Here is a 121884-nt window from a genome sequence, read left to right as displayed (position 1 = left end):
AGTAGAACGAACCTCTAGATAACGGAACCCATGGGATCAAAAATTTTGACCGCTAACGAAGAGTATCCAATGGATAGTAAAATACACTGGTGTAAGAAATTAAGAGAATTTGCAGACTTGGTCGATTATCTCTAGAACTATAGTACCGATTTTAATGAAATTTGATATGTACATACATTGATACAATACAAAACAAATGACCATTCAATAATTGTAATACACACGCATGATCGTGCGTAACACTCGTTGAAGTCGGAAGGTATGAAACAGCGGGTGCAGAAGAAACAAAAAAATGGGTTAATAGATGGGTTAAGGGGGTATGGCCCCCCTCTTACAGATATACAGGTCTCGCAGCGTGATTTCATACTTGAAATAAGGCAGTTTATCATTTCCTGTGGCAATTGGTCCCACTCGTTCAGCAACGCTGCTTTCATTCCCTGGATGGTTCCCAGAGGGGGGTTGCGAGTTGCAATTTCCCTCCCCCAAAGCGTCCCAGACATGCTCTATAGGGTTAAGGTGTGGAGATCTGGCTGGCCAATCCATCCGGCGAATATCCTCACTCTCTAGAAAATCGTCGAGCAGAAGAGCTCTATGTGGCCTCGCGTTATCGTCCATTAAAATGAACTCAGGGCCAACTGCACCCCTGAAAAGGCGAACATAGGGCTCCAAGACCTCATCCCTATACCTCACACCAGTCACAGTGCCTCTTTCAAAGACATGGAGAGGTGTGCGGCGATCCAACATGATGCCTGCCCAGACCATTAAACCTCCTCCGTCATAATGGTCGATTTCGCGGACATTGGAGGGTAGGTAGTGGGTCCCTGGTTCTCTCCATATAAACGTACGGCGAGAATCGGTGCTTAGGCTGAACCGGGACTTTTCAGTGAAGAGAACGGTCGCCCATTGATCCATACTCTAATCTCTATGCTCTCTACCATGATAAACGGATTCTCCTGTCCGTAGAAGTGAGCGGGACGCAAACAGCAGGTCTTCTTGCAAACAACCCTCTCTCATGAAGTCTTTTGGAAACAGTCACCCTTGATACACGGGTTTCTGTGGCTGCATACAAGTCACAAGAGAGCTGAGAAGCTGTAGCACTCCTGTTACGCCTCGCTATAATCGACAAATGGCGATCTTCTCTGGCCGTCGTGGCTCTTGGACGACCTTGCCCAGGCTTTCTCTCGATGGATCCGGTATCCTGGAACTGTTTCCGTAAGTTACACGCGACGCTGGGCGTTAAATTGAACTCTGTACAAATCTGGACTTGAGATTGGCCTGCTTCTAGCCTCCCCACAATTCGCCACCTCATTCCATCATCTAAACGTTGGTGGTTTCTCATTTTTACTGTTACAATTTGAAATTAACCGATTGCTGCAAAATAACACCAAGAAATTCGCCGAGGTGTGCTAGCCAAAGAAATGCGTCTTAACTTACGCGCGCTTTTAAAGCCTGTTTCTCTACTGGCTCCGCCTGCACACGCGTGTACGCTTACGTATTTGACGTACAAGATTCGCATTTTTGTCTAGAAGCAGTGGTTTTACATTCAGTTCAGTTCTTTTCATGGAATTCGATAAAATATGCAAATTCTCTTAATTTATTTCACCAGTGTAAGTTGAGTCCCGTCAATACGATTCGAAAAAGTGTCCGTTAGTGGAGGTGTCCGAGAGAGTAGTAAAGGTGCCTTCCTTGGATAGGCGAAACCTTCTGGAATCAACCAGGTGGCGTAGAAATTTCAAATTTTTCAGATTTAACCAGCTATAATTTTAATCAAAAGAAAACACATTTCCACTGATTTTCTTTCAAAACGGGACATTTCCAAAATTCAAATGTTTATAACTTCCTTGCACATCTCATTGCATTTCGGACTAAATGCAGCCACCTTTTTATCGACAAAGCCACCCTGAATCCAAAATTACATTTTAAAATGTCACTACACAAAACGCAGAACAATAGGAAACCTCTATTGACGCTGCGGCGTACAAAAGCAATTTGCATAATTATGCAACCATGGTGGATCCTCTACGTGGAAAGTAATGAAGGCACGTGTTTTTGTATACGATAGAGACAGCGACGTGACGTCAGACGTCCGTTTTTATGGTGTCTTGGAATAGAAAGAAGAAACGTGAATAATGGCATAATTGGAAACTGTCACGGACAATGTGACCTCTAAAACTTTCTGTCAGAATAGGAGGAAACAAAATGATTACGCAATCGGATGGCGTGAAATCCACCCGTTACGTCATAACACGAAGTTAAGAGAAAGTTTTGTTTGTTCGGCAATTTTTTAATGATGTGTTGAATTAATTCTCCTGTCAGTGAGTGTGTGAGGATAATTCTTCACTAAATTCAAGTGGATGGGGAGACGCATGTTTTTGCCCTCCTCCAAGATCTCCATGATTTACCAACTGGTGTTTCAGTAGTAGTGTTTTGTGCGTTTCTGGAGTGGTCCTGTTGTTGTTTGTTTCGCAGAACAATGGGATTCCGTGACTTCTTCCTTGGGGTTCCGCATGATCTAAGGCCACGGAATCCTTAAAAATCCTGGAGAGCTTCCAAAGGAAAAAACTTTCTCGTTACTGGATACTCGCAAAGTTATCCTTTATTTTGAATTTACACGAGATACTGTATATATAGTGTCGTTTAACTCTTTACCTACCAGAGGGGTGCAAATCTATGGACCCTAGAATTTCGGAGAGCTTCTTCGAGACAAATTTCTTTCCCCCCATATTTATTTCGTCTATTCTTCTGCTGCACATTGTAGAACCTTTCGCAACAATGACTGGATTACTCGTAGAAAGCAAAGTATTTCAACGCTCTCTTCTCCGACCAAACAAAGCGAACGGGTATGAAAAGAAGATTCGTCTTTCTTCACACAGTAAATTTCCCGTGATGCAAAGTTTTGGCTACTTATGCTATTTGACATAACCAACTTCGCCAATTGTCCTCATCAACGGCATTTTGTGACAGCAGAAATCGGATTAAACTTATTAATCGATAAAGATTTAAGAGGCTGAGTGACAAAATATTTTACGACCTACTGTTTTAAACAGAATATGTATCAAGACAAGATGACGAAAACTAGAGAAATGTAAAGCTTAAAAATAATTCCTAAACTAATCACATTACAGAATTGTGTGAACCATTGGCGTACGCAAGTGGGGGGGTAGTTGAGCCAAGATTATAGTGCAGGATATTTTGCAGGAAAAAAAGTAAAAACCCCTCCCCAGAAGGGAAAAAAATCTGAAAACCCCCTCGAGAAAATTCTGCGTACGCCTATGTTGTGGACATTATCTATTCAAGAAGATTGCTTATAACTAGTAGCATGTCTGTTAGTAGAAGACAGAGTTTAGACTATATAAACATCCCACAAACTTTTAATCCTTATTTATCACACAATGGAACCCAATACCAGACGCATTGGTGGTCAAAAAAAGGTGCCCTGGGAAATACACGAGAATAAAGGTAGATTTTCTCTAATACAACACCTTTGCATTTCCCAACAAAGTACTTATAGAGATCTCTGAATTACACGCCACTTGGGGTCAGTTAGCTTTTCAGTCCAAGGAGCCTCAAAGCTGTCTTTCACAGTAACTCAAAACTTATTCACGAGACAAAAAGTTTTTTTTTCTTTGCTAGTAAACTACACTGTATTATGCTTTTCTTAGTTTTACTAAAGAGCCACGTGTACGTACCCACAGAGCCGTAGTTCTCCACTCCCAATCTATGAATCGATAAAAAAAATCCTCTTTTTTGAAAAGAATTTTAAATACCGTGTTTTCAGATAAGTAAGGACCTCCCAAACTCCAATCGCAGTAGGAAATCCTTCAAATCATTTGAAGCCCCGAATCTTTTCACCATAAGTCTTTCTGTTTTCAAGAAGTCTTTCTTTTGCAGTGCCCTGCCCATGGGCGAATATTTTCCTTAATCCAGCCGTTGTTTTGATACAAACAGAACGAGAGCTAAAAATGAAAAGAGATGTCCAAACACGAAAAAGCAGCAGGATAACAAACCGATGGTGAGAGCCACAACCCAAATTCTGCTATTGTTACAAGCATATATGTATTGAGTATAGGCCAGGCCAATTTTTCTTGGAACTCGCCTGTATAACAGCCCTTACTTATCTTCTCATACATGTATTGTCCACTTTGCGATAGTGAATTCTTCAAGCATCTCAACATTCTGTCAAGTGGATTAGAAGCTGAAAATGTTGGAGACAAGGAGTGGTGCTTATCAAAATCTATTCTAGTTTTGTTATCACCAATTTTAAGCCGGCAGGGCAGTGTTTCTCAAAGTGTGCGTTGTGGCTCCTAGGGGGGTGTTCCCACTTTTTTGTGAGGGGCGTCACGACGAGCTGGAAATACTGATGTGTATATGTGTGCCTATTTATGCTTTGAAGTGGTTCTTTTATGGATGTACAATATCTATACTAAATTATTTTGCGAGCCACAGATGAACTATGAACAGGGCAAGGGAGCCACACGAGCATGACCAACACCCACTAGAAAACATAATAAACCCACTAGAAAATATGAATTTAAAAAAAACTTCCACTTTCTGTTGATTTTTTTTTCTCTGTAGGTGTGTGATATGAAACTTGATTGAGAAAAATTTCATTTGAGTTATAAATTTATTTTCCTAAAACCATTTTCAAGGAGGAAAAGGATAATTTTTTTCTGTGGCTCATATTTTCAATGGTTCTGTGAACCTAGACAAGTACAGGGAATTTTTTGTATTTTTGTCTGAAAAGGGGGGGGGGGCTGAGTAAAATAAAAAAATATAAATATATATAATCTAAATTCATCTAGTAAAACGTTAAGGCAGAAATATTTCATAGCACCAATTTTACTCGCGGAATAATAAATGAGTACGGTACACATATCAAGTCGATTCCACAGTGCGTAGCGCAAGTAGTCGCCTAAGTTTAGTGACGTCACGAGCTCGTGTTGCGGCCTTGAAAATTCTCTAGTAAATGTTGGCATGACCCCCACAAGGGTAGAGCTGACAGGGCACCAGCCCCGGGGTCCGGGATGATTCTTAATTCCCCCCTCCCGCATAAGAAGGCCCGTGATGCAGGAGATCCGAGCCAATCTGATCCAATATGTGGGGAGGGGGGGGGGCATGGCCACGAGTGACGAAAGGTTGAGAACCACTGCAGTTGGATGTGTAAGATGGAATTCGCACTAAATCCAAAACAAATAAAAAATAAAAATTTCCCTTTCAGTTTTACCGATATTTAATTACTTTTTTGACGGAAACATCGTATTTTCTTGGTGTGCGTATGTTTTGCTAGAAAAACACAAACAGCTAGAAAAAATAGGGAAAGATCAAACTTCGGTAATCTTAGTTCTAGAAATCATTTGAAATTGTACGTAAGTTAATTAACAATAACGATAGTGATGTGCAAATACAATAATATTTAGTTGTCTTTTTCGACATTGATTCCTTCAAAATTTAATGGGTCCGATGTACAGTATGTACAGTGCATCTGAACTTTTTGAGTGTTTCATAAAAAATGTCCGAAAATAAAATTTTCGTAAGTTTCTAATTACAAAAAGAAATTAAGATATTCTGATGTATTAAAATTAATGTTCTTTTTTTTCTATTGTATTACGGAAAAAATTATTCGACTGCTAATTAAACCTATAGCTAGCTGGCGGATCTTTTACTAGTTTCAAAGAAAACGAAATAAACTTTCAATGAAAATCAGAATGTTGGCGAAATTTCAAAAAATAGTAACCACGCGTCTTTCTCAAAGCTCATCCGAGGTATTGTCATTGTCAATAGTCATTCTTTCATAGGTAACTAGCTTTAAAATAATCCTCTTTCTCCGACAAGAGCCCCACTCAGCAGCCGTCAACAATCCGTCACTGCGTCCCGCCCACGGAATAAAAGAATGTGAAATGCCTATCCCCCCTACCTCGGCCGGCTGGGCCGGATCTGGTAGTCTGCATGACGGGCCGGATCGGCCGGATATAGTAGGGAAAGAGTTAAAAAAATCGTATTACTAAGCACCTTAGAATCAGTAACATTAAATTTTTTCAGATCGAATTTTTCCGAACCAGAACTCCCCAAGTTCATGAATGTCATTTTCCGTTTCATCAGAAAATTCTTAACTTAAAATTGGAAATTCTTAAATGAAATCTTTGGAAATTTTTTAAAGTGAGGATTCTCTTGAGTTGCAGAATTTACGTGTACTTAAGGGGACACGCATGACCATCTTAACACATTAGGCCCATCCGGTCACGGCACGGGGACCATGAAAACCATTTGCATAGGGTTTTCACGATAATATCTGGCACAATGATTTATGACACTAAATATGTAAATTAATTAGAGTGGTGTGGGCCTCTCTCTCGCTCTAAGCACTCTTTCATTTTGCCTTGGGCTATGATATCAGTGCCGTCTTAACGCATGGGCCCACCCTGAGTATGACCCGAGCTGGGTCGACTTTATACGCTGGAACTTCGGTTAACGAGCTTAATTAGTGCCATCAACGTGCTCGTTATACGAATTGCTGGTTCTTCGAATCGAACTTCCCCATAGGAAATAATGAATAAATAGAAATTCCGCAGTGGAATGTGGACGAGGTCCATGTTTAGTTCAAGTAGTTGTAAAAACGTTGTAGAATCACTGATTATAAGCATCACTTACGCATCTAAAGCCAGACCTGGCCATTTTGCGGCAGTCTGTAATAATCGAATAGAATTAGTGAAATAGTCTAACGGGTGGGTTATTCATCTCCCATAATGCCAGGACCGTAGCTAGAAATTTATTTCGTACGGGAGCAACGAGGGCCGGATTTCACGAATGGTTCGGCAGCACTGGGTCGCTAAATTTATTGGGGATCGTTAAACAGGATAAAATACTTTCATTATATTTTCACTTTAACCGTAGGTGGGAATAGACTTTAGAGAGTCTAGTAAGGATAATGGGGCACGATGATGATGTCAGTTCATATAGCCTACATTAGATCAGCCGGCTCCACCTTTGTTGCTGGGGAGGGAGGCACAGGGCCGCAACTAGGGGGAGGGGTGCAGGCGGCTCTGGTGTCCAGAGCGCCGGACTACAGGGAGCGCTAAAATGTGTGCTTGACCCGGCTGACCAAGCATCTAGTTGCGGTTCTGGGGAGGCATTGCCAACTCCAAGCCCGCCCCCCTCCTGTGTCTCCACCCATGATTTTTAAAAACGTTAACGTATTTGGTGCGTTGGACCAGTGGGGGGTGCTAAATTATTCGAAATTACACGAGGGAGGCATAAAACATGCTTGCCTAGCTGAAACAGTATCTAGTTGCGGCCCTTTGTAAATCGGCTCTCAGCCCCGACAACTCCCTCAACCTTTAAGTGTCTGGGACACGGTCCATTCAAGGGTGGGGCTAATAGGTCTCCAGTCCTGTGGCCTAGAGAGAGAGAGAGAGAGAGAACAATTCTCATAATTTTGGTGTTTTTTTTCTTCTCCACGCTATAAATTCACTAAAGAAAGTCCCGTGAAAGTCTGGCCTGATCTCAGCCTAGTGGCGACCATGGTCTGGGGGCACACTTGAAATTTTTTCGCCTGGGCAGCGGGTACTATCGTCCAAATTTATCGTAGAATAGTTTTTTTTCCTGACCATGAAATGTAGTGCAGTTCGATATCCATTCTCAGGTGCCAATGTAGCATCAGGGTGTTCATGCACACTGAAGGATTGGGAAATACCGTTTTAGAGGGACGGAAAGCTGTTTTTGTGCACCGGAAAGTACTGTACTTAAGCCCGTCCCTGTGTACAGCTACTTCACCAAACACCAACTCTGGCCATATCGCTATATTGCAATTTACTGCCATTAGTGAGATGGGTTGGAAGTGAAGGCGCTGTCTATCGGTGGTCGCCCCGAGTTCGTTAGGGAAAATATCTTATCTATGTCCTCCCTTGGGTTCGAACCCGGGACCCTGACAACAACCTTCACGATGGTAGACGAGCATCTTACCACCATGCCACTCGGGCACTCCCTGTGTACAGCTGTCATTTCAGTGAGAGGGGAGGGACAAAGTGATATAGTGATGAACAAATCAATGTTATAGTGATGAGAGATGTTATTCCATAGATATCAATAATCCTGCAATTTTTTTTTCGCGGGGGGGGGGGTGATCAGAGCAAACCAACACCCCCCCCCCCCATTAGGCAATTTTACACATTTTTCACTCAAAATTGGTTCTCCAATTTAGCGTCATTTTTAGCGACAGTTGGTGATTTCCGTATTTTTCTCGGGGAAATATGGTCAACTGACTGTAAAGGGACTTCCGTATAGAAGGAAAAAACAAATTATTCACCTCTCGCTTATCAATCACAAAATAAACAGTAACATAATAAGTAGAATGAAGTTTCCTAACGCGTGATGAAGAGCAGATTGAAAACACACACACACACAAAAAACCCACAAAAGCCTTACGGGGCTCGAGCCTGGCGGAACAAAAAGCTACGTTATCAAGTTCTAGCGACTCATGGCAGCTATAGATCGCCACTCGTTTCATGCTGTTGACTTCATCGTAACTCGTCCATAACAGCTTCTTTGTGCATTCGGACGGACTCATATTTCATCATCATCATGAGCTTCTGTGGTCGAGATTAATCAGTAGAGGACCGCTCTTATCTGCTCCGGCTGATTGATAGCATTTACTTCACCGTTTATCATTCGACGTGCTATCGAGAGTATTTTGCGAGATAACTAACGACTGGCTTTATATGAAGGTGTCGTACTATATATTCTAGAAACAACCTTGGGCGCGTCGTCATCCTTTTTGCATTCCCTCGCATTTAACAGTGTAGATGGTGTGTTGAGGATCATCTCTCGCTGAAATACGTGCCGGTCAACGGCGAGTGTATTTAAAAGATCTCATAAAAAGTGAGTGTCAGCATTATTTGTTCCATGTAAAAAATGTTTCCTTTGTTTATCTGGCTCATTTCCAGAAGCGTGTTTACACTAGGGCTTATAGGGTTATAGCTATAGTTTGGCAAATTTGAGGAATGAGTGGTCAAGGAAAATTAGTCGTGGCGAAATTTTTTTCCGTGCGCTATGGCGATAAAATCTCCTCTGCCAGGGTTTTCCAACCAGTGTTGGGGTCCGCGAGAGGGGCCATTCAAATATTACGTAAGCAGATTTTCAGCCATTTTTGACCCCCTCTTCCCCTTGTCAGCAAAACACTGACCCCCCCCCCTCCCACGTCAGCAGCTTATAATATTTCATATCTTTAAAAAGGGGTGGTTGATGACGTAAGCAACCTTCAACCCCCCCCCCTTGTCATCAAAAGTCAGCGAATCCGAAACCCCACCCCCCCCTCGATGCTGATGTAATACTTGAATGACCCCAGAGCTTTATTGGGGTTCCGCGGAATCAAAAGGGACGGAACCCCCAAAAATCCCGAAACCCTGTTAGCTTCAAAAATTTTCTTGTTACTGTCTCACCTAAAGCAATTTCTTATTTTTGTTGAGAACGTGTATTCTAAAAAAATTCAGAGAACATTTTTTGGGATAAGGGGCCATTCAAGTATTACGTAAGCAAATTTTTAGCCATTTTTGACCCCCCCCCCTCCATCCCCCTTGTCAGCAAAAGTAAGCAAAAAGCTGACCCCCCTTCCCCCCCCTCCCTTGTCAGCAAAATTTCGTCACAAGCTCTGCCCCTCTGAAACCTAACGCATATTGGTGGGATCAGAGACGTACACGATGGGGGGAGGGGAATAGGGGGACTCGTTCCCCCCTCCCACGATCAAAAATTAATTTTTTTAATGCAAAAAAATAATTTTTTTTTAAAAATTTAAATTTCGGAAGAAAATATCTTTATAATCAGGTATGTTATTATAATAAATTTCCGTTAATTTCAATGTTATTTGAAGGCTATGAATTCAAAATTTATCTTTCATAAATTCATTGCGGCCCACAGGCGGCGGACCAAATATGGCCCTGGGGGTTATCTGATGCAGCCTGCCCTCAAACCTAATTTTGCAAAAATGAACTAAACGGCACATTTACAGATCGCTTAAGTGTCCCGTGTTACTACTCCAGAACATTTAAGCGGCCCGTGGCATATTTTCTTAAATGACCCGAGACACAGTTCCAGAACACTTAAGCGATCCGTGACATATTTAGAGATACCTTGAGTGACATGTGACGTAGTTTTAGAGCACTTAAGGTGAAAGGTTTTTCTCGTTTTGACGCACCGAGTAAGATGTCATTAAAAATATTTCATATTTTCATAAAAGGTGGTTGATGACGTAAGCATTATCCAAATCCCCCCCCCACCCCACTTTATCATCAAAAGTCAGCAAATCGGAACCCCCCCCCCCCATCGATGATGACGTAATACTTGAACGGCCCCTAATCTGCGCCACTCGGGCACTAGGAGACAAACAATATTAGCGTTGTCTCCTTTCTTTCTTTCCATTCTCACACACAAGTCCTTCAGACAACAAGGCAAGAAGACTTCCTGGGACTTGGTATTCCCGAAACTCTCACGACGCATGCGGATTTTATAAGGGTCTTACTTCAAAAATTCGGAACTTTCAAATCGTTAATTTGCATTCTGTGCCACCCCCCGCCCGCTTATCTTCCTTTGGATCACCAATTGAGCTTCATGGTATCGGTTGATAAATTCTTATCGCTTTTCGGAATAGCAAATTCTAAATGGCAATATTAAGATTGCAAGGTTTACTTTCTAACTTACCTGAGGTTATATTTCTCCTATTCTACAGATTCATTACCATAAATGCAACCTAGTTTACACGACGTTCAAGAGGCCACGCCAAGTTGAAAATAGTGAAAATTGAAACTTCTTTGAAAATGACCCCCTCCCCCCCGCAGACCCATAGACCTCAAAAGAAAATATCAAAAAATTCAATAGTTTCAATTGCATTTTGTTTGTTGTATAATAATAATGATTCTTGAGAAAAATTACCAAAACCATTAAAATTTTCAAAATCATATGAATTATACTTAAATACCAGTAATTCGCATCGCATCACCGCTGCTTAAATCTTGAGAGTATTCTTATATTATTCTCCTGAAGATTTGCAAGAACCAAAAACTTAACTTTCCACTTTTTTTTAAAAAAATCCCCCCCCCCCCCATATCTGAGCAAAGCAGATAATGCATCGAGTCCGACTCTTTAGAATTTAGAAGTTTTGTAAAAGAAAAGAGCCGAAATTTGGATATATCAGTGTTTCTCAAACCATGCGTCGAGGCAAGCTGTCGACATTGCTGATTCCTGCCTGTTTAGTTGCTTCAAAGGAGTGGTTTTTGTTTAACAAGGAGGAACTTCGAAGTTCTGGTGACCCGAGCACCGGACCAGAGGGGGGCACAAAGTTCACACTTTAACTGCTCCCTCAACATTAAAAGGGGGGGGGGACGCCTTAATGCGAGCTTACCCGGCTGACCAAGCATCTGGTACCGTATCGAGCATGATACCGTATCTCTGTCAACAATCAGTCGATCATCAAATTTAGGGCTTTTGATGTGACATTGTGCAGTAAAAACTATTACAGCGACACAATTTTTTGTAATCCACAATAATTACATCGATTCAATGCATAGAAATGATCATTTTACAAGCATTTGGAGTTGCAAAAAGGCAAGCTACGGCCCAGTGGTGAAGGAGGGGGGGGGCACGTTTCTCTGCCTGTGACCTTCACCGACTTTGGCTTGCGTCTTTGTTTGCGTTATTTAATGAGTTTATTTCATTCAACTCTGAGTCAGTAAACCCTCCACATCAAAACCCGACAGACCAGACACGACCCTCTGTCCCTCCCGGGATATAAGCCTTTTACCCATGCGGGTTGGGTCGCGCTGGGGAGCACATCAAAACCCGGCACCATTTGGCGCAGTGACTAGAAGACAATAAATAGCCAGTGATGCCATTACCACAACGATGCGTAAGTGGCAGAGAAACTGACCTCCGATAGTGATGCGAGAGAGATATTCAATAACACAGACGATTCTCGACCCAACTAGCCCGGGAGTCAAGAAGCTCGATGTCTCGCTGATTCGAGAGCTACTAACGGGGAGGACAACGAACCACAAAAGACATCAAACGAAGACATTAGGAAATCCTCCCCCCCCCCAAAGCTACCTAACTGTGTCTATGTCTAAGCCCAAACCCTAGGAACTGCTATACTTACTTGAATTTACGTTAAACCAACATAAAGAAGGCGTTTCCACAAACGCGTCTAACCGGAGTAAAATCTTCAATAGACGTTTGAATACTTCTAAAGCTTATTCTTAACGATCCATATTGATCAATATATCAATCATTCGTTTAAATATCATTGTTGCGGATTCCTGGATTTTGATTAGGTTAGAGTGACCTCCATTTTGGTGACCCTCCAATCCCATGTTTTTGAGCAAACAAAGAGTGAATTTGGCTACTCGAGGTATCAGACATGCCAACCTCTTCCATGCCAACAATCATTCGTTTAAATATCATTGTTGCGGATTCCTGGATTTTGATTAGGTTAGAGTGACCTCCATTTTGGTGACCCTCCAATCCCATGTTTTTGAGCAAACAAAGAGTGAATTTGGCTACTCGAGGTATCAGACATGCCAACCTCTTCCTGGTTGTGGCCCCGCGGTACTGTCTTTTCCTGAGACAAATAACTTCCACAAATTACTGTGAAAGTTTTTAACTGTATGTGTGCACAGGGTGGGCCAAAGTCCGTAAAAACTTAAAAAAACTCCATAAAAACAGGAAAAATAATCGAAATAAAACACGGTTTGCAGGGTTAGCATCGCTAGGTCACGGGAATTCGCAATTTTCACCCTCTCAACGTGGTTTGCGACACCATGTTCCATTGCAACTTTTGTTCCTCTTGATGAACTAACGACCCTCTGAGTTTGTCGGTCCATTAACAGAACACCCTGTATAGATATACTACATCTATTTTTATATTTCGTCGTTGAAGCTCAACCACCTTATTTCACCATTACAGTGGAGCCTCCCATAATGGACACTTCTTTTTGAATTATGCCCACATAGGCTTCGATATCTGTTTTAAAATATCCATTAACAGACACTCCACGCTCGCAGACATTCGGTCCCAAGGGTGTCCCCGTTATCAAGAGGTTCAACTGTACTTTTTAACAGTACACGCACCTCGTAAACATTCCACTGGGGAATGAGAGCCCAGCACGATCCCCACATGATAGCATGGGTGGAGATACGTGGGGCATAAGTGGACAACGTCCCTCCTAGCTTCAAAGGTGTAGTCGATTGTTCGTATATGTGTGTATATATGAATTGGCATCATCATCATCGTGCCCCCCAGCAATTATGACCGTGCCCCGCCAGACTTCCATGTTTATCTCCACCTATGCATGATAGTAGCGGTAGTGTTACTACTACTCCTCCAAACAAAAAAAAACAAAACAAGATCGATATGCACTGTATATATTTTTTTCATTTCTATTACCACGAATGCGCCCCCCCCCCAAAGCACAGGACGGTGCAGCCGCTAGCGCCGTCTTAAGAGCGTCATGAGTCCCGGCCAAGTGAGTTTCTGAGACCCTACCAGTCAAATTTACTCTCGCAATTTTCAATCAGATCTCATTTTTGTGAGGCCCATCTTTTTTTGGGGCCACTGGCTGGCTCCATGCGTTAAGACAGGTCTCGCACTCTGGCGGCCATACCTGTTACACACACTCCTAAGGGTGGTTCTACATTAATGACATTGGCAATGTCCGCAGTACGCAGAAGCCCTAAACAATCGAAATATCGGTTGCAACTGGGTAGGACGTGGAAAAGCTGTGTTCCCCTACCGAGGATTATTCGGAAAATTCGTCACCAATCTTTATCGTCGCCAATTTCTCTCATACACAGCAACCATCTTGACTGGTTCACATCCCTCAGTAGTTGAAAACCGTGTCTCCACTATCTGGTCCTGTTTAGACAAGGTTAGGGCAATGAGGGCAACGCAAGCATCTTTATCGTACTGTCACTCGTCTACAGATGTGACCAGCTAGAAGATTTCAGGCAGATTACAGATTGTACCGAGCATGACCAGGCTTTATCGTTTGGACGATTTGAGATGTTCCTCGGGAAGGCATATCGTGCCGGAATTATTCCAAACCGTAGAACGGTCTAGTAAAATCCCCCCCCCCCATCAAATCAAACACTCCCGCGAAGCGCGCCTTGAACTAAAAAAACATCAATCCAACCAAGCGTCCCCCGAAGCCCAGGTACACCGACATACCATCCGTTTGGGCGGCCCCCGGGTGAAACATGTGACATTTACAGTGAAAACACCCTGCAAAAAATAAAGAAACGAGAAAAAGAGTATATATATATATATATATATATATATATATATATATAACTGTACGTGTCCCGGGAGAGAAGGGAAGGCTAGTGACGAGCATGTGCAGTTCAAGAACATGGTGCAGGATATTCGCAATGCACATTTCAAACAGCGAAAGTGGAACTCTTACAGGTTCTTTTGAGCATGCGCATTTTACAGGTCACTGTCTGGTGATCCAGCAACATGCTTCCGAACGGTCTCATTTGAACACTCCCTGTACATATGTAATCATAATTTTATCATACCTGTAGGTGTACGAGCATTGTTCGGGAGGATGATGACCCAATCAGAGAAGTCGAAGATTCCTCTACAGATCGTCAATGGCATCAGATTCCCATCCATGTTCAAGGCCAAAACCATCCAGGAAGCCTTCGACTACAAGCCGAGGAGCGACGACGTGATTATCGTGACGTATCCCAAATGCGGCACAACCTGGATGCAGATGGTCGTCACCCAGATCTTCCGGAGGGGCCGTCCCCTGGAGAAAGCCACCGACTTCCACGTTCTCTCGCCGTTCCTCGAGACCCGCGGGGACGATGGCGTCGCTCAAATGCCACGCCCAGGTCCGATCAAGATACACCTGCCTTACGACCGCATGCCGTACTCTCCAGAAGCCAAGTACATCTTCGTCATCAGGAACCCCTTCGACGCGTGCGTCTCCATGTACTACCACACGTACTCGCATAGCTGGCACGGAAGCTTCGACGAATTCTTCGAGCACTTCATGGACGGGGAGGTCGAGTTCAACGACTACTTCGACCACCTGCTGTCGTGGTACCCGCACCGCAACGACGAGAACGTCTTCTGGACGTCGTACGAGGCGATGAAGCGAGACTTGCGTGGTGTAGTCCTGAATGTCGCCGGATTCATTGGACAGGAACATTTCGAAGCCGTCAGCGGAGACAGCAACGTTATGGACAATATCCTCAAGCACTGCGAGTTCTCGTACATGAGGGAGATGTACGACGAGATCGAAGAGTCCAGGGAACGCGAACGAGCCGCTTCCACACAAGACGAGGAACGTCCCAAGAGCGTCCGTAAAAGGGAGCGACACATCCGTAAAGGAATAGTCGGTGGTTGGAGAGAGTATTTCTCTGAAGGACAGTATCTGAGAATGAAGGAGAAGTTCGAAACTAGAACCTTGGGTACCGACATCGGATCCTGTTGGCCTGATTTGTTCCAGGATGATTGAAAGAGTTTACACCGGGGTGCTGAAGATTGGAACTAGCAGTTCGTTTGTGTATTATCCCAAATAAATAATGTGAGTGGGTCATGTGGCATGATTTCTGCATGGACAAGTGGGGCATTTGCCCAAGATACCAAAATTGAAGCAACACATACTCAGAGACAAACCATACATCTTTCACCCTAGGCGATTTCCCCCCCCCCATCCGCCACCTCCATAATTCTTGCTTTGGCCGGAGTCCCAAAATTTAAGCAACACATATTCGCAGACCTACCCTTTCATCCTAATCGACGACGGCCCCTTAATTTCCGCTTTGACCAGGGTCCCAAAATATAAGCAACATAAATATTCACAGACCAACCAAACATCTTTCATTCTAATCGACGAAGACCCTCCTAATTCTGGCTTTGCCAAGGGACCCATCACATCAGTCAGGTCTTGCTTATAATTAGTGTGGTAATGAAATACATATCACGATTCAAAAAGCCTGTTGCTGCCGATTTTTGAGTTGTCCCATGAGAAAATAATTTGATTTGGCTCCAAATTGGCGATATTTAGCCAGAATCAGTGATATTTGGCGAGAATTAGTGTGGTATAAACAGGGTGAGCAAAAAGTCCGAAGAAACTTTAAAAATTCATAAAAACCGGAAAAATAACCGAAATAAGAAACGGTTTGCAGGGTTAGCATCGCTAAGTCACGGGAATTTTTTTAAGACGGGGAAAAAAACTCAAAAGCAGCCGATAGGTGGTACTGGTACGAGCGACTTCGGTAGAAATATGCAAATGAGACGTTTATAAGAACTTGCGCTCGTAATCCACAACCAGTTCATCGTTGTGAACCGTGTATGTGAACAAAGATGCTGAGGGCAAAGGATAAAACTTAGTTGGTGAAGTTGTTTTACGGGGAGCCACACAGTACCATTCAACGACCATTGCTTTGCGTAAATTCCGAGTTCAGAGGAATGTGAGAACTGGAAACGGGCCTTTAACAGCGACAGGCCTCAAAGCTTGTTTAGCGGTTTGAGGAAACGAACGCTGGAGGATCGCGTAAGAGCCGGACGACCATGTTTAAGGAAGGCAACGTTCGCCGCGTCGTGCAGCCGAAATGGAAGCGTTAACGTCCGAATCAGCTGCAGGAACCAGCAGTGCTCGTGAAGCTGCCAGACGCTTGGGCTTACCACTATCCTCGCGATACGCAATATTATTCATGGAATCCTTGATCTGTACCCATACAGATTGCAGTCGTGTCATGAACTGTGGATACCGTACAGAGGGAAGCATTTGCGAGGTGGGCTTTCTCCAAAATCGAACAGAATCCCAACTGGGTCTTCAACATCTTGTGGACAGATGAAGCTGATTTTTCGCTTCATGGTGACGCTAATACCAATAAGGGGGTCATTCAAGTATTACGTCAGCAGTACGAGGGGAGAAGGGAGTCAAAAATAGCTGAAAATCTGCTTACGCAATACTTGAATGGCCCGTAACTGTCGCATCTGGACGACGTCTAATCCACGTGAGTAGACGTAGAAACCATTGCATTCCCCCAAAAGTGACAGTGTGGTATGAGTTCACAGGTTCGTTCATCATAGGACCCTTCTTGGAAACGCAGTGCCCAGTAAATGGGTGGAAAACGGCTACGGTGAATGCGCAGCGTGTTATTCAACGCTTCTGCGCGAGAAGGTCGTGCCATGTTTGCGTGAAAAAGATGCGATTTTTACCCTCACGTTTCAAGACGGAGCTACTAGTCGCAATGCTGCTCCCGTCAAGGCGTTCCTGATACACACGTTCGGGGAAGACAAAATCATTAGTAGGCGTTGCAGGTTCCTATGGCCTCCTCGGTCTAGAGATTTGACACCGTTATGGGGGATGTTTGAAATCCCGGGTGTATCAATCCTGTCCATCCAATCTGTCGCAACTGAAAGATGTGATTCTCCGAGAGGTGTCATGTACACATCCGGATTTGCTGCACTCTGCCATTGCTGGATTAGTGACTCACTCCTGTGCTATACCCTGTGGTGGTCATGTGGAACACATACTGTTGTAATAAACGATTTCGAGGTATTCTATTCTTATTTGCGTATCTTTTCTTTCACTTGTGTTCGCCAGCGCCACCTATCAGCTGTTTTTTGAGTTTTTTTCTTCCTGTCTTAAAAAAAAATTCAGATGACCTAGCGATACTAACCCTGCAAACTGTTTTTTATTTCGGTTATTTCCCGGTTTTTATGAATTTTTAAAGTTTCTACGGACTTTTTGCTCACCCGGTGTATCCGTTTCATCACACATCGGGTCACCGTAACTATACGAAAATCATTTCAACAGGGTGTCCCAAAACTTTATCACTGAAAGTCTGTCATTTTTTATATCCCCTGTCCCCGACCCATACATGATTAACCTCGGAGTCATCCTCATGTGGCCCGTGATCCTCAAACCTAATTTTGTGAAGATGAACTGAACGGCACATTTACAGATCAGTGAAAACCATGGGCGGAGATACGGAGGGTGGGGGGCATTGCCCCCCCCCCAGCGTCTCAGGTGGAGTCGACTGATCTAATGTATATATGAGCTGACATCATCATTATCATGTCCCCCCCCCAGACTTCCAAGTCAATCTCCGCCTATGGTGAAAACTGCATAAGAGTGACCCACGGCATATTACAGATGACTTGAGCGAATAGGCAGCGCAGTTACAGATCACTTAAGTAACCTGCGGTGCAGTTCCACATCACTTAGATGGTTCGTGGCACTATTTTAGATCACTTGAGTGACTCCACGGCAGGTTTCCAGATCACTCAAGTGACCCATGGTGCAGTTGCAAATCACAGATTCCTTGAGTGACCCACTGCACAATTTTCAAATCACTTGATTGTTCCGCAGCAGGTTTCCTTACCAATAAAGTGGCCCGCAATTTTCAAGAGGTTGAGCACCTATGCTGTAAGCAGTGATTACAGAACTACTTAGGCATATTTTGGCTAAGTAGGGGAAATGCGTGGAATTTCATTAATGTTTTTCCTAAAAATTAAAATACGGAACTTGACAAGCATCCTCAAAAAAATTTTTCTATTGGACTGGGACATTTTTTCTTCGTCCGATTTGCTCGCCAAATAAAGCATTTGGTCGTGATTTGGCGCGATCGTTAACTGGAACAGTAGTCCTGCCGCATTACAGAAATTATGTCACATCCATATCGAACAGTTATAGGACATGTTTTGTGATTGTGATAAATAGAGCTCAGAAGTTCGGGCAAAAAATGCCATAAATGCTTTTTTTTTGTCTATTTTTCTAATTTATTTTTCTTCTAAAAATGCCTTTTTTGAATTTTTTCCGCCGTAAAAATTTCTATTTCGATATTGTTTTATGTTTATTCGTGAATTTTAAAGGACATATTCTGATGAACTTCGATGCTTTTAGCATTGAAAACTTCTTTTCCAGCCCTTAGTATTAAGGTTCCCCCCGGTCAATTGCCTTCTGGATGGAAAGGTTTGAATTTTAAACAAGTCGACTGCAACCCTAGTCTGATTTTCTTCATTGTTGGCGATGATGGAATGAGCGAGAGAGATTTTTTAAACTTTTCAAACATGTTATTTTTGTAAGCAGTAATGATATGTTAAAATTATGTGCAATTTGGTTAAGAAATCAAAAGAATGATTAAAAATGTGTTGATTCACCTGTCGGGGGGAAAAAAATGTCTTTACTAGCGTCCTCTACTGTCGACTTAAAACATTAATTTAAGAATTAATGAATATTATAGGAACACATGTATATCCCTTCTTTTGAAAAAAATTTGTGTTTTGAGTTATTACTTTGATAAAGTTTATTATAGGTGGACTTGGTTATAGAAAAATTTGATGCAAACAAATATCGGTTAACATAATTTATAATTTTTGGATAAATTTTGTTTCATTTCGAGTCAGTTTAAGTTTCGATATCATGTGCCTGAATAAATTAGCTTTGTTTTTTTAGCGTCATCTATCTTTGATTTTAGATATTACTTTCTAATTTTACATATTGTTTCATATTCTATCGTTTTTCTTACCCAAGAAATCAATTTCTCAATTTTCAGAGGATAATTTATTATTTTGAGAAGTTCTACCCACTTATAAAATAATCGGATACAGCGAAATATCGGTTAATACGCTCTTTCTTCTGCTTTCATGAGCCTGAGCCTATTAAAAGAACTTGATGCGCATTCTAATGTATTTCTAGTATTTATGTTTTGAATGTAGGACGCAGGGCTGGACAAATTGCTCGACATGCCCAAGGCGTGTAAAAATTAGATTTTGTATGGGCATACACATCTCTTTACACCATAGGCGGAGATAGACTTGGTAGTCTGGGGGGGGGGGGCACGGTCATTATTTCTGGGGGACAAGATGATGATGATGTCGATTCATCCATACATATATGCATTAGATCAGTCGACTTCACCTTTGATGCTAGGGGGGAGGCCCCCCCCGTATCTCCACCCATGCTTTACACGCCTATCCGTTCACTTCGTTCAATCGATACATCAATTTTAAATTTCTTGTGTAAACGTATTCCCGATCTTTAACGCTGCTATTTTCGGAATGACGAGCAGCACTGATTTCTACTTGCATGATTTTCCAAAGAGACTTCCCAAAGCTTTTCTTTTGGCGTCATTGTATTCAGTGTGGACAACGCTTATAACGTTACCACTGTACGCTTTCAGGATTAGAACGACTTATTTTCGTGGTCCCAACTTCCACTAATACTCATAGAAATTCCCCGTTTAAAACATTTTCCCGCTTACAACATTTCTTCATGGTGGTTTTTTGGAAAACGTTTTAACCGGTTCGACTGTGTTATTTGTCTTGAGATTATCTTCCGACTTCTGATTATGAACTAATTTGGAATGGTAAATTTCTTGTACCATTTTCCCGGTGTGGACTTACTATTTGTACTATTTTTCTGTACAGGGTTTCTATATACTGTATATACCTACTATTGACCGCCCAATAATTTATATGCGTGATTCCTTGTGAAAAAATAATACGGACAATTATTTTCCACTTTTTTAGAATCGGATGAATATTAAGGGACGTTTTGTGACATGTCAGTTTTTTAACGGTTAGTAAGTGCCAAAAAACATCCAACGAAAAAAATTTCCCCTATGCAGCGACTTGTCGCTAATTGCAAATGAACTGAAATATTCAATCCCGTTAGAAGCCAAGTTCAGTTATTTTCTTTTACGATTGGTGCTTTTTCTTCTTCTTAAGGGAAAGGAAATAAAACTGGTCTGCACACAGTTTTAGCTTTCTTGATTACCGTCAGGGATATACAGGGTGTTCTGATAATGGACCGACAAACTCGGAGGGTTGTTAGTAGGCAACGAGAGGAACAAAAATTGCAATGTAGCATGGTGTCGCAAATCACGTTGAGAGGGTGAAAATCGCGAAAAACGCATGAAGGCTCTGAGTCCAGAAGAGACGAAAGGTAGATGTCAGTTGATTGCTGTATGCATTCGTGGATTCGCTCACCATATCTGACGTAAGCAGCGTCGCGATACGCATGCACTGAGGTAGGATCATACGCTGCGGACGAAGTAAATTAGCGCTATTGCTGTGGTAAGCACGTGTAACAGTTAGCTTTCTGTTTCAATGAGTATTGTGATGGCTGGTTACAGGAATGAGGAATACGCTGATATGCATCTGATTTACGGTCGGGCAGATGGCAATGGGCGCTTAGCACAGCGACGCCTGTGGACACACCAGAGGATCTCATAGCGCGGATTGTCGTCTGTGCGGCAGACATCAAAAGATTAACTGGAATCGAGCGCGTCCGGGAATCGTTTTTATGTCGTTGAAGAGTGTGCAATGACGTCAGCGGCTGCCACTTCCGACAACTATTGTAATAATTAATCAAATAAATATTTTGTAGTTATTATTGTACTTTTTGTCGTTCCAGCGTGACGTCGAAAACTGCATGCGTTTTTCACCCTCTCAACGTGGTTTGTGACGCCATGTTCCATTGCAGTTTTTGTTTCTCTTGATGTCTACTAACAACCCTCTGAGTTTGTCGGCCCATTAACAGAACACCCTGTATAGCATTACTATCTGCTTAAAACGCAAAGTTATACGTTTGGTGCACGTTCGGGGAATTTGGCAGGATTCGAAAGTGACGTCATCATTTTTAATGCGTCATAACTCCGTAATTAATTATTGATCATCCGTAATTAATTATTGATCAAATCACAAAATCTGAAAACACTTTTCCGCATTAGTTTTTCAAAGGAATCACTTTTCTTTTCCACGCCAATTATTATAATCTATTATTGACAAAGCAGATTCGGTGAGTGCGGCCAATTTTTAGCCTATTTCAAGATCCTTATAAAATCTCTCTCTCTCTCTCTCTGTAGCTCTCTCTTAGTTACTTTTTCTTTTCTTATCGCCTAGGCATATTTAGTGCCTTTTATCTGCCTGTTTTGACCATTTTTAGTGCCTTAACTTCGGGCTCTAGTGACAAATATCCATGACATGGTTGTAATGCTGTTTTTCTTCCTGCTTTTAAAAGGTTGTTTCCACCACGGGCATAGAAAAAAATGGCCAGTTCAAAGAAACGGCCCCGATACCAGATCGTCGACGGGATAATATTCCCCGAGATGTTCTCCCCGAAGTGCATCCGGGAATCCTTAGAATATAAACCACGAGACGACGACGTCATAATCGACACGTATCCAAAGTGCGGCACGACATGGATGCAGAACGTAACCATACAGATATTCCTGAAGGGGCGGCCACTCAAGAGTTCCACCGACTTCCTCAGATCGTCACCATTCCTTGACATGATGGGCGAGGACGGAATCAAGCGCATGTCTCGACCAGGGGTCATCAAGACCCACTTACCCTACGACAGAATGCCGTACTCTCCGAAAGCCAAGTACATATTCGTCGTCAGGAACCCATTGGACACCTGCGTTTCGTTCTACTACCACACCAGCAAGAAACCCGGATTCCAGTACTGGGATGCCCGGTTCGACGATTTCTTCGAGCTCTTCATGACCGGTGAGGTCGAATTCAATGACTATTTCGACCACCTGCTGTCCTGGTACCCACACAGGAATGACAAAAACGTCTATTATACAACCTTCGAGAGGATGAAGGCCGATCTGAGGTCCGTGGTCCTAGAGGTCAGCAGTTTTCTTGGCGAAGAGTACCGGGACGCGATAGAGAAGGACAACGACGTCATGAACAACATCCTCGAGCATTCGGGCTTCCAATACATGAAGCACATGTTGTCCAAGGTCTATGATACCCGCGTCATGCCCGAGGACGATAGCATTCCGGAGGGTTTGAGGTACGTCAGGGATTACATGAATGCGGTCGAAATCCCCGATGACTGTGCTAATATCGATCACATTCGGAAAGGTGTGGTCGGTGGATGGAAAGAATACTTCTCCGATGACCAACTCGCCAGGTTGAGAGCAAAGTACGAAACTAAACTGGTTGGAACAGACATTGGTGATCTATGGCCAAATCTGTTTGATTGATTATTATTACATTGATTGTATTCAATTGCATGTTACCATTAACTTTAGGCTCTATTGTATGATTCATATATATATGCCATATATTAAAAAATAATAAATAAATAAAATACATTCTTGACACTTTTATGTATTCCGTTTTGGATTTTCGATTTATTGACTTTAGGTGTTATGATCAGAGATTTTGATAAATATCGCTCATTTCTGAATATCAGCAATTTTTACGAAATGTAACTGGTTCAGCCAAATGCCACCAACTCTAGCAAACAATTTGTGCTTAATATTGCTGGTTCTCACCAAACATCACCAACTTCCGCCAAACACATCCGAAACTTACTTTCATTGGTGCTAGTTCTTAGACTAGCCAAATATATCCCCCAGTTACCTCGAATTATAGCCACAATACCACTACTACAAAACTGCGCATGCAATTCGTAAATATTCCTCTGAGGAACTTCTAACGAATTGGGCCATGTTGGAATGTGCCGTACATGTGTTCTGAACCTAAGGCCGGGTTGCATATTTCGCAAGTGCACCTCTATTCCGTGATAGTACGAAGAGCCCTACTTTCAGCTAATCACGTCGCTTCTTCGTTTACGATAATTCCCACTGCCGTAATATACGATAACTTTTGCTTTGGATCACAAGGCTTCGTAATGTAATTACTGCAATGTATTCTGACAAAAAAAAAAACAGGCTATATACCATACAGACTGTTTACTTTAATTCGTGTAAGCGGGGGCATTAAAATTGCGTGGTTAATGGTGGTAGTGAGTAATGAAGGTAGGAAAACATTTCGAAAAAGGCAAAATTTTTACTTACCGCATAGTGGGTCAATTAACCCAAATCTAACTTCGTTTTCATTTGTCTCGAAAACTTAAGAGCAGATAAAAAAATTTCTTGAATTTTCATGATAACACATGAATATAGGCCTATTAATTTTCACGAAAATTTTATTCCCTTCACATCTCTCGTTAAGACGGCACTGGTTCAGAGCTATAAGTGCTCTGGACCATTACAAAAACAACCAGACTCATTGGTTGTTTCTCAAGTTTTATAAAACAACTTTTCCTTAAGCTTTTATAGCGTAATCCCGGCTTATGACATATTCCGGATACCCAATGAATGCCGTTGTCATAAACCAGGATTACGCTATAAAAATTTTCTAAAAGTTCTTTGATAAAACTTGAAAAATGCAACCAACAAAGCGAATGTAACCAATAGGTAAATTGATAGTTTTTCAAGTTTTGTAAAAAATCCTTTATCAAACTTTTTAAGTATAATCGCGGCCATAAGTAAACAACCGATACAGTTCGACGCTGAGGACCGAATGAAGCGACGAGTATTTCCGGCGGGAATGGGCACATCGCCTCGTTTGGTCCTGAAAGTCTGAACTGAACTTCTTGTTTACTTTAAACGACGTCACCCAAAAGAAATATTTATGAAGTTGAAATTTTTCGTCGATTTTTGTGTAACAGTCATTCAAAAAAAATGTCTTCAAAAAGAGTTATTCTATCAAAATCAGCCTTAGCGTGATTTTCCAGGATGCTCCTAATATATACAACCTCTGACAATAAAGTTCACTGAATGAAGTCAGAACGGCCGATCTGGCAACACTGGCGAAGCAAAACGCTGCACATGCGTACCGTTGTTCAGTTGAGCGTCGTTTGTGTTCCGTGAAAGACTTGTTTTACAAAGTGCTTGTTTAGTGTGTTGGTTCTTAACTGAGAACAGGAAAATGAACGAACAAAAGATCAATTTAAAGTTTTGTTTTAAGCTTGGCAAGACACCGAAAGAAACTCACGCGATGCTGGTACGTGTATATGAAGATCAGGCACTGTCCATGAAGTGTGTGTACGAGTGGTTCGCCCGTTTTAGAGAAGGCCGGGAAAGTATTTCTGAAAGTGTATCCACAAGGAATTTCTACCTGAGGGAACGACGATGAATGCTGCAAGGTACATTGAAATTTTGACCCGTTTCATGAAACGTCTACGACCTCAGTACGCACAACAAGGTTCGTGGTTTCTTGTTCACGACAATGCTCGCCCTCACACAGCCAATATCGTCAAGCAGTTCCTGGCAAAAAGGGGGATGGTGCAAATTGAACATCCACCATACTCGCCAGATCTCAATCCTCCAGACTTCTTCCTATTCCCACGACTCAAACTCGCTATGAAAGGAAAGAGATTTGACGATATTCCAATAACTCCATCCCAAAAGAAGACTTCTTGCAATGTTTCCAGGATATGTATAGAGATCTCAGCGGTGCATAGTAATGGGAGGTGACTATTTCGAAGGACAGTAAGGTAACTTTCGTTAACATTTCATCTACGTTAATGTTACAGGACTATTCACCGAACTTTATTGTCAGACTTATATTAATTTTTTCTTCAAAAAATGCACTAAGACTGGGTCTTATTTTCGGGGAAACACGGTAGTGTGTTCAAGCGCTGCCATCTACAAAATTCGGAGCGATGAACTGGGAGGTTCTTAAGGGGGAAAGTTATCCCGATTCCTCCCAACAGACTTTTTCTTAAGAAAACAAGTTTGCATTTGGAGCCTTGAACTTGAGAAACACAGATTGCTAACCAGGCAATAAATAAAAATATATAGATGGCAGTACTTGATCTCCACTCTCCTAACTTCATGTAAGATACCCGGTAACCTAAAACTGAAAAAAAAAAAGTACAATTACAAGGAATAATTCGACAATAATTTCTCTGGGATTGCAAAATTTTATTGCAAAATATTTGAGTTTCAATTCGCGTTGATAATAATGATAATTATTAATAATACACTTGGAAATACAATAATTTTTTTCCTTCTCTTTCTTTGCCAAATGCACCAAAAGCCTTTGTATTTGGTCCATGTAATTGTCAATCAACAATTTATATAGTTTTTTTTTTTCACTTTTCGCTAATGAAACGACATTCATTAAAGGATGGGTTATATTTGTTGTATTATTTAAGCTCAATCCTATAAATCATCAACACATTATATTCAAACATTCGAAACGAAAACAACTGCCAAAAAACACAATTCGCTTCAGGTAAGGGACTCGAGGGTGGAAACACTATCAACATAAGGATTCTTCGAAAACTTCTAAATCCGCACGCATTGGTATGTTAATTGTCATTCCTACTGGTATTTACACTACAGAGACGACTTGATGATAAACTTTTTTTTAGCGTATACTCATATAAAATATCTTTCGTACAAAAGAATCCCCTCCCCCGTCCAAACCAGAGATAGAAGTTGGCGCTTCTGAATCAGCATGAGAGGTGGCTCCAGAAAATTGATTGAATCTCCTCAGAATGGTTCAACCCACGCAGGTAAAGGGCTAATATCCTGGAAGGGACAGCCCATCTGTGACAATTACTATATGGTCAGGTCTGACAGACATTTACTTGAATTGACTAACAATCGTGTAACATCAAAATGCAGATAGATGACCTTTTTTCCTGCTGCCACATGCATCGGGTCATTTTGCAGTCACCTTTCAATGATGCTGGAGTTGGCATTAGATAACTGCCAGGGCAGCCAACTGTTTTTTGTGTCGCACAAAAGCGCAATAATGTTGAATGGAAATATCATTGTTACTGGTACCAGATGCATCTACCAGGCCCATAGCCAGAAATTTCGTTCGGGGTTGGGGGGGGGGGGCAAAGTGATAGAACAGATTTGGCCATCTTTTTCTGGACATTTTCTCACATTTCGGGAGGGAGGGGAACCAGAACCCCCCGCTACAGCCTCGGCATCTACTTCACCAAACACCAACTCCGGCCATATCGCTGCACTGCAAATTACTGCCATTAGTTGGGTTGAAAATGAAGGCACCCTCTATCAATGGTCACCTCAAGCTCACGCTGGTAAAAATATCTTATCTATATTATTCTCTTGGTTCAAACCTGGGACCTGACTGCAACCTTCACGATGGTAGATGAGCATCTTACCACATGGCACTCTGGTGAAAAATTCATCTCGGCCTTCACAGGGACCAGATGCATCTGGTCATTCTGGAGCCTCCTACCAATGTCATGGAGTAGGTACAAGATCAGTAGCTTCCTTGTCAGTCTAGTCATCCTTTATTTTCGGCTCCACAGAGTAGTATAAGAATTGCTTCATAGAACTGAATATCCGTGCACATCAATATGTCACTCACAAAAACGCCCTCTAAGAGCCCCAACACAAACTTTGATAAACCCGGCTCCAGACAATTGCCCTAACATCCTGTAATTCCTTTTGTGTCGCACAAAAGTGAAGTTTCATGGAAAAATGTTCTCGTTCTTGCTGCCATATACATATGCACTCCCCCCCCCTCCCTACAATGAAGCTAGAGGTAGCTCTAGACAATTGCCCTAATAGTCATAGTATTTACGTATAGATGGATATCCTTGTTGCTGCTGCCAGATGCATCTGCACATTTGTAAGCCCCCACCAATGATGGCAGAGTAAGCTCTAGACTAGGGGTATCAAACTTGCAGCACACAACAACGTTTGTAAATCATGTTGAGACATTTTTTATTTTAAAAAAAACCACCAATAAGTAATTTTGTTACTACAAAATGTGAAGAATTTATCTGAAAAAACGGCAGTGAGAGCCTATCAGCTATATATTTGCGAAACATTCCAAGCCGTTCAGCAACCATTCCTTGATTGAGAAATGAGTGATAAATGTTGCAGAAAATATGTCTTAAATATGTGCAAGCATTTCAAGCCTGTAATTATGCTGGGGCAATTGAGGCACTGCACTAGGGCTCCGAGACAGATTGGGAAGGGAGCTCACAAGAAAATCTACACACTTATTTTGCAAATAATCTTTTCGAGGAGGCCCCAAGAAAAAAGTCTGCCTCAGACCCAGAGAAGATGCTACGGCCCAAAAGCATTTCATATTATTTTCGTATCGAGATATATTAGGGTTGCGTGAAAGAATAACAGCAACAGCTGATAATTTACATGATCAATTGGAAGTAATGTCCTCATATATATGTACATTGCTTTTCAATACTGTTCAAAAAAATATCGGGTGTTCATGGATGTAGCTCTCAAACGATTGTTTCTTCAGGCTAATATGAACATCACTAAAGCATTTTTATACAGCTTTTTTATTCATGAAACAACAAAAGTGAAAGATATTTCCGACGTTGTAGCAAACTATATGACATTATGCACTTAGGACAAATATTAACCTCCTATGAAAAAACTTGTAGCAGTGAAAAAGAGTGGTATGTCAGCAATGGCTGGTAAAAAAATGAATTTCGCTTCAAGACTTACAGCGAAATTGAAGGAAATTTATTCAGACATTCTTAAACTGCAATATTTCCATTTCATCACACATTTAACCTTTCCTTTGATGGAAAGAGTGGGGGAATAAGTTGAATTTTAAAGCCTGTGATGATTACTTTGAACTTTATTCAATCCAAGAGACACACTCAAAGTATATAGTTCTTATTCCCACAATTTCTTTGAGAGCAATTTTGAAGGGCTATCTTATTTTCAACAGAAATTTGTTGGTTGTCTTGTCATTGTTTGTTTTTAAGCTGTTAAAAAAGGGAAAACTGTTCCTACAGAAAATTGTCCAAATATACCATAATTCTTACCTCATTAAAAAGAAATTTCACTGAAAAATGTTTTCGTGCCTGATGCATCTAATCATTTCTAGATGAGCCACCTTCAATGATTTTAGAGGTGGGGCCCCAGAAAATTGCCCAAATAACTTCTTCTCTTGTTTCAATGCAAAAGGGGCAAGAACTTCATAGACGAATGTTCTTGTTTTTGCTGCAAGGTGCATCTGGAGCCACCTCTGGCAATACATCCAGAATCTATATATATATATATACCTTCTTAACTCTTCCCTCCCGAACAAACACAAGTGAAGCGTCTCAGTTCATCATTAAAATAAAACAGTACTAAAACAACAATTTCCTTCCTTATACGTGTTCTCAATTCGACAAGCTAAAAAGACTAACTAGACACAGCAAGCATTCGAATGGAGTATAAATAGCGTGCAATGAGGAGCACAGATTGTGCATCGCATATACATTTAACAGTGCAAACAAACGAACCCAAGAAAGGCACATATATCATGAGCAGTAGCTTGTACATGTGTGTGTGTATATATAGTCAAAAAGGAAAAGGCCGGGAATCACCACACTGTCCTGAAAGTTTCTCCGCAAAAGCGCTACAAAAAAGCATCTAACAACATACAAAAGAACCAAAGTTTCTTCCAAATAATTAGCCTATTCGAAATATTACAATATGTGACACAATCAGCCTTTTGTTCAGTTGATGGATATAAATGCTTCCCTAATGCTTTTTTGACATTAAGTCAAAAACCTGAACATACATATAACATTAGATATATCTGAAATGCTGTTGCCGAACCAATATGATAGTTGGCAAACTCTAAAACATGCCATAAAAGTCAAGAAAATTAATCATATTGTATGACAGATACATGCAGCAAGATTAAAGACAACATTAGAAACTCTTAAAAATTAACATAGCTCTTGATACTAACATTCCGAATTTACATCGTGATTGATACCATTTGAATTGTATAGATGATTGCGTTTTCTTTGAAATTTTAATGATTGCTTTGTGATGTACAGAACTATTCAAATCATTAGGTGTGATCAGATGAAAAGGTGACAAAGATCAAACCAAAAATACACACAGCTCGAAAAAACAATTTAGATGATGATACGTTAGGCTTCACGAGTTCTGAGAGAAGAGTCAACAATAAGCAGTAGTTCAATCTGCCTGTCAACTTTATTCACACAGCTACAGCCTGTCATTGAGTAACCAACAACTGCTATATACTGGGTTCATTGGATGGAGCAATGCCAACAGTCAACAGATTTTATATTCGTTACAGGTGAACACAGATGCCATGAACATGTTATAGGCTCCAGGCCCTATAGAAACTACTCGAAAGATCAGATTAAGTTTTTAATCAATTTAAGATTAACTCCACATTTAAAAATTAACACTAAAACAGGCATCTTTGACTAGATAGATTTACCTTGCAGACATAAAAGATTATAATTCCCTGTATTTATATGTTTTTTATTTGTCTTTAATTATTTCCAGTTGGGTGAGATAGAAACATACACTTCGAAAAGCAAAATATCAAAGCAATAGAGTACTCACCCTCCTCCCCCCCCCCCCCCGGGGTGACTTGGATTTCACCATTTTGCATTCATGTTTAATGCAAGACACTTTTTTTACAGAGTGATGTGGCCATTGCAAACACTATAAAATATTGAGAAAGTTTGCTTCATTACATGCCAGAACAGGTAACTTTGCAAACAGCTAATCTTATACCCAAATTTTGCTAGGAAATACTCCCACAATTGCCCTACAGTAAGCAACTCCACAAGAGCTTCCTCACACTAAGATACTGATGTTATTCAGATACAGAAAAACTCAGTATCTATGTGATCAAACATGTGTATATATCTGTGGTGCCATTTAGATGGAGATAAAATACTGCCAACTGGAAAACCTAATGACCTGTAGACTGGTGACTGTGCATGCTGGTCTCCTTGTTATTCCAGAACCACAATTACTGAAATATTTATTCATATTCTTGCGGATCTCATGTGGAGGTAAAAATGATCTTTTTCCTCAGTCTAATTGATTTTGAACTGTTTTTGACTACTCAGTGTGAAGAATGGGCTACTTGAGTCGTTCAGTCTTCCAGTCTCTTGGTTACTCAAGACTGATTTGAGTATATTAATGTGAGGGGAGAGCCTAAAGACTTTCACCTGTTCGCCTCCTCTTCAAAGCATTTGCAAAAAATAGACTATAGCTCAAGCCACTGAAACAAAGGGCAAGTTGGTTTTACGCCACAATGAAACAAAGGAAAGCATATAGCCTACATTGGCTTTGTAAAACATTGGGATTTATGCCTCCAGGTTGGATGCAGCCAGTTCTCACTGGTGAGCATAATATATCATCTTTTCATTTGATCAACCCTCATACATAAAATGTTTTTGAATATCAGTAACAAATACATGATCATAATAACGAACAGCATTAAATCATGTGTAAGTCAATATGTAAATTTTCATTATCATTACACTATAATCATTTTATGAATTTCCCATTTCATTTTGTGAACATTATACTTCAGAATTTTAACTAATATAATGATCTTTATCATACGTCTAAGCATTATATTCTGGTTCAATCAGTATATAACTGTTTGACAAAATTACACAACATTCCTCTATGACATACTGACAAGCCCTTTAAATCGAGACTATTCCGAACAAACTGAGAGGACTGGCTAACTTACAAATATAATATGCAGACTCTAACAAATGTCAAGGGGGAAAAAAAAAGCACTTTGGTGCATGGAAAACCCAATGAAACTGATGAGATATAAATTTCCAAAATTTTAAGAGAATTTGCTATAAAGAAAACTTAAGAGGCTTATTACATCACAGTGCATTTAAGGAAGACTATTGATAGATTCAATTCGGAAATAGCACATTATTTTGCTTTATGAAAATGTTTTACAATTATTTTCCAATAAAGAAAACCCATAGAGAAACATTTTTTTGCTACAAAAATTTAGCATTGCAGTTTCAAAATGCAAAAATACCAAAATAATACTATTTGCTAAATTTTTCCTAACGATATCTAAGTTGCGATACAAAATAATTGCTAGTGAATTACCATAAGCAATTCCATAAATATGAACTAGCATGGATCAATTTCAATTAAATTTTGAGGAATTCTCGCAAGCAAGCACATATATGATCTTCAAATTAAAGCTAATATGAGTTGATGAAAAGTTGTCAACATTATTCACGATTAAACACTCTAGCAATCCAGAAATTTTCCATAGAAAGGAATGAGATATATAACTGCAAAGGTTTTTCTGGTTTCAAACATAGAACATGCAAATAATCATGGTCTGTAATTTATTTACACCCTTTCAGCAACATGGTATAAATCAGTAAACACCTTATAAAATGGCATATATTTTTTAATGTGAAACTGACTTTCTTCGATTTCCAGCTTGCACAAAAATTACAGGTATAGGGAAAAATGTTCCATTGAGAAATCAACTTTAAGAAATATCTGGGCTTGACCAATGCTAAAATAAGAGGCTCATTGACAAGATCTCGTCATTGCCACTGAGAGGATAAATGACTTTTCCCAGTATTGAGCAAATTGTTGATCCACAAGCACATTTTGAATTTTGAAACATCTAAAAAAAAACCCATGCATCTTCCTAGGGTAACATCGATTTCATTTTTCATGCCACTCTAAGGTATACAAATATTTACCCAAGTTCAGACAATGACTGAACAATATGATTTCTAGTTTGAACAAAAAAGAATTTTGCAAATCACATCAATACTCAATAGAGCATGCAAATAAACTATTAAAAAAAATCATACTGCATGAATATTTTAGCTCAATGTACTTTTTTTAAGAGGTTTCAAAAGACAGAAATGCACTGATTACCAGGGCTTGATAAATCAAAAAATAATTTAGGCACTAGTCAAATTTCTTAGAAGCCACATATTTTTTTTTGTTTTTAAAGGGAAAAACAATCCAGAATAATCTTTTTCTTCCACTTTTCCCTTTCCGTGTTGTGACACACATTGAAATAATTTCCTAAAAATTTGTATCCACCTGATATTACAATTCGGTGATCACTACAATTCGTATGAATAAAATTTCAAGTGCCAATGCCAATTTCTTAGTCACAAAGAAGGGGAAGGGGTGCTGCACTTGGAATTTATCAAGCCCTGCTAATCACAATATAATAACAAAATCCCCCAATGATCTTTAATTAATCCGCAAACATTGAAGAAATTATTAGGAAAAATAAAAAGTCTAATTTGCACAAATACAACTTAAAAGAATCTGTACTCCAACAAGACAGCCAGCTTTCGCAGGCAGGCCTACAATACGATACTAACAAAACATGAAAATTCAAGCAGTTCCATCTTTACTTCAGAAAATGGAAGCCAGATGGCAGCATGAACACAAAAAAAGCGCAACTCGACAACATAAATATGTTAGGGCCAAGCATACTCAGAACACACATACCGGCATGTGCTGATTCGTTAGAAATTCCATAGAGGAATGTGTACAAGGTGCACGTTTGGTTTAGTAGTAGTAATAGAAAATTGAGCATATTATCACCTCTTATAATGAAAACCTTGTACATCAGTTTTTTTCGAAAATGACTTTCTGACAGTTTTAAATTAAGAACATCATACCTCACCTATTACAGCTTTCAAAGAAAAAAAAAAACTGGCAATGATCTGCTTTCTATTGAAAAAAAAATAAACCCCTTTTTTGTGTGTTATTCAATGGAACACCTCATCCTTTTTTGCTCTTTCTGTGAAGTTGGGAATTTTTTATGTATAAGGTTTTCATTATAAGGTGACATACTCTGCCTTCAACAGCATGGTTTGAAATTCCCTGTAAGAATTTAACCTATACGGAGTGCACAATTTTTAAATCCAGTAAAAATAAAGCATAGAATATTCATTAATTAGCAGAGAAAACTCTGTAAAAAAAATACACAATTATATTAAATTGTATTCTAGTTTTTGGAACAAATAATATATTGGGTAAAACCATTACATTCCATATCTGCACTTCTGATTGATAAACCTTGATTACCCGTAACTTTCTAAACCAATGTTGGTTGATTTAGTGATAACTTTTTCTCTCACGATGACAAAATTATTTCAGAAGTATAAATTCACTTAAAAAATGGATATGTTAATAAAACACAGACTTCATGAGAATAAAAATGAGGCTAGTGAGAAATTGTTTGGTTGGATTAGCAACAATATTGCAGCTCATTAGAGATAAAGTTGATGAAAACTTCATGGTGGCAGCTGCAAAGCAAAAGCAGACAAAATTTTCACGAACCTGAGGATTAATTACTAATAGATCAGACCTGCTGTTCAAAGCCAATTTCTAAAAATTTTTTGCTTTCTTTTTGGTTTTCAAATCAAGAACTGTCATACAAGAGGTGGTTGGTGCAGCAATCAATCTGACACAAGACAATAATGCTTCTGATTGCTCAAACCATTTTGGACAACTATTGGAATATTATAAAATTTGTAATAATCAAAATTTTCCTTTCTTAAACTATGTAGCATCAAGATAAAAATCATACACATTCTTAACACAAATTATAATTTCTTCTACACAAGAACATTAAAAATTTTGTGGTATTTTTTTTTTCACCACTCTTGAAATCTCACTCAAGAATCAATTAACATGATAGATACCAAACCAGTCATGACGAAAGATTTTATTTTCAAACAATACCATTCACCATCACATGACACGATGGAAAATGAAACAAGTCTATTTCTAGTATGACCACAAACGTACGTTCCAGCTGACAAAATAAAATTTTCAGAATTCTTAACTGAAACTGGAAAATTATGAAAACTTCTGATTTCCTTGCATTTTCATTGTAATTGGGACAAAATATCTTTCCAAATTTTGAAATAATTAAATAAATTGCCTAGAACAATAGATATCACAATGATATTTTTATTTTGGACACAGTAGCCCCTCGTTACACTGGGATTTTTTAATAATGCACATTCAAATTTTTGCGCTTTCTATTCAAACCAATGTAGCTTATATCACACTTTTTCTAGTGCAATATAACAAGGGGTTATTGTATAACAATCTTGAATCTCTTTTCCTTCTCAAAATTACCAAAAATGTGATTATAATATCTAATAAAACCTGAATTTTGAACATATTTTTCAATAAAGACAGTTTTTTCCCTATTAAACACTACTAAAGCGAATTCACACAACAGGAAGGCATTTCATTCTTACAATGCATAACAGATATAATACTTCCATCTCACATAACAGTGTCTTAGCTTAACAATTCAAAATTTTCAAACACCATAGGTATACTTCTCGAAATATTAAATATAATACAAAATAGGTGTGACACAACATAAAAAAAGAATGTTTATAAAGTAAATTTACACACACACACACATTCGAATATATATATTCATTTATACGAGGGTTAACACGTAACATTAAATTCCGATATTTCCATGCTGTCACAATGAGCCATCATGCAATATTCCAACACTGTAAAAATCATGTGTAAAAATTTACATCACCACACACACACATATTTCGGTCACACACCATTATGTAAGAGTACAACGTTTGCAGAGACTTGCGTTTTTTGTTCGCTACACATTAAAACAATTTCTTTCTCTGAAAAAAAAAAAAGAATGAAAAATTGAATTTCACGGGAGGCATTTAATTGATTCACTATGAAGTTGAGTGCATTGAACAGTGTGCTTCAAGAATGCGTGAGTGGTTTTCATACAAACATTTATGGAATGAACATGCCTTAATTACTGTCTTCTTTTTATTTCTTTTTAAAAAAAGATCCTAATCGTAATTATATTTTCACTCAGCATGTTGTGAGACTTGCTTGGTAAGAGTTACCAAAAACAGCTATTGAAAAAATGCAAATCAATTCAAATAGAAGAGCTGCGTATGGCAAGGGTATTGTTGCACCAGCACCACATTCAGAATTATCTTCCTGAAAAATACATTCATAAAATAATTAAAAATAGGAAAAATGATACATATGATAACAGGAATAAATACAGGCAGACTGCTATATGTTATAGTGATTCTGACAATTGACACTAAAATAATACCTGAATTATCTGACCCAATTAGAATGAGACTACTTTGATAAATCCAAGTTTCCGAATGGTCAAATATGCATGAATTTAAAGGCCCAGAGAGTGCTAATTATATAATCAAATATACATTCCACAAAAATAGAGACAGTTTGGTCATTCTTCATAGCTTTATCATAAAATTCTTCAACATTACTTTTGCTGAGTTGCAATGCTCTTGCCTGCTCCAAACCATTACCTACATTAAACTACAAAGAAATGTTTTCCCAAGCAATGAAAAATCCCTCTAAGAAGCCTATTGCTTGATTACTTTTGAATAGATTTCACAATTTTTTATTTTTGAAAATAATTTGATTGGAAAAGTGCTTGATATAATGCTATATATCAAAGAATATTCCAAAGACACCATATATTGGGAGATACTTACATCAGGGTGGTATGAATAACATTGTTCTGGTCTCACCCTGTATCTCAACGGTGGCCTACAAGGTGGCTCTGTTGGATCTAGACAAAAAACAGTTTAAAAATTGATTTTCCATTAATAAATTAAAAAAGAAACAATAGCAGAGAAGAGAAAAACAAAACAGACGATACTAATTTTACCTTCTTCTGGTTTTTGCAATAAGTGGGGAATTGCTTCACAGAACACTGGTGCACATGACTTGGAACTAACAACCAAAACCAAATTGGTTTCTCCCACTTTTGCCAATGAATAATTTCTGCAGATAAGAAAAAAAAAAAAGAAGTTTCTACACATAATGTTAGAAGTTCATAGGCATTGAAATCACAACATATTTAAAAGAAAATATATATGAAAGAAAAAAATAAGATCTAAATTGTTGGCTCTGATGTTAAGAACAAACTTATAAAAAAAATTCTACAGAAATTATCTAAAATCTACCATCTCGCTGTTTTTCCTCTGTAACTCATGTGATAATTTTTATCAATAAATAAGTTTTGAAGTATTTTTTTCTAAAATAATTGGGGGGAAACATCTACATAACAAGACTAAAAAAAGAAAGAATTTTAAGCACAGCCAAAAAAGAAAAATGTTGAAAAAATGTGGATCAAAAAATAAGATTTAATGATGAACAGTGTTCATTAAGCTCACAAATATTTTTGAATGTTTTCTTCCCTCCACTATATGCATGTAGCAGTTATTCCAAAGAAATAAAATACATGTAAAAAAAAAAATGACTAATTGGATCAGGAGAAAAAAAAAAATGTAGTAAAGTTGAAAGAAATGAAAGACCGAGCATTCTGACGGAAATATTTTTCAAACTTTGATAATCATCAAACTTACCTAGTGCAGTTATTACAATGCAATTCTCCACTGAAGCTGCTTCCCCACCTATCAAGATAATACTGAGCCTTATGTTTATTGCAAATAGTCTCATTTGGGAGTTCAAAGAATTCTGGTAGAGCGTCTGCACTGGGTATAGCACCGAGTGTCAAAAAGCTGTGTCAATAAGAAATGTAACATTAATTCATAAAGTGATATTAACTATTAAGTAAAATAAATTATTGCTACATAACTCTACATACAATACAGCCCATCATACTTGACCCTTGTCAAGAAAAAATTACCCAGGTTTCGTAAAAAGAAATATTGAAAATAAACTGGAAGTTTAAAATCGTACAGCAACACACTTTGTTGTGGCTAATTTAAAAAAAAAAAAAAAGTAAACACCACAGATTTATATCAGTCTGATGTCTTGAAGGTTTTCATAATATGCATGAACATATAAAAAAATATCCAGTAGATGAATGGAATAGTATTCATTTGTTCTATTGAGAACATTTTGTTTGGTAAAAGTCTAACACCCAGAATATTTATCCTCTATGTAATTACGAGAGTAAGACATTAAAAAAAATTAAATGTGTTGAGGACATAAAATAAGACATGAAATTCATATGGTAATGACATTTGGGATGATTCCCAAATACAGCAAATTTTCTATAGGTTGAGCCTTTATGGCTTGAAATTTATAAAACTTGAAGCCATACTAATTTTTGGAAGCACCAAAATATCAAAAAGTTGAATTATGCTTTGAGTAAACCATGGCTTATGATCAAGAAGCCTCGTTACTTACAACTCTTTTTAAAATAGCAAAATAAGTAAAATATGTTTATAAATAAACCTTAATAACAAAATTGTGAAAAGATGCAAATATTTACAGACCTGTAAATCCAATATTTTATTTGAGGCCTGAAAATATAAAATCATCTGTTAGAAAAAAGGTTGAATAAGCAGAGAATTTTGTACATTAAAAACTTAATGTGAAATTATAGAGTGGATCTAATTTGAAAAGTCCCTGTATAAGACATTTTCCTGTTCAAAAAATTAATATTCTTTCAGCCCAAACAGACAAACTTCCTGTTTACAAAGTTTTCCTGACACATTCATTTTGTAAGATTGAGACGGCAATGTATTAACCAGGATGCACTGCAGTTAACAAAGTTTAATACTATCATAACAGAACAATATCAATAAGCAAATTTGACAAATTGCATTTCAAATTATATTGGGTACAAAGAAAATGGCAGAGAACAAAAATTGCAGAAAATATTTAAGCATTTAAGAGAAATATAACTCTAATACAGAAAGTTTTTTCACTGAATAATTCAGTTATTTAACATACCAGGCAGCAATGTCAAAAAGCCAGCCGAGTGAGTTCAATAATGAACGGAATGGCTGGGGGAAAAAAAGTGAAGAAAAAGTTTTAAAAATCAAGAATTCAAACAAATGTGGTACAATAAAATATTTTTTTAATCCAAAAAAAAACATGTCCATTTTGAATGACATTTATTTAAATCATCAGTGTGATCAATATTATTTAATTAATCAAGAAAGTTTAGTTTTATGAACAATTAACTATTTTATAATTAATTCTTCCTCTCAAAAATTTCACTGATTACATACTGTTTCAGTATTATCTGAAACATTTAATATTATCACCATCAGATTTTTCATAAATCAAGGCAAATATCTGAATCCTTTAATTGATATGCTTAAAGATTGGCGATAATTAAATTTTGATGTACAAAAATTGTTTTTCTTCACTAAAGTTGGCAAGACATACTGACAGACATGGAATCATAAAATCATGAGCAACATACATGTTCAACAATATTAATATTGTATGTTTAATACAACACAAATCTGTAAAAGAAATAGCATTAAGCAACAGTAACGAAAAAACTTACAAGTGGACTAATTCTATGACCGGCGTTGACTTTACGTTCTTTCTTGCAACGCTCGTCATAATTAAATTCTTCATGTCTGAAATAATATGTTAATATTAGAGTGAAAATCCTGCTACACAAGCATATATTTCTCTACAATGATATTATTTCTTGGTCCGCAGAGTATCGTTGTATCGAGGTTCCACGGTATATAATATTTGAAAATATTAAGAAAATTTCCCAATTTTTAAAACCACTTGAGGAAAACTCTAAAATTATTAATGAAACAATTTATGAATCTGCTGAAAATATTTTCAAAAGACTAATAAAATAATGCACAAAAGAAACCTTGCTAGAATTTACCTGGTATAAATCTTTTTATCAAACAATTCTTGCATAATTTCGGAATCTGTGTAACCCAAGAATTGGCCAATCTGTAAAAAATGGGAATGGAACATGAAATTTCTCAAATAAAAATGTCTCAAGATAATTTGGGAAATATCTACGGCATCAATGTGAACGTTTTTACTGACCAATCATTACAACCAGTCTCTCTCATTATCTGCTCAGCAATACCCCTATATCACTTAGATAGAATCTATAATCTAGATAGAATATAGAATCTTACCACGTCCCAATGATCTTCCTGATTGGTAGAAATGATAAATCCACCATCATCCAACAAGTAACATACAATATTGTCCTAAAATGCATCAAGTAACGTAAACAATATAAATGTAATGTATATTTTTAGTGGGTTAAAAAAGAAGGGTTTGTTAAAATAATGCTTGGTACATACACTATCAGCACAAGTAATAGGAGCTTTGCCAGGGGGTGCTGGGGTAGTTAGAAGAAACTGCTGAAGCCATGCAGGATCAACAATCACACCAACCACTGAAATTTGAATCAGTGTAATTAATAAAAGAAATTTACACAATATTGATAAATATACAAAATGAAAGATTCAAAAATAACAATAAAATCAATAGACAAATGAATAAGTGAATGTTTTTGAGACAGGAAAAGAAGTCCGCTTAATCTGGCCATAAAAATTTCAATGAAATCTAAACGTTGTTTCAGACTTTCATAGCGAGTGTTCAATGACATATACATAACTTCTCATCTTTTAGAAAGTCAAAGAAATTTAGTGCAGGAAATTCAGCAAAATTGTTTTACTAGACTTAATTACAATGAATATTTTATAAAGAAAACTATGCAAAAATATACTTTTAAAAGCTCATTTCTACAGCAAATAAACTTTCTATGTGGTTTTTATGCAGGCAAGTGAACAAGAAAATTAACTTAAAAGTCAGTATTCACTTAGAGAAAGTTATGAGAAGACTTGAGACTGAAAACGAACATTTAGTTGAGAAGTTTTATTCACTTAAACTGTATCTACTTATGAAATTTTCTTCTGGAATCAAGACAGGACTAAAAAAATTGTCAACTTAGCCAGTTTAAGTAGATACTAGATAAGAGAATAAAGTCTGACAGAACAAATCAGCTGATGTGTGATAACACTATCTTGAGTAAGAGAAAATCAATGTAATCTTACTTTAAACTCTCAAGTCTGGAGGAGATTTAAATGAATCCCATCTGGTAGGTCGAAGGAGATTTAAATAGAATTTTCGCAGATGTTTAGTAAAAAAATCATAACTTTTTAACCAATCATTGAATTAATTTGAAATGTTTTATGTTTATAAAATAACACCTTGTCTACTATATAGTATTACTTGTATTACATGAAAATTTGATATTTTCTTTGGTAAAATTGATTTTTCTCTTCCACCCGCTGTACAAAAACAAGATTTATAACTCAGCCTCTTGGCTGTAACAAAGAACTACAGTCGAATCCCGTTTTAATGAACTCCAAGAGATCGGAGAAATCCCTTCATTACAAAGAAATTTCATTATAAATCAATTCCAGGTTTTTGCTTTGTTTTGATATAAACGTATCTGAGGCTTTAGAAAAGTGTTTAAAATGAGATTTTCGCTATAACGATATTCGTTAAAACAGGATTTGACTGTACTAACTGAATTATACAGGGTGATTTTAGCTTGAAGGGTTAAAACATGTTCCTAAGGATAATAATCATAAAGGACGTTTTAGCTCAATGCGCTAAAAACATGATTTTTACAATAATATCTCGGATCCTCAAGTGTTAAACAGCAAACACTCATCATTCACAATGAAATATGAATGAAAAGAGCATTAGTCCCGATTAAACGAAGACACTTTATTCCTTCTTTTGAATGACACCAAACATGCAGAGATCGTGAAATAATCTAATGTATTAAAAAAATTAAGATATACATAAGTTGGTTCGACGGCATGTGAAGTCTGGGCTCAATGTTGAGGGATTAATAAGTAATTTCAGCATTATTTATATTTACTAAGATAACATAAATATGACATTTAAAAGTGATAACATTTTGTGGTAAACACCATTCTAACATAATCATAGAAGCACATCATGAATGATTAAAATATACATAAACAAGGAGAGTAACTTGTTAGTAGAGATATCACTGTACATATACAAATAAATATGGTAGTCGCTTCAAATAAAGAACTTTAATATAAAGAATTTTTCTTGGTTCAAAAGTTTATATCTTTGCTTACAAAATTTTGAAAATTATGTCTCTTCAACATTTTTTTAATGGAATGAAGTGACTTTTTTTAATAAAGAAACACCCATATTTTTTGGATTGAAAGCATTGTAGAGAACTGATAGTTTTTAGTTCATTTACAATACTTTTTAGTTCATTTCATAAATCCTTCTTTTGAAATATGCTAATAATCTGATCCCAGTGACTATCAACTTGACAAAGAACTCACCTGCAGGCCTATAAGTCACTCCAGTTCGAGAAAACGTTATGCTTTTAACAATTGTTGAGGAACCCGAATTGCTATCATTAGCAGTCATATCAACTGCAAAGTAAATACAAAAATCTCATGAAAATCAAAGTAATCCCAGTTTAATGAGCAATTTCATTAGCAACTACATAACACTAGAGTTCAAAATGTTTTTTTCAACAATTATGATAATGACACCATAATTTCCCCTTTTTTTTAGTGATGTTATAAGGGATAAAACAAAACAAATACACACTCACATGGTGAAACTGGAGGCAAGAAGACATAATCCCCAGCATAAAAGGCTCTCTGAGATATTTGAGATTTGGAAGGGTCCAACTCATACCGTAATCGATGAGATTCCCTTTTAAAATAAAAACACGAGAAGATAAAAAAAAAAGAAGAAAGAAATACCACACATTAGAAATTCAAAAATGTATTTTTAATGTCAAACAATATTGCATAAACAGTGAAACAACTCATTTGATGGAAAGCAGCAGAAAAATTTTACTGTAAATAATATGAACATAGAAATAAAAACTGTAACAATTTTCAACTTTAGGTTTAAAAGTACTTCAAGACGTAAAAGTAATTTAAAGCTTATTTTTTCAATAATCTATTGAATTTACAATAAGAACTTTATAATAAAAACAATGAAAAAATTATAATACCTAGGAGGAAATATTCGAGTTAAACCACCTTCAGATTGTACAAATGTGGCAATAACACCTTCCCTACAATGGAAAAATAACAAAAATTAAAAACATAATTAGTATTATGCACCCAAAACAAATATGTGAATTCTTTTAGAGCCCTTATGTATACATGATCCTAGAAATTCTGAAAAAAAGATGCATATCCATGTATAGTTCTGATTAATACTCAAAATTAATTTTGGACACAAAAGCCATAACTAATTAAAACCAGATCTGCATTTAAGGTATTTTTGAATGCACGGATAAGACCATTAATCCTTCAAGCTGGATCAGAAATTTAGACAGAGGAAATGGTTATGATATATAGACTGACTCATCTTCTAAGTGTTGAAGGCTAGCCATAGATATTCAGAAAGCACATTTTCATAATGTAACTTTTAGGACCAAACTAAACTTGGTACTCACCAAACTAAACTCGGAAGTACCACAGCATAACAAAATAAATATTGTACCTTTTTTCATCTCTGTCTTCAGTTTCCCAATAATGAACAATATCCTCAGTCTTACGCACATCCCATAATAACCTTTGCATCAACTTTTGCTTGCCTAATAATTGATAAATAATTTTTTGTAGCATAGACAATGGCAGAGACAGATTAATAAAATGTTTTTTTTTAAAACCAGATATTCAGACAAAGAACTAGATAAAAAAAAAGTAGCCAGACTATATATGTCTGCTTGAAGGAAATATTATTTATGTAGATGTATATGATGATTCTCCATGCTCTTAAAGAATAATTAGATGTGTCAACTTCTAGTTCGAAGAATTCAAATTATTGGGAAAAACCCCTGAAATAAAGATTAACATAGAATTCTTTCTATACAGAAAATTTTCTATCATTGTCAAAGAAATTCTAGTCAAAATAACAATTATATGATAATAAGTTGATATTTCTTAACTATATTTTTGAACTGAACATATTACTTTATTAGGCAACTTATTGCTGTTTTACAAACAGATATATTTTTCGTTACAACACACGTGAGTAAAAAAAAAAAAACTTAAAAAATAAATACTTTACATACAATAATATCATACATGCAATTCACGAAATTTATTTGAAAAATAGCTGCCGGTTACCACACTGATTGAACAATATGGTAACCCACAGATATTTTTCAATATTTTATTAAGTCATTTTGAATAGTCGTTTGAACAAAGATATTAAATAATAAAAATTCAAAGACTCACAAACTTTATTAATAACAAGAGTTAAAGAAAATGCTTACATTGATCTGGAGTTGTTCTGATTGTAATGGACAAGTTTCTGACAACTTCTGAAGTATTCATTGACATAACTATATTATGACAATATTTCCTGAATATAAAATAATGAAATATCATTCTTCACATATAATAAACTTTAACATAGCATATACTGAAAAAATATATACTGCTGCCAAAAACCAACATAACTTCCAACATGTTATATATATCACATCTACTGTGCTGTCTCAGAATTATCATATAACTGATTTTCATGAAGAAAACAAAAAATTCACTGCAGAAAAAATAAAGATAAAGCGATTGTGAAATGACTTTAAAAGATAAAAAAAAAAAGATTATAAGGATTAGTCTCACTGTTCTATCATTTTTGATACAAAAAAATTTGCATTACAATTTATTTTGATGTACCACACAAGAACAATTTTATGCATTTTTATAGGCAAACTGACAAATACACTCATATACACTCATACACACAAATACACTCATGCAAACTAAGATTCAAATTCAACATTCACAAAGGGAACATTAAAAGTAAATGGAGTGTTCTATGAAAACATGGAACATAGAAGAATCATTATTATACTAACCACGGAGCAAAAAATGTTCCATCTACTTCATCAAACTCAATACCCAATCCTGTAGTAGAGAAACAGTTTCAGTAAAGAAATTTAAACATACTTTTTAATTTTGATTGAGAACAATTCTCTTAGCAAACTCTTAACTTTGTCATCTCAGTAAACACATATAAAGGCTGTTGTTTCATGTTTCTTCATGATTGAAAACTGGATGTATTAAAAAAAAATGTTTTTAAAAAAAAAAAATAAAGTGATCATCATGTGTTCACAAGGAATCGGCATGATCCGTCCAGGGAATTTGTTAATGTGAGGTTAGTAGACATCCATGCCCGAACCGGGATTCAAACTTAGACCTGCACAGTGAGAAGCTAGTTCCCTAACCAGTGCCTGAGTGGCATGGTGGTAAGATGCTCGTCTACCATCGTGAAGGTTGTTGTCAGGGTTCCGGGTTCGAACCCAAGGGAGGATATAGATAAGATATTTTACCTAACAAACTCGAGGCGACCACCGATAGTCAGCGCCTTCACTTCCAACCCATCTCACTAATGGCAGTAAATTGCAATATAGCGATATGGCCAGAGTTGGTGTTTGGTGAAGTAGTAGTAGTTTACTAACCACTTGACTGCCAGACAGCAAAAATCAACCAACAAGGATCAAACATCCACAACTGATGAAATATTTTAAGGTGAATTTATCACTGACTTAAACTATTTCATGGTAGACGTAGTATACGTCTATATGGTAGATCATGCTAATAAAATAATAAAATGGTTTTTAACCACATTTTCCAGTGTTACCCTGAAGGTTGGTCAAACCATTTTGTCAAGCAGAAACTTCATACTCACCTCTCATGAAGCTGCACAAATATAATCTTTTATTTTCAAATGACAAATTATGCATCTCAAAAAATTTTAACATCTACTAAATTTTTGAACATTAATGGAATATCAAAATAAATATGACAGCTAGGTATAAAGACCCAATAATAATTACATATCCTGTGCATGCTATACATCTGAAATCTTACCCACCTTCTTCTAAGTCCATTCCATTAACTTCTAAATTATGAGTTCTATCAATAGGCATCACGATTGCTATCCTGGTAAAATTACGGACAAAAAAGTCATAATATATGACAATACTAGTACAGCTATAACTCAATTTTTTCATTCAAAATATTAGATAATTTTTTTAAACACAAAATTGATAAGATTTGCTGCTGTAGAGAAAAATGGGGGGAAAAAATTTATGTAATTGTTTAACATTCATAGTTATGTTTTAAGAACTATCAGTTCAATTATATTATATTACTCAAAGAGATATATCACCCTTACGAAAAAGTAGTCTTGTTCAGTGGTGTGTAGAAATATTCCATATGATGACGAACAATATGCTCCTATAAACACATGAAAAAAAAATTATCTATCGAAAAAGATTGGGGGGGGGGGAAACATTGGAGTTTTATTACCAATACTTCAAGATGAATAACAAGAATATCTCACGTTATCTGGCATTTTCAAAAGACTGGCTATTGATCTCTTGCCTGTTTCGCCATTCACCATGGATCTACGCAACTGTGAATCAAATACAACATGGTTATTTTATCAGGGATAGATGTGTGATTTTTCAACACATAATTTTAACAACTGATGCATATTTTATGTTCTAAAAAATGAGGGATGTGTGCTGTGTTATCCAAAAAAAAAAAATTTGAAGAGCAATTTCACTCCTCTCTGAAATTTTAACGCTTCATCTAGTAAAAAAAAATATATTTAATATATATATACACACGAAGGTGCTTAACGGCTGGCTGATACAAAGATATGTTTTGGAAAGAGAAAATTAAACAGTCACTATACCAGGAATCAAATCCACGTCCTTTCACTTTCCGGGTGAACGTTCTAGACCACTAGAGACAATGAATATCTCAATCTTTTCTTGGAGTGCATGTGCATAACGTGGAGAATGGCATTCACCCAGAAAGTGAAAAAACATGGGTTCGATTCCCCGCAGGGGCAGTTGAATTTTTTCTCTTTCCAAAATATATCTTCGCATCAGCCAGCTGTAAAATACCTTTGCATGGATATCGGAGAATGACATCCTCGGATATATATAATTTGAGGGAGTAAAATTGATATATATATATATATATATATTAATATGTACACATAATTTGAGGGAGTAAAATTGATATATATATATATATATATATATTAATATGTACACATAATTTGAGGGAGTAAAATTGATGTCCACCCAGATGTACATTGGTGGACAATGGTTGTGTGTACACAAAATTTTTCACATTTTCAACAACTGGCTCAAATTGTTGCATGCGAAGAAAAACTGTAAATTTGTAACAAAGTTTAGTTAACCCTAACATAAAATGTTCTCAGTGTCATCCTTTCTGCATAAATGAATTGTACTGATAAATTTGAAATAAAATAATTTGATAAAATATTTTAAATAAATAACATTTACTGATCCAAACATTTCAGAGCTGCCAACTTTCTGGATTTAGGCCGGTAATGGCAGATTTCATGACAATCGTAGGACTTTCGGATTGTAATTCATTTTACCAGTTTTAAATTATTGCCATCAACTTAAAAAAATAAAAACTTCAAAATTGGAAGAAAAGAAATAGTGAATCTGCTGTTACTGTTTTTAATGATGGGACAGGGGTCATTTTCTAATGACCTTGTCCCTTATATTGCAACATTGCACTTCCTAGACTCCAGGAGTGGTAGCCTGTATGAAAAATGGTCAAAACCATCTACGAATGCATACAAACATGGCAGCCCATTCACATTAAAATTTTTTTATGTACGTGCTTAATAATAAAAAGGCTGATAGGTGATTAAATCAATATTTTCTCTGTATATTCATATTTCATAGTGGAAATTACAAAAAATCGATCTATACACAGAAAAATACTAGACATCTATCAGTTGTGGTCAAAATTCTTAATTTAGTGCTGAAAATTGTCGATGGGTGGGAAATTGAGGGACTTCTACAAAACTCAACTAATTATAATGATTTCACAAAAAACGTTTAACATAAGAAAATGTTCAGTAAATGTTAGAAATATGTGGAAGCATTGTTGAAAAAAACTGGACATTTCTTTAGAATAGTTGAACACCAAATGATAATGAAAAATATGGCTTATTTTGTAAAATACGGGCCCTCTGTTCACCTTATGTATTACTTATTATTTTGTGATTCTTATTATGCCCACAAAACCTTTTTAACCGTTCAAAGGTATGCCTGTCATTTTTAAGTGAATTATTGCCAGATTTTCATAATAAAGTTACAAGATTTTTACCTGCTGAAGGTTGGCAAGTCTGTCATTTGATGATTTTAAAATAGTTAACAGGTAAATATCTGGGAACTCTGACAGACATACAATGGTTTTGTTTTAGCTTTAGCACAGTGAAAAATACAAGGTGAATTGAAAATCTTGGTAAAAACTTCAAGGGATGATAAAACATACTTGAAACAAGCATTTTTTTTTGTGATGGAATGTGTGGTCATCAAGGTGCAAGCACTGTAATAAGATGCATCCATGGTACCAGTTTCTCTTACAAGGTACTGTGAATTTGAATTAGAGTCATGCACATAGTGTCCAGGAGATGACTTTACTAAAAGAATTTGAGAGAGGAGAGATGGGAAAGTGGACCCATGCAATGGATCTACTGCACCTAAACATTACATTCTACTCAAATTGGTTAAGTAATTCTGTGTTTGACACCGAAAACGAACGTGCTTCATCATCATGAATACACATGTGCTCACAGATTGTTGATGGCCCATATTGCAAAAAAAAAAAAAAATCTATCAAGGAAAAATATGATACTTGCTTCTGGTGAAAGAATATTATAAACTGCTACTGCAATTTGACTACACACTGTACAACAAAAAATACTTGTTACTTTTGTATAATCTTGTATGCTTTTGATACTGTTACTGTTCAAGTCAACTACATGCAGCAGAACTTATTTTCCCATATTAAACTGTTATAACTGCTTTAATTTTATGACTATGATATTTTGAATTGAAGCTTAGCTCAATGTTATCTTGTTTGATCCGAATTGATAGCTGACAAACAAAAGAAAGGCTGCATATTGTAATTACCTCTTCCTTGTGCTCGTTTTTAATTTCTACATCCAGAAAATCAGTGTGAGGTGGTTCATCTGTGAATTTGAACTAGATAATGAAAGAACAAGGAACATGAGACTTGAATATTTAAGTACTAGAAACAGGTAAGGAATTTAGAATGACTAAATACGAAAACGATTTGTTTCCATGAAGATATAAGATAAAAACCTCAGTTTGAAGTTTGGGATGGAAAGCCATGTAACCATTTCTGTCCATTCCGAATGAATAGCTTGCAGGTCCAATCTACAAATTTGAAAAGATAAGAAAAATTCATCACTTTGGAATCAAAAGCATAATCAAATACATACTCCCGCTGTGGTGGTCGAGTGGTTATAGTGACGGACTCGCGATGCGAGGATCCGGGTTCGAACCCCACAGTGGTGGTCGGCTGAAGTTGGGTTTCTGGGGTTCCTAGCTTCAAGGAGCAAATGCGAGCCAATCTCCCCGTTAAAAAGTCTCGCCACAGAGAGCAACAGTCCTACAACGATAAATCATTCAATCATAACACTTCACTCATAGTTAGAAAAACTGGTGGCACATGGCAGCACTACACATAACAAGCATTACAGAGAAACAAAAAAAACTTCACGTCAGGTTTCACTACCCATACACGCACATTCCCGCATGTACCGATTCGTTGGGGGTTCCGCGGGGGGGGGGCGGAGTGCATGTGTGGTGTAGCAGTAGTAGGTAGGGCCTCAAAATATGGCTCGGGGATCCATGATGTTCTTAAGTCAGCCACCTCGTTGGGCAATTTGCCTGTTGTGGCGTTGTATGTGTATTTGTGTGTGTGTATTCCCAATGAAATAGGTATGAATAATAGGTGCACAAACTTTTCAGCTCACAGGCCATAATTTGCTAAGAATTACTTTTGCAGACTATAATTATATCAGCTCTATTATTTCTAGGGAAACTTTCTTTATAAACTGGGATTTTCAAATTGCTTATGTAAGATTATATATATATCTGTTCAGATCTTAGCATACATTCTTATAACATTATAGAAAAAAAAAGAACCACACCATTTGTAAATAATTATCATGAGATACAATATGATTGTATCTCATGATATTAATTCACAAATGGTGTATTTTTTTTATAATGCATAAGTATCTGGGGTTAGAGAGCCGAAATTCGCATGAGTAACATGAGTCACGAGAAAAATTATTTGATGATGCAAAATGCCTTAACTTATCAGCAAATATTAAACATACTTGAAACTTAATGGGGGGGGGAAATCCAATTTTAAACATGATACTTTAGGTTGAAAAATTTGAAGCTGTTAGCAATTGCCGTAATGCATTTGTTTTGTATAATCACGGAAGCACTTTTATTCTGAATATTATACAGTTAATTTAATATGTATTGAAAATAATTCATTCTTATAATGAACATTAACATTGTAAAGACGTGAAATGAATATTAGTGTTACTAACTTCAAACGAAGGTTCAAAATCCAGCATATCTCGAAGAGGAATATCAACTCCCATGATTCCAGCCATTGATTGATTCTGTATTTAAAAAAAAAAAAGACTATACTATTAGAAAATAACAGTAAATGTGTGAATATGATAAAGATAATGCATCAATTTTAATTTACACAGAATTTTAACCCTTCATTTGGCAGTGTTGCTCTCAAACAACATATGCGAGTTTCTTATATTTTTCAAGTAAAGACATTTTATATTTTAGGCTCATTGAGCTTCAAGTAACTCCTAAAAATTCAATTTTTACTTGTGAGCTGTTCATAATATATATATTATTATCAGCAGAATGGCTAAAAGGTACACGTCTTCGATTTCTTGACAAGAAAAAGCAAGAACTTGCATTTCTACGAAAAAACCATGTGGGAAGTAGACATATTACTGTGCATTCAGAAAAGTTGGCAAACAATAAATGATATTCTAATGCTATTCAAATATATGTAAATCATATAGATACAGTGTGTTCCCTACAGTGATTTATCATCCAAAATTTTTTTAAATATTGACAATAAATTTTTTTGACATGCAATAGCATTCAGGGTACCTCACTTGCTTAACATAACCCCTCAAAATTTTCTTCTATGAATATTTCAATGCTTGTCAATTAAAGGGTTAAAATTAATTCACAAACAATATTTATTTTAACCAATGCATCTACTAAAAAAAAAGAATAGAAAAAAAACCAGATTTTCAAGTTTGAATTTAATTATTGTTTTAATACAAGAAAGTCAATAGAAAAAGAATTAGATATTCATAATTACCCCTTCTTCAGTTCTATTGAATACTGGAAGAGTGATCGTTGTCAACATACCAAGACCCTAAAAAATAAACATGATTTACAAAAAAAAATTTTAACATTGTTCATAAATAACTATAATCAACCAATTTCACACATTTCTTTCATTGTATCACAAAATAACACTTTACATTAATGAAAATAGAATATTGTTGGCATAAAAACATAAAACCTGGAAAAAAAAACCAAAATCAAATTATCCTTACCACAGGATCAATATAGAAATTTGTCCACTGAAAATGTTTTTCACCGCTAAGGACAATTGGTCGAGACAGAACCTTCACATAGTCCTAAAAATGCAAAAAGAATCGCTCATCTGATTTTTAAATTTGAGTGCTCGTCAAATAAAAAATTAAAAAATATAGTGAAGTCAAATTCTTAAATGATAGAGAAATCATATAAGGTGGTTCTCAACTGGTGCTCTGCTGAGCCCTTGGGGGACACAGTGTCTACTTGAGGAAATTTGATAAATATAAAAAAGTATAGGCTTATTGCACTCTATCAGACTAAACCTTGTTGAAGCGATTGACCTTTCTTCAATTTACAATAAATGCAGAATAATTTCCTTTGTTTAAAATAAAGGTTAACACAATAAAGTTTAGAAATCTTTCCTCTTGAACAAAGGGTTGGGATTAGTTTTCCATAGCCATCCTTAGTTTCCAATTTTAAATGTTATCCCATGTTTTCCTATTCTACTCTTTCAAAAAACAGGAAGCTTTAATAAGTAAAGAGTGATGAATCAAAAAGTTGGCAAGTTTTATAATATATGGAAATATATCATTTCATTCATTCACCCATTTATCAATTAGGCTTGTATGATGTGTTACACCTATATTTTGCCACATAAACAAATTGAGTAATGAAAGTAAATGTGAAGACAAAAAAAGATAAAAATTTCATTATTGGTCGTCATGAAATCAGTCTCATCATTAATCAAATTCATCACCCTGGACTCAAGTTTATGCATGTTTGGTAAAAATGACTATTTCATTCACAATTCATAATATTTACCGATATGAGCTGGTGATTATACACAATCACTGGTAAATGTGATGAATCCACAACATATGAACAAAATTGATCAAACTAACCGAAATGGTCTGTTATCATGCATAATCACCAGATTTATCACCAGGTATAAATATTTTTATAGTAAATTCCCAGAAAAATTAGTTTTCTTCCCCCACCAGTCAGAAAAATATAGATATGGAAATTGGTTGGATAGTTTCTATAGTTTTTGCATGATATATATATATAGAAAAATGTACAAAATGTTAAAAAATTAACTTTTGTTGAAAATATTTGGGGTGAACTTTTTTTGACAAATGGTAAATGTAGACATATGATCGAGATAACATGATAATTAAACTCTAACATAATAAATTTGTTCCATACATACACACAACTTTTACCATGCACCAATTTATTATAAATTTTCGAGAGGAATGCTTACATGGTGTATGTATGGTGCGGTAACAGTTATTTTTTTAGCATCCTTGATACAACGATACTTCAAATTTAATGATTATTTTTGCTCGCTCTCTCTGGTTCTGTTACAATTATTAAATCAAGGCTCACAGTATTTCAATATGATTGTAAAAATACTAACCATACAAAATACTGCAAAAAAACAAAACAAACTATTATAGAGCTTAATTGTATTATAAAAAAATAGTAACTCATAAAAACAATGACGCAACAGCCTAAAATCATCTCATTAATGATGGAAAATAATATTGAAACAAAGAATACTTTTACTTGCCAAATTAAAAAATACAGAGTAAAACAAAAATTTAAAAAACAATCGTCACAGATAACGAATTAAAACAATTACTTGGGAGTTTAGAAGTCTAGAAACCCTCTTTAAAAAAACATTGTGAATACTCTAGGTAGAATATGATACTATTTGGGAAGATTAAGAAGGTGAATATGATTACAAAAGTGCAGCCCCCATCTTCAAAAAAGCTGCATAAAACTCGGTATTTTCCAAATTGCCGATGATTTATTTTATAATTGTTAATACCAGAATACATACAGCAGCAGCACACAAATAAAAACAAATAGAAAAATAAAAACTTTATTTAATAAATTAAAAACTTTAACACCAACTTGCCACATTACAGCATCACTATGCAAATTATGGACCCTTTAAAGAAAATCATTAACATTTTCCTCGTTCAATGGGGGAAGCTCCTTGTGGTACACCCTAATTAAAACAAATCAACCATAGCATTGCTTATTCTCTACAATCTATTGGCTTGAATGCTAATAGTTTGATATTTATAATATTTTGTCATGCACTATGTTGAGTGCCTAAAAATTATGCCTACAAACATTGAAGGGTGGTAAAACATACACAAAAAAAAAAACCAGCTAAATTAAGCTCCATCAAATTTCCTGTCATAAAACAAATGTTCCAATCAGAACAGCATACACAACATAACACTTCTCTGGCACTTTCCCACTAATGTAAAAGTGGAGTGGTTTCTTACACACATTATAAAAGAGCAAACAGAAAAGAAATCTAATACAGGAACAAAAACTTAAATATTTGCAGGAATGAACTGAAGGAGAGAGATTGCCAACCTTAATTAATGCATGCTTCAAAGCATCAATAGAATGAACATATAAGCCCTGTTTACATGGGGGAAATGAAAAAAAAAACTGGTCTTTTTCACTCAGCAATAAAGGAAAAACCACAGGATTGTAGATACAGGAATGAAACAGCAAAAATCTACCAAAGATGGTGTCAATCTTTCTTCATTTTTTTCCCTAGAAGGGGGAAAAAGTTGCTAAGCATGTTTATATTCTCCAAACCCTCCAATCTTGAACATGCAAACAGGGCTGTATTTGCTGGAAGACACAGGACATGCTATGTATAACTGCAACAGCTTTGACATTGCTGGAAGTGATGTCCTAAGGAGATTTGAAGGAAAAATCTCATGGGCATTCTCCAGATATACTCACAGAAAAAAAGTGTCAAAGTGTTTGAAACTTATTTTTTAACCTTCAGAGGAAGGTGTGTATTTTACCATGTAACACTATTCCGATTCGACCAAACATTTTATGATTAAAATTGTGAGTTTCACCATTCCTCAAAGTTTGTGGGGGGAAATTTTGAGACATTGCATATGTTCCCAGAGCTACGATGGTCATTTGATTCACTATCATAAATAGTATCCAAATTACTTTTGTTTGGTATAGTTTAATAACACTTTCACTGAACAAAATATATCTTGCTTTTATGGTTGAGTTTAGTAGTATAGCAGGAAATTTATAACAAATAAAAACAAAGAGTGAGAAATAAAGAGATAAGAATGCATATCAAGAGAAAACAAAGAAAAAAAAAGCTAAAAAAAGAATAACTCAAACTTAGAAAAGCAAACAAAAACACACCTACTTACACAAAATCATAACCATGCACATGACATTTTCAAATGAAACTCACTACGCCATGCAGAAAACCTGCAGAAAATATTACAAAATTCATTCATAGCTTATAACAGAGTTTGAAACACAAATGATAAAGATATTTCTTTTTTTCCCTTCTGAATGTGAGAATAATATTTTTAAAGCAAGTTACATCACATGCGATGCTATATAGAAAAGACAAAGAAATGAAAAAATTTTAGAAGCAGTGGAATTTTTCTTGAAAGTTTGCTGATTTTGTAATTTCTTTTGGATTGGATTGATAAATCCTTTTTCAGCTTAACAAACATGATTCCATCTCCACTGAAGAGTTTCAGCATAGTAGAATGAAGGAAATATTGCTAATCTGATGATTAGACCAATCTAAGCTTCAATTATTTTGTTTATCTTTACCCCTTTTCTATCCCTCACTTCACTTTCACAAATGCATAATTTGCAATATCAACTTGTATACATTTTTTGAGAGACAGAGTATACACCAATTCATGTTCTTTGCATGAAATTCTGAGAGTAAGTTTGTTATCAATCATAATAAAGCTCAAAATTTTCTTGAATCCCCACAAATGTGGCCTGATGCATGTGAGGCAGTTCACTTCTACTTTATCTCAAAGAAGTGAGTTGCATCAGAACATTTTGTAGGTATAATCCAACACTGAGTACTTTGAAGACTGGACACATCCTACTTCACATCTCAGTGAGATATCAAAGGGGGAACACTGCAGTATGTTTTTTCGCGTGGTGTGTAATGTGTACGGGCTGCTATCTACTGCACAAATCAGGAACAAGAAATGTACGATGCTCAAAACAGAATGCCTCTAATAAAGACAAGAGGATGGGGTGATATTTCATCACAAATAAAATTACAAATTTTAAGCAAATGTCATTTAATATGGTTCCATTTTATTAACAAGTGAAAAATGTTATTTTATGATTATTTTTAATGAAGCAGTGATGCTGATTTCACAAAAATGAACAGTTTAATATATAGTGGATGTTTAGTTCTTATAAAACGTTTAAAAAAAGAGTACATGGTTGAAATTGCATACAATCATGAGATATTAATCAATAGGTAAGAGTAAGTTTAAAAAAAATTGGCATGACAAGTCATAATTATTGTTCCTTGACTTATTCTCATACCTGAATGTTTGCTCGAATCGATCCCATAGCAGGTATACCAATAAAAGAGCCTGAAATTTGTTAACCAGAACATTGAATTCAGAAGTATTGACCAACGTATTGATAACATAAAATATTTAAATGAACATTGGTAATAATTATAATGAACTGATGAAAAAAAAATATTTTTGATTAAAAACAGAATTCTTAATTCAAACCCCTCTAGAACTCTATTAATCTGAACAGCTGAAAAAAAAGCATGAAAATGGGATAAAAGACCCATCCAATGAGGAGGCCTATAGCTCTCCAGTCCCTAAGACCCAGGTAATGTGTGACAAACAATGCCTTCACATAAAGATGGCCCTGCACATGCTTCTAGGATTTTTGCTCTCCCATCTGGTATGCATATTATACTTCACCACTACTTCTACTTCTCTCAGAAGAAAAAAGATTAGCACCTAGCCAAGCTCTATCGACTCTAAATTTTTGTTTAACACAGTAGCATAATTATAGATCCCATATCATTGTTGGCTTCCATTCATTCTAATTTTTTCTTCAATATTTCATTGTGTTTAGCTATTAATAATTTGATAGTGTTCATTGGCAGACATTTTTTTATAGTTTGACTATATTTGATGTGCTACAGCACATCAATTACTTCATTTTTTATTAGTATGGATAGCCCAATTGAATATATGATAATCAATATTTTTGTGAGCAGATCAATTTTTAGATAATTTCATACATTACACACCAAACTAGAATTCATCTTTTTGTGAAGGACAGTAAATTAAGCATACCTCTATTAGAGCAAGCAATTTCTTTCAAAGCTGCATATGGAACTGGATGTGGTCCAACAACATATGCAAATATCCTAACCTATGGAAACCACAATATTTGTGTCTTTAATAATAGCAAGCGATTATTCACAAATGAAATTTGATTTTATTATATTTCACAAAGAAATGCAAGATTATGTAATGTTTCAAAATTTGTTTTATGATCTGCAATAGAGCTGTTGAAACTGCAGTTCATAAAATGATGCTTTAAACACAGTTTAATCCTACAATACCAGAACACGAGTTTGTAAATTCATTTGCTCAGAACCAATTCCTGATAGCTGAAATGCAATTAAATAATTGATAAGAGAAAGTTATATGACAATGTTTATATTTCATTTTTTGGAAATTGTGTGAAATTGCCTTAGAGATTGTTTCTGAAAACAAAATGATGTGTGTGTGTGGTGACCATAATCATGTTTCAAAAACTTAAGCAAGGCTGGAGATAGAAGAGAAACAGTAATTTTCAAAGATTATTTGGTGAAAGAAAAAATATACAGAACTGGCACAATGCATCAGTGAGGTCAATTTTGTTACTGGGAAAAACTACACATTAAAAAAATCACAAATACGACCAACAATAGCTTATAATAAAAGAATATAATAGGCAAGCACTGAGAGTGAGTTTCTGCTTTGCAGTTTAATCTTCATTTTATGAAAACTTGTTTATAACACTTGCAAAATGTGTCATGTCTGAAGAAGAGTTAATTAACAATTTCAATGTAATTGTACACTTTAAGATTCTAACCAGAAAACAACAGATGTGATCTACTAAAAACTATTAAAAATTCATAGCTATGAAAAACAATGGGCATTTTATGTGAATGGAAATTTACCTTTTGATCTTTGTTATATTTTTCAAGAACTTCCCATGCTTCCTCTGTGCCACCATCACTGAATAACATTATCACTTCATTACACTCAGCTCCAGCCCAAGGTTCTGTTCTATTTTCTCTGAACTGATGGAAAGAAAAATGTATATTTAATGAAACTTCATCGATTCAATGACATTAAATCACTACACTTTGCACAGTCATATAACTGAATAAACACAGCTGTATGACTTTTTGATTTGAAGGGCTTATTAGAAAATGAACACATATAGGAATATGATTTTTGATACTGAAATGGAAAATAAAAATAAAATGTTCATAATTTCTATCGAAAACCAGAACTAGAAAGCATCACATAGGGGGTAATATATGCAATTTGTGTTCAAAATTAAATTTTTATAAACAAAAAATACCTTTTCAAATTCTTTGAAAGCAAATTCTAAACCTTTTGATAGACTAGCCATATTACGATCTTCTAAATCATCAATTGCATGAGAAAGCCTCTGAAAATAGAAATCACATACTTTTAATGACAATACATTAGAAATAGTACAAGTACAATTTTAAAACAGTATATTGTTTGTTTTTAACCATAAGAAAATTCAAGAAGAAATAAACAACTCACCAGTTTGTTGCGCTTGTTTGCTTGAACAAATGTTTCAAAGCAAGTGATCCATTGAGCTTCATTGTTGAACTATTGAAACAAATATCAATAATAATGCAGCTTAAAAGACAGAAATTTCACTAAGGGTAAACAAATCAGTTATATTATTACAAAAATGTGAAAATATAATTTAATTTTGAATTTACCGATGCAACATTCACAAAATCATTCTCTCCCAGAGTTGTCAAAAGGGTTTTCACTGCTATTTTCATAATCTCCATAGTCTGGCCGTGCATACTTCCACTCCTACACATTGAAAAAAAAAATCATTTGAAAATCATCAACAAAATTTCACCATCATCAAGCAATCAATTTATCATCACAAAATATAAGAAAAAATTATAGTCTGGGAAGGACACTCGATTAGCCGGCATGGCACAAAAATCTGGGTGCACCAGTTTTTCAAATGTGGAAGTCTAGTCCATTCCCAGCATGCCCAGAAAAGGAAGGTCCAATGTGAACTACATGATAAATTCAGAAGACAGATGTATCAATCTACATTAAATGCTGAATAAATATGCGAATTGGATAAAAATGATAGTTTTCCAGTAAGTATCATTTTACACTAAATTTTACTATCATAATACAGTAATTACACTTCATTGATAGTTGAAAAAAATTATGTCAGTACTACATATAACAAGCATTACACAAAAACAAATTTTACGTTTAGGTTCACAATGCTTACGCCCACATTCCAGCATGCACCAATGCATTAGAAATTCTGTAGAGGAATGTGTACGAGGTGCAGTAGTAGTTACGTAGTAGTATTAAATTGAGAATTGATGCTCAGATTAGCGAGACTTAACTTGCACACAAATATTGATGATTTTAATTTGAACAAAAAAAAAAAAATATTCTAGGAGGGAAAAAACTGCTTACGTGTCCATTAAAATTAACATATCTTTAGGAGAGCTGGATGCATGGACGTACCTAAAGTTTAAAGAAAATATTTAATCACAAGAAATTGAAACAATCATTATACTGCATGTAAAAATAACCGCAAGAGTAATTTGGTAAATTTGGTAAAAATTTGGTAAACTGAGTCAATGAACAGAAAATTTCACTCCATACCAAGGACGAAGGCGCACATCATATAAATCAGGGAAACCTGGCTTTCTTGATAAGACCACCCATTTGTGAGCTGGAAGGAAAGAAAAAAATATATTTTACATACATTGTAAATTTCATATAGTGAACTTTTAATATGGTATTCACTAGGTCAAACTCACCTGGATAAGTTCTCATGAAACCAGTTGTACTCCCAAAATTTTGCCACATTAGATCTGGATCATTCCTGAGATTTTCCCTAAAATGGGCATCAAGACTGGCAGACCACTTCAAACCATTAACTATCTCTGGATCTGAAATAATAATGATTGCTTCTTTTGAAAATAATTGAGAAAAATTGACTACTTCATCTCTTTATGCAATTTAAAGAAGCTATTCATGTCAATGATTCCACATCATGCTTACTGCAATCACTACGTGTAAGGAAGATCATTGTTATCATACATTTTTTAATTATTCACACGATATATATATTTTTAAATACAATAGTTTTTTGTTATACCATGCCTTAATATAATGCAAACTCTGTATCCACACCTTTTATTATAACCACTATCAAACATTTTAAAATTTAGAACAAGACGTCAGTTCTACCAGGCTTACAGGGCGATATTCACCGACTTGATTTAAAATACAGTTACAATTTTTGGATCGGAAATACAGATTGGTTAAAAACCTGAATTTAAAGAATAAGTGTGTCAATCTTCTATCCAAAACTTGTGACTATAGTTTAAACCATATTGGTTCTAAACTTTGAGGCCCAAATGCCGGCCAATCTTCCTATTAGAAAGTCTTTCAACAGAGAGCAACAGGCCCACAACAATACAATTACTCAATCATTACACTTCACTCAGAGGGAAACTGATGGCACTACACATAAAAAGCATTATACAGAAACAAACTCCACTTAAATTCACTAGATATACATGCACATTACAACATGTACAAATTTGTTACAGGTTCAGCAGAGGAATGTGAACACGGTGCAGGTGTGGTTTAGTAGTAGTAGTTTAAACCATATTGGTGAGTACGCCCTCAGTCTATTTCAACTGTATGTCTTCTGGTATGTGCCCCATAATGAATATTCCCCTATCTAATCTTAATTTCCTTCAGTTTGCAAAACATTTTTATAGCAAAAGTACCCACAGTAGTAGTAGCGAGACAGTTTTATTACAAAATAATATGTGCTTACATCCTTCATATATTCCAACTGGTATATGGACACCAGAGTAGGTATAGTTAACACCTCTCTTAAACGTTTCACTGTAAACCAAATTAGGATCATTCGGTTCAAACTGATCCATCTTCTTGAAACTAATGTCTGCCAACTAAAAGCAATGGAAAATATCAAAACAATCTATCAGGCATTTTATTTCAAAAACATTTTTCACTCATTCCTAATAAATTGATTTGTGTAAAATAACTATTTTAGCTATTTACATTGCATTAAGCACATTTATTTATTCACTAAATATTTTCAAGGAAACACAATGCATAAGAAAAAATAGTAGGATAGCATTATTCAACAATCAAAATGGCGCTGTATTTTACAAGACAGCTAAAATTGTTTTAAGTTACAAGGAAGATGAGAACGTGTGACATTCACAGATTGAAATAGAAAAAGAATTCCCATTCTGTTATTTATATATGAGTAGTTTCATCATATTTTTCAATTATAATTTTTTATCACTGATCACCTTTTATCTTCTTTCGGTCATTTTTTGGAATTTTTCAGGGATAGCATTTAAAAAATTAGAAAAGTAGAGCTTAAAAGTAGGATGTAGTCCCCCAGACAACATAATCATAATAAAAAAAATCCCCAAATTTTTTTTTTTTAATTTTAAAATTATTTTTCTCATAGCACTGTTTCAGTAACCTGTAAGATTGACTCAAGCCATACAGAAATGACTTGGTTGCAAAACCACTTTTGGCAAAAACAGGGTACTAGCACAACCACAAAAAATTATTTTCAGTCCCTCTTCCCAATGAATGACTTTTTTTTTTTTGGAATCTTCTACAGTCCAGTCTGTCAACTCACTTCAACAATGCACACCAAATTATGAAGACATGTACATGTTTTAAATGGTCCACATACACCCCCTCCCCAAACTTAAAAATGATAGAATTTCTGCTTTGGCAGGATCATTAATAAGATAAATAATGCAATCTACTACATTTGTATTATTTGGCAATATATCCCATGATTCCCTCCTAAATTAAAATCAGTTACATGAATTTTGTTGATAGAATTTGGTAAAAAAGTAGGAAAACTACGACAAAACCAAGAAAATAGGGAAAAGGTAGAAAATTTTATCAAGAAATAGGAAAAGTAGGACAAGTGGGAGCCCTGATTTTTGTTTTCATGGTCTGAAATGTGTACCAAGTTTCATGCTTTTATGCTTGTTGGTTCTTTCTTCAGAAGAGATGCTTTAATTACAGCATTAACCAGAATTTGAAGTGTTTATAAAAGATACATTACATCAATTTATTCTTACTTTGAGAGTAGGGTCATATTTATAATCCTTGACAATTTCTTCTGCACCTTGTACAAGCCTCTGTTTTGTAAAAGAGAAAAAAAAAACTAAGCATAAAAATGAATTCGAAAAATACTATTGTATAGAATAATTTACATACATTTTTTTCCGGTTTTTATAAAGGCATAAAATACGAGTATGTTTCATAATATCACATTATCTTTCATAGCATCAAACATATGTTCTTCAATCCATTAATGCTTCTTTCGCAGATTAAATAGACAACATAGTTTCAGTTCTTGAAGTTTCAATAGATATGATTTTATTTTAAATAGTCATAATCTAAATGAATGAGGACTAATAAATGATGGGGACACTGAACCATGGGATGCTTAAACTTCATAATTTTGTAGCTTCATGGGAATGATTATCACTTATTCACCAATCTGAAGATAAACCTGGGATTACCAATAATTCCTGGCACAGTGAGCAATTCCATGGTTTCAAAGATGCTAAGGATCTTTATTTATCATCACTGGTAGTAGCACAGCTCTATGAGAGGAAGCAATAGAATTAATCAATCACAGACATAGTACACTGAATATCATTACCTCTAAAGCAGCCATTTTCTTCTCAAGATTTTTTGTCAACTCATGAGCCATGTCTTGTACAAGTTTGAGCCCATCAAGTTCTACAAGTTTTGCCTTTCGTAGATCATCATAGGTCTGAAAATTTTTACAGTATATTAAAATAAATACAGGTAGGATACATAATGCAAACAAAAGTTAGATGGCATGCCTCAATTTGAAAAAATGCCCGTTAAACATGTTGACATTATAAAGTGGCTCAGATTCATAAGACAGAATTCTTTTCTCATTAAGCAGGTTTGAGTAAATTAGATTCAACTGTAAGACTACACTCATACTGGATAAAAGTTTAGTTGATATCTTCAAAAAATTTCAATGAAATTTGCAACATTTCAAACAATTGTTTTCATATTTTAAACTATATTAGCAATTCTTGTACCATTTTTTTTGGGCAGATTACCTATTGTAATTGATATGGCAAAAGTAGCCAAATTATATGCATAAATACAGCTATTCTAATTAATTACAGGATTCCATGACCAAAAATTTTAACTTTTATGGTTAAATTGTCTTTTTTTTAAATGTCATTAAAATGTCATGTTTCTGACCAAAGAAAGACCAATACTACACTTTTACAAAACATGGAAACACATATGTGAAAAATATTTTAGTGAAATAGAAAAAATTGAGAATTTTGACACATTTACATGAACAGCAATAAATTATATGCCAGAAACTTACCTTTTCCAAATTTTTTATTCCTGTATATTTATCTAATTCTTGAACCAATCGACTATTTAAATGATCTGCCCAACGTGACACACTGAAAAAAAAAAACAGAGAAAGATTTACAGATTCACTGAACTTGAGTTAACACTATTTGAAGAAATCTGTTATACAAGATTACTTCTCTTAATAAATTTGAACTGACTTTCCCAATTTTCTCATTACATTAAAATGTTTCTCCTTGAACTCTGGTGCTGTGAGGAACCTTTCAACAATATTCAATGCTGAGAGAGCTTCCAACTTCGATATGATTTAAATTTCAGACTGACAGTCACTTTCATCATTATTAAAAGTAAATTTTTATTTATGCATATATTATCATTGCAACAATCTCTGTAAAAGAAGCCACACTAGAAATAAAGACATTGCTGTCTATTGCCACATATTCAATTTTTCATCTGGGTAGTTTCATCACAAACTTTCTGCTGGAATCTTTGACGGGCCCCTAGGCCAGACTTTTCAACACTCCTTCAAAAGGTGGGGGTGGGAAGGGAATTTATATCATGAAAAACAAAAAAATGGTTAGAATCCTCCTGGGCCCCCACGTTGTATCTCTATAGGCCCCACCCTAATGAAGGACATGCAAAATTTATAAAAAAAAATTTGTTTGCCTCATGAAAAACTCAGACTAACTTAATTGTAATCTGAAGTTTTATTGTATCATAATTATCAATCATCATGTGTTTCAGGTCTGTGGTTAACTTTTCTTTAGGTACTAACCCTCGTCATAATACTGTATGTGCTCAAGCATTCACATCAACCCCACCATATTGAACTTGAGGCGAGAGCGGCACGGGAATGAATATTATTATTTATTACAACATATTTACACAGAAAGAGAAATGCGACGCCGTCGATGATGGCACAAGGCGAACTCAACGGTTGAAGACGAACAACTATCAACGTTCACAGATTATTGGTGTAGACAGATATATTGTGTCCTCACAGAAAGACTTTCTCCTTCTGTCAGTATCTGTGTTGCCATCCGTCGAGTATTTACTTGACGGCAAACCCCACAAACTCATATATTTGGCATGCTCAACATTTTTGTACAGATTTACTTTAGAGTTTAGCATTTTATTTCCAGCAATTGGCAATATTTTTGTTGACATGTGGGAGGTTTAGCAAAATTGGTAATGTCATCAACATTTGGCAACAATTGCGATACCTATTTTCTACAATTGTCTTGATGAAAATACTATCACCTTAATTATACCAAACATGTGAATTCATTTACTAGAACCAAAAACTCTCATGCTCAATATTTTTATGAAACTTTTTATGTGATATACAATGTGTCAATCACGCTTATGACATTTAAAAACAATTGTTTCAGTTAAATGATATAATTGTTTAAATTGAAACAAAATGATTTAAAAAATATTTTAAAAGTTGCGACCACTAAAATGTATTACACTAACCAGAAAAATGTTCTAAAAGAGAACATTATAAATAGAATCCACTGTATGTAAAAACTGAGTATACCTATACTTTCTTAAGCATCATTATTTGTATTGGGTTTGAAGATTTCTGACAGAAAATAAGCATTCATAACATGGGTGAAGATAAGTAGGCATCCCTCCCCCCCAACCCAGCATTAATGACGGAGCTAACTGATCTAATGTATATGCATATATATGAATTGGCATCATCATTGTCATGCGCCTCAGCCTTTTATGTCTATCTCCGCCTATGATTCATAAAGCTTATTTTTACCTGCTTTGGGGCCATTCATGTATTACGTGAGCAGATTTTTAGCCATTTTTGACCCCCTCCCCCCCCCCGTTAGCGAATGCGCGCAAAACAATGACTCCCCCTTGTCACCAAAATTTTGTCAGAAGCTCAGAATATTTCATATCTTCAAAAAGGGTGGTTGATGACGTAAGCAACCTTCAAATCCCCCCCTCCCCCTTGTCATAAAAAGTCAGCAAATCCGAACCCCCCCCCCCCCCGATGCTGACGTAATACTTGAATGACCCCTTTTAAAACAGAATTAACTAATCCATGTTTTTTTTATATCAATGTACGGAGACATGATGGGTCTATAAAAAATTATCCATCTGCAACTGGCTTTACTTTTATCCGGCTTTTTCTAATATATGGTCCTCCGGCACTTTCGCGTTATACAGTGGGAACTTCAATTAGCCTGAGAGTGAAAATACTCCAATGACTTTAGAATATGCACACAATTTTTTTCAACAACTTTCAAAATTTTTATACATTGTTGCAATCTTTACCATCAACTGACACGCTTTGTACAGTGTTTACTGGGTTATGTTATCCAAGGTTCTTTCTATGAATTGATTTCAAAGCTGCATAAGGTGTGAAACTCCTTGGTTACAAGCGACAAACTGGTTCACAGAATGCTGTAGAGTCTAACAAAAGCTCTATGGGTTTTCAAGGAAAAGACAGACAAGTGCTTCCCAAAACATGTGAGCAATATCGTCCCTTGGTGGTGAAAGATTGGAGCGTACCCAGTGCCATCTTAATACAGAGGCATACCCGGGGACCTCATAAAAGTGAGATCTGATTAAAATTTACTAGAATTTATTAGGAAGGACCTCAGAAAAACTGATTGGCTTAACCGATGATGGTTTTGATGGCCCTAAGTGTACCCAGTGGATGGAAGAAGCTGCAGATACAAAATGCGATCTTGTGGGTTGGCATAATGATGGGAGCAAAAGTTTAAAAGACTCTGGGCTGGAGAAACATCTTAAACCTGCTACTTGCAAGCACTCTGGTGGTCCCTGATGCATTTTAAAGTGTTTTATAATCAAAGAAATTGGAAGAATATTTTTTAAAGTGCTGTACAGTACTGCACATAATCTTTGAAATGTTGTAAACTGTAAATACATTACAGTACCTCATGTAAGTTTATCTAAGGTCTTGATGAATCGGAAGAGAATTATGACACTAGCCAAATTTATAATGAGCGATGCATGATTTTTTTCTAAAAAAAAAGTTCTTAATAATATTTTTTAGACTTTCCATGGAATTTTTATCCCCTTCCTATGTCAGAGCATACTTATAAAATTAGAAAACATTTTGTGTCATTAATAGACTGTAATTCGACAATCACATGCAGAAAATTTTAGGCACCAATATAGATTTTTCTAATTGCCATGCAGACTTTAGATTTGTCAAGCCTGTGTATATTCTTTCCATATTGATCTAAAATTGACATTATCATACATTAATTAAAAATAATTTTGAAAGAAATTGAATTTCCATCATTTACGTCTTTATTTCATTTAACCGTAAATTTCTGCAAGGCCACATCTGATATTTCAGTAATCCAAGTTAGGTATGGTAAACATTGGTTCTGTGATAACTGAGGTCCTACTTCAAGTGAAGTTATGCTATATACACTGTTCACACGCCCCCCCCCTTCTCTCTTGCCTTGATTATTGCAATTCGACTGCATACCATTCCAACCCATAGGCCACCCCAGTTACCTGAAATATGAGAAACATATTTACAGGGAGTGGGTAGGCCTAAGACGGATATAGCACAGGACGATAGGTTCTGAGAAGCATCATATTTACGGAATAAGTGGTCAAGAAAATTAACGTAGAATGAAAAAAGGGTGGCATAACCATAAATACACCCGTCTATAGAGCGGGGAGATCAGATCAGTGAGAAACGAAAAAAGTGATCTAGACAGCGTGCAAGCATGATATGAGTGATGAAAAGAGGGACCTAGAATGAAAGGGATTAAGGTAATGATTGACCAAAAGAATGACTTAAGGCCTGTTAACATGAGTAAAGTGATAAAATAAGAGGTTAACTAAATTTTAAGTTGGCAAGTTCTCAAGAAAGTGTCCACACGTTAAGCGGATTTAGTAAATCCTGACTGGATGATTTTCATAGGAGGTCCACTGGTGCATACACATAGGCCTACTTAACCAGAAAAATAGTATCAGGTTATTTATTAAATCACTTACCAACTAAATGGTCCTTGTCATCTGCATACATTTTAAATTACTTGACAACTTTAAATTTAGCTGACTGCTAAATCACTTAATGCATATAAATGGGTCATTAAAGAGTGCATAAGCAAGGAAGCACATGGGCACCATAGGCAGCGGGAGGTAATCCTTCTTTGAGCTGAGATTATGGATTAAGGAAAAAAAAAGTTGAACTCTCCCTTTGAGCAAACCTTGCGTGCCCTAATACATGTGAGTGACCAAAACTGATCTAGAGAGCATAGGGCCAAGTCAGTGATCAACCAAAAGAGTGTGCAAGCATGTCAATGGCCAAAACAATGAACTAGAGAGGCAGAGTGGCTAAGTTAGCGAGAGTGACCATAAAATGAGCAAGAGCAGCGTTTCTCAACTTTTCTGAACACAAGGACCAAGTAGAATGTCAAAACAATTTGACAGATCACTTGTCCTGTATTACAGGATAGGCTATTCCTTTAATTTAGGTTGTTCCATTTTCTTATACAATATAAATATTGAGTTTGTGATATTTACTAAGGTCGTGAATATGCATTATTTTCATAATATATGAATTATATTATAATAAATATAAAAAGAAATATTCGTCTCGTATAATTTTTCAAAAAATTTTAACAATTGGTAATTGCGCTCACTTCTTGCAACCAAGACAACTGGCAATGTCCTATATTTTACCCTATTTAAGATCACAGTTTAATGTATTTTTCTCAATAAAATAAGGTCATTGATCATTTAATTTTTTTTTGATCGTGAAATACATTTTTGTTTACTGCGATTTGTAGCAGTTCTTCATCCCCAAAGCAAAATGTCTTTCATTGTTCTGCAACGACCTCTCTGCTAACTGAAAATCTTCTGCAGTAAAATAGTGTTTTCTAATTTTTCCTTGGAATTATTCTAGATTTTTCTACAATGGCACTGATTGTTCTGCAACGTACATCACAGATTTTGACATATTCTGCTTTGGGTGGGGCCCTTCATTTTCCCCACCCTGCAGCAACTTCAGCATTAATTAGCAAATTTAATTTTTTTACCAAATTTAGTGACACCTCATATTTAACGAATTTCATAGGATAGCAATTCCAAACATTTCCCATAATAATGTACGTTGAACCAAAAATTATGAAAATAATTAATATAAATAATAATTATATTTTCAATTTCTGAAATGAAAAAAAAAACAGTTATAAGGGTTGAATGATTTTTCATTCAGTTAGAATCAATTTTATCAAGTCTGCTTGCAGACCATCTACACTAGCGGTTTTCAACCGGTGCTCCGCAGAGCCCTCGTGCACTCTCCAAGGGCTCCGCGGCCATTTGAGAAAAATAAAAAATAACCAGTAAAATTAAAATATATATATATATATAAATATTTTTAAATAATAAAAATAAATTAGCAACTTTGATGAATAATTAAAAAATTGGCCTACGGGACTCCGCCATAGAATTTTTTTTACCAAAAGGGCTCCGCGAGTAAAAAAAAGGTTGAGAACCACTGACCTATACCATCGTCACGGACCATAGGTTACGAAACATTGAGCTAGAGCGTGTCAAAGTATATGAGCGATCAAAAGAGTGACTTATAGAGACAGACATATTTAAGGGATGGAGAACCACAGCTGGTTATAACTCAGGATGAAGAATTTGAGGAATGTTTATGGGAATTAGACTGGACATAGGCAGAGATAGATGTGAAAGCCTGGGAGAGGGGGCATGATGATGATGATGTCAATTCACATACACAGATATACATTAGATCAGTAGGCTCCACCTTTGATGCTGTCCCCGTCCACCCATGATGACTGGAATGGGTAACGAGCAAAATTTAAAAAGCCCACAGGCAGAAAAACCATAAATCCACCTCTAACGTCATGATGATGATGGTATTACAAGGTGGAAAAAAAGAGTTCACCCCCTCTATTGGTAGCACAATTCAGTTTTTTACTCTAAACTCAGTTTTAAAATGAGTAGGCATTTACAAATCCAAACATTTTTCTTTGATTTGAATACTTTGATCACAATAATTTCACACTGTTGACAGGGGGGGGGCTTCAACTAAAGATCATAGAAGTTCAAGGTTGTCAAAGTAGGTCAATCCACATCACACACACACAATCACTAAATTTATCAACAACATACACAATTTTGTACTGATTAATGTTTTAGTGGATTTTCATCATAAAATTTAGATAAATTGCAATTCAAGAGACAAGCCATATTTTTCTTAAAAGGAAAAGGATCCACCACATAGCCACCACGATGTTTACTAAACACAGAAAGAAGAGCGGCGCCAGAGGTAAACATTAAAAATGCACGAGTTAGAGAAAAGGGGGTTACGTAATAACGGGGTAAGATCGGAAGCCGGTGAGCTACGAATCGCACACACACGCACGTAATAACATGGAGAAACAAAAAAGGGGAAAAAAAACGCGATAATTATCCAACCGCGCTATAACGAGAGATTATTCCGACACGTATCCGTTGTACTTACATTTCTCGACCTGGCAGGTTATCAAATCCCGTCGCAAACACGAATAAAAACGCGAATGTAGCGCAAAATAGCGGCCGAGACCTGCACGGGTTAACCAGCATGTCCGCCATTACGGCATTTTTAACCTCGACGTCAGAGACGAAGCGGAGCTGCGGTCGTGTCGTCGTCTGCTTTTTCCTCTATCTCTCTCTCTCTCTTCTCCACCCTCCGATGATGGTGATGATGATGGCGGCGCCTTTCTCCTCCCCACCCGTTGGAGCAGCAGACAGGCAACACGTAGTCGATACTGGGGATGCTGGAGAGCAAATATTACGCCAGGATGATGCGCCACTGGCGGTGAAAATAAATACGCCGTCGGAAATAATTTTCGAAAATTCTCTTAAATGGTATTAAAAATTTAAAATAAATATATCCGAATATAGTATTGGAAATTTAAAATTTAAAAAATTGTATTAAAAATTAAATCAAACAAAAAAATCCGAGACTATTTGATTTCCAGTAATTAAAGTAAATAATCCGATAAATTATTTTTAAAAGGAATTTTTAAATTGTGAATTCTTTTTAGAGATTTCTTTTTCTACTCAAAAATTCAAAAAAAAATTGTTATTTAAAAATTCATTTTATTTCCATTAGTGGAGAAAGATTTATATCTAAATATATATAATTTTTTTTAGAATTTTATATTCAATTTTCACGACTTGAATGACTGATTAAATATTTTTCTAATAAGTAAATAAATAATTTTTTAATGGATTATATTATTATTATTTCCGTGTCAAAATAATCACCGTATTATTAGTATTTTCTAGAATGTATTTAGAAAATGTAAATTATTTGAATAAATATTATCAGTTTTGGAATACATTTAGTGATTGAATTGAAGATATTCTCGGAGAGAGTTATATGTTGGAAATTAGAAATTATATTCAGTTGAACCTCGGTAAGATGAACTCGCTTAGTACGAATTAACTACTTGTCCGTTGGATGATATTGAAGAGAAAAAAAAAACGGAATTTTTTTATTTATTTTGTAATAACGAGCATTTAACGATCGTTTAAGACAAAATAAAAACTGCACCTCAAACTCATAAAGTCCAATTTTTCTCTTGAAAGTTATTCCCGGAAACATGTTCAGGAAGTATATTTCTCAACGAGAGGTTGCATTTGTCCTTATTCTTGTCAATCCAAGTTAATGCTCTAAAACTTTGTAATTGGCATTCCTTTCAATACCTTACTTTATGACTAGAGCCCGGAAGTTTAAGCACTAAAAATGGCCAAAATAGGCAGGCAAAAAAAAGCACTAAAAATGCCCAAAATAGACATTTAGAAAAGGCATTTATAATTAATGAAAAAAGGAAAAGTAAATAAAAGCTACCATATTAAACGTCCAAAAAACTGGCAAAAAATTTTCCGCAATCACTGAATCTACTGTTTCAATGGCTTGGATTATAATAATTGGCGCAAAAATGGAAAAAAAATGAAATAAAGAATAGAAAATATACTTGGAAAATATGTAGAAAAAACAGTGCAAAAATATAGAAAGAGTTCACGACGAGAGAGAGAGATGAAAATGGTACAAGAGAAATTTAAACATCGGAATTAGTTCAAATAACAGTCGATCCGGCTTCAGTGAAAGTTGGGACCACGAAAATAATTCGAACTAAGCAGGACAACGTACCAACGTTATAAGTGGGATCCAGTGTATACAATGACACCGTGACGCCGATAGAAAAGCGGTGAGAATTTTGTGAGAAATGTCTTTTTGGAAAATCATCCAAGTAGAAACCTGTGCTTCTCATCATTCCGAAAATATCATCGTTAAAGAATGATATGTACACATATATATATATGAAAAATGTATGTATCGAACATATAGGCATATAAAAATGGTATAAATTTTTATTTCGGGCCGTTTCCTACGTTGAAAACGCATTAAATAAACACTCGAAACACATTACAATAGTCATCAAGTTTTCAAACGTTTTTTAATTCTCGTTAGCTTAACTAATAAAAACAGATGAAATATATATAACCGATTGCATAAAGCATATATTAACCGATACTTTACTGTGCCTGATTCCTTTATAAGTGAACGAAACTTATCAAAATAATGAATTATTCTGTAAATTATTGAGAAATTAATTTCTCATAAAAAAAAAACGATATAAATGGAAAAAAAAATGTCCTGAATTCATAGCTCTAAAATTAGAAAATGATATTTAAAGTCAAAGATAGACGTCGCCAAAAAACGAAACTAATTTATTTTCACACGTATGAAACCGAAACTTAAACTGCTTCGAAACGTAATAATACCTGTCCACCGTAACAAAATAAGATAAAAACAAATTAACCGAATTTGACTGAACCGAATTTCGTTACGATTGAGCTTAATTACAATTAATTTCATCAAAATAATAACTACAACATAATTTTACCCAAGAAAAAGCAATATTCGTATGATATGCATCAAAATTCAAAAATTAGTATTTTAAGTCAACAATGGAGGACGCTAGTAAAAGATTTCTTCTCTGGCACACGCAACAATTCATTGACTGCTATTCCAATTTCTAAACCGAATTGCTCATTATTGTTACATATGATTACTTAAATAACGTTTGAAAAGTTTCGAAATCCCCCTTCCTCCTTTCATCTGTTACAGTGATGGAAATCAGAAAGGACAATCTATCCGTTGGCGGAACACGAAAATTCAAACTTTTCAATTTTGATGGAAATTGACCGAGCACTCTTAATTAATTTGTCCTAATGGTTGAAGATTTTAAACATAAAACTTATTTTGAAGTTCTCAATGGTAAAAAAACAATAAGTTCTACAGGATAAGGTCTCTAAAATTCCCCAATAAACAATATCGAAAGACGCATTTACAAAAGGAAAAATTCAAAAGAAAGCATTTTTACAAAAAAAAGTTTGAAAATAGACAAAACAAGGCATTTATGGCATTTTGTCCGAACTTCAGGGTTTTATTTATTACCAAATTAGGTTCAAAATGCAGTAAACTCTCGATAATACGACCGTGCGTTAATCTGGCCCATCCAGTAATCCGGCGATTTTTAGGCGGGTTTTCTTCGAGCATAGAAAAGGAAAACGTGTCACACACTGTATATCTGTGCGTAGACGTTTATGTTATTTAAATGGTCTTTTTCGATTGACTTCTCTCTAGTAATCCGGCGATTTAAATAATCCGACAAACCCTGGTGTGACATGTGCCGGATTAGGGAAAGTCTACTGTACTTCCAATTTCCCCCTAAGGGCACTTACACTCTAAAATAAATCAGGTGCACCAATTTTACTATAGGTAGGCACAACATTGATAGTCGAGGAACCTCTCGTTTCACAGTAAACGAGAGCTACTGAGAACGGGCTCTCCTTTGAAGTAATGTGTGTGCGTTTCTGGTATCCAGAGCATCGTTTAGGCCGGGGGGAGGGTTCATAACTTATGGGTCATGACCAAACTTGAGTTGCAAGGACTCCAGAGATGGGTCGTATATAAATCCACTTGCAATCCGGTTTTATATTTTTATTTTTTGCACCACTTGTTTCATGGATCGTCTTAATGATTTCGGTAACCTGGACTGCAACCTAGATATTTTGGGGCCCTCTTGAGATATGATTTTATGTGCAGTATGCTTCGGGAGAAATCGACATGATATTATTACAGAATGCATAGGAGTATTGAAAATCATGTATATATGAACACACAATTAGAAAGCTCAACATAATTCCAGAATCAATTTACTCAACTAATGAAAAATTATTCCAAAACTGATGAAAAATAATTAAGAATTAACTACAGAAACAATACAAAAATTAATGGAAATCATTTCCATAATCATTAAAAAAATTTCGTAACAAATTTAAAAATATTCTGCAATTAATGGAAAATAATTCTAAAATTAATGAAAAAGATTGAAAATCAATGACTGAATTATTTCCAGAATTGCCGAAAAATAATTCTAAAATGAATGAAAAATAGATAATTGGAAACAAATAAAAATATAATTAGAAATTAATAAAAATATAATGGGAAAGTAATAAAATGATAATGGGAAAGTAATAAAAAGATAATTGGAAATTAATAAAAAGATAATTGGAAATTAATAAAAGATAATTCCAGAATTAATGAGAGAATTAATTTTAGAATTAGTGCTTTCAATAATTTGGAGCCGAATTTCCAGATATAAATCTAACCAGTTCTTTAATTTACAAAAACACAAAAGTCAGTTTTTGAATAAATTGACTCTTTTATCGACGTATTTTTTCATCTTCTCTGAACATAGTCGAATATAACGGAAAAAAAATTTTATTTCCGTATCAGAATAACAATATCTAGAATTTGAATATCAGGGAATTATTATTTTAATGTTTAAAAGACAAAACGTCTAAAAATAGATGAAAGGGGAATTAATAGCTTTTCCTCGAAAGAAAGAATGTTATCTGGTACAGGATAAATGACTCCAAGCTTATTTACTACTTAATCTTACCCTTGCGAAGCAGTGTTTCTCAGCCCTGAAATGTATTACATTCTTCATGGATATTTTCTAACCCAAGCTGTCTTGTGGCTGTAGTTTTGTTAATGATACATGGTATGAAGATTTTGAGTTTTAGTTACTCAGAAGAAAATACGTGTTTCTTTGAGGAAATGAAACTGATAAGAGATGAATCTTGTCAGAAATGCAGGGATTTTCTATTACTCACATCTGACATTTATGAATGAACAGTACTCGGAAAAAAATAAATTATGCAATTCTAATTCATATCCAGCCATATTGTTTTGGCACCATGACCACGGAAAAAAAAATAGGTAAGAGTTATACAACTTTATATGAAGGTTTTTAACAACTGGCGGGAGCGAAGATGAACTTAGGAGAGAGAAAATTCAACTGCCCTTGCGGGGAATCGAACCCACGTCCTATCACTTTACGGGCGAACGCCCTACACAACAACGGAAACGAATATCTCAAATTTTCCTTGGATTTTCCTTTCCGTACATGGATGGTCGGACCTAACTATATACAGTAAAACCTCTCTTTTGCGGACACCGACGGAACAAAAAAATTCATCCGTAAAAGAGGCGTGACCGTTAATCAGGGGTTTTAAATGCATACTTTTCTTATACACGGGGAAATTATTATTTGGCCATAAAATAGGGATGATCACAAAAGGCCGTCCTTTAAGAGGAGTTTTACTGTATACAACTTTAGTTTTCCCAATGGAAGTTTTCTCATCATAGTTATAAATACTGCAAGAAAACGAGATACGAGGCGCTTATGAATTACATTGGGCTATCTATACTAGGCTATATAGTAAGGGCTTTCTCATCCCTTCGAAATCACGCTTGCCACCTTGGCTCAATGAGCTACTGCGTGACGTCACTGCTCGGATACTTTGTGGCTGAGGCTATCATACATGTTCTATTCATGTGATGTATTAAACATTTTAGTTACGTATTTTACGGTTTTAAGTGAGTGATTTCCTGTTCATAGTTTTGTTTTAGGGTCAGTGGTGTGCACGTGTAATATTTTGGTTATTTACTTGGGTGATTCTTGCGTTAAGGGGGATTCAAAGGTTACATAGAGAAATCACATTGAGCCGAATCCGCTGAAGCTACTAATATGAAATTTAGTCAGTAGTTTTGTTTTATGATCTAAAGACTCTAAGGAGAGACCTCTGGATGATGGTAGGGTAATAAGGCGGTTGGAAAGTTATTATGGGGCAATCATGGACGAGCCGAAACCACTGAAGCTATAAATGTGAAATTTGGTCAGTATTAGATTTTATAATGTAGATACCCACTACGGGGTGTATTTGAAAATTCATCTCCCAAGAGGTTGGGTCATGAGGCATTCAAATGTTATATGAGGGAATCATCACCGAGTAATTTGCAGATTAGTAAATCCACGCGTTTGAAGTTTAACAGGCGTGAACAGGTTGAACATACATGTAATTACTCTTTTCTTCTGCTTTGAATGCAGATATTCGTTTGAAAGTGCTTACTAGATATACAAAACCAATTTTGAGTATTTTAAATGCATTTGAAATAGTTTATGTTTGAGTATTATACGACAGTATTCATGGTGAACTTCTTGGAGACTTCATTATAATGTATATCATTGTAAGCTCAGTAAGCCTCTAAATGTTGGGTTTTAGAAACTTGCGGATGAACCAAAAACTTGGTAAATCAATATCACAAACAATATGTGACATTAGTGGCTTTAGGATTTCAGAGAGACTCCGGTAGTTTTCATTTTTTATGAGGCCCAGTGCAGGGCATATTTTTTGCATGGGCAAACAGGGCACGTTGCCAGAGTCCTCAAATTTTAAAGGCCCTAAAATTGACTGTTTAAGATAATGTTAAGGTATAATATCAACTTTTCTCCGCTTAATCGAATATTAAGATTCATACGGCAACTCTAAATGCATATTAACCACTATGCTATGTGTTCGTCCCTTCTTTTTTAGATAAAACATTTGAAAATTATGACAAATATATTGCCAGTTAATACTTTTAAAAACCTAGACTCGGGCTCGAAGTGTCTAAGCGTCTTCAGCACGTACAATTAATTATTTGATCTTATTTTCGTTCCTTAAAATTATCACGAAAAGAAAGAAAATCCGTTTGAGCAACTAAAAAGTTTTGGATTTGATAATGTGAAAAAAGTCGCCCCCCCCTTTACGGTATACACCCTTCAATCCCGTATATACGGGACGTCCGAAATCCTCAGCTCTATACTGATGTTTTACTGATTTTGGCGCTTTGTGTGTAGAAGCATTGTGATAATATTTTCATAATAAAGTTTGCAATTTTGTACTGTAATGTGTGCCCTCCAAAAAAGCGTTTCTAAAATGTCCCGGCTTCTATTAATTGATTCGGTGTTTAATCCCGGTTTTTAATTAGGAATTCCGAGATTTGTCCCGGTTTCTCAGGTACCTCATCTGACCATACTGATCATGGGTGGTTTTTGTGATATACAGGGTGATTCTAAATTCATGAGACAAACTTTAAGAGGTGATATAAGATACCACCTAAACAAGCATTTTCAATCATAGAATGTGCGGTTGAATCACAATATCAACGGCGGTAGAGGATGTTTTTAGAGAGAGCACAGCACCACTTCACCGAAAACAAATACCATATTTTCCCAATGGATACGCTGCGATATGTGCTATCAACCAATCGAGGGTGCATATGCATCTTCGGATTGGATTGGAGTTCGTTTTTGATTGATGCAAGGACCATCAAGGTTATGCTGCGCAAAACAATGACCAATTTCTTGTGGTAGAATTTGCGTTATCCAGGTTGCACCATGAGAAGGCTAACCACATTGCACACAATACCCTGTATCCTTTAATGGTTCATTGCTCTTATCGCAGCAAATTCGTCAGAGAAGGCCAAGTGCTGTTGTGCACTTTCCAAAAACACCCTCCATCGCCTTTGCTATTGCGATTCAATCGCACATTATGTGACCAAAAATGCTTGTTTAGGAGTCCCACTTATATCACCTATTTAAATTTGTACTATGAATTTAGAATCACCCTGTATTCTCATCAGCTTGCAATCTCTCTCAGATAACCCAATGCAGAGAATTTCGGCCTCACCTCGAGTTTATATATCTTATAATGGAGGCTATAATACAATTACAGATCGATAACAACATTCAGGATTGTTAACAGCATTTAAGACTCATTAAAACTTCAATTTATACACAATGCCAGACATACCAGAGGTTAATCCACTATCCTCGGGTTAGAACACGGAATTATAAGCATTCGGAATCAACGTTGAATGTCTGTTAGAATCTAATTAACCATTGTGTGCAGAAAATAATATCAAATATGACTAAATGCTTTTATATTCATAATATTATCGGAACATCTGGAAAAATAGATTGAAACACATGGAATGTGTTTCTATTCTTAAGGCTTGGATACGAGGCTATAAACGATGTACGCGTACATATTGTTCGCATTAATACTGTAACTGTGAGTATGAGAGTGTAAAAAGTGTAGAGGATATCAATATATGTTTGCTGGCTTTCCAAAAACACCGAAGATATCTACGTTATTTCAAAGAATATAGAGAGCAACATTTACCGAGACTTTGTCTTGGAAAAGAAATAAAAGTAAATGTACATACTGTATGATGTTTATATCTCTTCCGGGGATCACAAGGTCTCAACGTATGGGGATTAGACTCTACGGCCAGTGCATTGGTCAACCCAAATCCCTGACGAAATTGGGGATTAGAAAGAATCCGACAACTTCCGCTGGTTATGGGAGGCTTCGTCTACATTTTATTTCGTGGTGCGTGTATGGTTACTAAGAATTTAAGCGTAAAGCTTACCAAGCTTGATAAAATGTCATATCTTTTATATGTTTAGGTATTCAATACTTTTTGGCGTACATCGATTCTATAGAAGTTCTTCAAAGAAATATTCACGAGGGAAATAGTGTATTGTAGTAGTCAAAAATGTACACCCATTTCGGTATCTCTTCCTTCCTTCACAATAAATTCCTTCGTTTACAAGTTTCAATGTCTCTCTAGTAGTTGCAGTCTAATACTGATTCTGTTCTGAATTTTGAATGACCAAGAAGAATCCTCAAACTATCTCAATATTGTTGGCCGAATTCCATCTTCGGGAAAAAAGTGTTTAAGACATACGATGCAGGGTACCAAAGATATACGCAGAATTGTGTGTCACTGTTGAAGGCTCTTGGGTCTATGTAGCTAAGTATGATTACATAGAATAATACGCGCATTTAAACGTCATCTTAAAAACTAACCACTTATTATTATTAGTATATTTTTATACTCACGTCAAGCGTAATTGAAATACATGAAACATTTTATATCGGTGGTGGGCATATTGGAAGAAGAGAAATTGTTTTCATTGGGATAAGAGGAAATTGTTTTCATTGGGATAAGAGGAAATTGTTTTCATTGGGATAAGAGGAAATTGTTTTCATTGGGGGAAGAGAAATTGTTTTCATTGGGGGGGAGAAGAGAAATTGTTCCCATTGAGAGACGAGAACTTGTTTATATTAAAGACGAGAAATTGTTTTCATTGGAAGACGAGAAACTGTTTTCATTGGAAGACGAGAAGTTATTTTCATTGGAAGACGAAAAATTGTTTTCATTGGAAGAATAGAAATTGCTTTCAACCATATCAGAAGTGGATAAATTGTTTTGCGCTACTTCGGGCCACATTGGAAGAAAATAAATTGTTTTGCACCACATGGGAAAAGAAGGAAAAATAGTCTGAAATCATATCAGGAGAAGATGTATTTTATTATGCTACACTCGTAGTACAATACGTAGCTAATGAAAGCATTTCAATGCCAAAGTAAAAATCGAAGAAAGCAATGGTCTGGGCAGCTTGGTGAATAAATAAGTGAAATCCACCTGAAACGGCATTGAAATATTAGCGATAATAAAAATAATAATTTATCGCCATAAAAAATACAAGAAAAGTAGGTAAGACAAAACATGAATAAGGAAAAATACAGTCGGTATGAGGAAGTACAAAAATGCAGATATCCATTAGTGTGGCCCAAGCAATCTAAATCAGTGGTCCTCAACTTTTTGAAGCACGCGGCCTCGTTGGTAATTTTTTTGTGAGTGGAAGGTCTGGTCATACACACGATTGATCGGAAATAAGTGAGTAAAAATGAACCACTCATTGCCCGGTTTGACTGATGTCATTCCCCAGTGGTTGAGAAACGCTGATCTCAATTGTCTGTTCAAAGGATAGTGAAACATCTATTTATTTTAATTTAAAAATACTTGTTTAGCTATAATATTAACCGTTCTCTCTCTTTGTACCACACGAAGCCCCCGTACGTATTAGGTTCGACACCCCTGCTCTGGTTGATATTTCTATATACACTTAATCTCCAAAATCTTAGACACTGCTGATATTTGCTGTCAGAATAGTAACATCAAACAGTTGACCTATAAAACTCATTACGCATATTTGAAAATATTTCACCCTTTATGGATCTGCAATATATCATTCATTAAAATATTTCATCTTCCTGGGAAATAGTTAAGTTTGCGCGTTGTAAATGTCTAGACACAAACAAATATGAAAATTCGCCAAAGAATTTTGGTACGTCACTTAAATTTCAGCATAAAATGACGCATAATAATAACGAAAAAGAAACAACAAGGGGACAATACATCTTTTGTGGTGAAACACCCATGAGAAGAATCGATTAATAATGTCCCCTTTCCACGACCGAAATCGATTATTCCAGCGAAATATGCACGTTTTCGAAAACATGACACGTGTGTGTGTGTGTATCTTCTATTTCTCGGAAAATACTTCGGTATTTCGCATTCTATTCAAAATGAAATTCTACGAAACCTTAATAGTTTTTCCAAAACATGTTTACATGTTTCATATGAGTTATTAGTTTCAAATAGCCCAACACGATTTCGGAATATTATTACATCCAAACATGGAAAATTCTTGAAAATTTCAAATCGTTTAAAAATAAATAATGAATTAGAAAAGCGAAAGCAAATTTAATAAAAACAAATAAAAATTTATAAAAAAAATTACCTTTCCGCAAACGAAATTCCCGATATAAAATTTCTAGAGAAAAGAATAATATTTACGAAATAATAGAAGAGAGAGAAGTGTTTAAAAATACGCCTAGGAAGCGTTTCTTCTCTGTGAGAGATGTTTTAAATTGCCGATGGCACATAAAATGCTTGTAGAAAAGAGTAAAAAATGTTTTAGAAAGTAAAAAGAAATCTTTCTAAGGATCTCATAAATTTTTAAAGAATCCTCAAGCAGATTTTTTTCCTTAAATGTTAAAAAAATCATGAAAAATATATCTTAAAAAAAAAGTTTGAAAATACCATAAGGGGGGATACAGGAAACATCCATATCCATTTCTTCTTCAAGATTGTCTGATGTCTTATATTATTTCGTCTGGTCAAAGACACTCTCAAGAATAAGGGCGTATAAAATTACTTAATTTAGGCCCTTATAGGAATAAGATGCCCTGCACAGCTGCACCTATGAGTAACTAACCCCGGCCCGGTGAATATGATTCGGCATAGGGCATTTTCGGTGTTCTCCGGAGGGAGCACTTATTTTCTCAATGTGTAAAAAAATTATATACACATCCTACCCCAACGAGCATCAGTAACATCATTAACAGCCACACCTATGTGCGACAGATGAGGCTGTATAGGGCTCGTTACTTCAAGGAGCCCGCCTAGAAAAGGCCCGCCCCGGATTAAAAATGAAACAATTCTTTAAATTTTTATTGTAAAACAAGGTGGAGAGAGAGATAATTAGCAAACCCATGAGGACTGAAAGTTTTGACTGACTGTCAGTCAGTAGGAAATGAAGTACTGCATGTATATGAGTTATATATACATGTAAAAGTACCACATTTCATTATGAGTACCTTTCCTACCTTGGGCTACATATAAATGAGTGAAAGGGTGGTTATTTAAATTAAACATTAATCCTAATATGGTTCGACTCCCATAAAAAAAGTATTCGATTTGTTTGACGAATATGGGTGCAAATGTTTGGAATATTTTCATTTGAAATAATACATCAGTGAAGTAGTTTAATTAATTAGAGTGGATTTTTTTTAATTCGCTAAAATGGTTAATTAGAGGGTAAAATATAATTTGCCTTTATTTTACTGTTATCTACAAACAGATGAAATCTTGATCAGCAAAATTCAATAGTGCGGATAGAAGATGGATCCATCTTCTTTTCTGGGTTTCAAAATTTCACCCCCATTTTTCTTATAGTCAATTCAGGCGGCACGCTTTTAAACTTACTCTTGGTATGTTTGTCTTCAAGTTTTCTCATTTTTCAATTTTTAACACACTTTGTGTATATCTATTTTTGTGTTCTTAACTCATTTGTTTTCATATTTTTATTCGAATTGTGTATTCTCATTTTTGCTGTTTGACTTCCAAAGCTTGTTTATCGCAAAAATGTCGGGGGAACTGATAGTAATTTTATGCCTATTAGGCTTACCATCATTAGAAACATTTTTGCAGTTTGTAGCAATGTGGGGGTTCTCCCTTGAGAACGACCTCCTCATTGATCCATATTTTTCCTTTTTACAATTATTCAATAACTTCTCATCTTTCGCCTTTTCATAATACAGTATTTACAGTAATTTCGAGTTATGTGTATAAAGCAGCCTTTTGTGGCGCGTTTGTTAATTTTCTCTTTGATGCGCGCGCGCGCGCGCACACACACACACACACACACACACACACACACACACACACACACACACACACACACACACACACACACACACACACACACACACCTATATGTATATACACTGAAGAGCCAAAAAAACTGGTAACCTGCCTAATATCGTGGTAGGGCCCCCGCGAGCACGCAGAAGTGCCGCAACACGACGTGGCATGGACTCGACTAATGTCTGAAGTAGTGCTGGAGGTAACTGACACCATGAATCCTGCAGGGCTGTCCATAAATCCCTAGGAGTAAGAGGGGGGGGGGTGGAGATCTCTTCTGAACAGCACGTTGCAAGGCATCCCAGATATGTTCATGTCTGGGGATTTAGGTGGCCAGCGGAAGTGTCTAAAGTCAGAAGAGTGTTCCTGGAGAGTCTGGTCCAGGCGAGGCGTAAAGCTTTGTGTCGTGCAGTCATCAAGAGTACACGAGTGGGCCTTCGGCTCCGAAAGCCCATATCGATGATGTTTCGTTGAATGGTTCGCACGCTGACACTTGTTGATGGCCCAACATTGAAATCTGCAGCAATATGCGGAAGGGTTGCACGTCTGTCACGTTTAATGATTCTCGTCAGTCATCCCGTTCTTGCATGATCTTTTTCCGGCCGCAGCGATGTCGTAGATTTAATTTTTTACCGGATTCCCGATATTCACGGTACACTAGTGAAATGGTCGTACGTGAAAATTCAAATTTCATCGCTACCTCGGAGATGCTATGTCCCACCTCTCGCGAGCCGACTATAACACCACGTTCAAACTCACTTAAATCTCGATAACCTGCCATTGTAGCAGCAGTAACCGATCTAACAATTGTGCCAGACACTTGTTGCGTTACATAGGCGTTGCCGACCACAGCGCCGTACTCTGATTGGTTCCATATCTCTTTATTTGCATACTCATGCCTGTACCAGTTTTTTTGGCTCTTCAGTTTATCTATATATATATATATATATGTTACTGCAAAAACTCGAAATTGGCAAATTCGCGACGTGGCCAGCCACTTCACGAATTGGCAAATTTTGTTAAATATTGACGACGCCGATGTCCTACTGTTGGGTAGTACTTCAGCTTAGCATTCCCGTCATGCAGTGCTAAGCCCTGGTGGCAGAAGGCTATCGATTGGTAATCGATTGACATCAAGAGGGTTGGCACCACCCCTCGAATCAGACCTCATTGGACGGACTCGACTCGGAATTCATTTTCGTTTCGCCCTGCTAAGTATCTTACTGGGTAGAAACGCAGCGTCCGATTTACGAATTATCCTGTATACCCTTCGGGGTGGTTCAGGGGCGTATCATTGAGATCATCGTCAAGTTGGTGTATTTTTTCGGTGATAATTATGCCCACACGCTAGTTATGGCAACCCATCAAACCGCTGTGACGATGCGGTAATAATGTTTTCTTCAAAATTTAAAAGAAAAAAACTATATGCTTATATAATTATTTATATTTTTTTTCCTCTCAAATTTCACTTTTTTCCCTCTATAATGCAGAAGTCAAGTAGCCGTCAACACTGGTAGTCCTTTCTTCGAGCTGAATATCGTTACCAAAGGCGATCAGTTATGAGAGTAAATATTCGGCCTTTGAAGTAAAGCATAAATTTCTTTACTGCTCAAATAATTGCCAAAGCTTATTTGTCAATCTGGGAGTATCTCTGTTCCGTTTTCGTCATCGTACGAGAAGCGAAACGTCACATGGAGCTAATCAAATACAGCTGCTATGTATAGACACGTATCATACTTTGGCGATTAAAAAAATGGAATTGGCTCGTACCGGGCCATTTTACATCAGCACATCGAGCTTTTGCTAGGGATCTCCGGCCACTTCGTCAAAGTCCGGATCATTTCTGCAATTCAGACTTCGACCAAAACTCTTGGTCAGTTCGCGCTGTGGTCGGCCCCGTCGTGAATTGGCCAAACTTCGGGCTTTGGTGGTAACATGTATGAGGAATCGGAAAAAACTTGATTCGTTCCGTGAAGTTCGACCTCCAATGATTTTTCACACAGGGAGCTAAATTTAGTAAGAGCAGCCATGCCTTTGACATTCGATTGATTCTATCTCATGTGGTACTTAAAAACGACAAAGAGAGAAGCGTAATTGCGAGAAAATTGATGAAGATGACTTCCCGAGTTAAATTCCATTCAAAAAACAATTTCCCCAAAGCTTTCATTACGAGTTCTCTCTCTCTCTCTCTCCTTCATCTCATGTCGGCGCATTCCTCTGAATAACAAGGGGATATTGATGTTGTTGCATTAGATAAGAAGACATTGCAATCCACTCTTTGGCAAAATATCTGATGATGCTAATAATAGGAGACATCGATTTCACGATGAACATGCCTCAGACGCGCGAGACTTTACTAATTACTCGAGTTTGTTAAAACGAGGGCATCTCCATCTTTTCTTAAAGGGTAAGATATGGGTTTTTGTTCTGTTTTCCTGGTCCCTCTTTTCCTATTACTCATGAGAAAAGAAGCATGTGTTTTTAATTGGGTAATTGCTTTTGCACCAGAAATCCTCCAATTTGTAAATGAATAGCGCTTAATGTAAAATATGGGGGAGAACGCGATGGATTAAAATTGAAAATTTATTGGAAGTCATTCCAGAGCAGCCATCATCAAAATACCGCGATCTTTTCGGAATAAAATTTTCCAATATTGGAGAGAATATCTTTTGTTATTTCCGAAATGAACTGAAATATTTCATCAAGAAGAGGGACTTACTTGTTCAAGGGTTTTTCTTGTTTCTTTAAATGGTATTTAGAGGAGTCGGATGTGAATAATCTTTGAATTAGGATGAATTTATTTCTAATAACTGTGATATGTGTTATCACTGATAGATGTCATATTTTAATGAGAGGTCAATTTTGTTTTCGAGATGATTACGGAAGCTGGAAAGGATGTTTAATTGGTAATCCATGAGCTTCATTAGCTGCACGTGTGGCAGCGTATCCAGAATAGGCACAAATGTGAGCCGGTCTCCCATTTGGAAAAAGTCATTCCGCCGAGAGCGTACAGACCTTCGACATGGTACTTACACAACATGAAAATTCAAGCGTTCATCGTCTTTACTTCAAAACATGGAGGGTAGGTGGCAGCGCTAGAATATGCAGCCAGCACAAATCTGAAAACATAAATTCGTTAGGGGGGTTACACATACACTCAGAACACATATTCCGGCATGTATCGATTCGTTAGAAGTTCAGCAGAAGAATGCCTTCGAGGTGCACGTATTGTTAAGTAGCAATAGCATATCCAAAGGCGTATTTACGGGGGGGGGGCTGTTGAACGGGCTTTTTATAGCCCGGCCTCACAAAGACACCCCCCTACCCCCCACCACCACCACAAGACGAGGTTCTTGCACAGGGGGTTCAGACATCAACCTTATTTATAGAATATCTTCGCTATAAACTTTAAAAAAGCAACAACACTATCAGTAGAAATGTCTTACGCGGTGAGTATGAGAGGCTCTTTTTTTTACTTTTGAGACAAACACAAGACCCAGGCTCTCTGGCTCTATCGATAATTAACAATTTTAGCCATTGCCAAGCGCCCCCCCCCCCCACCTCTTTCCTGCCCAGCTAATCATCGATAGAGTCCAACTCAGAGGTCGTAGTAATGAATAAATTTATTTTTCCTTAGAGAGGTTAAACTCTCACTGGCTGGCGTAGTTGACGATCCTGGCATCGTGCGGAAGATGGTGGCTGATAGAAATACCCCTCGTGCTCCTCAATTTATCGAACTACGTCTTCAAGTCTCTTCACAACACCTTTGGGGCCATTCAAACATTACGTCAGCAGAGTTTAGGAATTTTTTACTCCCCCCCCCCTCCCTCTTCGTGAGCAAAAATTTCGTCTCTGCTACTCCCTCCTATCGCATATTAGGATCTTCCGCCACTTTAGGCTGGATAGCCTGGATTCTACTGTATACAGTAGAACCTCTGGATACCGGGCACTTATGGAACAAAACAATTTGTCCTTTGACGGGGAGCGTCCGCTATTGGGAGTGAGATATACTGGGAAACTCGTTTACACGACTTTCACATTTATATGACATTTGGCCTCGGTAGCAATTGGTTCAATTTATTATTGATCATCCACATTTATGACATTTGGCCTCAGTAGCAATTGGTTCAATTTATTATTGATCATTATTAGAGAGCAACATTCATCATTAGAGAGCAACATTCATCATTAGAGAGCAACATTCATCATTAGAGAGCAACATTCATCATTAGAGAGCAACATTCATCATTAGAGAGCAACATACCTACAACGATACAATTATTCAATCATTGCACTTCACTCATAGTTAGAAAAATCGATGGCAGATGGAAGCACTACACTCAACAAACATTACACAGAAACACACTTCACGTCAGGTTCGTTACACATGCACGTACATTCCAACATGAACAAATTCGTTAGAAGTTCCGCCGAGGAATATGAACGAGGTCCATGTATGGTTCAGTAGTATTCATGATTAGACAACATTTTAATATTAAAATGCATGTGTTACTGTGTGCAAAAGTGATTCACAAGTGGTTATGCATATTTACCAATCCTCTCGATAAGGCCTGTATTACACTACCAAAATTTTGTAAAAGTTCTTTCATAAAACTTCAAAAGTGCAGCCAATAAGAGTATCGGTTAGATTGGAGCGAGTGTAACCAATAAGATCATTGGTTGTTTTTCAGATTTTGTAAAATATATTTTATCGAGCGTTTATAGTGTAATCCCAGCCTAAAGAAAGTTTTATTAAATTTCACTACATTTATCACCGGCTATGCACAGTTTCATGACAACATTATCAGTCTTGTAATGTTGGTTTGCTTCACATGCTCAACAAACAAAACATTACCATTCAAATTCCTCCTAGACGAATGAATGAACGCCAGAGTCTCTGCCACTGGACTTATCCCGTTGCCTCTGAGATCTCTTCCAGCCCAGCTTCGTGGCAGAGTCTGGGACAAAGTGAGTGCACCTAACAGTCTGAGTGTGTAGCTAGTGTTGTGTTTGATATTTCAGTGCTGCATCTATACTTCAAATTGTGAATGAAGTGTAATGATTGAATATTTCTAACGTTGTAGGCCTGTTGCTCTCTGTGGCGAGACTTTTTAACGGAGCGATCGGCTCGCATTCGCACCTTGAAGTTGGAAACAGAAAACCAACTTCAGCCGACCACCACTGTGGCGCCGGTGGGGTTCGAACCCGGATCCTCGCGATGCGAGTCCATCACTATGACCACTCGACCACCACAGCGGCATTCACCCTAGACGGTAGTTGTGTTTAATTAATTAAATAATTAATTGATGATTTATCATATTCACCAACACGATGTTAGGATTAAACATAATCTTTGTTGAATATGATGAATTCTCAATTTATGACCAAAAAATTTATAAACTAAAATTTGCTTGATTCTACTGTCCGCTATCGAGAGTGTCCGCTAACGGGTAGTGAAATACGTTAAAGCTCTATTCTACGGGATCGGGGATCAGAAAAGTGTCCTTTAACGAGGGGGGTGTCCGTTAGGAGAGATTATACTGTATAATTGTATTTTTTTCTCTAGTGAAGATTAAAAGAAATCACCATATTTACAAGAAAAAAAAAATCGGCTTCCATCATTATTATTATTTTATTTCATTTACTCCATTGATAACATTGATTAAAAAAATCAAATATTCATCAGTAAGTAGTTTTTTTTTTGGGAAAAAAGTGAAATGGTGGGATAATTAAACCAAAATTAATTCATAAGGAAAAAAAAAAGGGAAAAGCTTAAGTAAATCTTCTTTTAATTGCTTTATTTCAAGAAGCATCATCACTGTTTTTAATAAGTTTTTTCTTTAATATACTCAAACACATTTACCTTTATGTCAATCTTGTCGAAGAAACGACTTTCTGATTCCCCACCCACGTTATAAATGCAACATAAATAGTGTTAGCAGTTTAGAAGTGTTTATACAATATTGAGTCTCTAGTGCCGGAGTCTTCAACGCATGGCCCTCGGATCTTTTCCCCGTGATTCTGGGGCTACTCACAAGCGGATTTATGCTTTTGCACACCTGTGGGGCTACACGAATTTTGTCGCCCTTCTCTCGATCCAGTCTAGTTTTCTTGACTAATCATTCCTCGAATTCGCCGCCCTGTGCTGTAACCCACTTGCCCCCCACCCCCGCGCCTGTGAATATGCCTGGGTGTCTAAGTCCGTCCTTCTTCTGGTCACTTACGTGATTGCGTACTTTTTTTGGTCACTCACATGTTTGCGTACGCATTTATTCATTATCATGATCGCGTATTCTTTTGGTCACTCTCATGCCCCAACACTTTCTTGGTCACTCTTCTGCACATACACTCTTTATGTCACTCAGACTCACACACTGTCTAGGTAACTCAGACTAACACGCTCTCTAGGTCACTCTCATGCTCACACACTTTCTAGGTCGCTCTCATGCTCACACACTTTGTAAGTCGCTCTCAATGTTTAATTATCTTTGAATTGCTGCAGAAGGAATGAGGCGGTTAAAGGCAACACTTCCTACCCAATTCAAAGATAATTAAACATTTATTATACAACTAATGTAACGGAATCTACAAGAACGTATCGATACAAGCGGACCGCGTGACTGTCGGGTTTGCGCAGCAAAACGTGTCAAGTCCTCCATCTTTTCCTATTAAGCGGACAGCGCCATCCAGTGGTGGACGCTATCGCCACACATCTCATGCTCATACACTCTCTAGGTCACTCTTTAGTCAATAACATGCTTGCACTCTGCTTTGGTCAACCACATGCTTGCACATTGTTTTGGCCAAAAACATGCTGTTGCACGCTGTTTTGGTCAAATAAGTGCGCGCGCACTGGTTTGGTCATTCGTATGCTTGCACATGCTCTACGTCACTCTTTTGCTCACTCACGTACATTTGTTTACTGGTATGCTTGCAAACACTCTAGATCACTCACTGACCGAGTCTCTCAATCCCTGGGCAGAGGCGGATTCATGGTTTTAAAATTTTGCACTCCCATTATGTACACATTTTCTTAGTTACTAATTCCTTAAATTTGCCACCCTTCCGCATTCGTCGCCCGCTAATACGTAAATACGCCGCTGTCGCTACTTTCATTGAAAAGCGATTAAACTAAAGCAACGTTCATAGTGTGTACGTGTGTGTGAGACTTGTATTTGGATATTTATAGCTGTGAGATGTTTTTAATGCATCAAAATGAACGGGGGGGGGGGAAACCCCCCCGGGCCCCAAACCCATTCGGGGAAACTCCGGATTTAAAATATTCAAGGGAAGAAAATTTAAGCATCCAAAAGGTAAGAATAATAACGGAATTCCTAGTAAAACCACGTAAGAAGTTTCATAACTTTTAACATGGTAAAAACTTTCTTACGTACAAATATTATTTATCAATTCATTAATATTTCAAATTTTACCATGTATACAGTAAAACCCCTCGCAACGGATACCCGTCAGACGCGATCACCTTATCTCTTTTACGACCAAATAATAATTTTCCCGTGTATAATAAAAGTATGCTCTTCAAACCCCTGATTAGTTATCATCCCTCTTTTACGGACGAATTCTTTTACCCCACCGGTGTCCGCAAAAGAGAGGTTTTACTGTATGTTATTGTGTACGCTATCTTATGTCAGAACGAAATTTCACATATCTCCAATACTTAATTTTTTACAAATTTTCAAAAAAGAACACTAAAAACAGATTGTGCGCTTAATAAAATTGCATCAAATCAATGTAATTGAATAAAAAAAAAATGATTCAATATAAATAAAACTGTTCAATTAATTAAAATGATGAAAAAAGACAGATTTTATCGATTCAATCTCAATAAATCTACTCTATAATATAAATTCACAAACTCGAAAAGGGCCTGTTTCTAAGCAACCGAAATTAGTGACGATTTTATGTTGCGGAAGTGGGTTAACCAGCTATAATTTTAATCAAAAGAAAACACATTTCCACTGATTTTCTTTCAAAACGGAACATTTCCAAAATTCAAATGTTTATAACTTCCTTTAATTTCAGGATGGAAATTGTAACTTATGGCGTCAATAGAGAATTTAAAAAAAGAAAAAAAATGTTGCAGTCTTTTTTTTTTGTTGGAAATGTGCTTACACAGAAAAAAAAATTCTGTGAAGATGTTTTTTATTGGATTAAGATTTTTTTTACTGACAAAGTTGTTATGAAACGAAATACCGGAACATCGATCCTTCATTTACGGTCGAGTTTTTGGAAGGAAAAACAAGGGGAAAAACATCCTTTTATAGTTTTATTTCCTGAAGAAAAACACATTTCCACTAAGAAAAACACATCTTGGGAAAAAATATTCGTGAAGAAATTTTCCCACGGAAATATTCCGAATATTTTTCTATTCTTCTTCCCAATGAAAATTTTTGTTTTGTTATGTGAATGACAAGTCAAATAAATATAAATATAAAAAAAATTCGAAAGGCAAATATTCCTAAATGCACCCAACACCTGGAAAAACTGCAATAAAAGAAAAAGAAGAGAGAAGGCCCAACGAGAGAGAGAAGGCTTTTCGTAGCAAACAAAAGCAGTATGTAACTTAATTTACCAAGCGTCAAAGGCTTGCGAATTCCAAACGGAATATTTTGAAACGTCCGACGTGTCGTCGTTTAGAGGTTTTCCCTTTGTTCTTCCGATATTTTACGTTTGTTATATATATATATATATATATATAGTCTCGGTTTCTATAAGAAACTGGGAAAAAATAAAATACAGAGTCATATTTCTTTTATCTATCTCTGCATAACAACATCCCCGTGGACATAGATACCCGAGCGAGAAAAAAAGCAATACCTATGCAGGGTGAAAACATGAGTTAGTTCCAGCTCGTAAACCGTTGGTTATCCATACATATAAAATAACATGTCCTGACCGACTGATTCATTGACTGATTCACTGACCGACTGATTCATCATCGCCGCTGAAGTTTCGGCTAGTCGGTGAGTCTTTACATTATGAAATAAAACACTACTGACCAGATTATGAAATTTTGTCAGTAGTTTTATTTTATAATGTAAAAAGACTCACAAAGAAAGAGTTTCCCAAAATTCGATCCCTAAGAGGATAGATTCGATCCATAAGGGGGTTCAAATGTCACATAGAGAAATCACATCGAGCCAAAACCACTGAAGCTATATTTATGAAATTTGGTCAGTGGTTTTATTTCATGACGTAAATACTAAGAAAGTGGTTTTTTTTTTTAAAAATTTGACCTTCAACTTCGAAAAAGCCCTTAATTCGGTCATAAGGGCACTCAAAGGTTATATAGCGTAATCATCACTGAGCCGAAATCACTGAAGATATAAATATGAAATTTAGTCAGTAGTTTTATTTTGTGATCAATGATCTTTTTAATCAATTAATTTTATGATCTTTTTAATCAATTAATTTTATGATCTTTTTAATCAATTAATTTTATGATCTTTTTAATCAATTAATTTTATGATCTTTTTAATCAATTAATTTTATGATCTTTTTAATCAATTAATTTTATGATCTTTTTAATCAATTAATTTTATGATCTTTTTAATCAATTAATTTTATGATCTTTTTAATCAATTAATTTTATGATCTTTTTAATCAATTAATTTTATGATCTCTTACAATTAAGGAGTGACTTTTAGCATTTCAACCGCTAGGAGTGCTAAAAGGTTATATGAGACAATCAACCGTTGAAGCTATAAATATGAAATGTGATTAATATTATATTTTATAATGTAGATACCCACTACGATAGGATTTATGAAAATTCAACGCCCCAAGAGGCTCCTCGTGAGACGTTCAAATGTCGTATGGGGGAACCAACGAAAAGTAATTTTTAAATGATCAGATCCACGCGTGTGAAGCCACGGATAACAACTAGCAGAAACATACTTTTAATTAGAAAAGTATCCAAAATGGCGTGTCCACATTTGAAGTGTGTCATTTATGTTACTAGAAGCCGTACAGCAGTGCTCAGAAGTCTTTTGACAACCATAAATGTGTCTGCAAAATTTATATTTGAATTTTTAAATAAAATCCATCTTACGAAACAACAAAGACCGACAACAGCTCATGCCTATCATTATCTGACTTGCTGCCTTTTTATTCAAAAAAGATGGGTGAGCTGAAGCGGAGACTCAGCACCAACACTCCCCGAGTTCCGCAGTCCAGTCGCTCTCACCTCACTTCATCCCACAGCACCCCAACCAGCCAGCCAGATAGAACGGAGCCACGAAACAAGCCCCGGCCCCCCAAGCAACCAGCCCGCAGCCTGGCCACGTCCCCGCCACCCCGGAGAAGAAACCGGGAGACCCATTTGTCGTATCCCTGTAAATTTTGCGCAGATCCATGCGGCAGATAACCGCCTCGCGACATAATTCCACGACGGATAATAATAATAATCTTTATTGTTTTGGGCCAATTGCCCCGTGACAAGGAAGCAAGGTGAACAGCATAATTCCACGATGGAAGAACATCTTTACAATTTGCATGGGCTCCCCCCCCCCCTTCCATTCCTCTCTTTCCTTTTCCTTCTTTAAAAAAAAGAAAAAAAAAAGAATGGCTTTGTATATATTGGATTATAGTATATTGGCTTATATATTGGCTTTGCTTCACTTGCTGATTCAACTGGCATCACACTTGCTGCTGCATTAGCCTTGCCAGTTCACAACAGTCTCTGTAAAATGAGCTAATATCTCATGTATGATATAACTATTAAACTAATTATTAAAAAAATCTTGAATATTATGGATGCTCTCACGCTGGTGGGCATCCCAGCTCCAGACACCAGCGGGTTCCCTTGACATTTGGACCAAGTGAAATTCTCACGGTGCTGGGCTGCCCAGCTCCAGGTACCAGCGGATTTTCCTTTAGCTTAATGTGAATTGAAATTCTAACGCTGGTTGGCTTCCAAGCGCCAGGCACCAGTGGGTATCCCTGAGGAGTTTTCCAATTGAATTTCTAACCCTGATGAGTTCTCCAGTACCAGACACCAGCGGATATCCTTAATAATTTTTCAATTTGTGTCCTTCAGATTGGTTAGTTTCTAGGCTTTAGGCTCCAGTTAGTTACAAATGAAAGATTCCTCCATCTTTTTCTAACTCAATCTGGATATCTTCGACTTTTCTCCCATTTCAGATAAGCTTCTAGAAATTCTGAATTATATTATTTAATTTTGTACTTTGTTCTAATTTTATTATTCATTACTATTATTTAAGGCTCAAATATTCCTACGGTGGGATTGTCTCTTTTAACGGGCTTTTCTTTTTGATTGATGCCTCTTTTGTGGTGTTTTATGTTTTGTTTAATGCATCACTCTTTTTTGGGCAAGCCTGTTTTTGGGGCTATATTGCCTCTTTTGTCATAATATTTTAAAAAGAGAGAGAGAGAGAGAAAAAAAAAACATACACATTATTCAATTATTTTAAGCATGCAATTATTTGATATATACAGCATTATGTTCCAAATATTATATTACATACCACACACACACAATTCTGTGTTATGATAAAATATACTACAATCTTTTGCAGTATTACAAAAAAAATAAGTATTTTAACCTTAAAAATATATTACGTGCAATACTTCAGGTCTATATCAAAATATGCATATATTGAATAGGATAATTTTTATGGATATTTACACATTTCAGCATACCTATACATTGATTATAATTATGCCATAGAATTATCTGTAAAAACATGAAGGCATCCTTATATTTTAATATATCATACTTTATTATATTATCAAAAGTATTCCCGCTACAAAATTTCAAAGCTATTTAAATTTTCAAATATTATTATTATTATTACGGTACATTATACGTATATACATATTATAACTCTTCATGGATTTACTGTTCCAATACTACTCGCTCGGGTAGTAATCTGAATCTGAATCCATTTCATTAACCAATAATATTTCATCCACTTCTTGATCTTCATCTGCTAGGTCATTGCCCAAAACCACTGTATCCTATCCCACCCTGGACCTAAGTACTCTGTCAGATGGCTCAATTCTTCTATTATATCTGCCAAATACTGATTGTTTATCATGCAATCTTTCCAATTTTCTTCCAAGAAATTAGTTAAATTATTTATCTTCTAAAGTAGGTTAGGTTCTTTTAGCATTCTTCTGTACCATTGGTTAATCAATTCTTTTCTTGGAGTGATTACATGTAAGTTTTGAGTGAAAGGGTTGCATAGTAGGGTGGAACGAAAAAGGGTGATTTTTCACTTTTTTTATGGAAATTGATGTTGCCTTAGTATTCAAAAGATGCCTTTCAATGTTTTCAGACGTTATACCAAAATCTAGGAAAATATTTTAATATCTTGAGGTTCCTCACGGACTCTAAAGGTCGAGCAAAAAGAGTTTTCCAAGTGCACATTATAAAAATCTTTTTAAACATTATATAAACAGTATATATATATATATATGAATAATAAATAAATATATATAAAAAAACGGACTTTAGCAAAAAAGTGAAATGTAATAACAGTGTTGGTTGTTACGACATTACTCGACCAATCGCCATCTTGCGTGTACTTCTTTGATCTTGCAAGAAATTTCGCTCTAAATTTGGGACCTTCCTCAACCTGTCACGCTTACTGTCTTCAATGCTGCAATGTCGAACAATTTCCGTGCTTCGCACTGAAAAGATTTCAAGTTCAACTTGAAAGTTTAAGACTCTTTCCTTGCTTTCATATGTTTCTGAAGATTCTTGTATTTACAGTAAAAGTCTTTGAAAATTTTTCATATCCGTTGGTGAGAAACCGTAGGAAATGAAGCAGTTCTCCAAATATTTTCTATCTTTGGCACGATAATTTCAAGAATGTCTGCAATAGCTGGATTTTTTCTTGATTGCTGTGCCTTCATATTGCGTTAAGTCAGCAAATAACAAAGCATAACATCGCCATGGGTGGGCAAGACCCGAGAATCCAACTCTTTAGGATTTCCTAAAATGTCACAACAATAAAAGCTTCTGGTCGTTATTTTGACTGCTATACATCCTCTCAGTTAAGCGGTAAGATTGCAAATGAATACTGAAAACAAGGGAAAAACATCGAGTTCAGTGAACGAATCACGTGTTCAGGGGAATAGGAAACATCCTCCGCAGTGTCATGTTACAGAATTCCACACGTGCGTAAAACTTCAGGGGCGATGAGGAACCTCAAGAAGTTTGAATTTTGGGGAAAAAAATTAGGAATGGCATTTCTTCACATAAAGGCATATTTTAAATTCTATTACGATGGCAATTTCGAATTTTTTTTTTCGTTCCACCCTATTGCATAGTGTATTGGAGTGCCACTTTCTCTACATTTACAATGTTTGGATTTTTTAAAACGTTCCAAGTAAGTTGGAAAGGGTCCATGGTGTGAGAGAAGGATATTGTAGTTGCACAAGACCACCCAGCTGCTTTTATACAAATACAAATACATACAAATACAAATACAACGCCACAACAGGCAAAATGCCCAACGAGGTGGCTGATAAAAAGATGCCCATAAAAATATGGTTGTCATATGTTTCAAAAATACAGCAACCCAATTAAAAATGCAATTAACACAAATTACAAACAATATATACACATGATAAAATATTATACAATGCCCATAAAGAATACTTATGGTTGTCTTATTCTAAGAATGGATAGCTTCTCGATTTACCCCAACATGTTTATCGTATTTCTTTTTAAACGTGTCAATTGTGTTACAATTTACTACCTCCGGGGGTAAGCTATTCCATTTATTAACAACCCTATTGGAGAAAAATTCCCTGCGACACCATAACCTTGCATTGTCCCTCACCAATCGATACTGGTGTCCCCTTGTAAAAGCGGTTGATTGGCGGTGTACTAAAAGTTCATGGTCCAAGTAGATTTACTCTTGGTAGCACTGTATGCATTTGTCTGCCTTTTGTTCTTGGGTCGTCCCAGATCGCTTGCCATTTGTGTATTAGAAGTTCCATCATCTGTCTTTTAGCTCCTCAGCCAGGCAGTGGTGTTTCTGCTTCTTCTACTTGGGATTCTGTGGCCTCTAACTGATCCACTCTTTCATTGCTTTGCATACCATGGTAACCTTTAAACATAAACAGTCTCATTACAAACTACAGTAGAACCTCGCTATAGTGAACCCGGCATATAGTGAACTCTCGGCTATAGTCAGCTTTTTCAGCGGTTCCAACTGAATATCTATTTAACTAATGTTATTTCGACTTTGTCTTATCAAACATATTGGAGATGGAGCCAATCAGAGCCGTAGCGTACCTTCTCGGGGCTCCGGGCAGACATTTTCTTTGGGGTACTTTAAAAAACAAAAAATAATGCAAAATAAATGTAAATTTTTTGAGAGCTTTCCCCTCCTCCCATTTCGCTCAGTGCCCCGGTTGCCCGAGCCTAGTTACGGCTTTGGAGACAGCAATCCGCAGTATGCAAAGAATTTTTCTTATTGAAATCTAGTTTTCAACATGTGGAAAAATCTCAGAGTGATCATCGCTACTTACGAAAAACATTTAGAGGGAGCAAAGAAACTACGTCGGTCTGAAGTGGAAGCGGCTGCACACACACAAACATTCCAAATACTTTTTTTTCTACGCAAAATGTGGACAACAAAAACTTTTAGAAATTTTTACTTAAAATCGAAAATCAAAAATAATAAATTTTCCCCATAAGATGTAAAAATAAAAGTAATGCTACTTCAAAATTTTTCCTTTCTAATATTTGATTAATTGTCTATTTAAGTGATTAATAATTTATTAATAAATTGTGTGTTATCGCAGTGAATGTTTCCAACAAAACTGCCATCAAATCTAAGAAATATCAATGTTCCAACAAATTTGGATATAGTGAACCTTGGGTTACAGTGAATTATTTATTGGATCCAGAGATGGTTCACTATAACGGGGTTCGACTGTGTTATGAACAAAAATGCGAATCTAAACTTTTTGCAATTCAGAAAAAATTAATTCACTTTTTGTTGGTTCAAAAAGCTTTCGACACAAACAAAAAAGCAAAGAATTACTAATAACTAAATCAGTCAAGTATTGGACACCATAGCGAAGTAGAATAAGTAAACACTTTATTCGAAGCAGTTTATATTGTATAACTACTTGCGATGTTTAGTTATGGACTCAATAAGTTTGTCCCATGGCCAATGCGGGCATTTATTTCCATTCGTTTTTTCCCACACAATTGAAAAAGAAAACCTCGAATTTGCACAATTTCTGGCTCTGACTCGTCCGTCAAACTTGATCCATAAATGCTTGATGGTATTCAAGTCAGGGGTCTGAATTCATTACCTATAAAATTCTCATTTTGCTGTCTTTTCAGTTTAATAACTTCCTTGTGCAATAACTTTTGAGCTATATTCACATTCATTGTGAATTTGATAAATACGATAAAATTCCAAATGAGTATAGTAGTGTGATGAATATAGTAGGACCCCGATACGTACAGTATAATGATAACCAATTTTAAGATCGTACCCAGATATAATGATACACTACACATATGAATCATCATGTATAGTGTATCATATAGTACGATTTATCATGTTTACTAACGACGCGACGCTTGGGTATTGTGCATAATCACCGGTAAAAGTGATAAATTTAGGGAAATTTATCAAACTTACCAAAATGCTAAGCGATTATGCACAATAACCGATTATTAAGTATAAAATAACCACATTTATCACATTTATCGTAACATATATATGTATTCTCTTCCATGTTATGGGATAACAAGGAAAAAAAAAATTCATTCACACATAGTATAGTCATTTCTTCCTGAGAAAATTTCTATCTGGTAACAACTTTCCATTTCGATCCGTTACGCACATAACAAAAACCCGTGCTTAAAAACCTCAATTTTGAAGCCCTCTACCCTCGTACAGGGGGAACTGACAAGAAGAAAAATACGGCTGCCGTACACACTTTATTTCTACATTCCGTATGTTCTGCTTTCAAAAAGAATGGTAATGACTGAAAAGTTAAGAAATGGCAGCAAGAGAAATTATGGAAATGTCTCTCTCGAGAAAGAAGGGAGAAGAGAGGAAATCTCTTGCAAATGACATTAATCGCTGCTCTTTTATTTTATTTCACTCGCAAATATGAGCGATTTTAGTTTTCTCATTGGGAACGAGGGTAACACTACAAATGCATGCATTAAATGACCTGAGAAAGAGGGAGAGATTCAAGGGGAAACAGAAGCAAAAAATATATTTCAAGGAGCTATTCTCAGTTTTTAATCCATATAAAAAAGGTTTAGACCGATTTCTGAGAGAAAATACCCAACATTTGCATATTAAAGGGATTAAACAAAAGCTTGCCATAATCTTGAATAACACTTTTCTTAATTTCACTTGGCAGCAGCACACGTACGTTTGTTCTTTTAATACCTTGCCAATCGCATAATTATGTGTAAATTCAATTAATAAATGCAAAATTCATTTATGCACAGTAACATTATGCAATGTACTTATGTTTAGTACACATGCAGAGTGATTCTTATAGAGCCAGCTCAGTGAATTCACTAATAATTCAGTAGTTGATGCATGTGACCACGAAAACATAAAAAACATAATGTAACAAATAGGCTTTGTGGAGTGTGATAGTCGAATAATTTGTGAATAGCGCAAACATGAAACACCGTTCTGGTGAACGTATTCTGTTGGAACTTGGAATATACGCTATACGAACCATGGAAAAAGGGAAAATTCAATTAAAAAGAAAGTGCCGCTTATTCACCTGGTGGTCAAAAATTGAACTATTTTCTTATTGCATGAATCTATCCCATGGTCTCATTAAGATTATCCTGGAAATTTGGCTGTATTCGGATGAGTAGTTTTTGAGAAAAACCACTCAGAGTTCAGGAAATTTAATTATAATCATCTTGTATATCAAGTGCATAACTCTATGTATGGTATCTTTTGTGGTTTAATTCATTTTGTGGGGCCGGTTCTATATAATTCATTGCATAATGCCCGATCATAAACCCTTTAACATTTTGCGGTCCTGCATCAGGAAACAACGGTATTTCATTGTTACAACAGGTCCTTAGAATAATAGAAAGGCCCACGTGAATTCCGTTGTTTAGCTCGTAAGCTTCACAAAAACGGCAAAGGAACAAACTTCCAGGGTCCTTCCTCATTGTGGGGGAGGAGAGAATGAACTGTACCAACGGAATGCGGAAAAATACCTCTGGACCGCAAAGAGTTAAGCGGTTTTTTAAATTTTCTTGATCGGCATTGCAACTGCCACAGAGGAAATCACTCTCTGTTTCTCAAGAATACTTTTTTCCGATCTTGTGCAGCGATAAACCCTTCCCCCGAAACCAAGAATAGAAATAATTAGCCACTTTACGAACAAGGATGTAATATTGCTTCCAACACCAGTGGGATAAATTCAAACAAGTTCTCACTGTTCTCTTTCTTCTGTATTCACCATCGCGAAGCTTTGTTGTGATCCCATATATTATTTTTTCCCTCTGCGTTTTTTCTATGCCCTGATAGCGATTTTTTCCAGAAATATGTGTATCTTTCTATTTTGTACATGTAAGAGCGAAAGAAAACAGGTAGGGTGAGGGTGAAAAGAGAAATCTACTCTGTATCTAGGTACTTTCTCATTTTCTTATCTGTTATAGTGTTTTACACTTTTATTTGTTTCTTTTCTTCTTTTTTCTTCATTCTCCTTCTTCCATTTTTTCTAACGAGCGGTTACCTTAGGACAAGGTTACCATATTTATCACCGATTCGTCAAATATGGATCACCCGAATTTGTTGCATCCTGATAACGATAACTTACGGGGGAGGAGAAACTTAGCCTCAGAATGCACGAAAAAGAATTCGACGGGAAAAAAAATGATAATATTTATTCAGGAAAACATTTTTCGACGGGAAAAAAATGGTAAAATTAAGTACCGATAACTACATAGTTTTATAAACGAATTTTTTCCCTATGTTATGACATTGGTCCGTTCCGCTCTTTTCAAAAGTGATAACAATACCTAAATGATATTATCCCTGATTTTTTTTTTAATAACTGGCCTCGACTGCACTTTCCTGGTACCCCAATCCTCCAGACTTCAGCCCAATCAAACGTGATTCGCAATGAACTTGATCTCACAATCGTTGTATCTATAGATCTTCAGCAAAGCACTTCCCAGAAGGAAACGATACAAGCACAACCCTGACAACATAAATACGTTAGAGACACGCGTATAACTACGCACACAGAAGACGTTCGGCCGGAATGAGCCGATTCTTTAGAAATTCCGCAGAGAAGTGCATGTACGGTTAAGTAGTTGCAAGACACTTTCCAGCAGCTATTGAATAAACGGCAGTCTGTTTGAATCGCAATGAAGTTGCTGCTGCCCGGACTGCACAAGAGCGTTTTTCTGGGTATAAACTGGTGGTCATATTAACCCTTACGGCGGCAATGACGAGATATCTCGACTAACTTGATCTAACTTAATCCAAATTTCTAAAGCATCGGCACATGCTGGAGGAACGTGTTGTGTGTGCGTAGTTATATGCGTGTCTCTAACGTATTTATGTCATCAGAGTTGTGCTCGTTTCGTTTTCTTCTGGGAAGTGCTTTGCTGAAGATCTATAGGGAGCGATTGTGAGATCAAGTTCAATTCGAATCACGTTTGATTGGACTCGAGTCTGGAGGATTGGGGTACCAGGAAAGTACAGTCGCGGCCAGTTATTAAAATAAGGGATAATGTTATCATTCAGGTGTTGCTTTCACTTTTGCAAAGAACGGAACGGAACGGACCAATGCCATCAGGGGCCGTTCAAGTATTACGTCATCATCGATGGGGGGGGGGGTTCCGATTTGCTGACTTTTGATGACAAGGGGGAGGGGGGTTTGGATAATGCTTACGTCATCAACCACCCTTTATGAAAATATGAGTTAGGATTCAGAGGGGCAGAGCTGATGACGAAACTTTGCTGACGGGGGGGGGGGGGGTCAAAAATGACTAAAAATTTGCTTACGTAATACTTGAATGGCCCCTTACATGGGAAAAAAATTCATTTATAGTTATCGGTGCTTAATATTATCATTTTTTTCCCGTCGAATTTTTTTTAGCGCATTTTGAGGCACTAAGGTTCATCGAAACTTATTTTTCCCCCCGTAAGTTATCGTTATCAGGTTGCAAGACTACGTAGGAGGCCAGAAGGTGTTGTCTCCCCTCCCCCTCCATTGTTTACAAACATATCCGCAATCTGTCCGTGGATTTCATCGTACTGACACACACAAATTTTCCGTGGAACAGGAAACATTAAGATACCTTAAAAAAACTTTAACACAGGGGCCCCTTAGGAAAGGGCCTCTGTGTTAAAGTCCAGTTAGCCTCCTGAAATAGTCTTCAGGGGTAGAAGGTAAGCTTGAGCAGCCTCTGTTTGAGATTGACGCTGCTTATAAAAATTATAAAAAGGCCGGCTAAAACAATTTCACTAAAAACTGTTTTTTTTTCTTTCCTCACCATTTCTGCGTCGGAATATTTCAAATTTTTCGGTTCCCGTTCCTATTATCAAACAATGTATGGGTCCAGGAAAAGCAGTCCTCACCATAAATGGGTCAACAAATGCTCATTTTTGGCAAGACGGCGGAAGAACGTCCTTGGCGTCACATCACCATCATCATCGTCATGGAATGTGCCTCATATTAGTGTCAGTTTGGAATTTTTCCAAGAGGAAAGGAAATATATGATAGATATGAATCTCTTTCGTCTGAAAAATGTTTTTTCTGTTATTAAAAAATGTTTCCAAACGCCGCAATCAAGCACGATATTCGACTAAATTCTATTCTGTTACGTCTATATGCATATGTGTTACAGTAAAAGCCCGACGAGTGGTAAAACCGAGGTTTTTTACCAAGGCGAGTTGGTAAAAGCTAAAACACGCTTATAAACGTTTTCATTTCGAACTTTTACCAAGTTAAAAGCTCATTTCTAATGAATAAATTAACCATTATGAATCAGCTATGCCCTATGAATGCCATCAGCTATGCCCTATGAATGCCATCAGCTATGCCCTATGAATGCCATCAACTATGCCATCATGAATCACCTATGGGTGGGGCGCTTATGTTTTTACTAACCATCATAAACTAATTAGTTTCTAACTCTTATTAATTAATTAATATTTAAAATTATTTAAGCGTCAGGAGTGAATGGTTATTTGTAATTAGTAATTGGCTAATTAGTGTCAAGAACTAATAAGTTCATGATGGTTACGTTTTTCATTAAAAATGGGCTTTGACTGGTTAAAAGTCCGAAATGAAGAAACATTTGCAAGCTTGTTTCGGGCTTCTACCAACTCGCCTTGATAAAACCTAGGTTTTACCAGTCTTCGGACTTTTACCGTAACAATATACAAGCGTTTGAACAAAGACGGAAGCGTATTTACGGAGGTGGGGGGGGGGGTTCCTAGCGGGCTATAGCTCCGTGTGACAAGTTTGGAGGGCGTGGCAAATTTGTGGAATGATTGGTTTAAGAAATTAGCAGAATGGCGGTGAAATTTGTGCAGCTGTAATATGCGCCTCTGCCTAGAGAGCGAGGGACTGTCAGTGTGAGTGACCAAAACAGTGTGCAATCATTTGAATGACCAAAAGAGTGATCCAGAGACAAGGGACCAGGTCAGTTAGTAGCATAAGCGTTTGCAAGCATGTGAGTGACCTAGAGCGTGTGGTGATATAAACATTGCGCAATCATGTGAATGACGAAAAAACAATGACTTGGAGAGCGATGGACCTGATTAGTAAAGGAGTAAAAGAGTTTTCAAGAGAGTGCATAAGAATGGGAGAGACCAAGAGTGATCAAGAGTGTGAAAGCATATTAGTGACCAAAACAGTGTGAAAGCATATTAGTGACCAAAACAGTGTGAAAGCATATTAGTGACCAAAAGAATGACTTAAATCGAGGGGCAAGGTCAGTGACCGACCAAAAAAGTGGGTCTAGAGCGTGGGAAAGCATGTGAGTGACCAAAAAGTATGTAAGCATGAGAATGATCTAAAGAGCGAGAGACCAGGTCAGTGACAGAGAGAATGTTTGTGCATGGGAGTGACCAAAACAGTGACCTACAGAGTGCATAAGCATGGGAGTGACCCAGAGAGCGAGAAACCAGGTCAGTGACCAAGAAATTGTGGAAAAAATGCTATAAATACACTATAGAAGGGGGTTACACCATAAGATCTCCGCTTTGTAGGCCTATGTAGAGACTAGAGACTATATGTGCCAAGTATTGTGAACAAAAGAGCGACTTGAAAAAAAAGGAAGTCGGACTAACTATATACACAGGGTTGCTGATTTCAGGAATGAACGGTCAAGAAAATTAGACCAGAATTCGAGAAGGGCGGCAAAATATGTGCAACCCACAAGAGGCGAAACCATGAATCCGTCTCTGAATGCAAATATTATGAAGTGTGTGTATTGCTTTTTAAAGCCTCTGCTTCCGGCAGTAAGTATCCGAATAACAATGCCTGCTATATTTTCTGGGATCTTCCCACTTGAAACGGATGATGGACGATCAAAACAAGACGTCTCGCTGAAAATAGTTCGTACCCAGCTGGCTTCATGCGTCATAAAGCCCTCTCCCATACTGTATATTTTTATGGCCTCTGTTTAGTGCGTCAGGCTTGGATATCGCCATTGTAAACACGCAGTTGTACGTATAATTTATAGGAAATTCTGCAGAAAAGACTCCCTCATATAACTAGAGAAAAATACATTTCTAGACCATCTGGAATTAGACTTTGAGAGGGGGAAAAAATGATCGTAGTCTTACTACGATTATTTCCAACACATTCACGATTTTTTAGGCAACATGAACAATAGCGTAGCTTCGACAATGTGTTCATGTACACTGCATTCACTGACAAACAAAATAAGACGCTCATGTAAAATTTTACCTGATGGGTAGTGAGTCTTTCCTTTGAATGTCTACGCCATTTCGTTCTTGGATTTGATGCTTAAATTTTCAAAAACTTCGACAAGAATCTTTAGTGTAAATATATTATATGGCAGCGTTTCTCAACCCGTGACAAGCGAGTACAAGGCAGAGAGTTCACAGGCAGTCCTTATTAAGGTTTTTCTAGAAGCTCTAGAGAGAGATAAAACTATTGGTGCACATTTTGTGCAGTAAGTTTACCACCATTTTACGATCACGGATGAAATATTCCCAAACGCCAGTGCAACAAATTCGATCTAGTTCTTTGTGTTTTCTTTCCTCTTTCATCATCATCGCGAAGCTTTATTAAAACCTTATAAAACGAAGTTGTTTTTCCCCCCTTCCCATTTTTTCTATGCTCCTGTTAGTGATTTCCTTCTCCCCACATCTTAGATATCTTTCTATTGTATGTAAAAGCGAACACGTAAGGTGAGGGTGAAAGAGAAATCTACTAAGGCAACGTAAGCAGTATTCCCTTACCTACTCTTACCTATTATACTGTTTATATATACATTTTTTTCTCTCCCTTTTATGTTTATTTCTTTTTCTCTTCTTTTTCTTTTTTTAACATGCGGCTACGTTCGGGCAAGGTTACCAGATTTATCGCGGATATGCTTCAAATAGAGATCATCCAAATTTGTTGCCAAAAGCCTGTACGAGAAGGAATTAATAGACAAAAACTTTTCATAAGCACCAAAGTCAATGCCATTTTAGCGAAAACGCAGAAAAAAGTTTGATAAATAAGAATAGAAAAATTGATGAAGAGTCAAATGAAAGAGTGGCAAATGAAAGAGCTGGAATAAATTTATTTTACACACGACATTCAACGCAACAAATTAACCCTCTCTAGCTTGTAGTTAAGGCTTCATATAAAGCCGCCATAACATTTGCATCATCTTTAAATTTATTAACGGAAAGCTTATCCCAAAAATAATTTTATTTTTCCACCGAACGGTGTGCCACGGGATGAACTCATCGATGGATACAGTCATACAACTACTTTCAGTGGCCAATCTAGAGACTTCTGTTGATGTCATGCGGGATTTAAATGCAATTAAATTCTGTTACTTTGCAAAAAAAAAAGCAGTTATTTATCAGGGCAATATGATATAAGGGCTATTTCATCTCTTTGAAGTCACGCTTGCCGCCTTGGCTCAGTGGTCGCGGTCTCGGACTCGGAGACACCACGTGAAGTCACTGCTCAATCATTTTGTTTAGCAGACGGCATCAGTACACTAAACATGCATTTTTACATCTCAGTTTCTTATTTTACTGTTTTGAGTGAGAGACCTCTCGTTCATGATGTGTTTTTAGTGCCACAGGTATGCACGTGTTGAATTTTTATAATATTTTTTGAAACCTATGAGCCAAGAAACAGTTGGCAAGTAATTATGTCTTTTGATATCAGCATTCAAAATAATAATGATAATAATAATAATAATAATAATAATAATAATAATAATAATAATAATAATAATAACTTCAAACATTTTATACTAGGATTTTTTTTTTGTGTATTTGCTTCCAATTTCTTTTTATGTTGCAGTTGCTTTGATAATAAGTGCAAGAGTTTTAAAGCTACGCCTAATTGAAATGGAAACAAAACGATAATCAAAAGGCATTAGAAAGTTCAGAAGATAATTGAAGTAATTTGTCTCGAGTTAGTTTTCAACGAGCACAATAAAAATTTACTAACGTACGTGATTGAAGTGAAATGGATCCGAGGAAAATATTCTTAGTGGAAGTTACCTCATAAGCAAAATGTTTTGTTTCAAATGTTTAAATGGTTGAGCGAAGCTAAAAATATAAATATGCAGATACTAATGGAAATAATTGGAAAGATAACTTTGGAAATAATTCAGTAAAATGGGCAGTGCAGCGATTGCAAGCTATGGCAATTGACGGGCGCACTTTAAAGACAATTTTAAAATTTAGACATGATTCGAGTTTTTTTTCATAATGAAATATTAAAAGAAAAGCCATTTTTGTGAATTAAAAATATGTGGAATTCCATCTTTAATTGACAACAGGTAGCGTTGCAGGGTGTAGAAAAAGAGTCATTATGGATAAATACTGCATTAAAGTCAAACGACATGCGTTATAACGACACCCTGGCTATAAAAACACTGGCTATAAAAAATGAATTCTTAATATTCTTGGGCAAAGTTGATCAACTCTTTCCACCTTGACTATAACGTCAATAATAATGCGTCAAAAATGATTTCCTTAGAAAAATATTGATGAACCTTTTGCTGATAACGTCTATGAAAATCGACCGACTCGAATATAACAAGAAATTTCTCGTCACTTTTGTTTCCGTTTCAATGACGTTTTCCCAAGAAATTCCTAAAATTTGACCTGATCATATCCAGGGAATGTTTGTCAGTTATTACGTTTATACCTAACAAAGGATAGATTATTGTTTCTCTCATTGAAATGATCATTTACACAAAACATTTCCATATTTTGCTCTTTCCGACATTTCCTACAAAAATTTCCCGTTTTCTCAACGAAGCTTGCTTTAATTTCTTATCTTTACTAGAATCAGATGAAGGTACAGTAATTTGCATATTTGGCATAATTTGCATTTGAAGTGTGTTATAATGATTACAACTCACATATCAAAAATTATTATAGTGAGACGAATCAGCACCTAATAGAGATACAAGGCCTCCGCTCGAGTACCATAAACATCATTCAGACTGCCTAGCAATTTTTAAACATTTTGAAACACGGCATTCTATTTCGTTTCTTATTTATTGGCTCATAAATACAGCATAGTGACTGGATGTAGGGCATAGAAATCACCAAATCTGAGCCCGACCATTTCTTTTCCGCAAAACGATCAGAGTAGTAGTGAATTGTGCGTTTCTGGGCCGTAGAAGCTCCTATGGACTAGCAGGGAATTTTTTCCCTGAATATTCTGAGGCAAAATGGACTACTTACTGACGTCACAAGCAGCGTGTGGAAGCCTTCTATCTTTAGGAGGTGCTGGATGAATATTTATCTTACATTTTTACTTAGTAATACATTTTCAGTAAAATATACTTGCTGTAGCATTGTTTTTCTCGCCAAGGGTTATTTATAACCTATAATTGACAATTAATTCGCTGACATTTGGCGATATATATTTGCGGAACTCGACGATGCCCCATATTAGTTATCCCGATTTTTCGTATTTTTCTTGGTCAAACATATAGGCCATCTATCTAGACAGTAAAAACTTCATGCACAGTATTTGAATGACTCTGATGAAGTTATTTGTCAGAAATTATTTCTTGTAAACATCAACCACGGTTATAACGACAAAATTTTGAGAAATCTTCAATGTCTAATAACTGAGTTTCAGAGCAATTTAAGGATTTTTTTTTTTTTGATTTGCTATTCCTATCCTGAATAAAAAAAATCCCCACAAAAAAAACCACGATATTCAGATACAACGTTTTTTACAAATACCCTTGCCCGCGGGAAAGTTGTTATAAAAAAATGAAAGAAACAAAATTTTTTCCCCTCCGTTTCTTTAGAAACCGAAACTAAAAACAAACGAGGGGAAAAATATTGGATACGAAACAAAAAATAAGAATCTCTAAACGACGCCATGTCGGACGTTTTGACACGTTCCCTTTGGAATTCGCGAGCCTTTGACGCTTGCTAAATTAAGTTAGAAATGCTGCAGCTTCTGTGCAACAACAACAAAAAAAAATTATACTTTTATTATAGGAATTTCTTCAGGTGTTAAGACATTTTTTTTTTTTACGAGTATTTCCCATTTGGGGTTTTCTATTTCCATTTGTTTTGACATTCATAACGAAACTTCAGGATTTTCTCTAGTAACAACAAGTAGAAAAAAAATGTTCGGAATATTTTTTCTGGTCGAATTTGCTTTCTTTTAGGAATATTTTCGAGGTTTTTATACATATATTTTTACACACCCCGGAAATACTGCTTGGGGATAAAGCGTTAAAAGTTCTTTTTTCCCTCTGTTATCCATTTTTTTATATTAATTTTTTTGAAAAAAGAAAATCTTCTTGAAACGGCAAAAATCGATGTCGTAGTTGATATTCTTACCCTTGAGTTCGGACGGAAATGGAAATTTTTATCTAATAAAAAGAGTTTTCGGGGAAGGAAATATGGCATTTATTGAAGTCAATTTGGAAATTTAGGCGTAACTGGAGTGTTTTATTTTCTGTAATGAAATACAGTCAAACCTCGTTAGTGCGTCACCCGGTTAACACGTCACTCCGTTTATCGGGTCACTTTTTGGAAGTCTCGATTGTCCTCAGGCAGGAATTGGCACAGCTATGACTTACTCCGTTTAACGAGTCACTCCGCTTACTAAGTCATATTTTTGCTCTCCCAAGAGTGACTCATTAACGAGGTTTGACTGTAATGGGGAAAAAAAAGACGTTTTCTGACATGAAAAAATTTGGGATTCCATCTTGAATTGACAACAAGTATCCTTGCAATGTATCGAAAAGATATAAAGAAAATACCTTTTGAGCACAGTGTAGTGAGTCTAGTCCAGTGTTTCTCAACCGCCGGGCCGCGGCCCGGTACCGAACCCTGACTTCATTCATACCGGGCCGCGAGTGATCAGCCGTTTAATTTTTTCTCATTCATTTTCCGTTTTCATTCACAAAAATGAATGAAACCGGGCCGCGGGTTTGCCAAGGCTGAGAACCTCTGGTCTAGTCCATAGTTTACCAAACTTAAACTTTTTGCTCCATCGCTCCCTTCTTCACAATTTTTTTGTTCTCATTAGCCAAACTCGAGTGAGAGAGAGAGAGAGAGAGAGAGAGAGAGCCAACCTATAGGATCCTATACTCTAAGCCTATAGATTCTACCGTTCTCCTTGGACCATTCTATATCCCTCCAGGGAGCGATATAGCCTACTTTGGGAAACACTAGTCTAGTCCAACCTATAATCGTGATAATTAGCCACTATAAAAAATAATAATAATTGAAACATCAAATAGTCGTTTCAAGGTTAATATAGCACTTTTCCTTCATTGGGAAATGGTCTGATATGGAGTAGACCGCTCGCTGGAATGAAGCATGTGGTCAGATAGAAGGGAGACGTGTGATAGATATCGCGCGGATGTGCTGATTTCTAGTCGACCAGGCGCTGCATTTTAGCGAGTGGTCTGCGGTATATCAGACCATTTCCCAATGAAGAGGAAGAGCTATATTAGCCTTGATACGGCAGCTTGGTGTTTCAATTTTTTGCACTTTGAGTGATTCTCGTTAGTTTACAATTTATATAGAAAAATATTACATTAGCATTAATTATAGCATGATGAATTGATGAATGGTTATTTAACACTTCAGGGACGAAAACCTTTTAGAGAGCGAGGGCCAGTTACATTATTTGGAACTTATAACGGGCGAACGGGCCACTTGAATAATTTCGGGCCACAATGAAGAGCAATTGATGAATTGATTCATATTTATTTTCATTTTTTTCGTTTCGAATAGCATAATGCAGATCAAAGGTGGGTTAAACATGCTTTGAAACCATTTTCTCATTTTGGTCTAGTCCTCTTGACCACCCAATCCTAAAATTTACCACCCTGCTCCTGCCGCTCTGCTTAAACCTGAGGAATGTAACCTTACGCCTCTGTCTTAAAGTCACTCTTTTGCATATAAGACAGATGGTAGCACCAGCAGAACACAAAACAAGTTCAATACTGGCAACATAACACGTTAGAGCCATACTACTTACACTTAGAACGCACATTTCGACAAGAACCAATTCGTTAGAAATTCCGCAAAGGAATGTGTACGACGTACATGTACGGTTAAGTAGTAGTAGTCACTCTTTTGGTGCTCATGCTTGCACATTATCTTCGTCAATCTTCTTGACTCTCACTTACGCAGTTCTCCGGTCACTCCTAAGTTTACACATTCTTTAGGTCACTCAAACACTCTAAAAAGATCACCATTTAGTTCATTTACATGTTTGCACACGCGGTAGGTCACTCGTCAACCTGGTCCAGCACGCACTAGGTGACATTTTTAGTCATTCACATGCTTGCACATTGTTTTGGTTACTCCCATGCTTCTTTAAGTCACTCTTTTGGTCACTCGAAAACTGACCTATTTATTCCCTTAATTTCAGGGTCACTATTTTACTCGTTCACCAACCAGGATCCTCACTCTTTTGGTCACTCTTTTGTTAATTTACATGCTTTTTACACTGTTTTGGACGCTCACATGCTTGCAAGCTCTTTAGGTAAATCGATGCTCTAGTTCTTCACTTCCGCAGAGGCGGAGTTATTGTTTTTCCACCTGTGAGCTATACAAATTTTGCCACCCTTCACCCATAATTTCCTTGATCGTTGATTCCTTAAATTTGCCGTTCCTCCGAACTTGCTATCGTGGGCTGAGGAGGTCCGTTAAGGCCCCCCCCCCCCGTAAATACGCCTCTGATGGCGATCTTAAAACAAAAATGAACACTATGTTCTTTTGAACTTATTTCGGTGGGCTAGTCTACAACTAGAGCAGAGAAAGCGGGTATTGTGTCCAGGGTGCCGAACTAAGAGGCACCGAATTCAACATTTTTTTGTTGAAAATGTGGCCATTAAAATGAATGCTTGCCCTTGGTATCAGACTGCATAATTCTATAGTTAATTATGTCCATATAGATTATTAATATTATTGTTTGATAGTGTTAGACTTGTAGAGGCCTCAGTTTATTTCTTGGCCCAGGACGGGCCAAGAGAGGCCCCCTCCCTTTAGAATTTTAGTATCCACAGTGAAAACGAGAATGGAAGACCCTAATCATGATAAATACTGCTCCATCACAAAAAACAAATTAAATAATTAATAATTAAAGCTGATTTTTGTGAATTTTCAACGTTTATTCATTCATTATCAATTTAAGCTTGAGGTTGCGGGACGCATTAGATGGCTGTTAGGGCTACATTTGGTCTGCGGTCCACGAGTTGAGCTCGTATTCTATAACTCTTGAGATATGTGTTTAAAATGAGACATGTTACAATAATGCCAGAAATAGGACCAGTCCAGTCCCTTGTCCGGAAAGTTCACCGACATTAGTTCGACATGAGTGAATGAATGATCGGGACTGTAAGTGACGAGTAAGTGAATGAATGAGTGAAACCGGTCTGTCACTAGAGCTAGCTAACTCTCGCTCACTCACTCACCAGGTCACTCAGTCAATCATTATGTAGCTGATTCTATTACTCTTTCACTGGGTCGTCCGTCCCCTCTGTCACTCCCTCTATAGGTTTCTCATTATATCACTCACTAGGTTGCTCATTATATCACTCATTAGGTTGCTCATTATATCACTCACTAGATTGCTCATTATATCACTCACTCACTAGGTCACTCACTTTGTCATTCACTCTCTAGGTCACTCACTTGTCATTCACTCACTGAGTCGCTCATTCTATCATCAAGTCACTAGGTCGCTCATTCTATATCAACTGACTAGGTCACTCATTCTATCATCAACCACTACGTTTCTCACTCATTCTATCATCAACACACTAGTTTTCTCACTCTGTTATGCACCCAATCATCTGGTTGCACATTCTATCGCTCCTTCTGTTGCTAACCCTGACTCGATCGCTCATTCTATCACTAACTCACCAGGTCGCTCACCCTGTCACTTCCTGAACAGGTAGCTCACTGTCACACGTACTCAATCACGAAGTCGTTCACTCACTGACAAGTTTGCTCACTCTGTCACACACTCAACCACCAGGTCACGCACTTACTCACCAGGTCACTCACTCACTCCCCCTATAGATCACTCAGCCTACCACTAGGTCGCCCACTCACTCACTAGGTCACTTACGCTATCTCTTGGTCACTCACTCTGTCACTCACTCATTCACCCACCAACACTAACCACCAAGTCATTCCTTGCTCGGTTACTGGTTCACTGACTCGTGTCGAACAGTTGTCGGTGAATGTCCTTAGCGGTGAATTTTCCGTAAACCAGTTCATTCAGGAAGCCAATAAAGAAAAAAAAGTCTCAAATTTTTGCAATTTCTTCTCAAATAATTAAGAAATTTAAAAAAAAAGAGCAAAAAAAAGAAAATTGTTTCTCTCAAGATGCTCAATAAAAAGAGGATTTATTTATAAGCCTTTACCAAATTTTTTTCTCGTAATTATTAACAAACTAATTCCGGTTTAATTATCTCGCTCACGATCTCACTCGCTATCTTATAGAAAAAAAAAATCACTGATTAACTTTAAAAAAAATGATAATCTTTTTAAACTTTCGTTGTTTTAAAATTAATTTAGTTTCTTTTCCCTAAAAAAGCAAAATTTGCCGACGTTATCAATAAAAAACACACACAGAAAAAATTGCTATCGTTGATTTTTTGTTTTGTTTTGCATAGTGGTGAAAGTGCTTTGAGTTTTATTAATTCGAGTGCTTTAAAAACATGGAGAAAGTCGTATTTTAGTGCCAAAATTGCAGATTAATGTTTATTTATTCATTGAAATGTTTTTTTCAGTCTTTAATTATCCTTTTTGAGATGCGTCGATGGCATGGCCACACACATCCTTAAGGGGGAGTTGATACTTTTCACATGGTGAGAGAAAACTGTGCTGTAATAGAAAAATCATTAAAAATACTATTTGACTTATGATTTATTTGAAATTTTTTACACATGTTTCTGATTGTGTGTGCTATTTATTCCGGAGTGAAGTTTTATATATCTTGGATACTTAACTTTTTGTACATTTTCAAAAGATGCATTAAGAACAGCTTGCGCGCGTGATAAAATATATGAAATGACATGACATTCATGTAATTGAACAAAAATTGCTTCAAAATTACGGAAAATTCAGTATATGAAATGAACAAAAAGATTGAGATTTCAATGACTCGATCTTATTTAAAAATAAATTTTTTTGTAATTTCAATTTTAAAAGGGGTCTCACTACTCTTTCGATTTGAGAAAGTCGAATTTTCAAAAATAACTTCAATTGATTACAAATAAAATTCAAAAAATTTCGTGTCAATCGGTTAATTTGTTCTTTCATAATTAAAGATAGAAATACTGGATTATAGTGTAAACGTATACTAGAAAAAACACTGAACGCGATTTTCTCAGATTGCAATTTTTGAGCTCATCCGTAAGATTCAAAGAAAACTACTTCCCCAAAAATTCTGAACTTTTGCAGGAAAGTTTAGTCGATATGTGTTAGTAGAATCGACCGACCTCGGACTTTGATATCTGACCATTCGTTAGAATTTTATGAATTTTTAAAGTTTGCAAAAATATATAAATTTCAAAAATCTCTAAATTCTACATTTTTTAAAAAATACTTCCCATCAGTCGATTGATAAATCCGACATATATTCTAATAACACATATCTGCTAAACTTATCTGCAAAAATTCAGAATTTTTGGGGCAGTAGTTTTCTTCAAATCTTACGGATGAGCTCAAAAACTGCAATCTGAGAAAATCGCGTTCAATGTGTTTTCTTGTATACGCGTTTACACTATAATTCATAATTTATTTCTTTAATTACGAAAGAACAAATTAATGAGTTGACAGGAAATTTTTAGCATTTTATTTGCAATTGAATGAAATATTTTTTTAAGTCATTTTTGAAAATTCGACGTTTTTAAGTCGAAAGAATAGTGAGACCCCCTTAAATAAGATTGTGAGTCATTGAAATCTCAACATTTTGCTTCATTTCATGAACTAAAAAGTGTCCTTAATTTTGAAGCAATTATTTTATATAAGATTAAATTTCAAAGTTTAAATTTAAAAAAATTTAAATGAATTTTTTTGTATTTCAAATTTAATATCAATTCAACAAGTCAATGAAAATTCAACCTTTTGCTTCATTTCATATACTTTATAGTTTGCTTTATTTTGAATCAGTTTTTATTTAATTACATCAATGTCATGGTATTTCGTCATGCGCCTAAGCTTCTTTTAATGCATTTATTTGAAAATTTACAAAAAATTAAGTAACGAAGTTATGCAAAACTTTATACCAGAATAGGAAAGAATATACAATCAAGGACATTTGTGAAAAAAATTGAAATAAATCAATGGTTAAATAGTACTTTTAATTATATTTATATTACAGCATAGTTTTTCACCATTTTAAAAGAATTAACTCCCCTTATGTGAGCCCCCCCCCCCACCCTGAATTTTTGGCCAGCCTCCAGGGCAGCACTTTTTACAAACCTTTTTCTAATGAATTTATTGTGTAAAAAATAGTAAGATTGGGTCTTGTTCCCCTAGAAATCTGGATTTTTAATCTTTCTGAACCATTTTTTAAGTAAAATTCTGAATTTCATAAATTCTGAAATTATTTCTTTCTTGAATATTTAATTTGAATTAATTTCCGAATAATTTCTTTCACAAATTCTGAAGTAATTGCTTTAACTCTGGAAGAGTTTTATTTCGTGATTTCTGGAATTATTTCTTCCATAAATTCTGTACTTTCATTAATTCTTAAGTTATTTCTCTCATTAATGTTCAAATATTTTCATCGATACTGGAATTAATTTTTCATTAATTCGAAAAATATTTTTCATCAATTCCGGAAACACTTCTCATCAATTCTGGAAATATTCCTCATTATAAAGGGAATTACGTAATTCTTTCATCAATTTCAAATTCTCATAATTTCTGTATTTTCATCTATTTTTGTTTAAATCCATATCTTTGTATAGCCAATTGTAGCCTTGTATTTGTATTCGCATATATATATATCTTCCAGCATTTCTGTTCCGTTTGTAATTACAATACTTCTTTTTTGGATGCCATCCATATTCATCGCAAAAATACTGAAACATGACAAAAATATTGAAAGATGAGGTGCCGCAGGAAAATGTGGAAAGCAAAATCATAAAAACGCCTCTGAAACCAATGGCGCATAGGTCACCGCAATCATCAGAACGGTCTTCAAACCAGCGCCGGTGCAAAAATTGGATTAATAACGGGATTGTAAGTTGATTTGAACGAGCTATCTCCGAATAACCTAAAGGGACCGATAGATGAAGAATTCCTGATTTAAAGCGACCATATCTGAACATAAATCTGAAAGGAAGTCATCGATGTATTCTTACTTAATCCACTTACAAAGCTTTTTGTTCCAAAATAATCCCACAATCGTTCTTGATAGATCAAGCTCCTGATCCAGTCCTTTTTAATGAAATGGTTTTGAAGATTTGCCTGGCATTTTCGGAAACTTAACTGGAGATTTTTGAGGACACAGAGATCACGCTGTTTGTTAAAGATGACTCTTTCAATAAAATTTAAAAATGTTAATCAGTCTCGTTCTTGTAGTTTCTACAAAATAGAGGAAAACTATGCATTTGCAGATTAGAACGGTACAAAGCAATTAGGTAATTAAAAAATAAAACACGTGCGTCTTTTCTCCTCATGGGTAATTAAGAAGAGATAGAAATGCACAAATTCTGAATTTTCATTAATTCTGCAATTATTTATTTCCTTTATTCTGGAATTATTTGACTCATTAATTCTGGCATTGTTTCACTCATTAACAATGGAATTATTTCACTCATTAAATCTGAATTTTTGTAATTTCCATTTTTATTTTACTAATTCTGAAATTATTTCTTTTACTAATTCTGAAATTATTTCTTTTACTAATTCTGAAATTATTTCTTTTACTAATTCTGAAATTATTTCTTTTACTAATTCTGAAATTATTTCTTTCATTAATTTAAAAATTATTATTTTTCGATTAATTCTTGATTTAATTCTTTTATTAATTAACGATTTAATAATTTATTAATTCTTCCATTATTTCATGATTTACTAATTTATTAGTTCTTTCATTAATTCATGATTTACTAATTTACTAATTCTTTAATTATTCTTTCATTAATTCTTTAATTATTCTTTCATTAATTCTTTAATTATTCTTTCATTAATTCTTGAATTATTCTTTCATTAATTCTTGAATTATTCTTTCATTAATTCTTGAATTATTCTTTTATTAATTCAGAAATTAATAATTTCAATAATTCTTGAATTATTCTTCCATAAATTCTGAATTTTCATCAATTTTGGAATCATTTCTTTCGTTAATTCAGGAATCATTTCTTTCATAACTTCTAAATTTCCATTAATTAATGAAGTCGAGGAAAAATATTTCCAAAAGGAAATATTTTTCCTCGACTTCAAATATATTTTTCATATTCTCGTCAATTTTGAATTTTTAGATGTCATCTTCTCTGCAAAAATACCAAATCTGTATCCAAGGACAGCAAAGATATCAAAACTATCAAAACAGGCCTCCAACTCCAATAACGGGCGCAACAACTGGATTAATAACCAGATTGTAAGTTAATTTTTGTGACCCATAGATGAAGAACTACTGCCTTCGTATAAAAAAGATAAAATAAGCCGATTATATCTGAACACAATGCTGAGCAGCAAACACCAAATCTTTAAATAAGCTTTTTGTTCAAAAGTAATTCGATAATTCTTCTTGATACAGATCAAGCTTCTGATCCGGTCTAGGATTAGATACTAATTTACTAGAGATTTCTGAAGACAAAGATCATGCTGTATATGTTGAAGAGGGTTCCCAACAAAATTTAAAATTCTAATCAGTCCCGTTCTCGTATTTTATACAAAATAGGGAGAGTGCTATTCATTTCATTTGTTCTGGAATTATTTCTTTCACCAATTCTGAAATTATTTCTCTCATTCATTGTAAATTTTCATAATTTCCGTTATTATTTTACTAATTCTCAAATTATTTCCTTTATTCATTCAGGGTTAATTTCCCTCATCAACCCTGAATTTTCATTAGTTCAGGAATATGTCTTTCATTAATTGTGGAATTATTACGTTCCTTAATTGTGGAATTATTACGTTCCTTAATTCTGGAATTATTCTTTTCTTAATACTGGAGTTATTTCTTTCTTTAATTCTGGAATTATTTCTCGAATTAATTATTTCATTTATTCTTGAATTAATTATTTCGTAAATTCTGAATTTTCATTAAACCTGGAATCATTCCTTTCATTAATTAGGGAATAATTTTTTTTCATTAAATGCGAATTTTTTTTCATTAAATGCGAATTTTTTTTTCATTAATCAGGAAATAACTTTTTTTTTATTAAATGCGAATTTTCATTAATCAGGAAAATTTTTTTTCATTAAATGCAAATTTTCATTATTCAGGGAATAATTTTTTTTCATTAAGTGCGAATTTTTTCATTAATCAGAGAATAATTTTGTTTCATTAAGTGCGAATTTTCATTAATCAGGGAATAATTGTTTTCATTAAGTGCGAATTTTCATTAATCAGGGAATAATTTTTTTCATTAAGTGCGAATTTTTTCATTAATCAGGAACAATTTTTTTTCTCATTTTTTTCTCTTCATTCTTCATTTCTTTCCTCTTCTTTTCATTCTTCATTTCTTTCCTCTTCTTTTCATTCTTCATTTCTTTCCTCTTCTTTTCATTCTTCATTTCTTTCCTCTTCTTTTCATTCTTCATTTCTTTCCTCTTCTTTTCATTCTTCATTTCTTTCCTCTTCTTTTCATTCTTCGATTCTGGGAATTATTTTCATTAACTCCGGAATAATTTTTCAACAATTCTGAATATCATCAATTTCGAATATGGTTTTTCAAATTGTTATAAATTTGGAATTTCTGGACTTTTTTCGACAAAAATACTAAATCAAGCTCAAGAGGAAAGAGGGGAGCCCAAAAAAAAAAAAAAAAAAAAAAAAAAACTGGATCCACGACCAGCAAAACTATCAAAACAGCCCTCAATCCAGTGCCGCAACAAATAGATTAACAACCGGATTGCAATTGTAAATTGATTTGAGCGACCCGTTTGAGGATCCGTTAAGCGACCCACAGAAGAACTACGGCTTCATAAAAACAAATAAATAAACAAAACAAAGCGACCATATCTGAACAACAAACAGTTCTGCTTCCAACATGGAGTTTTGTTCAAAAGTAATCCTACAATCTTTCTTTATAGATCAAGCTTCTGATAATGTCTTTTCACGAACTCTTTCTGTAGATTTATTTCTAATTTTCGACAATATACCAGAGATTTCTAAGGACAAAGACCACGCTCTTTGTTAAAAGATGACTCTTCCAATAAAATATTAAATTTTAATCAGTCCCGTTCCTGTATTTTCTACAAAATACGGAGAACTATTCATTTGCAGATTAGAACGGTGCGAAGCAATTAGGTAATTAAAAACACGTGCGTCTTTTCTCATGGTTAATAGAGAGGAGAGTTAGCAATATACGAAAAAAAACCTTATTTTCTTTCTTTAAGAAGAGTATTTTTGAATAAAAATCTCGAGTAATTACTAAAATCTCACGTGGCGAACCCCCTTTCTTCCACCAATCGATGCCGTTCCCTTCTCCTCCTTTATTAACAAGGATTACATGGAGCGTTGTTGTTATAGTGTAGCGAGATATCGATCAAAGAGGAGTCGAATTGCAATGTCTTCCATGTAATAACATCAGTATGTGCCCTATCTCTATAATTAATGCGAGAATCTTTTTCTTCTTTTTTTAATTCCAAATTGTAATTAAGCGCTCGGAATTGCTTGTTGTTAGAATGAAATTGGAATGTTTGCAATATCAATTTGCAAACTTGCAATATTGTTTTTGATTTTCTCTTATGCGATTAACAAATTTATGCCCGATTTGAATTACATTTCGATGTTGGGATATTTTGTTGAAATTGCACCAATTAAGATAGGGTTGCCGTTTTAAATAGGCTTGATTTAAATCAATTGATTTTTTAAAAAAATTATTGATTCAAATCACAAAATTTATATTTCATTTTTCCTTCATTTAACTCCAATGATATTGAAGTAAAAGTAATATAGTATGGTATGCATGTTAATGAAATGCTGTGAAATTGCTGATTAAAATAAATATAACAGATCTGTAAAATGCAGACTTTTGAACCTAATCCTCAGATGCAGTACAGAAGGATAACTGTTCTATTTATAGATTTTATGCATGGAAAAAAATGCAGAAAAATATAAGGAGCTAAACTTTGGCATAACTGCACGAATGCAATAGGGCGCTAGGGTTCCCCTGTTGCAAAAACAGAGAAATTATAGCTTTCGTATAAAAAGCTTTGAATTATATTATTCTTTTAAATCCGTAATTAGGGCATAGATGTTGTGGCAACATCAACACCGTTGTGTGGACCTGAAATTTTAATACGAACGGTAGAAAAAGTCTACAGTTTGGCTGTTTTTTTTTTACCAAAACTCATTAAATCTGTGAAATATAAAAATGTGTAAATTATTAAGCAGCATCATGCTATTCGGAAACACATCACAATAAACGCATGCATCAATTATACAAGACACAGACTTGCCAATAGAATATGTTTTTCATTTAATTTATGCCGGATGACCCTTTGGTTGTATATCGAGTGAATCGCTTGCACCATATCGCCATAATCACCACCAGGCATTCACTTTAAAGGGAGGGAGGAAGCCCTCATTTGTGTGTGTGAATAAAAGCATATCTATCTTCTATATATATAAAATTGATTTTCTGTGTGTGTGTGTGTGTGTGTATGTTCTCTATACAAATCTACAATTTTAGATCGATCGTCGCCAAATTTTGCATATATACCAAATGGGACCCGACTTGAACGATAGGCTACATTAAAATTTCGTCAGACCAGGGCAAATGCCTCAAATGGGCAAAAAACTGTCCGACAACAATGGTTTTTGGGCCTCAACAATCACTTTCCGAACGTTTACTTTGGTTACCGTGGTTCCCTAGCGATGAGTTTCAGACGCGTTTATGTCTTTACAATGGTTTGTCACTTCTTTAATGCTGCCAGTTATGTATAATAGTTTATGCCTTTATAATGGTTTGCCACATTTTCAATACTCTCAGTAATGAGGCTTTTTGAATAGACGTCATAATCATCACCATCATCGCTTTGAGGGTCAGGAAAAGGGTGATCCTCATAGAAATCACTATTAAAATTGCCGATTTAACTGCATAAATACGGAAATTTAGTGGGGGGGGGGTTTCTTTAAATTTAGATTTATTTCTTTCATGAGTCGCGCAGGACGTCGCCATATTGGTTAACTTAGACACGGTTTGCATGTCCCTCAAAGAAAGAGGGAGATATCACGTGTTTCTAACAGCTTCATTGAAGAAAACCCGGGCAGCGCCGGGTATTATAGCTAGTCTTGAATAAAAGCATTGCATTTCTCTTGTAGAGAGATGTTGATTCATGAAATTAATTTGGGCTCTACGACCTTTCATGCTACATAAACACAGAATTTTCGTGTTCATATTTCTTGTTTTTAGTTCATTTATAGTTCATTCATTAATGCTGCAATAAATTTGAAAAATTAGGTGAAAGAAATGGGTAGGTGATATGGAAGTATGTATTCTTAATGATTAACAAAACTTGTTTTAATTAATAAGCAGTTAGTTAATTTCAATAAAAAAAATCCGTATCACGTACATGAAAATAGCAATATACACACAGTAGAACCTTTCGGTAACGGGACAAATGGAACCAAACAATTTGTCCGCTAATGGGGAGGTAAAATATACGGCGGAACCTCCACTAACTGAAAATCCCCGTTAACGGACACTTTTTGATCCCCCGGTCCCGTGGAATAGGGTTTTAATGTGTTTCACTTCCCATTAGCCGACACTCTCGATAGTGGACAGTAAAATCAGACAAACTCTGATTTATTAATATTTGGTCATAAACTAGGAATTCATCATATTAAACTAAGATTATGTTTAATCCGAAGGTCGTGTTGGTAAATATGATAAATCGTCAAATAATTACTTAATTAACTGAACATAATTTATGATACAAGATAATGAATTCGAATGGTAATGTTTTTTGTTGTTGATACATGTGAAGAAAGCCAACATTACAAGACTAATAATGTTGTTGTTGAATTGAAACCCTGTCCACGGGACTGCGTCCGTCAGGGGAAGTTGCACTGTAATGCCCATAATATAAGGTGGAACACAAAAATATACGGGATATATATAAAATACATCAACTCCACTTCTAAACGAGGAATGACTTTTCGAGAATTTATTTGATGCCGGTCTCTGAATAGGGTTGTTATGTCGCATAAAGTCATAAGTAGTTTAAAAATTTATAAAAATTTTAGGAATTGGTTTAATTCAATGCGGTTTGGAAAAAAGTTATTCTCGCGAGATGGAATATTGTTTTTTGGAAAAGCAAAAAAGTACGAATTTTTGTCGTTAGAGGGCGCCGCACATAGCAAATCACTAGAAATATGCAAATCGGAGTCCTATAAAATGGCAGGGTACACGATTGACAGCTCGGCTCGCATTCACGCCCCGAAGTTCGGCACCACGGACTCTCCCCGTTAAAAGTCTCGCCACAGAGAGAGCAACAGGCCTACAACAATACAATTATTCAGTCATCACACTTCACTTATAGTTAGAAAAATTGATGGCAGGTGGAAGCACTACACACAACAAGCATTACACAGAAACAAACTTCACGTCTGGTTCACTACATACACATTCCAACATGTACCAATTCGTTAGAAATTTCGCAGAGGAATATGGACGTGATGCATGTGTGATTCAGTAGTAGAAGCTCATTTCTGAATTATGCTGTAAATGGCGCTTACACGAGGTTCTCATCATGATGTTGACATTGGTGGATAAAACAAATTCACTACTGATGAAGTTGTTTCACCTCAGACACGAATCACTGGTTGAGGGTTTACGAACGTTTTGGGCACAAGAGATTGAGGAAAAGTTTAGGTCTGAAATCATGTAATTTGCTTTCGTGCAACGTCCCCTACCGACGAAAACAATCACTAATTGTTTCTGTATAAAAAAGTCCCTCTTCGTATAACTTTTTTCGCAAAACGCATTCGAATGCACGGATTCCTTCAAATTTTTAATGATTTTTTAAACTACTTACGCATCTGTGGGACACACTGTACTATGAAAGAAAAAAAAATCAATATCTTCAAGAAATACTAAAATATTCTTCCCGTCGTTTCACATTAATTCGAGGTAGGAGGAAAAAAAAATATATTGGAGTACTCTCTTATCAATTTTTAAAAAGCACGGGACGTACCGTACATATACCTGCTAAATGCACGGTACTTGTTGCAGGACTAGAAGAGAGTGATCGATCGAATCAATCGTTCTCGGATGTGGAAGAGGCGAAAGGAGGCGTATATCGATCAATCGTTTGTGTGTGTGTGTGTGACGAAAAAAGCAAGAGAAAAAACACCTCCTTGAAGACGATTCTTGCAGAGAATAATCCTTTCAAATCAAAGAGAGATGGATTCCAACAAAAATTCCAATACGTTTGAGAGAGAGAGAGAGAGAGAGAATCCTCTATTTTTATTATTCAAAATCGGAGCGTATTCAGGACTTGAAGGACTCTCATCCATTTTTTCATCCACAGAGAAATATTGGCTCAATACTTTTATTGGGACCTTATTCAACCTCGCATCACAGTGGGTTGGGCATCAACCAACTTTTGATTGACGTTATATTTGCGCACAAAAGCTTTATTACATTTATTTTGTCAATTAATTTTCATGCAAATGTTTGTATGAAATCAGCGTTTTTTGAAATTAAAAAGGTCTTTACAATAACCTCTGTAACTTGAGGTTCTTAAATTATCAACGATCAAGATAGTTATCCATCTTTATAAGTAACTCCAGAGTGTAATAGAAATAGTCGCAATCAAGAATCG

General features: G+C 35.9%; 3 protein-coding genes across 3 annotated transcripts; 2 read left to right on the top strand and 1 right to left on the bottom strand.

Annotated features, from left to right (window-relative positions):
• Positions 1-8741: 8741 nt before the first annotated feature.
• Positions 8742-15584, top strand: LOC149079206 (sulfotransferase ssu-1-like). Its single transcript, XM_089240098.1, has 2 exons — positions 8742-8874; positions 14563-15584. Exon 2 carries the CDS (start codon positions 14586-14588, stop codon positions 15501-15503), a length of 918 nt encoding a protein of 305 aa, XP_089096224.1. The 5' UTR covers positions 8742-8874; positions 14563-14585; the 3' UTR covers positions 15504-15584.
• Positions 8752-23125, top strand: LOC149079205 (sulfotransferase ssu-1-like). The gene is made up of 2 exons (XM_089240097.1): positions 8752-8874; positions 22026-23125. The coding sequence occupies exon 2, from the start codon at positions 22054-22056 to the stop codon at positions 22999-23001; it is 948 nt and encodes a 315-aa protein (XP_089096223.1). The 5' UTR covers positions 8752-8874; positions 22026-22053; the 3' UTR covers positions 23002-23125.
• A 2594-nt stretch (positions 23126-25719) lies between these two features.
• Positions 25720-69100, bottom strand: LOC149079204 (voltage-dependent calcium channel subunit alpha-2/delta-2-like). Its single transcript, XM_089240096.1, has 38 exons — positions 68930-69100; positions 62438-62519; positions 61721-61834; positions 61131-61190; positions 59828-59963; positions 58797-58928; positions 58639-58708; positions 58447-58497; positions 57711-57810; positions 57526-57594; positions 57314-57403; positions 56904-57026; positions 56029-56107; positions 55250-55299; positions 50890-50973; positions 50649-50705; positions 49840-49914; positions 48572-48646; positions 48380-48451; positions 45751-45822; positions 45583-45644; positions 45280-45347; positions 44261-44309; positions 43673-43761; positions 42895-42988; positions 42398-42460; positions 41987-42090; positions 41709-41801; positions 39669-39763; positions 39498-39572; positions 39233-39303; positions 38891-38966; positions 38326-38378; positions 37866-37892; positions 36987-37142; positions 36287-36402; positions 36111-36187; positions 25720-35577 (listed from the first exon to the last, which is right to left on the bottom strand). The coding sequence occupies exons 1-38, from the start codon at positions 69037-69039 to the stop codon at positions 35446-35448; spliced, it is 3201 nt and encodes a 1066-aa protein (XP_089096222.1). The 5' UTR covers positions 69040-69100; the 3' UTR covers positions 25720-35445.
• Positions 69101-121884: the final 52784 nt, after the last annotated feature.

Source organism: Pholcus phalangioides, unplaced genomic scaffold (assembly GCF_987345545.1).
Source record: "Pholcus phalangioides strain wild (caught in Gottingen) unplaced genomic scaffold, Ppha-v1.0 ptg000012l_1, whole genome shotgun sequence".
Lineage (NCBI taxonomy): Eukaryota > Metazoa > Arthropoda > Arachnida > Araneae > Pholcidae > Pholcus > Pholcus phalangioides.
The sequence above is the reverse complement of the archived record's forward strand: the minus strand, read 5'-3'. Positions and strand labels throughout refer to the sequence as shown.

Excerpts from the sequence above, each read along its gene's own strand:
- LOC149079205 (XM_089240097.1), top strand. The coding sequence starts at position 22,054 with ATGGCCAGTTCAAAGAAACGGCCCCGATACCAGATCGTCGACGGGATA.
- LOC149079206 (XM_089240098.1), top strand. The coding sequence starts at position 14,586 with ATGATGACCCAATCAGAGAAGTCGAAGATTCCTCTACAGATCGTCAAT.
- LOC149079204 (XM_089240096.1), bottom strand. The coding sequence starts at position 69,039 with ATGGCGGACATGCTGGTTAACCCGTGCAGGTCTCGGCCGCTATTTTGC. Across the intron at positions 39,573-39,668 it reads CTATTACTTGTGCTGATAGT|GACAATATTGTATGTTACTT; the intron begins GTATGTACCAAG and ends GATGCATTTTAG. Across the intron at positions 38,379-38,890 it reads GTCATAGAATTAGTCCACTT|CCATTCCGTTCATTATTGAA; the intron begins GTAAGTTTTTTC and ends TTTTTCCCCCAG.